Source organism: Rattus norvegicus, chromosome 1, assembly GCF_021556685.1.
Source record: "Rattus norvegicus strain SHRSP/BbbUtx chromosome 1, alternate assembly SHRSP_T2T, whole genome shotgun sequence".
NCBI classification, from domain to species: domain Eukaryota; kingdom Metazoa; phylum Chordata; class Mammalia; order Rodentia; family Muridae; genus Rattus; species Rattus norvegicus.
The window spans coordinates 220,776,571-220,915,632 of record NC_141534.1 but is presented as its reverse complement, the minus strand read 5'-3'; the positions used below and the strand labels follow the sequence as shown (position 1 = coordinate 220,915,632).

General features: G+C 40.7%; 4 protein-coding genes and 1 long non-coding RNA gene across 12 annotated transcripts; 4 read left to right on the top strand and 1 right to left on the bottom strand.

The window, feature by feature from the left end:
* Nucleotides 1-44,492: 44,492 nt before the first annotated feature.
* LOC120093141 (uncharacterized) lies at nt 44,493-132,122 on the bottom strand. Of its 3 annotated transcripts, XR_015652991.1 has the most exons (5): nt 131,979-132,110; nt 105,955-106,037; nt 84,071-84,136; nt 78,500-78,587; nt 44,493-44,604 (listed from the first exon to the last, which is right to left on the bottom strand). It is a non-coding gene; the product is annotated as an uncharacterized LOC120093141 (long non-coding RNA). The 3 variants fall into 3 exon arrangements; XR_015652993.1 differs by lacking the exons at nt 44,493-44,604; nt 78,500-78,587 and adding an exon at nt 83,692-83,984 and having other exon boundaries at nt 131,979-132,122; XR_015652988.1 differs by lacking the exons at nt 78,500-78,587; nt 84,071-84,136 and having other exon boundaries at nt 131,979-132,122.
* On the top strand, nt 55,616-71,286 carry Ms4a7 (membrane spanning 4-domains A7). Its single transcript, NM_001410291.1, is given in 7 exon segments — nt 55,616-55,704; nt 58,335-58,557; nt 63,601-63,726; nt 65,115-65,171; nt 66,331-66,537; nt 70,362-70,463; nt 71,110-71,286. Coding segments are annotated over 6 exon segments (678 nt in total). The 5' UTR covers nt 55,616-55,704; nt 58,335-58,410; the 3' UTR covers nt 71,149-71,286.
* Ms4a14 (membrane spanning 4-domains A14) lies at nt 75,391-90,929 on the top strand. 2 transcript variants are annotated; one of them, XM_087549085.1, is made up of 6 exons: nt 75,391-75,688; nt 77,575-77,621; nt 79,522-79,575; nt 82,719-82,868; nt 84,945-85,043; nt 87,836-90,929. In XM_087549085.1, the coding sequence occupies exons 4-6, from the start codon at nt 82,737-82,739 to the stop codon at nt 90,683-90,685; spliced, it is 3,081 nt and encodes a 1,026-aa protein (XP_087405211.1). In that variant the 5' UTR covers nt 75,391-75,688; nt 77,575-77,621; nt 79,522-79,575; nt 82,719-82,736; the 3' UTR covers nt 90,686-90,929.
* Nucleotides 105,628-113,453, top strand: Ms4a5 (membrane spanning 4-domains A5). 2 transcript variants are annotated; one of them, XM_087590966.1, is made up of 5 exons: nt 105,628-105,907; nt 107,437-107,565; nt 108,895-108,951; nt 111,062-111,129; nt 113,313-113,453. In XM_087590966.1, exons 1-5 carry the CDS (start codon nt 105,755-105,757, stop codon nt 113,320-113,322), a joined length of 417 nt encoding a protein of 138 aa, XP_087447092.1. In that variant the 5' UTR covers nt 105,628-105,754; the 3' UTR covers nt 113,323-113,453. The 2 variants fall into 2 exon arrangements, with proteins under 2 accessions (XP_087447092.1, NP_001395710.1); NM_001408781.1 differs by having other exon boundaries at nt 105,679-105,907; nt 110,977-111,129; nt 113,313-113,448.
* On the top strand, nt 121,383-134,136 carry Ms4a1 (membrane spanning 4-domains A1). Of its 4 annotated transcripts, none has more exons than XM_087563679.1 (8): nt 121,383-121,643; nt 121,859-122,047; nt 126,828-127,001; nt 127,390-127,509; nt 129,028-129,087; nt 130,715-130,951; nt 132,006-132,107; nt 133,364-134,136. In XM_087563679.1, exons 3-8 carry the CDS (start codon nt 126,843-126,845, stop codon nt 133,580-133,582), a joined length of 897 nt encoding a protein of 298 aa, XP_087419805.1. In that variant the 5' UTR covers nt 121,383-121,643; nt 121,859-122,047; nt 126,828-126,842; the 3' UTR covers nt 133,583-134,136.
* Nucleotides 134,137-139,062: the final 4,926 nt, after the last annotated feature.

Below are 139,062 nucleotides of genomic sequence, written 5' to 3'. Positions count from 1 at the left end.
TGGACAATTTCCTAGACAGATACCAGGTACCGAAGTTAAATCAGGAACAGATAAACCAGTTAAACAACCCCATAACTCCTAAGGAAATAGAAGCAGTCATTAAAGGTCTCCCAACCAAAAAGAGCCCAGGTCCAGACGGGTTTAGTGCAGAATTCTATCAGACCTTCATAGAAGACCTCATACCAATATTATCCAAACTATTCCACAAAATTGAAACAGATGGAGCACTACCGAATTCCTTCTATGAAGCCACAATTACTCTTATACCTAAACCACACAAAGACACAACAAAGAAAGAGAACTTCAGACCAATTTCCCTTATGAATATCGACGCAAAAATACTCAATAAAATTCTGGCAAACCAAATCCAAGAGCACATCAAAACAATCATCCACCATGATCAAGTAGGCTTCATCCCAGGCATGCAGGGATGGTTTAACATATGGAAAACCATTAACGTGATCCATTATATAAACAAACTGAAAGAACAAAACCACATGATCATTTCATTAGATGCTGAGAAAGCATTTGACAAAATTCAACACCCCTTCATGATAAAAGTCCTGGAAAGAATAGGAATTCAAGGCCCATACCTAAACATAGTAAAAGCCATATACAGCAAACCAGTTGCTAACATTAAACTAAATGGAGAGAAACTTGAAGCAATCCCACTAAAATCAGGGACTAGACAAGGCTGCCCACTCTCTCCCTACTTATTCAATATAGTTCTTGAAGTTCTAGCCAGAGCAATCAGACAACAAAAGGAGGTCAAGGGGATACAGATCGGAAAAGAAGAAGTCAAAATATCACTATTTGCAGATGATATGATAGTATATTTAAGTGATCCCAAAAGTTCCACCAGAGAACAACTAAAGCTGATAAACAACTTCAGCAAAGTGGCTGGGTATAAAATTAACTCAAATAAATCAGTAGCCTTCCTCTATACAAAAGAGAAACAAGCCGAGAAAGAAATTAGGGAAACGACACCCTTCATAATAGACCCAAATAATATAAAGTACCTCGGTGTGACTTTAACCAAGCAAGTAAAAGATCTGTACAATAAGAACTTCAAGACACTGAGGAAAGAAATTGAAGAAGACCTTAGAAGATGGAATGATCTCCCATGCTCATGGATTGGCAGGATCAATATAGTAAAAATGGCCATTTTACCAAAAGCGATCTACAGATTCAATGCAATCCCCATCAAAATACCAATCCAATTCTTCAAAGAGTTAGACAGAACAATTTGCAAATTCATCTGGAATAACAAAAAACCCAGGATAGCTAAAACTATCCTCAACAATAAAAGGACTTCAGGGGGAATCACTATCCCTGAACTCAAGCAGTATTACAGAGCAATAGTGATAAAAACTGCATGGTATTGGTACAGAGACAGACAGATAGACCAATGGAATAGAATTGAAGACCCAGAAATGAACCCACACACCTATGGTCACTTGATTTTTGACAAAGGAGCCAAAACCATCCAATGGAAAAAAGATAGCATTTTCAGCAAATGGTGCTGGTTCAACTGGAGGTCAATATGTAGAAGAATGCAGATCGATCCATGCTTATCACCCTGTACAAAGCTTAAGTCCAAGTGGATCAAGGACCTCCACATCAAACCAGACACACTCAAACTAATAGAAGAAAAACTAGGGAAGCATCTGGAACACATGGGCACTGGAAAAAATTTCCTGAACAAAACACCAATGGCTTATGCTCTAAGATCAAGAATCAACAAATGGGATATCATAAAACTGCAAAGCTTCTGTAAGGCAAAGGACACTGTGGTTAGGACAAAACGGCAACCAACAGATTGGGAAAAGATCTTTACCAATCCTACAACAGATAGAGGCCTTATATCCAAAATATACAAAGAACTCAAGAAGTTAGACTGCAGGGAGACAAATAACCCTATTAAAAAAATGGGGTTCAGAGCTAAACAAACAATTCACAGCTGAGGAATGCCGAATGGCTGAGAAACACCTAAAGAAATGTTCAACATCTTTAGTCATAAGGGAAATGCAAATCAAAACAACCCTGAGATTTCACCTCACACCAGTGAGAATGGCTAAGATCAAAAACTCAGGTGACAGCAGATGCTGGCGAGGATGTGGAGAAAGAGGAACACTCCTCCATTGTTGGTGGGATTGCAGACTGGTACAACCATTCTGGAAATCAGTCTGGAGGTTCCTCAGAAAATTGGACATTGAACTGCCTGAGGATCCAGCTATACCTCTTTTGGCCATATACCCAAAAGATGCCCCAACATATAAAAAAGACACGTGCTCCACTATATTCATCGCAGCCTTATTTATAATAGCCAGAAGCTGGAAAGAACCCAGATGCCCTTCAACAGAGGAATGGATACAGAAAATGTGGTACATCTACACAATGGAATATTACTCAGCTATCAAAAACAACGGCTTTATGAAATTCGTAGGCAAATGGTTGGAACTGGAAAATATCATTCTGAGTGAGCTAACCCAATCACAGAAAGACATACATGGTATGCACTCATTGATAAGTGGCTATTAGCCCAAATGCTTGAATTACCCTAGATGCCTAGAACAAATGAAACTCAAGACGGATGATCAAAATGTGAATGTTTCACGCCTTCTTTAAAAGGGGAACAAGAATACCCTTGGCAGGGAGGAGAGAGGCAAAGATTAAAACAGAGACTGAAGTAACACCCATTCAGAGCCTGCCCCACATGTGGCCCATACATATACAGCCACCCAATTAGACAAGATGGATGAAGCAAAGAAGTGCAGACCGACAGGAGCCGGATGTAGATTGCTCCTGAGAGACACAGCCAGAATACAGCAAATACAGAGGCGAATGCCAGCAGCAAACCACTGAACTGAGACTAGAAACCCCGTTGAAGGAATCAGAGAAAGAACTGGAAGAGCTTGAAGGGGCTCGAGACCCCATATGTACAACAATGCCAAGCAACCAGAGCTTCCAGGGACTAAGCCACTACCTAAAGACTATACATGGACTGACCCTGGACTCTGACCTCATAGGTAGCAATGAATATCCTAGTAAGAGCACCAGTGGAAGGGGAAGCCCTGGGTCCTGCTAAGACTGAACCCCCAGTGAACTAGACTATGGGGGGAGGGCGGCAATGGGGGGAGGGTTGGGAGGGGAATACTCATAAGGAAGGGGAGGGGGGAGGGGGAGGGGGATTTTTGCCCGGATACCGGGAAAGGGAATAACACTCGAAATGTATATAAGAAATACTCAAGTTAATTAAAAAAAAAAAAAAAAACAGCCAGGGCAATATGTCTTCATTAGAGCCAAGCAACCCTATCACAGTAGGCCCTGAGAATTGCAACACTGATGAAACACAAGACACAGATCTTAAAATGGCCTTTATGAATCTAATAGAGGTCTTTAAAAAGGAAATTAATAAACCCCTTAAAGAAATCTATGAAAACACAGTCAGTAGAAGGAAATGAACAAAAGAGTTCAAGACATGAAAAAGGAAATATAACCAATAAGTGAAATCTAAATTGAGGGAAATCTAGAAGTGAAAAGTTTAGGAACACAAATGGGAACCACAGGTGCAAACCTTACCAACAGAAAACAAAAGATAGAAAAAGGAATCTGAGGCATTGTATACACCACACAAGAAACAGATACTCAACCAAAGAAAATCAAATACAAAACAATCAACAGCAAAGCAGATGACACATAATATGTAGGGAATCTGAGACGCTGTGGAATGACTAAATTTAAGAATATTAACAATGGAAGAAGGAGAAGAATCCCAGGGCAAAGGTCAAGAAAAACATTTTCAACAAAACCACAGAGGAAAATTTCCTTAACCTGAAGAAGGAGATACCTATCAAGGTGCAAGGAGAATACAGAATACCAAATAGACTGTACCACAAAAGAAATTCCCCATTGGCGCATAACATTCCGAACACTAAACATAGAGAACAAGGGAAGAAAATTGAACGTTGCAAGGGGGAAAGACCAAGTAATAAAGACAAACCTATTAAAAGAACATCAACCTCTCAAGGGAGACTCCAAAGGACAGAAGGGCCTGTACAGATGTTCAAAAGACTAAGAGATTACAAATGCCAGCTCTGTTAGTCTTTCTATTCTTTTGACAAAACATGATGACCAAACAGCAAGTCAGAGATAAAGTGACATATTTGGCTTACACTTCCACATTATTGTTCATCACTGAAGGAAGTCAGGACCGGAACTCAAGCAGGGCAGGTACCTGGAGGCAGGAGCTGAGGCAGAGGCCATGGAGAGGTGCTGCTTCTTCTGGCTTGCTTCTTCTGGCTTGCTCAGCCTGTTTTCTTATAAAACTCAGGACCACCAGCTGATGGATGGCACTACCTAAAATGGTCTGGGCCCTCTCACATTGATCACTAATTGAGAAAATAACTTACAGCTGAATCTCATGAAGGCATTTTCTCAACTGGGGCTCCTTCCTCTCTGATGAGTCTAACTTGTGTCAAGTCGACACAAAACCATCCAGTACACTAGCTTAGACTAATATAACTAAGAAAACATTCAATTACAATAAACAGCAAAAATTAGACGGTCCATAATAAAAACTAAAATTGAGCAATATCAGTAAACGACTCCTACTGACTGTTTGCTACACTCATAGCTAAGTACCTTGCTCTGTCATCATCCTCAACCTGCAGAAGGTGAGGAGAAATACAGAGACTCACAGCCAGACATTATGCAGACTGAGATACCTTGGAACACTCAGTGCTAAAGGGATTTCTCCATCAAATCTGTCCCCTCTGTCCCCTCATGGTAGAGGACACAGAAAAATGTAAGAGCTAGAAGAGATAGAAGACCCCAAGGATGCAAGACCCTCTAAATCAAAAGTCATTTCTGACACTCTGCTAATATCATTTCCTACCCTTTTGGTTGATGGGGATGGATGGACAAAAGCAATGTCACCTCTTCCTGACTGGGACATCTGACCTGTACCTGACAAGGGTGAGTATGGAACATCCTGGATAGGCTGAAGTCTGCTGTGAATCTATCCATTCCCTTGCTGGGTGGCAGAGTATGGCCCCAGTCCACATTGGTTTAAGAGGACTTAACACAATTATGTAATAAACTTGGTTAAATGGAGCCACTGAGTGTCAAGGGTCCATCTATCTCATCAAAGGTAACTGTTCTTTTAGAAGTCAAGAACATTCTCTATGACATCTGAGTAGATTGTGAAGAGGTTAAGAGCACCAGCTGCTCTTCTATAGGAACTAGGTTCAATTTTCAATTACCACATGGTGTCTCATAAATGTCTATAACTCCAGTCTTAAGGGATCAGATTTCTTCTGGATTCTGTAGGCCCTAGGCATACATATGGTACACAAATGTACACTCAGGTCAAGCACCTATACTGTAAGAGCAGCTTTGACATCCTAGGTAACCTGAGGTGAGGCTTAGAGATGGTGAGAGATCACTCACCATACATTTCTTGAGGGAGTAAAACTTGATTCTCTGGGGATGGCACACCCTGTGACTGTGAGAGACTCTTTGAACTCTTTGGGGGCAAGGTAGGAAAAAAGAAAGAAAGCTAGCAAAAGAATCACACACATAAACACACACACACACACACACACACACACACACATACACACACACTTGGTGAATGAAGTAAGACAAGCTCCAGCAACTTCACACATACATACACATCTACATACATACATACTACATACATTCATACCTACACACACATTCACACATTGGTTGGATGGAAGAAACCTCCAATCAGATGATATACACATATACATATTTACATATGCACACACATGTACATGTATAAATGTATGCGCATATGCATATATGCATACATATACATACATATACACATATACACATACATATAAACAGATATTCATAAATACATAATACACATATATACATGTATATAAAATGCATATATATGTATTTATATATATATGTGTGTATATGTGTATGTACATATATATGCACTAATGCACACTAGCTGGGTGGAAAAAAGCTTCAAGCAAGCTACAACAACTTTATTTTTTCTCCCATACCTTATATATCCCAGTAAATTCTTTCAAGCAGAATAAAAATTATTATATGATTACTAGATTTCTTCTAGTGAATGATTACAATGAGTATACCAAAAAATATGTTCTTCAATAGTCTCACACAAGTAAATATTTTATGTTTCAAATATGAAGTAGCAAATTATTCCCAAGAGCCCACATACATTCGTAACTGAGCAATTTATTATAGATTAACAAATTGTACCCCAGTGGGTATTTTGGCTAAGGAACCCCCACTGAGTTCTTAGAGTCTCTCACCTGCTGGGTCTCTGGTACTTTCTAGAGGGTCTTCCCACATCCCACCACTGATACTGCCTCTCTACATTCATTCTCTTGGCACTCTGGGCTTCTCTCCTTTATCCCCCCTCCCATACCTGAACCTGTTCCCCTTTTCTGCTCTGGTTCCCCTCTTGTACATAAGTCTCTCCCTCTCTCTACATCCCATGATTATTTCCTTCCCCTTTCTAAGTAGAACTGAAGCATCCTCACTTGGGATACTTTTCACCCTAGGTATTCTGTACATTTTGTCTCATAATCACTAAGCAGTAAGTATATACCATGCATGTCTTTTTGGGTCTGAGTTACCTTACTCAGGATGATATTTTCTAGTTCCATCCATTTACCTGCAAAATTCATGGTGTCCTTGTTCTTAATAGCTGAATAGTATTCCATTTTTGTAAATGAATCACATTTTCTGTATCTATTCTTCGGTTGAAGGATATCTGGGTTGTTACCAGCTTCTGGCTATTACAAACAAGGCTTCTGTGAATACAGTGGACCAATAGTCCTTGTGGTATGGTGGAGCGTCTTTTGTGTATAGCTGCATCTTCAGGTAGAACTACTGTCAGTTTTCGGAGGAACCGCCAGATTGATTTCCAGAGTGGTTGTACCAGTTTGCAGTCCCACTAGCAATGGAAGTATGTCCCTCTTTCTCCAACATGTGCTGTCCCCTGAGTTTTTTATCTTAGCCATTCTGGTTTGTATGAGGTGGAATCTCAGGGTCATTTTGATTTGCATTTTTCTGGTGACTAAGGACTTTGAACATTGAAAAAAATAGTCTTATGAAATCTTAAAAGAACCACAAGTCTAAACTTTTATATAAAAATCAGTCATTTCTATTTTAACTCTTCAGGATACAAATCTATTACCAATTTTTATTTAAATCATATCAGGAACCTGAAATTAAAAAAAAATGGGCACAAAAAATAAATTATCGCCTTGATCACCAGCCCAGTTTCAGTAAAAGACTCACATCGGCCAGTGCTGAGAGCTGCCATTGTTCATGTTCCCTGATCTAAAAAAAAAAAAAAAAAAAAAAAAAAAAATCCTAGCTAAACTATCAAGAGTGTGCCTTTCTGAACTTTAACTTGTTTTCTAAGATTTTCTATCTCAAAGTCACTGACAAAAAAGCTGTCCATCTTCTCTGCTAGCTGAGTCCTCTGGGGAACACGAAGCTAAACAGCCTGCTATTCCCTCTGAACCTCCATTCTCCACTGACCTCTCCACCCACCTTCCTCAGATCTGAGGAGCCTAAACTATACAGGTTAGCTTTCCTTCCCCCACACATCTTCCCTACCCACTGAGTCCTCTGGGGCAACCCAGGCTACCCAGAGCAACCTGCTGTCCAGGGAGACCTCCATTCTCCCCCACCTCTCCACCCACCTTCATCAGATCAGCAGCCCCTGAACCATACAAATAAGCTTCCTCCCCATGCCCATATTTCCTAGCTAGTCTCTTGTCTTGCTCCAGCAAATACCTAAAGACCCAAGAGGTATCTAATCAAAGGAAGAAGTTCATTTATTTTAGGATTTGGAGATGGAGAAGTGTACAGTTTTGGTAAACTTTAAATGCAGCAATGTTCAACTGCCTCACAATAAAGCACAATTCTAAAGAGTTCAAACCAAGTCTGGCATTGGTGGATGCATTTGGAGTCCTTGAAATCTTCAAAGTTAAGAACAAATGTGTAATATTAAACTTCAAAATCCTTTCAGTTGTGCAACAAATGATACTTTGTCTCTTTCTGTCTTAACTAAGAATAGAAGCTAAATTTCAGTGTATTCTTTGTTCCAATGCTAACCTCCACTTTCAAGTTTCAAAGAATCACAGTATCTGCTGGTACATGCTTTCAGATTAATAAAAAGGGATACAAGCAGACACACTGGTTTCTAAACAGGGCATTCTATGGCTCTGAACTTCTCCTTTATCCTTTTCCTGAGGAGGAGGAAAGGGGGATATAGAAAGGACATCTGAATAAAAGACCCTCACTATGTCCATCACTTCTAGCTTCTCAAAAATGATTCTGTTTATTCAAGAATGTTGTTGGAGCCAATGAGCATCAGAATTGCTTCTATTACAAATCCATGAACACAAGAAGCCCTGGCCATTAGAATGAATACACTCATGTAACATGTGTCTGATCTCAGGTTCTACTACAATCAAGGAAGGCAAATGAAAACCTCCAAGCTGAGAGCAATGTTGAGGATCTCTGTGAGAGAAGTGGGAAACAGGGCTGGTGATGTTCCATTCTCACCTGACTTGGACCTGAAAAGGAATGGAGATCAGTTCCACAGTTCATCCACATTCTCACAGATGCCTCTGTCTATCACTGGAAGCTCCCCACGCTTCTTCCAAAGACATGTTTCTCTATCATGCTTCTTTCTACAGCCTCCTCATGTCTTTATCTTTAGTCATCCCAAATCACTTGCCGAACATGGGATCCTGTTTCTTTCCAGGTTGACTTTTTCAGATGACTTCTTGGTACAAGAAGTAAAATTCAAATTTAGCGTGAACTTCAAAGTTTGTACACTGGAGCTGGACAGACCTGACAGTTTGTATGCTAAGCTTGATGTTTGGAAGGCTTAAAAATAATATTCTAATGCTCACAGGACTTTAACTAAACAGTTTAGTTACTATCTTCTTCAGCACATTTCTAATTAACCAATACAAGTAATTTATGTAAATTAACTCAATAATCTCTGGGGGAAAATAAAACCATTCATATTCCTATTGAAAAATAAATCAGGAAGATGGCCCTGGGGTTTTGGAGTTGGATGTCTGTGTTAACAGTCTGTTACCTGCTCTGGTGCTGGTGGCTGGGTGTGAAATCTTTAGGAAGTGACTTTAGTGAGATCCCCTGAGACTTACTGGTAGCAAATCCTCAAAATGAAGACCAGCAACTACGTACTCAGTATTCTCTGTCTTCCCAACCATGAAGTCACCAGGTTGCTTCACCATGGTCTTCCACCATGAAGTGCAGTCAGAACACAGACCTCACCACGCCCAATGGGAATCATTTCATAATGGACTGATGCCTGTAAAACTGTGAGTTCACAAAACAAAAACAAACAACAATAATGAAACCCACAAAACTTTATTTTTCATTTTGTTAGCTCTTTCAGAGTTTCGCACAATATATTTTGATCATATCCACCTCCTAGTCCCACTTCTCCCATTCCCACACCCTCTGCTTTACCAACCCACCTTCATCTTCTTGCTCTTACATATGTAGATTTAACACATCAATGAGAAAAAGGTTCATCTCTCAACCCTTACTAGAGAAGCTATTAGAAATTCAGAAAGGTAGCTAGTAAAACATTTTATAAAAATATTGCATATATTTACATTATAAATGTGCATTTGACTGTTTAAACATTGAATAGAGACCCTTGTTTGAATATCAAAATATTATAAAGCATCTCAGAGAAATACATTAGGAAAGAATGTGAAGTATGCGTAATAAAAGTGCCTGAAGTAAACATGGAGAAACCAGGAAACAAAAACAAAACAATAACAAAAATCCTCTTGTGGAGTTAGTTTTCCAGGTTTCTTATAAAGTAGAGAAATTATATAAATCAAAGCAAAAATATCAAGTAACTGGAGTAGCTATACCATATAAAATTGTGAAAGAAAGTGTAAAGATAACTAAGGAACTGAACAAATATTTCAAAGCTATGAACAAAGGCTCACTGGGTAGTGCCCCATATCAGAGCCTGAGTGGAACAGCAGGTGACCTTCAGAGCCCTCTCATTTCCTAGAAAAGAATCCAATATGAAGTGGCAGATTAAAACACCAAATCTGTGGTCAGGAAAAGGAAGTCAAAATGAGATCAGAAAAGCAAAAGTGGTTAAACTCCTGCCTATGCTCTTCCAGAGAAGATTATGGATTTCTCAACCCCAGCTCCTGTATCTGACACTTTGAAGGCCTAGAGTCTTCACAATGATGGTAGCTTGTACTGATTGTTTGTCATGGAACAGTTCAATAAAACATTCAGTAGAGTGTCCAGAGAATAACACATTCTCAATAAAAGCCATTATTCCTGTTGGTACCAATACATAGCTATCAGTCCTCCATGTCTCAAACGTAAGCTCTTGTTGCAAATGTGAAACAAATCCAGCTAAAGCTTGAAAGACCCCCTCCCAGAAAGGGAATTGTACACGCCCAAGGCCCTCAACTATAGAAGTAAAAAGTAAGTTTTTAGATATGTGGGACAAGCTGACCCATCATTTAGACGAAACAGACCATAAAAGAAAACAAAATGCAGAAACCAGACTAAATTATGGACACTGCTCCATGGGCCACCTGGCAAGGAAAAAGAAAAAGTCCCTGACCCCCCGGAAGCCCTGACCACCATGTACTTTTTGCTAACTCACTGTTATGATTATAGCCAAAATAGGTAACATACACGTATGCCTCATTTACTCCACCAATCACAACCCTGTAACCATGCATCTGCTTCTGTAAGCCTGCTTCTGCTCCCAATGCCCTATAAAAACCCGTCCCTGGTTCTGCTAGGGGCGCCAGTCTTCCAAATTGACTGGGACGCCCACAGATACCTGTGTATCCTGATCAATAAAAATCCTCTTGCAGATTGCAGCCTGTGGACTCGGTCTGGTCATTGGGGCTTGAGGATCTCCCTCCTGAGGGAAGATTCTCTCTGAGAGTCTTACAAGCTCTAAACACTCATTTTTCTTATCTGTCTATAGATGAATGGAACTTACCACACCTGAGTAACTTCTCTCATTCTAAACTGCACATCAGAAATGTACTTCCTAATTAGCAAGTATCAATTGTTTGTTGGTGAAGTCTAATATTTTAAACTCAGGTTATATTCTGAATTTGTGGGAAAGTCCACAAATGGTGCTCTTATTAATGTAATAACTTTACAGTAAAAAACTCTGACCCAGAATTGTTCCTGTCTGGAAGAACTGCAAGAACAAACATGGAAAAGAAGACCCTGAGGAAAAGGAGGACCACTCAGGCCCCAATCGAGATCCAGCTCGTGGAGTAAGCAGATGAAAAAGTCAGATGCAGATATTTATACTCAAGCAATGGACAGAAGCTGGTGGCCTCTGTGGTTGAATTAGGGGAAAGCTGGAAGAACCTGAGGAGGAGGGTGACCCCATAGGAGGACCAGCAGACTCAACTAACCTGGACCCCAGGATCTCTCAGACATTGAGCCACCAACCAGACAGCATACACCAGCTGATATGAGGCCCCCAACACATATAGAGCAGATGACTGATGGGTCTGGACTAAGGCAGGGAAGATGTACCTAACCCTTGAGAGACTACCTACCAAGGAGTGGGTAGGTCTGGTTGGGTGGGGTTGTGGTGGTGGGGACATCCTCTTGGAGACCGTGGTGGGGACTGGAGGAGGTAGGGGATGTGGAGTAGTCAGAGAGTAGACCAGGAGGGGTATAAAGTCTGGACTGCAGAAAAATAGATTAAAGAATAAAATAAATAAATAAAAGTTTTCTGACACAATAAAAAACTTTACAAATTTTGAAAATCAACTCATAACAATTAATTTACTTCTGGAGGGTTTTCAAAATTAATCTTATAGAATGAGATTAACTACTAGCAATTTCTTTTTCTTTTTAAATTACTGTTTGTGTGTTTGGCACATGTGTGTTTTTGTTCATACATTTGTATACGTATGTGCCATGTCAATGTGAAAGGTCAAAGAACAACATCAGACAGTGGTCCTCAAGATCTACTTTTCTTGACAAAGGGTTTCCTGTCTCCTGCTCTAGATTTCAGGCTAGTTGACCCCACAAGTCTCCATGGCTTCTGCCTCTACTTCCTACCTCATGGCAGGAAGCACTGAAATTACAGAAGGGTCACGTCCATTTTTGCACGGGTTGTGGGGATCCAAATTCAGTCCTCAGACTTTCCTAGCATGTGCTTGGCCCATGGATTTGATAGCCTGGATGACATGTCTGAAACCTCAGGGGAAGAAACAGCCTGGGAGTGCTGTGGAATGCAGTGCTCTGGACAGCACACAGCTTTACACATACTCAGTCACAGAATCTGTAGTTATGTGCTTAGGACTTGCAAGACACCAAGCAGGATAAGATTTCTAGCACACAGTAGAGAGGCACTGCTGATGCCCCATCCCTAGCTGAGGAGTCATGGCTAATTCATAGCTGGGGAAGGACAGTGACTTTCCTTTGGTGGGTGTCACTGAGAGTTGTTCATGCCCCAGTAGATGACTCTACACCTTTAGGATATCAGCAGGCCATTACCATTGCTCTTGATTACACTTTGACACTTGAGAGTAAGACCCTGACACTGAAGACACAGCACAGGAGTCATAGAACATGACTGAATCGAGCTGCTAGTGACCTGGAAGCTTCATCCCTATTGGCTAGCTTTCATAGTGCTATGAGGTAATTTTTCCAATATTAAACAATAGATTAAAAATACATGAAATTGAAAGGGATATGTGTTGGGGAGGACATGGGGATGGGATGGAGGGATGTAGTTGGGAGTGGATATGATCAAAGACATTTAGGACTAGAGAGATCGCTCAGTGGTTAAGGGCAGTTGCTGCTCTTACCGAGTACCTGAGGTCAGTTTCTAGCACCTATGCCATAAGAACATTAAAGAAGGGAAAGGAAACGTGAGTAAATAAGAGACAATATCTAGAAGATGCCCTTATCTCTACCAAGAGTACAGGGTAGGACAAAGGTAGAAGAAACCAAAACCACTCTTTGATATTAGAAGTTGTAACTACATTTGTCACTATCATGCTTAAGTGGTTAACTATCTCATTTCTTACAAGGTCCCTTTTTTATTTTTACATTTATTATTTATTTATTTATTTATTATTTATGTATTTACTTCCTTACTTATTTACATCCTGATCGCAGCCCTCCTCCCTCCTATCCTCTCAGTCCCACCCTTAAAATCCTTCCTCTATTTTCCTCTCATTTTTTTTTCCTCAAGAAGGCGAAGCCACCCTTGTGTATCATCCCACCCTGAGACAGTCCCAGTAGGACTAACCACATCCTTGCCCACCGAAGCCAAACAAGGTAGTCCAGTTAAAGGAAGAGGATCCAATGGCAGGAAACAGAGTCAGAGAAAACCATGCTCCTCTTGTACAGGACTCACATGAAGACCAAGCTGCACATCTGCTCCAAATGTGTAGTGGCCCAGGTCCAGCCGGTGCATACACTGTGGTGGGTGGTCCAATCTCTGTGAGCCCTCGTGGACCCAGATTAGTTGACTCTGTAGGTCTTCTTGTAGTGTCCTTTACCTTTCGAATTGGCTATTCCCCAGTCTTCCACAGGAATCCATGAGCTCTTCCGGATGTTTGTCCATTGGTCTCTGCATGTTTCCATCTCCTGCTGGATGAAGTGTCTCAGAAGGGAGTCATGCTAGGTAGGTTCCTGTCTGCAAGCAGAGCAGAGTATCATTAACAGTGTCGTGGGATGGGTCTCAAGTTGGGGCAGTCATTGGCTGAAGTGCCCTCTGTCTCTGTACCATCATATCCTTGCACATCTTGTAGGTAGGACAAATTTCAGATTGAAGGTATTGTGAGTAGGTTGATGTCCCACTCCCTACAGTGGCAGTCCTGACTGGGTGCAGGAAGTGGACACTTTAATCTCTATATCCCGCCACTGGTAGGAAACTAAACTCTAGTCACCCCCATAGACTCCCCGTAGTCTCTCCAACCTCAGGCCTCCAGCTAGTCCTAGAGATACCCCACATCGCTTTCCATTCTCATTCCCAGCCCCCTTCGAGCCACACCTAATTGCTATCCCTGTTCCTTTCTTCTCCCCCTCTCCTACACATTTCCTTTCCATCCCATGACTATTTTGTTTCCCATTCTGAGTGACAATTACACATACACTCTTGGACCCTCCTCATTAGTTTCTTTGTGTCCATAGATTGTAGCATGGTTATCCTGTACTTTCCAGATAAATGAGTACATACAATATATGTCTTTCTGTGCCTGCCTTACCTCACTCAGGAGGATATTCCTACTTCCATCCATATGCCTACAAATTTAGTGATCTCCTTGTTTGTAATAGCTGAATAGATTCCATTTTGTAGCTGAACCACATCTTCATCCATTCTTCACTTGAGGTCCATCTATGTTGTTTCAAGTTTCTGACTATTATTCTAAAGCTGGTGTGAACACGGTTGAGCAAGTGTCCTTGTGGTGTAGTGCGGCATCTTTTTGTATTTGCCTACAAGTGGTAGAGCTGGGTCTAGGGGTAAAACAATATTCAATTTTCTGAGAAACCATCAAAATGATTTCCAAAGTGGTTGTACAAGTTTGCACTCTCACCAGCAATGAAGGAGTGCCCCACATGTTCCACAACCTCACCATCATGTGATGTCCCTTGAGCTTTTGATCTTAGTCATTCTGATGGCTGTAAGGTGGAATCTCAGAGTCATTTTGATTTGCATTTCCCTGTTGACTAAAGACACTGAACATTTCTTTTAGGTGTTTCTCAGCCATTAGAGCTTTCTCTCACGAATTCTGTTTATCTCTGTACACACTTGTAAATAGGATTATTTTGTTTTACAAACACCTAACACTGAATTTCAGCAGAATAAATTAATACAGCTGTCATATTTCTCCCAAAAATTAGAATGTCACTGCCCAGAGCCAGGGTTGAATGTCTGTCTTCATCTCAGGATAACCTTCAAGGGCACCAGAAGTTGACTGAGAATTCTGAGTATGTATTCTTCCCCACCACTTCCCTCTTGTGGCTCAATTAAATATATCGCAGTGATGTTGGGTATCAAGGAAAGGAAGCTGAAAATAGAAAAGAGTCAGGTACACTTGATAGGTATAAACATTCATTGTGTTCCTGGCTCACTAGCCATTTTCTTTCCTCAGATCATAATGTCTCATATTCTAGTGTAAGAAACTACATGTGGAGATCTCCAATTCTGCCCCCTCTTCCCACCCACTGTTCTGTAGTATTTTTTTTCATATCTCTCAGGTACAACCAAGTTGCAGCACTTTTATGTAAGGGGTGTGTGTGTGTGTGTGTGTGTGTGTGTGTGTGTGTGTTTCAAACTTCTCAATGAGCTTCCTGGTGACTTGAGCATTGCATCTGATAGAAAAGGAGGAGATATATGTAATGCTAAGTTCATCAGGACATCACATGTTCATAGGAGGGGAACAAAGGGCCCTTTAGGGCATTTCCTCATCTTTAAAAAAGGTGTTTAAAAGGCTGAGAAACATAGGATCCATTGCAATGATCAGATTCTATACTGTGTGCTTTTTCTACACTAGCCATATTGGACAAAGACTCCCCTGATACCCTGCTATTGCCCTGAGTTATGGGGATCCTAACGCTTTAGTTCTCCAGGACCAGCCTATTCAAATGCTCTAGCAGCTCATTGGTGGGATAGATGTTGGCGTAGGCCAGCTTAAACTCTGGATGTGGGCCTAGGGTGGAAACTGAGCTGGTGAGATCACCAACTCTCCTACACCCACACCACTAGAGCCAGCTCTCTTGGGGTGCACAAGTAAGGGACAGGGTCAGTTAATCTGAGTGCCATATCTCACACAGGGTGGGGCCACCTCTCCTGTGCACATGCTACCAGAGCCAGCTTTCCCAGGTGATGGGTGAAGCCAACCCTCCCGAAACCATGCCACAACTGTCACCATGTGTGGTGGTCAGTTAGGGGTGGGACTAGCTCGGCAGAGCTCACAATTGACAAAACCGCAGGTGGCAGCCCAAACCAAAAATGCTCACATGGCCATTCATGGTAACACAAACCGAGGACATTGACCCAGACTCCTGCTGTGTTAGGGCCATAGACCCAGCCAGGCTCAGACATCACAATGGCATCAGGTGGTACTTCAGGCCAACCACCACAAACTGATCCTCGAGTTGTTCGTGTCTCCAATCCCCCCTCTTTTCAGAGTACATAAACTGCTCAGCTTCTCTTTCATTCCTATCTCTCCACCACTTACTTCTCGTTGTGTTGTCAGTAGACTAGCAGATGATACAGTGTATCTGGGGATGGATCCCATTTATCAGCCTATTTGAAATTTTCTTGGGGGATTCCACTTCTCACACAGGACTGAGACACAATGGTCAAGGGAGACAATTTCTTCCTCCTTTACTCTTAGTTAAAGTGAAAAGTCTCAAAAACTCTGTTCACTCTAATGACATTTAAGTGAATCCTAACCTGAGTTTTTGTTTATTACAAGTATTCTCATTTGTAAGCTTTGGTTTTGCTCTTCATGTGAACGTGCACTTCCTCCGTTTTTGTTCTGATTTGTCTTGTTTGTTTTATCAGAGAGGGGATTGATCTCATTTACCTTGTCCAGAGAGTCCACGTGTTGTGCCTCCTATCTTTGGGTAACTTGAAAATTAGATCTGCTCCTGAATCTTGATGAAAATAAGTGATTAAAAGTGTAAACTGACATTAATACTTTCTGTATAGGATTTCTGCCAATTTCATATACCTGAGTATGAATTTACCCTCATTTCTACATCTTACCCTCCAACAATAAATAAATACAGCAACCTTCTTTTGTTTTATAAAATTGTTTCACTGAAGCTCAAAAAAATTCCAGGCAACAAAGCTCCCTTGCCCATCTACAATCTCTACCAAAATAGCAGAGTAGGACCTGATCTCAAGACCTTTTGCAGTGTGAAACAAGTTCTTTTTTTTTTTTTTCATCTTTATTAAATTGGGTATTTCTTATTTACATTTCAAATGTTATTCCCTTTCCCGGTTTCCAGGTCAACATCCCCCTAACCCCTTCCCCTCCCCTTCTCTATGCGTGCTCCCCTCCCCATCCTCTCCCCATTACTGCCCTCCCCACAACAATCCCGTTCACTGGGGGTTAAGTCTTAGCAGGACCAAGGGCTTCTCCTTCCACTAGTGCTCTTACTAGGCTGTTCATTGCTACCTATGAGTTTGGAGCCCAGGGTCAGTCCATGTATAGTCTTTGGGTAGTGGCTTAGTCACTGGAAGCTCTGGTTGGTTGGCATTGTTGTTCATATGGGGTCTCAAGCCCCTTTAAGCTCTTTCAATCCTTTCTCTGATTCCTTCAACGGGGGGTCCTGTTCTCAGTTCAATGGTTTGCTGCTGGCATTCACCTATGTATTTGCCATATTCTGGGTGTGTCTCTCAGGAGAGATCTACATGCAGTTCCTGTCAGCCTGCACTTCTTTGCTTCATCCATCTTATCTAGTTTGGTGGCTGTATATATATGGGCCACAGTAAAACAAGTTCTTTTGACAACTGCATCAACTTGCACTGTTCCTCTATCACTCAGTGCTTGCAATTTACTTACCAGATAAGTTCTAAAGAAAACTCATAAAATTTTATGGATAAATGACCTTTCCCCCTCCTACTTGAAAGCTCAGATCAAATGAACACGTTGTCAGTCTCTGACGTCGTACTGATCTTTCCAATTTTTCAAAGATATTCCAGTTGATTACAGAATGGAAATGGGAAATGTAAGAAGGAAAGATAGAAATAAGCACCTTTATAGAGGAAGGGGAGGGGGATGTGATAGGGGGCTTATGTCTGCGAAACTGGGAAAGGAAATGACATTTGAAATGTAAATAAAATATCCAATAAAAAAAGAAATGAGATGGCAATGACTCTGAGTACAATGACTCTGAGTACAACAGTAGACATACCACTTTACTCATCTGGAAAATGGAATTCTATTGTAAAACCTGTGGCATCTTTGCCCTTACATATTCTATGAGACTCCTAGGATATGAGCATAGGAAGCCATTTTGGCAATGGTAGTGAACCATTCTGTCTCTCATTTCAGGAGCTATAATCAGATTCAGTCTAGAAGATCAAATTTTAAGTCTAGAAATTCAATTTTCAGAGCACAATAGCTGAACGGAAAAAATCTTCAACAAGCAAGCTCCAACAACTTTATTTTTTCTTCCATAGCTTATATATTCCAGCAAAGCCTTTTAAGCTGTAAAAAATTACAATGTGGTTACATTCTATTTTTTTCTATTAAATGAGTACATGAAAGAAAAAAACGTGTTTCCCAATACCTTCATATGAATATCTTAATTGTTATAAATGAAAAAAAAACAAATTATTCCCAAGAACCCACATATTTCATAACTAAGCAATGTACTGTACATTAACAAAGTGTAAGCAAGCAAGATCATTTTCTCAGCCACTTTCTCTTATTGGCAGTTGGCAACTTGCAGGTACAAAGTAAGGATCAATTATTTTATTATTCATCTTCAAAAGTGATCTCATATGCTGACAGGAGCCTGATATAGCATCTAAGAGGCTCTGCCAGAACCTGACAAATACAGAGTTGGATGATCACAGTCAACCACTGGTCTGAGAACAGGGCTCCCATTGGAGCAGTTAGAGAAAGGGTTGAAGGAGCTGAAGGAGCTTGCAACCCCATAAGAACAACACCAACCAACCAGAGCTCCCACCCAAAGAGTACACATGGACTGACCCATGGCTCCAGCTACCTATGTAGCAGAGGATGTCCTTGTTGGGCACCAATGGGAGGAGAAGCCCTTGGTCTTGCCAAGGCTAGACCCCTCAGTGTAGGGGAATGTCAGAGTGGAGAAGGGGGAAGGGGTGGATGGATGGGTGGGGGAGCACCCTCATATGAGTTGAGGGGGGTATGTAATAGAGGGTTTATGGACGGAGACTGGAAAAGGTGATAACATTTGAAATATAAATTTCAAAAATCCAATAAAAAATCTTAAAAGAACCACAAACCTAAACTTTTACATAAAAAAATCACTATTATTTCTACTTTAAATCTTCAGGGTGCATATCTGCCTTCTATCAATTTTTTATTAAGTCATATCAGGAAGTTGAGGGCCACAAATGGATACAAGAAATTAATCATCACCTTGATCACCATCCTTGCTTCAGTAAAAGATTCACAACAGCATGTGCTAGGGGAACTGTTATTGTGCCTGTTCCCCAATCTAAATAAATAAATAAATAAATAAATAAATAAATAAATAAATCCCTTCCTCGACTATTAAGAATATGCCTTTCTGAACTTTAACCTGTTCCCTAAAATTTTCTACCTCAAAGTTACTGACAACCCCCACCCCCACCCCATTTTCCCTGCTTGCTGAGTCTTCTGGGAAACACCAAACTACCCTGGCAGCCAGCTGTGCTCTCTGGACCTCCATTCTTCCCTGGCTTCTCCACCCATCTTCATCAGATCTGAGGAGCCAAACATTACAGGTTAGCTTTCCTTCCCCAACCCATCTTCTTGCTCACTGAGTTCTCTGGGGCATTGAAAGCTTCCCTCAGCAGCCTGCTGTCCAGGGAGACCTCCATTCTCCCCCACCTTTCCACCCACCTTTATCAGATCTGCAGATCCTGAACCATACAGATAAGCTTCCATTTCCCCACCCATATATCCTAGCTGGTCTCCTGCCTAAGCAAAGACTGGAGAGGTATCTATTCAAATGAAGAAATTAGCTTATGTTATGATTTAGAGAAGGGTGAGGTTTGGGTAAACTTTAAATGTAGCAATGTTCAACTGTCTTATAGTAAAGCACATTTAGGTTCAGGAAGTTGAATATGTAGCAGTCGTGGGTGGTGACCTGAGGGTAGCCACTATAAGGTCCCGGATACCAGGGAAGAGAGAGACTCCCTTCAAATGGGAGATAGACCCTGTAAAGACCACCTCCAATAGATAGGCACATCCCCCAGATGAATATGGGACTACATACCAATCTCAAAATTTTTAACCCAGAATTGTTCCTGTCTAAAGAAAAGACAAGGCAAAAAAAAAAAAAAAGAGCTATCCTATCTGCAGACACCAACTCCCTACACTATTGCTTATGCCAAGAGTACTTGCTGACAGGAGCCTGGTATGGTTGTCCCCTAAGAGGTTCTACCAGCACTTGACCAATACTGATGCAGATACTCACAGCCAACCATCAGACTGATCCTAAGGTCCCCAATGGAAAGCTAGGGGAAGGACTGAAAGAGGTGAAGGGGATTGCAATCCCAAAGGAAAAACAATATCAACTAACCACACCACCCAGAGCTCCCAGACTAAAGCACCAACCAAAGAGTATACATGGAGGGACCCATGGCTCCAGCTACATATGTAGCAGAGGATGGCCTTATCTGGCATCAATAGGAGGGGAGGCCCTTGGTCGTGTGGAAGCTTGATGACCCAGGGTAGTGGGATGCTAGAGCAGTAAGGCAGCAGTAGGTGAGTGGGTGAAGGAGCACCCTCATAGTAGAAAAGGGAAGTGGTCAGAGGGGGTATGGGATGGGAGGGGTTGTGGAGGGGAAACTAGGAAAGGGAATGATATCATTTATAATGCAAATGGATGCAATGATTAATTTAAATTTTTTAAAGCCTGGCATTAGTGTGTATATCTAGAGTCCTTGAAATCTTCAAAGTTAAGAACAAATGTATAATGTTCAACTTCAAATTCCTTTCCATTGTGCATCAAATGATGTGTTATTTGCCTCTTTCTGTTTTAACTAATAATAAAAGTTAAATATCAGTGTATTGTTTACTCCAATGTTAACCTCTGCTTTTAAGTTTCGAAGAATCACTGTATCTGCTAGTACATGTTTTGAGATTAGTAAAAAGTGATACAGCAGCAGATACAATGGTTTCTAAAGAAAGCATTCTATGGCTCCGAACTTCTTCTTTATTCTTATTCAGAGGAGTAGTGATAGGGAGATGCAAAAAGGACATCTAAATAAAAGACCATCACTATGTCTGCTACTTCTAGCTTCTCAAAAATGATTCTGCTATTCAAGAATGTTGTTGGAGCTGATGTGCATCAGAAACAATTTTATCATAAATCCATGAATACAAGAAACACTGGCCATTGCAATCAATATACTCATGGAACATGTATCTGATCTCAGTATGTATCTACTACAGTCAAGGAAGGCAAATGAAAACCTTCAAGCTGAGGGCAGTGTTGAAGATCTGAGAGCAGTGGGGAAAAGGGCTGGCAATGTTTCATCCTGAAACATTTGGACCTGAAAAGGAATGTAAATCAGTTACACAGTTCATCCACATTCTCGATATGCCTCTAACACTGGAAGCTTTTCTTCCAAAAACATATTTCTCTCATGCTTCTTTCTACAGCCTCCTAATGTGTTTCTGTCTTTAGTCTCATCTCAAATCACTTGCCAAAAATGGGATTCTGTTTCTTCCCAGGTTGAGTTCTTCAGATGATTTCTTGGCAAAAGAAGTAAGCTTCAAATTTAATGTAAACTTCAAAGCTTGTACAACAGAGCTGGACAGACCTGGCCACCTGTATGTTAAGCTTGATTTTTGGAAGGTTTAAAAATGATATCCTAATACTCAAATGAATTACATTAAACAGCTTGGTCACTATAATCTTCAGCATATCTCTCAGTAGCTGATAAAAGTAATTCATGTGAATAAATTCATTATTTCTCCTAAAAAATGACAGAAAATAAAACCATCCATCCTCCTAATGAAAGTAAATCAGGAAGATGTGAAATTTTCCTATAAATTGCCCTGGATTTGGAGTTGACCCTGTCCTAGTTCCCACTATGGTACTGTTGGGTAGGTGTGAAATCTTAAGGAAATGAATTTAGTGAGAACACCTGAGACTTACTGGTAACTTGTCCTTTAAATGAAGAGCAGCAACTAGCATTCTCCTCCTCTCTGTCCTCCCAACCATGAGGTCAACAGTTTGTTTCACCATGGTCTTCCACCATGGTGCATAGTCAGAGAGTACAGACCTCCCCATTCCCAACAGGATTCATTTCACAAAGAACTGATGCCTCTCAAACTGTGAGTTTAAAAATGAAAACAAACAAGCAATGATAACAATAAACCCACAAAACTTTATTTTTCATTTTGTTAGCTCTTTCAGAGTTTCACATAGTGTATTTTGATCATATTTACCCCTGGACCCACTTCTCCCAGACCCATTGCCTCTTCTTTATCCATCCTCCTTTGTCTTCTTGTTTTTATATCTGTAGTTTTGACACATCAATGAAAAAAGTTTCATCTCTAAACCCTTACTAAAGAAGCTTCCTTTTGCCCTACATAGTGGTTAACATACAGACCCACAGCTGATCAGAATGCAAATGATAAGGAATTGAAGGCCTCCAAGCACTAAATCGGATATCTGTATCACACTCTCTTCTCCCAAGAGTCACCATGAAACAGAGAACAGCATAAAATGAAAGAGTTAGAGGACATGAATGACTGTGAAACTTCCCTCTTTATAAATTAATTGTCACAGCTATTAGTCATAGAAAGTGGGCACTCTAAACATACAAATATTTGTAATATGACACTCTAATTGAAATTTATAAAATGAAGGCTATTATTGAGAGGTCAGCTCAGTAGTTGAGATTGTGCACTGCTCTTGCAGAGGGTCAGAATTCAGCTTCAAGTAAGTTTGTCAGTAGACCCATATCTGCCTTCTTCTGCCTTCTATAGGCATGCATGTAAATATACACAGACACACACCAACATGCAAAGAAAAATAATAAAATAAAACTTTCTAAAAGAAATTAAGGAAAAATTGAATGTAACTAGATATTCTTATTTACAATGCTAATTAAACTCTCACTATTATTCTAAATTAATCTTCATATAGACCGAGATGAAGAATGGCGACATGCTGTGTTGGTATATGTCTTGATCTGAAACCATTGGTTATAACTAAATAATTAAAGGGAAATAGTAGATGCCTTTTATTAAAATTAAAATCAGTGTATGAATGGGGAGATCCATGATACTATTCTTCAAACATTAAGAAAAAAAATTGAAGTGCTTAGAATTACTATTATTTAAACTTGAATAAAACTTATATGGTAAATTTCTAAAATTACTAAATGAAAACTAATAAAGCTATTGGATATTCAGCAAGATAGCTAGTAAAACATTTTATAAAGCAATTGTGCCCCTTCTGGTTGGTGCCTTCTGCCAGGCCAGATCACCAGCTTGTCTGCTTCTCTGAAGACACTACAGTTTAAGGGCATCCTAGGAGGCCAGCTGCATGCAGGGTAACTGGTAAGGGACTCTTGCAAATAGCCACTGGGAATTCCAAGGAGCCCAGCAGACTCTGGACCCATCACCTTCTCCTCCCCCTGTCCTCTGAATCCTACTTCCCCTTTGGATGGTGCCTTCTGCCAGGGCAGATCCCCAACTTGTCTGCTCCTCTGAAGACATGACAGTCTGAAGGTCTCTCAAAAGAGTCACTGCAACCAGGGCCACAGATCATGGACATACATGTCCCTCTGAAGGCTCTAGAGTCTAAAGGACTCACAGGAGTTCTGCTACAGCCAAAGCCACAGGCCTACCAGGAGACCTGCAGCAACCCAGGGACACAAGAGGCAGGCACCAGACAGAGAGACACAGACCAGCTAACAACAAGGATAACCAGATGGCGAGAGGCAAGTGCAAGACCATAAGCAACAGAAACCAATATACTTTGGCATCATCAAAACCAAGTTCTCCTACCACAGAAGCCCTGGATACACCAACACACCTGAAAATCAGGAAGCTAACCTAAAATCCTATCTCATGAAGATAATAGAGTCCTTTAAAGAGGATATAAATAACTCACTAAAAGAAATTCAGGGAAACAGGTTAAAAGGTAGAAGACCTTAAAGAAGAAACAAATAAATCCCTTAAAGAAATACAGGAAAATAAAATCAAACAGGTGAAGGAATTGAATAAAATGGTCCAAGACCTAAAATTGGAAGTAAAAACAATAAAGAAAACAGAAAGGAAGGCAACCCTTGAAGTGGAAAGATGTCAGTAGTTAAAGATGTAAGCATTAACAACAGAATACAAGAGATAGAAGAGAGAATCTCAGGTGTAAAACATACCTTAGAAGATATTGACACAACAGTCAAAGAAAATAAAAAGGTCAAAACATAAAATACTCCTAACCCAAAACATCCAGGAAATCCAGGACACAATGAAAAAATAAATTTAAGAATAATAGGAGTAAAGGAGCGAAGATTCCCAGTTCGAAGGACCCAAAAACTTCTTCACCAAAATCAAAAGAAAACTTCCCCAACTTAAGAAAAGAGATGGTCATAAATGTACAAGAAACCTATAGAACACCAAATAGAGTCACATAATAATCAAAACACCAAATGCACAAAACAAAGAAAGAATATTAAAAGCTGCAAGGGAAAAAGGCCAAGTAACATATAAAGGCAGACCTATTCGGATTACACCAGACTTCTCAACAAAGACACTAAAAGCCAGAAGAGTCTGGTCAGAGGCCATGCAGACTCTAAGAGAACACAAATGCCAGCCCAGGCTACTATACCCAGCAAAACTCTCAATCAACATAGATGGAGAAACAAAAATATTCCAAGACAAATTCAAACAATATCTGTCTACCAATCCAGTCTACAGAAGATTCTAGAAGGAAAACTTCAACACAAGGAAGGTACCTCCACAGAAGAAAAGGCAAGATATTAATCATCTCACAACAAATCCAAAAGGAGAGAATCACATGCACATTATGCCACCTACAACAACAAACATAACAGGAACTAACAACCATCTGTCTTTAATATCTCTCAATATGAACAGACTCAATCCCCCAATAAAATGACATAAGTTAAGAGTCTGAATGCAGAAACAGGATTTAGCATTTTGCTGCATACAAGAAACACACCTCAATCACAAAGAGAGACACTATCTCAGAGTGAAAGGCTATAAAAATGTCTTCAAAGCAAATGATCCCAGGAAACAAGCTGGAGTTGCCATCCTAATATCCAATAAAATAGACTTGCAACCAAAAGTTATCAAGCAAGATGAGGAAGGACACTTCATATTCATCAAAGGAAAAATCAACCAAGAGAAGGTCTCAATTCTGAACATCTATGCACAAAATGCAAGGACACCCACATTCATAAAAGAAATTTTGCTAAAGTTCAAAACACATATTGAACCCCACACAATAATAGTAAGAGACTTCAAGAGTCTCACAAATGAATGGGTCATTGAAACAAACTAGACAGGGACACAATGAAACTATTAGAGCTTATGAACCAAATTAATTTAACAGATATATACAGAACATTTAACCCTAAAACAAAAGAATATACCTTCTTCTCAGCACCTCATAGTACTCTTTCTCCAAAAGGGACCATATATTTAGTCACAAAACAAGCCTCAACTGATAAAAGAAGATTGAAGTAATCCTGTGCATCCACAGAGTAAGGCTGGTCCTCAGTAGCAATAAAAACAACTGAAAGCCCACATACACATGGAGGCTGAACAATTCCCTACTCAGTGATAACTAGGTCAGGGAAGAAACAAAGAAACTAGTGACTTCCTGTAATCCCTGTAATTCAATGAAAATGTTGACACATCAAACCCAAACTTATGGGACACAATGAACGCAGAGCTAAGATAAAAATTCATAGTACTAAGTGCTCTTGTAAAGAAATTGGAGAGAGCATACACTAGCAACTTAACAGCAAACCTGAGACCTCTAGAACAAAAAGAAGTAAACACACCCAAGAGGAGTATAAGGCAGGAAATAGTCAAACTCAAGGGAAATCAACCAAGTAAAAACAAAGAAAACAATTCAAAGGCTGGTTCTTTGAGAGAGTCAACAAGATAGATAAACCCCTAGCCAAACTAACTAAAGGGACCAGAGGCAGTATCCAAATGAACAAAATCAGAAATGAAAAGGGAGACATAACGACAGAAAAGGAAGAATTCAAAAAAAATCATCAGATCCTACTACAAAAGCCTAGATGAAATGGATGATTTTCTAGACAGATACTACCTACCAAAGTTAAATCAATAGCAGGTAAACTATCTAAACAGGCCCATATCCCCTAAGGAAATAGAAGTAATTAAAATCCTCCCAACCAAAAAAAAACCCAGGGCCAGATGGCTTTAGTGCGGAATTCTATCAGACCTTCATGGAAGAGCTAATACCAACACTCCTCAAACTATTCCATAAAATAGAAACAAAAGGAACATTACCTAGTTCATTCTGTGAAGCCACGATTACTGATACCTAAACCACACAAGGACCCAACAAGAAAGAGAACTTCAGACCAATTTTGCTTATGAATACAAATGCAAAAATACTCAATAAAATTCTTGCAAACCAAATCCAAGAACACATTGAAACCATCCTTTACCAGGATCAAGTAGGATTCATCCCAGGGATGCAAGGTTGGTTCGATATACAAAAATCCATCAACTAATTCACTACATAAACAAATTCAAGGAAAAAAAATCACATGATCATCTCATTAAATGCTGAAAAAGCATTTGACAAACTACAACAGCCCTTTCTGTTAAAAGTATTGGAGAGATCAGGAATTCAAGACCATTCCTAAATATAATAAAAGTAATATATATCAAACCAACAGTCAATAACGCATTAAATGGAGAGATCCTTGAAGCATAACCACTAAAACCAGGGGCAAGACAACAAAGCCTACTCTTCCCATATCTATTCAATATACTCAAAGTTCTAGCTAGAGCAATACGACCACAAAAGAAGATCAAGGAGATACACATTGGCAAAGAAGAAATAAAGATATCACTATTTACATATGATATGATAGTATACATAAGCGACCCAAAAAAATCTATGAGAGAACTCCTACAGCTGATAAACACCTCCAGCAAAGTGGCTGTATATAAAGTTAATTCAAATAAATCAGTAACTCCTTTATACAAATAATAAACAGGCTCAGAAAGAAATTAGAGAAAAAATATCTTTCACAATAGTCACAAATAATATATAATATCTTGGGGTAACTCTAACCAAACAAGTGAAAAAATCTGTATAACAAGAACTTCAAGTCTCTCAAGAAAGAAATCAAAGAAGGTTTCAGAAAATGGAGAGATCTACCATGCTCATGGATTGTTAGAATCGTCATAGTAAAAATGGCCATCCTACCAAAGGCAATCTACAGATCAATGTAATTCCCATCAAAATTTCAACACAGTTCTTCAAAAACATGGAAAGAGCAATTCTCAATTTTTAGTAGAAAAATAAAAAATCCGGGATAGTGAAAACAATTCTTAACAATAAAAATACTTCTGGGCGAATCACCATCCATGACTTCAAGCTATACTACAGAGCAATAGTGATAAAAATGGGCTGGTATTGGTACAGAGACCGACATGTTCATCAATAGGATAGAATTGAAGACCCAGAAATAAAACCACACACTTATGGACACTTGATCTTTAATAAAGATGCCAAAAACATACGATGGAAAAAGAGAGCATCTTCAAATAAATGATGCTGGTCTAACTGGCAGTTGTTATGTAAAACAATGAAAATACATTACTACTTGTCACCTTGCACAAAACTCAAGTTCAAGTGGATCAAGTACCTCAACATAAAACCAGATAAACTGACTCTAATTAAAGAGAAAGTGGTAAAGAGCCTAGAATTCATTGGCATGGGGAAACTTTCCTAAGCATAACTCCAATGGCTGAGGCTCTAAGATCAAGAGTTAAAAAGTGGAACCTCTTGAAACTGAAAAGCTTCTGTAAGTCAATAGGACAAATCAGCCACCTACAGATTGAGAAAAAATTTTCACTAATCCCACATCTGATAGACAGCTAATATCCAAAATATATAAAGAACTCAAGAAGCTAAACACCAAAAAGGCAAACAAGTCAATCAAAAAAGGGGGCATAGAACTAAACAAAATTCCCAACAGAGGAATCTCAAATGGCTGAGAAACACTTAATAAAGAAATGTTCAAAGTTCTTAGTGATCAGGGAAATGCAAATCAAAATGACCTTGAGATTCTACCTTACATCAATCAGAATAGCAAGGTGAAAAACTCAGGTGACAGCACATGTTGTCAAGGATATGGAGAAAGAGGAACACTTCTCCATTGCTGGTAGGATTGAAAACTGGTAGACTCTGGAAATCAATCTGGAGGTTCATCAGAAAATTGGAAATAGAGCTACCTGAAGACCCAGCTATACTACTCTTGGTATACCCATTAGATGCCCCACCAAGTCACAGGGGCACGTGCTCCCTTATGTTTGTAGTGGCCTTATTTGTGAAATCTAGAAGCTGGAAATAACCCAGCTTCACACAACAGAAGAATAGATACAGCAAATGTGGTTCATTTACACAATGGAATACTATTCAGCTATTAAGAAACAGGGCATCAAGAGTTTTGCTGGCAAATGGATGGAACTAGAAAATATCATCCTGAATGAGGTAATTCAGACCCAAAAGAACATTAATAAGTGGATATTAGCCAAAAAAGTACAGAATACCAGGATAAAAATCCAAAAAACTCAAAAAGTTCTTTGAAGGGCCCAAGTGAGGATGCCTCAATCCCATTTGGGAGGGAGAGGAAAGCAAATGACAGGGTTCGGGGGAGGGGTACTGGGAAAGTGAGGGACCTGGGTGGGAAATGGTACAGGGAGAGGAAAGGAAGACATGATCAATATTGGGGTGAGGGGAAATAGGACTCAAGCCCTGAGGGCCAGCAGAAAAAATGTGGAAACAGGCAACCTGGGAGGTAGGAGGTGGGGACACCCTCTAGAATGTATCAGAGACCTGGGAGGTGAGAGAGGCACAGGACACAAAGGGAGGGACCTTACATGAAATGTTCTCAAGCTTAGAGAGGGAACTTGTAGAGTCCATCTCCAGTAGAAAGACAGGACATCAAGTGGAGGGATGGGGTTGCCATCCCACATTAAAAAATTCTGACCCAGAATCGTTCTTGTCTAAAAGAATTGCAGGGACAAAAATGGAGAAGAGCCTGAGGGAAAGGAGGTACAGTGACTAGCTCAAATTGGAATCTACCTCAAGGGGAGGCCCCCAAGATTTGACAGTATCACAGCTCTTGTTGGGCCTCTCAGAGACCCATGCTAAGCTAGAGCATGCCTAGAGGTTGAGAGGCCTTTGAGAGGCCCAACAAGCAGCTGTGAGAGTCAGATGCAAATATTTACACCCAACCAATGAACAGAAGCTGGGGGTCTCTGTGATTGAATTTGGGAAAAGGTGGAAGAAGCTGAGAAAGAGAGTAAAAAGACCAGGAGTCTCAAATAATCTGAACCCCTGAGATCTCTCAGACACTGAGCCACCAACCAGGCCACATACACCAACTAATATGAGGCCCTGGACACATATATAGCAGAGGACTGACTGGTCTGGCCTGAGTGAGAAAAGATGGACCTAAACTCCCAAAGACTTGAGGTCCCAGGGACTGGGGGGATCTGGTGAAGTGGGGGAGGAGAGAGGGACATCCTCTTGACAATGGGAGGGAGGAGGTATGGGATGAGGAACAGTCAGAGGGCAGACCAAAAAGGGGATAAAGTCTGAACTGCAAAAAAGGATTAAAGAATAGAAAAAAATTAAAACATGAAAAATTGTGCATATATTTATATTAAAATATGCATTAGACTGTTTAAGAATTGAATAGAGATTGTTTAAATACCAAAATATTTATAAAGCATCTCAGAGGAATACCATTAGGAAAGAATGTGATATATACATTATAAAAGTGCCTGAAGTAAGCATGGAGAAACCAGAAAAAAAAAAAAAACTCTTGTGAAAATATTTTTCCAGGTTTCTTAAAAAAAACAGAGAACTTATATAAATCAAAGCTAAGAAGATCAAATAACTGGAGAATCTGTATGATGTGTAAACTGAAAAGGTTTGAAAAGTGTGAAGATGATTAAAGGAAATGAAACTTATTTGTTAGCTGTGAACAAAAGCTCACTGGGTTGTGAGAGTGAGGGGAACATCAGGTGACGTTCAGAGCCTTCTCAGTTCCTAGTAAAGAACTCAACACGGGTAGAAGTAGCAGATTGAAAACACCCAATTCTGTGGTCAGGAAAGTGAAGTCAAAATGAGATCAGAAAAGCAAAGTGGTTAGACTCCTGCCTGTGCTCTTCCGGAGAAGATTGTTTATGTCTCAATTCTGGCTTCAGTATCTGACGGTTGAATGGCTTCACTGACACAGTGATGGTAGCTTTGGCATGGAACTGTACAATACAACACTCAGGAGAGTGTCAAGAGCAGAACACATGCGCAAGAAAAGCTACTATCGGTGTTGTTATTGGTAGATACATGTTTATATGCCACATTGCAAGACGGATCAACATGTGTAGTCTCGAACACAATCTCTTGTTGCAAATGTGGGGTAAATCAAGTTTTACTCTAAACATTCATTCTCCTTTTCTGTTGATAGATAAATGGAACTTGTCACATGTGAGTGACTTCTCTAATTCTAACCTACCCAGCAGAAATATATTTTCTAACGGTAATCAACAATTGCTTGTTGGTAAATTCTAATATGTTAAACTTGGGTTATATTCTGAATTCATGGGGGAAAGTCTGCATATGATTTTATTAGTATAAGAAGTTTACATATTTTGGAAACCAACTCATTTAATTTACTTCAAGAGGGTTTTCAAAATTAAACTTATAGATTGAACTTAACTACTATCAATTTCTTTTTCTTTTCATCTTCCTGTGTGTGTGTGTGTGTGTGTGTGTGTGTGTGTGTGTGTGTGTGTGGCAAATTTGTATATCTAATGTGTATATCTATCTGTGTTCATACATTTGTACATGTACATGCCGTAACATGTGTGAAGGTCAAAGGAAAACCTCAGGCACTGATCCTCACCAACTTTTCTTGACACAGTTTCCGGTTTCCTGCAGATGTCAGGCTGGTTGATCAACAAGTCGTCATGGTTTCTGGCTCCACTTGCCAATTCATGACAGAAAGGACTGCGATTACAGAAGGGCCGTGCCCATATTTGCATAGGTTCTGGGGATCCAAACTCAAATCTTCATACTTTACAACAAATACTTTGTTCACAGATTTGTTAGCCTGGAATAGCTTATTTCTGAAAAAAAAATAGCCTGGAAGTGCTGTGAAATGCAGTGCTCTGAACAGAACATAACTGTTACACATATTAAATCACAAAATCTGTAGTTATATCCTTAAAACTTGCATGAGACCAAGCTGGACAAATTTTCTAACATAGAGTGCAGAAGAAATCCTGATGCCCCATCCCTAGCTGAGGAGCTATGGCCAATTCATAGCTGCTGGGGAAGGACAGTGACTTTTCTTTGGTGGGTGTCACTGACAGTTTTTCATGCCCCAGTAGATGTCTCTACACCTTTAGGATGTCAGCAGGCCATTGCCATTGCTCTTGATTACACTTTGACACTTGAGAGTAAGACCCTAACACTGAAAACACAGCACAGGAGTAATAGAACATGACTGAATCGAGCTGCTAGTGATCTGGAAGCTTATCCCTATTGGCTAGATTTCAAATTGCTATGAGGTGATATTCTCTAATATTAAACAATAGATTAAAAATACATGAAATTGAAAGGGATATGTTGGGGAGGACCTGGGGATGGGATGGAGGGATGTAGTTGGGAGTGGATATGATCAAATACATTTAGGACTAGAGAGATCGCTCAGTGGTTAAGGGCAGTTGTTGCTCTTACCGAGTACCTGAGGTCAGTTTCTAGCACCTATGCCATAAGAACTTTAAAGAAGGGAAAGGAACCTTCCAGTCTCTATCTGCGACCAGAGCTAAGGCTGTCTCACAGCCCTCCAGACTGCCTAGAGAGAGTTGGACTACCAGGAGTGCTTTCACTCCAAAGCCCACAGGTGAGACCCCACTTTCACTCCATTGACTATCTGAAGAGGGACCCATCGGAACACACGGGGTACAGGAACTGCCAAGCAGCCTGGGACAGGACCATTCCAGTCTCCATATGTGCTCAGAGCTAAGGCTGTCAACAGCCCTCCAGACCCAAAGCCTGCAGAGAAAGCTGGTCTCCCAGCAGTGCTCTCACTCCTAAAATCACAGGATCACAGGATCACAGGCCCAAAGGAGGGACAAGCTCCAGTCACAGACAGCTAAGACCAACTAACATCAGAGAAAACCAGATGGCGAGAGGCAAGCACATGAACCTAAGCAACAGAATACAAGACAACAGAGCCCAGTTCTCCCACCACAGCAAGTTGTGGATATCCCAACACAATGGAAAAGCAACATTTGGATTTAAAACCACATCTCATGATGATGATAGAGGAATTTAAGAAGGAAATAAATAACTCCCTTAAATAAACACAGGAGAACACAGGTAAACAAGTAGAAGCCCTTAAAGAGTTACAAGAAAGTTACACAACCAAAAGTTGTGTAACCAAAAAGTTACACAAAAAATCCCCTAAAGAGTTACAAGAAAGCACAACCAAACAGGTGAAGGAATTGAACAGAACCATTCAGGATCTAAAAATGGAAATAGAAACAATAAAGAAATCACAAAGAGAGACAACCCTGGAGATTGAAAACCTAGGAAAGAGATCAGGAGTCATAGATGCAAGCATCACCAACAGAATACAAGAGATAAAAAAGAAAATCTCAGGAGCAGAGATACCATAAAAAGACACTGACAAAACAGTCAAAGAAAATGCAAAACACAAACCTTCCATTCTCCATCTGCACCCTGATCTGGGGCTATCCCACAGTGCTCAGATACAAAACCTGCCTGCAGAGAGCTGGTCTGCCAGAAACGCTCTCTGGCCTACGCCCAACAGTCCACAGGTGGGACCCCACTTTTTCTCCATTGACTGTCCAAAGAAAGACCGCCTCCAGGAGTATACAAGGCTTGGGAGCTGCACGACTTTTATATGTTATATGATCTTTCCCCCTTACTACTTTTAATAGTCTTTCTTTGTTTTGTGTATTTGCTATTTTGACTATTATGTCACAGGATTTTTTTTTCTGGCCCAATCAGTTTGGAGTTCTGTAGGCTTCTTTTATGTTTATGGGCATTTCTCTCTCTCTCTCTCTCTCTCTCTCTCTCTCTCTCTCTCTCTCTCTCTCTCTCTCTCTCTCGGATTAGGAAAGTTTTCTTCTATAATTTTGTTGAAGATGTTTACTGTAGGTCTTCTTGTAGTGTTCTTTACCTTTCCAATTTGCTATTCCCCAGTCTTCCACAGGAATCCATGAGCTCTTCCGGATGTTTGTCCATTGGTCTCTGCATGTTTCCATCTCCTGCTGGATGAAGTGTCTCAGAAGGGAGTCATGCTAGGTAGGTTCCTGTCTGCAAGCAGAGCAGAGTATCATTAACAGTGTCGTGGGATGGGTCTCAAGTTGGGGCAGTCATTGGCTGAAGTGCCCTCTGTCTCTGTACCATCTTCTCCTTGCACATCTTGTAGGTAGGACAAATTTCAGGTTGAAGGTATTGTGAGTAGGTTGATGTCCCACTCCCTACAGTGGAAGTCCTGACTGGGTGCAGGAAGTGGACACTTTAATCTCTATATCCCGCCACTGGTAGGAAACTAAACTATAGTCACCCCCATAGACTCCCCGTAGTCTCTCCAACCTCAGGCCTCCAGCTAGTCCTAGAGATACCCCACATCGCTTTCCATTCTCATTCCCAGCCCCCTTCGAGCCACACCTAATTGCTATCCCTGTTCCTTTCTTCTCCCCCTCTCCTACACATCTCCTTTCCATCCCATGACTATTTTGTTTCCCATTCTGAGTGACAATTACACATACATTCTTGGACCCTCCTCATTAGTTTCTTTGTGTCCATAGATTGTAGCATGGTTATCCTGTACTTTCCAGATAAATGAGTACATACAATATATGTCTTTCTGTGCCTGCCTTACCTCACTCAGGAGGATATTCCTACTTCCATCCATATGCCTACAAGTTTAGTGATCTCCTTGTTTGTAATAGCTGAATAGAATTCCATTTTGTAGCTGAACCACATCTTCATCCATTCTTCACGTGAGGTCCATCTACGTTGTTTCAAGTTTCTGACTATTATTCTAAAGCTGCTGTGAACACGGTTGAGCAAGTGTCCTTGTGGTGTAGTGCGGCATCTTTCTGTATTTGCCTACAAGTGGTAGAGCTGGGTCTAGGGGTAAAACAATATTCAATTTTCTGAGAAACAACCAAATTGATTTCCAAAGTGGTTGTACAAGTTTGCACTCTCACCAGCAGTGAAGGAGTGCCCCACATGTTCCACAACCTCACCATCATGTGATGTCCCTTGAGCTTTTGATCTTAGTCATTCTGATGGCTGTAAGGTGGAATCTCAGAGTCATTTTGATTTGCATTTCCCTGTTGACTAAAGACATTGATCATTTCTTTCATTGTTTTTGGCTATTAGAGTTTCCTCTCAAGAATTCTCTGTGTATCTCTATATATTTTCTGTATATTTATATCTCTGTAAATAGGGTTCTTCTGTTTTACAAGCACCAATTAACATGAGCAATGATACCTGTAAAACTGAATTTCAGCAGAATGCATCTGTCATATTTCCCCAAATATGGGAATACAACTGCCCAGAGCCAGAGTTACATGTCTTCATTCTTCTCAGGATAACCTTTCAAGGCACCAGAAGTTGACTGAGTATTCTGAGCATGTATTCTTGCCCATCACCTCCCTCTTGTGGCTCAATTAAATATTTCACATTGATGTTGGGTATCAAGGAAAGGAAGCTGACAATAGAGTCAGGTGCAGTTGATTGGTACAAGCATTCATTGTGTTCCTGCTTCACAAGCTTATTTCTTTCCTCAGATCATAATGTCTGATATTTTAGTATAAGAAATTGCATGTGGAGATCTCTAACTCCTCCTCCTTCCATCCACTGTTCCATATATATAGCATTTGTTTTACCTCTCTCAGGTACAGCCAAGTTGCAGCACCTTTACATAAAAGGTGTGTGTGTGTGTGTGTGTGTGTATTTGTGTGTGTTTGTTAATGAATGTGTGTGTACATGAATGTGTGTGTTTGTGTGTAAGTGTGTGTATATGCGCATGTTTTTGTGTGTGTGTGTGAGTGTCTGTGTTTGTATGTAAATGAGTATGTGTGTGTTTTGTGTGTATGAATGTGTGCATGTTTGCATGCATATGAATATGTGGATGTTTGTGTGTGTAAAGTGTGTGTGTGTGTGTGTGTGTGTGTGTGTGTGTGTGTGTGTGATTCAAACTACTCAGTGAGCTTCCTGGTGACTTGAGCATTGCATTTAATAGAAAATGTGAAGATACATGTTCATCGTGGACATTACATGGTCATAAGAGAAGAACAAAGGGCTCTTTAGGACATTTTCTCACCTAAGAGAAGGTATTTAAAAGGCCAAGAAACAAAGGATCCATTGCAATGATTGAATTCTATACCACTTGCTTTTTTCTACAATAACAATACTGGACCAAGACTCCTCTCTGATATCCTGCTATTGCCTTGAGTCATATGGCTCCTAAAGCTTTATTTCTGCAGGACTGGTCTATTCAAATGCTGCATCATCTCAAAGGTGGGATAGATGTTGGGGTAGGCCAGCTCAAAACCTTGGATGTGGGCCTAGGGTGGTAGCTGTGCTTCTCAGACACCAACTCTCCTGCACCCACACTACTAGGGCCAGCTCTCTTGGGGTACACAGGTGAGGGGCAGGGCCAGATCTGGAACAGGGTAGATCCAGCTCTCCTCTACACATGTCACCAGGCCCAGCTCTCCCAGGCGATGAAGAGCCATTTTAATATTGAATAAAATCGAATTTCAACCAAAAGTTATCAAAAAAGATGAGGAAGGACACTTTATACTCATCAAAGGAAAAATCCACCAAGATGAATTCTTAAATCTGAACATCTATATTGCAAATGCTAAGGTACCCACATTCATAAAACAAACCTTATTAAAACCCAAAGCACACATTAAACCTCACACAATAATTGTGGGAGACTTCAACGCCCGACTCTCACCAATGAACAGATCATTGAAAGAGAAACTAAACAGAGATATGGTGAAACTAACAGAAGTTGTGAACCAAATGGACTTAACATATATCTATAGAACATTTCATCCTAAAACAAAAAAATATACCTTCTTCTCAGTACCTCATGGTACCTTTTCCAAAATTGACCACATAATCAGTCACAATACAAACCTAAACAGATATAAGAAAATTGAAATAATCCTATGCATCTGATCAAATTACCATGGACTAAGACTGGTCTGCAATAACAAAAACATCAGAAAACCCACATAAACATGGAAGCTGAACAATACTCAAGATTACCTGGTCAGGGAAGAAATAAATAAAGAAATTAAAGATGTTTTATAATTTAATGAAAATGAAGGCACAACATATCCAAACTTATGGTACACAATGAAAGCAGTGCTAAGAGTAAAACTCATAGCTCTGAGTGCCTCCACAAAGAAACAGGAGAGAGCATACATTGGCAGCTTAACAGCACACCGAAAAGCTCTAGAACAAAAAGAAGTAAACATACCCAAGAGGAGTAGACATCAGGAAATAGTCAAACTCAAGACTGAAATCAACCAAGTAGAAACAAAGAGAACTACACAAAGAATCAAGAAAACCAGGAGCTGGTTCTTTGACAAAATCAACAAGGCAGATAAACCCTTAGCCAGACTAACCAGAGAGCACAGCGACAGTATCCAAATTAACAAAATCAGAAATGAAAAGGGAGACATAGCAACAGAAACTGAAGAAATTCAAAAAATTATCACAACCAACTGCAAAAGACAATATTCAACAAAACTGGAAAATCTGGATGAAATTGACAATTTTCTAGACAGATACCAAGTACCAAAATTAAATCATGAACAGATAAACCATCTAAACAGTCCCATAATTCCTAATGAAATGAAAGCAGTCATTAAAAGTCTCCCAACCAAAAAAAGTCCAGGCCCTGATGGTTTTAGTTCAGAATTCTATCAGACCTTCAAAGAAGATCTAATACCAATACTCTTCAAACTATAGAAACAGAAACAGAAATAGAAACAGAAGGAACACTACCCAATTCGTTCTTTAAAACCACAATTATGCTTATACCTAAACAACACAAAGACCCTACAAAGAAAGAGAACTTCAGAGCAATTTTCCTTATGAATATCCGTGCAAAAATACTCAAGAAAATTCTCACAAACTGAATCCAAGAATTCATCAAAACAATCATTCACCATGATCAAATTAGACTTCATCCCAGGGATGCAGGGATGGTTCAATATATATGGAAATTCATCAACATTATCCACTATATAAACAAACTCAAAAAAAATCACATGATCATCTCATTACATGCTGGAAAAGCAATTGCCAAAATTCAACACACCTTCATGTTAAAAGTCTTGGAAAGATCAGGAATTTAAGGCCTAGACCTCAACATAGTAAAAACAATATACAGAAAACCCATAGCTAACATCAAACTAAATGGAGATAAACTTGAAGCAATCCTACTAAAATCAGGGACTAGACAAGGCTGCTCACTGTCTCCCTATTAGGGAAGTGAATGAATGTGAAATTTCTTTCTTTATAAATTAATTGTCACAGTTATTTGTCATACTGATAAGTGGACAACTGTAAATGTACAAATACTTGCAATATGAAACTATAATTGAAATTTATAAAATGAAAGCTATTATTGAGAGGTAAACTCAGTGGTTGAGTTCGTTTGCTGCTCTTGCAGAAGACCAGAGTTCAGTTCTCAGTAGCTGTCAGTAGACCCATATCTGTCTCTGCCTTCTACAGACATGTATGTGCACACACATACACACAAAAAATAAAATAAAATAAAATAAAATAAATCCTTTAAAAAGAAATTAAGGAAAAATTACATGTAACTTGATATTCTTATTTACAATGCTAATTAAACTCTCACTATTGCTTTCTAATCATGGGAGTGGGAGAGCAAAAGTAGGGAGGGACCTGTGTAGTAGAAAGGACAGGGAAGGGAAAAGGGGACATGATCACGAATTGGGGAGAGAGGGGAATCTGTAGTGAAACCCTGAGTGCCAGTAAAAAGAATGGAGACGGCAGCCTCTGGAGGTAAGAGGTAGGGGGACCCTCTAGAATGTACCAGAGACCTGAAAGGTGAGAGTTGCTCAGGACCCAGAGGGAGGAACCTTAGATGAAATAACCAACAGTGGGGAGAGCGAACTTGTAGAGTTCACCACCGGTAGAAAAATTGCGCATCAAGTGGAGGGATGGAGTTGCCATCCCACAGTGAAAAACTCTGACCCAGAATTGCCCCTGTTTAAAAGGACTACAGGGACAAAAATGGAGAAGAGCCTCAGGGAGAGGAGGTCCAGGGACAGACCCAAATTGGGATCCAGCTAAAGGGGAAACCCCAAGACCTGACAGTATTACTGATGCTGTGGTGTGCTTACAGACAGAAGTTTAGCATGGCTGCCCTCTGAGAGGCCCGACAAGGGGCTGTAAGAGCCAGATACAGACGCTTATACCCAATCAATGGACAGAAGCAGGGAACCCCTGTGGTCGAGTGAGGGAAAGGCTGGAAGAAGCTGAGGAGGAGGGTAAACCCATAGAAGGACCAGCAGTTTCAACTAACCTGGACTCCAGAGATCTCTCAAACACAGAGCCACCAACCAGGCAACATACACTAGCAGAAATGAGGCCCCTGACACCTATACAGCAGAGGACTGTCTGCTCTGTCCTCCATGAGAGAAGAAGCACCTAACCATGAAGAGGAGAGGCTTGAGGCCCCAGGGAGGGGACAGGTCTGGTGGTATGGGACTGAAGGATATCCTCTTGAAGGCAAAGGAGGAGGAATGGGATAAGGAACTCTCAGAGGGATGACTGGGAGAGGGATAAATACAGGACTGTAAAAGAAATTTAAAGACTAATAATAAAAAATAATAATAATAAAATTCACTATTATTCTAAATTAAATCTTCATATAAACATAGATGAAGAATAACATTAATCATACTGTGTTGGCCTATGTCTTGATCTGAAAATCTATATTATAATTAAATAATAAAAGGGAAATAGTAGATGTGCTTTATTAAAATTAAACTCCATATATGAATGGAGATACCCTGTGATACTATTCTGCAAATATTAAAAGATTTGAACTAAGTGCTTAAAATTACTATTACTTAAACATGAATAAAGCATACATGACAAACCTCTAAAAATGAGTAAATGAATACTAATTAAAGCTATTAGAAATTCAGCAAGTTAACTAGTAAAACATTTTATAAAGAAATTGTGTGTGTTTAAATTAAGTGTGCATTTGGCTGTTTAAGAATTGAATAGAGAATCTTGTTTAAATACCAAAATATTGATAAGGCATCTCAAAGGAACACATTAGGAAAGAATGTGAAATGTGCATAATAAAAGTGCCTGAAGTAAACATGGCAGAACCAGAAAAACAACAACAAAACCTCTTGTGGAGATGTATTTCCAGGTTTCTTATAAAGCAGAGAAACTACATAAATCAAAGCTAAGAAGATTAAAAAAAAAAAGCAACTGGTATAGCTGTGCCACATCAAAAGAAAAAAGTTGACATTTCATAGACATCTGTCTGATAAAGTATGGAGATGATTAAAGGAACTGAGCAAATGTTCAAAGCACTGAGCAAAGGCTCACTGGGTGGTGCCCACCAGTCCAAGCCCTAAGTGGCAGGCACAGCAGGTGGCCTTCAGAGTCCTCTCAGTTCCTAGAAAAGAATTGGATATGAAGTGGCAGATTGGAGCCACCCAATTCTGTGGTCAGGAAAGGGAAGTCAAAGTGAGATGAGGAAAACCAAGTGCTTAGGCTCCTGACTATGCTCTTCCAAAGACGTTTATTTCTCAACCCTGGCTTTGGTATCTGACACTTTTGAAGGTCTAGAGTCTTTGCTGACACAGTGATGGGAGCTTGTACTGATTGCTTGGCATGGAATTGTACAATAAAATGTGCAGTATAGTGTCCAAAACACAACATACATTAAAAGCTATTATTCGTGCAGATACTGATATATACATATTTGTATGCCACATCCCAAAGTGGGTCCCCATCTGTAGTCTTCAAAGTTTTTGTTACAAATGTGAGACTGAAACTCCAAACATTCTTTCTTCTTCTCTGTCTACAGAAAAATGGAATTTGCTGCCCTTGAGTGACTTCTCTGAATATGACCTAACCATTAGAAATGTGTGTTCTAGTAGGTAATCAACAATTACTCATTGGTCAAGCCTAATATTTTAAACTCAAGTTACATTCTAAATTTGTGGGAAAGTTCAAATATGATTCTATTATTCATGGAAGTATTTTACCCATTTTAAAGATCAACTCATAATGTTTAATTTACTTTACAGAGTTTTTTAAAATTAAACTTACATAATGAATTTAACTACTAGAAATTTCTTTTTCTTTTTATCTTTGCATATATGTGTGGTGCATGTCTGTGTTCATGTTCATACATATGTACATGTGCATACCACAACATGTGTGAGGATCAAAGGACAACCTCAAACATGAATCCTCACTTTCTACTTTTCTTGGCACAGGATTTCCTGTCTCCTGCTCTAGATTTCAGGCTAGTTGACCCCACAAGTCTCCTTGACTTCTACCCCCACATCCTATCTCATGGCAGGAAGCACTGAAATTGCAGAGGGGTCACATCCAATTTTGTACAGGTTCTGGGGATCCAAATTCAGTCCTCAGACTTTCCCAGCATGTGCTTGGCCCACGGATTTGATAGCCTGGATGACATGTCTGAAACCTCAGGGGAAGAAACAGGGAGTGCTGTGGAATGCAGTGCTCTGGACAGCACACAGCTTTACACATACTCAGTCACAGAATCTGTAGTTATGTGCTTAGGACTTGCAAGACACCAAGCAGGATAAGATTTCTAGCACACAGTAGAGAGGCGCTGATGCCCCATCCCTAGCTGAGGAGCCATGGCTAATTCATAGCTGGGGAAGGACAGTGACTTTCCTTTGGTGAGTGTCCACTGACAGTTGTTCATGCCCCAGTAGATGACTCTACACCTTTAGGATGTCAGCAGGCCATTGCCATTGCTCTTGATTACACTTTGACACTTGAGAGTAAGACCCTGACACTGAAGACACAGCACAGGAGTCATAGAACATAACTGAATCGAGCTGCTAGTGACCTGGAAGCTTCATCCCTATTGGCTAGCTTTCATAGTGCTATGAGGTAATTTTTTCCAATATTAAACAATAGATTAAAAATACATGAAATTGAAAGGGATATGTGTTGGGGAGGACGTGGGGATGGCATGGAGGGATGGGGTTGGGAGTGGATATGATCAAATACATTTAGAACTAGAGAGATCGCTCAGTGGTTAAGGGCAGTTGCTGCTCTTACCAAGTACCTGAGGTCAGTTGCTAGCACCTATGCCATAAGAACATTATGGAAGGGAAAGGAAACGTGAGTAAGTAAAAGACAAAATCTAGAAGATGCCCTTATCTCTACCAAAAGTACAGGGTAGGACAAAGGTGGAAGAAACCAAAACCACTCTTTGATATTAGACGCCGTAACATTTGTCACTATCATGCTTAAGTGGTTAATTATTCTCATGTTCTTACAAGCACATTTTTTTGATTAATTTGTTTGTTCACTTTACATCCTGATCACAGTCCCCCTCTCTCATTTTGCCCCAATTCCTCCTTTCACATCATTCCCCCACTCCCTCCTCCCCTTTTCCTCAGAAAAAGGAAAGCCCCACCCTCTTGGGTACAACCCTGCCCTGTGACATCTAGCCCCAGTATTACTAAGCTCTTCCTCTACCACTGAGGCCCAACCAGGTATTCCAGTTAGGGGAAGGGGATCCAATGGCAGGCAACGGAGTCAGAGACAGTCCTGTTCCAATTGTAGAGGACTCACATGAAGACCAAGCTGCACATAAGCTCCAAATGTGTAGGGGCCTAGGTCCAGTCCCTGCATACTCTGGTTAGTGGTTCAGTCTCTGTGAGCCCCCGTGGGCCCAGGTTAGTTGGCTCTATAGGTCTTCTAGTGGTGTTCTTGACCCCTCTGGCATGCTCAACTCTATCCCCAACTTTTCAACAAGAATCCTTGAGTTCTGCCTGATGTTCGGGTGTGGGACCCTGCCCCAGTTTCCATCCGCTGCTGGATGAAGCCTCTCAGAGGACAGTTATGTTAGGTTCCTGTCTGCAAGCATAGCAGAATATCATTAATAGTGTCATCACCCTCAGTCCCAAGTTGGGAAGACATTGATTGATTGTTCCCTCAGACTCTAACCATCTTTATCCCTGCACATCTTGTAGATAGGGCAGATTTTGGGTTGAAGGTTTTGTGGGCAGGTTGATGTCCCCTTCTCTCCACTGGAAGTCCTGCCTCGCTACAGGCAGTGGAAACTTCAGTCTCTATGTCCCCACATTAGTAGGAATCTCAGCTAAGCACCCCCCATAGATTCCCCATAAGCCTCTCCCATTCCAGGCCTCCAGCTAGTCCTAGAGATATCTCCCACCAATTTCCATTCTCACTCCCAGTCCTTCCCTACCCTATCTCCTCACACCCTATTGTTCTCCCTGTGTTTCTCCTTTCCCACTCACGTCCTCTCTCTATATCTACCTCCAATAACTATTTTGTTTACCCTTCTGAGTGAAATCACACATCCTTCCTTGCTGCTCCTCTTATTACCCATTTTTGGGGGGTGGATCTGTGGATTGTAACATGGTTTTCCTGTATTTTATAACTAATGTTCACTTGTGAGTACATACAATATATGTCTTTCTGGGTCTTAATTACTTCACTCAGGATAATATTTCTTAGTCCCATCCATTTGTCCTTGTTTTTAATAGATGATAGGTATTCCCTTGTGTAAATGTGCCACACATTTTTATTCATTCTTCAGTTGTGGGACATCTAGATTGTTCCCAGTTCCTGGCTATTACAAATAAAGCTGCTACGAACCTAGCTGAGCAAATGTCCTCGTGGTATAGGGTGACATATAATGTGTGTATGCTCAGGAGTGGTATAGGTATGTCTTGGGGTAGAATAGTCCCAATATTCTGAGAAATAGTCAAACTGATTTCCAAAGCGGCTGTACAAGTTTGAACTCTCACCAGCAATGGAGGAGTGCTCTGCTCCCCTTGCTCCACATCCTCGCCATCGTGTGATGCCCCTTGAGTTTATTTTAGCCATTCTGATGGTCGTAAGATGGAGTCTCAAGAGTCATTTTGCTTTGTGTGTTTCTGATTATTAAAGATGTTGAACACTTCTTTAAGTGCTTCCTAGCCATTAGAGATTCCTCTATCGAAAATTATGTTTATCTCTGTAGCCCATTACTTAATTGAGTGATTTGCGTTTACAAGTACATCTTAATGTGAGCATGGTATCTTTAAGACTGAGTTTCAGTATAATGAATTAATATATCTGTCATATTTCCCCAAATATGAGAATGTCACTGCCCAGATACAGGGTTGCGTATTTTTCTTCATCTTAAGGTAACCTTCCAGTGCACCAGTAAGAGAATTCTGAGCATGTATTCTTGCCCACCACCTCCCTCTTGTGGTTCAATTAAATATATCATGTTGATATTGGATATCAAGGAAAGGAAGCCAAAAATAGAAAAAGAGGCAGGTACAGTTGATTGCTAACAAACACTCATTGTCCTCCTGGCTCACAAGCCACTTTCCTTCCTCAGATCATAATGTCTCATATATAGTATAAGAAACTACATGTGAAGATCTCACTCCTCTCCTTCCTCCCAGCCACTGTTCTATATTTATAACATTTGCTTCATATCTCTCAGGTACATCCTAGTCCAAGAACCTCTACATATGAGGTGTGTGTGTGTGTGTGTGTGTGTGTTTCTGTGTGTATGAATATGTATGTGATTTGTGTGTATGAGTATGTGTGTGTTTGTGTATGAGTGTGTGTATGAGTGGGTATGTGTGTGCTTTGTGTGTATGAGTGTGTGTTTCGATGTGTATGACTATGTATGAGTTTGTGTGTGTGTTTGTGTATGAGTGTGTGTGTATGAGTGTCTGTGTTTGTGTTTGAATGAGTGCGTGTACAAGTGTGTGTGTTATTAAACTTCTCAAGGAGCTTCCTCATGACTTTAGCTTTTCATAAGAAAGAAAAGGAGACTACCCATGAAGTGCTAAGTTCATCAGTACAGCACATGTTCCTAGGAGGACAACCAAGTTTCCTTGAGAACATTTCCTTAAGGGCAAAGGTTGGATTACCCTAACTCAACCTTAAAAAAAAACCAAACCCTTAACACACACACACACACACACACACACACACACACACACACACACACACATTCATATATAGGGATTTATTCCATCAAGTTGGGTTCTCTCAAAAGCACTGACTAATACAGTGTAAATCATATAAAATGTTCTATAAGACAACTGACAGCATTAATTATCCTGTGTAATAATAAAGATTAATATGTCTGTTAGTAGTAATAAAGATGATTAACATTTTTCCATAATTTTTATTGATTCTTTGTGACTTTCACATCATGCAACCCAATCCTACTCATTCTCCAGTCCTTCCATATCCATCCTCTGCCCTTGCAAACTCCTCCTGGAAAAAAGTACAAACAAAATAAAACAAATTACAAAGAATCTTGCTATGGAAGGTTCAGTGTGTCATACTGTATACCCTTTTGCCCAAACAGCTTTACTTGAAACTGCTCATTGCTGTGGTCTGTTTCTAGAACTGACTTTTTCTACACCAACAATAACTGTCACTCAGCAAAACTCCTCTCTGATACCCTGCTCTTGCCTTGAGTTATGAGGATCCCAGAGCCTTTGCTTGACTGGACTAGCCACTTCACATGCTCCAGCACTTCATAGGTTGGGTAGTTGTTGGTGTGGGCTAGATTAAATCCTGGGATCTGGGCCTAGAAAGGTAGCTGAGCTGGTCAGATCACCAGCTGTCCTGCACCCACACTACTAGGGCCAGCTCCTCTGAGTACCAGAACTGGCACAGGGTGGGGCCAGGTCTCCCATGCTCATGGCATGAGAGCTAGATCTCCAACATTGCCCAAGTGATGGATGGGGCCAGCTCTCCTGCACCCATGCCACAACTGGCACCACTGTGTGGTGTCCAGTAAAGGGCAGGGCCAGCTCAACAGGACTTTCAAACACTAATGTGGCCCCAGGTGGCAGCCCAGACCAATAATGTCCACATGGCCTTTGGTGGTAACACAGGCCATGGACATTGACCCAGAGCTCTGCTGTGGTAGGGCCATGGACCCAGACATGCCCTTGCCAGCAGCATGAGCTCAGACATCACAACGGTGTCATGTGGAAGCACAGGTCAGTCACCTCAGACTCTTCCTCAAGGCCTTCATGTCTCCAATTACAACTCTTGGAGTTTGCAGACTGCTCAGCTGCTCTTGCTTTACCATCTCTCCTCCACTTACTTGTCCACTGTAGTGGAAGTGGACCAGGCCCCTGACCTCTGGCTGCCGATTATCCTTTTTAAGCATATAGTAAAGCAACTTTGAAAGGAGCTAACAGAACTGCGTGTTTTAATTTTTAAATCAGTATTATTCTTGTCTGTATTCTAAATACACGTTCTTATGCTCCCAAGTGAGTATAGCTCTCGTCCCTCATCAGAGAGGCATTTTTGTTGTTTGCAGGATAAGGAGACTATTACAGAAATCTACAGCTGGTAAAAATGCAGAGAACAGCTGGTGTAAAGTCTAAACCCAAATCGATATATCTATAACCCAATCCCTGCGCTGAAGGCTCCAGGAGCTTATGTAAGAGGGGACAAAAAGATTGGAAGTCCCAGAGGATCAAGACACTTTCTGCTAGATAGTTTCTAGACATGACAGGAAAAACTACACCCATGAAAATTCAGTGTTACAAGTGCCTGAACAAGAGCAACAGGACACCATCAGCTGGCACAACTAAGTGGATAGGGGAAACTTCACAAGATGTCATCCTTAGATAAAGGGCTATAGGCTGTCAATGGCTGCTGAGAGAGAAGAGGATAGGAGACAGAGAGAGAAAGAGGGAGACAGGGGGCGGGGGTGAGATTCAGTTTGTTACAGGGACAAGTTTCCTGATAGGTTGATAGGTTATCCAAACACATACACATATCTATACTATAGGGTGTGTGTGTGTGTGTGTGTGTGTGTGTGTGTGTGTGGTGTGTGTGGTGTGTGTGTGTGTGGTGTGGTGTGTGTGTGTGTGTGTGTGTGTGTGTGTGTGTGTGTGTGTCTGTGTGGTGTGTGCTATAATACTAATTGAGAAAGAGGTCATGAATTGAAGAGTGAGTGGGGGACACCAATGATGTTTGGGGAGAGGAAGATAGAATTGATATATAATGTTACATAAAATCCTTAGCAAGTACATTTTTAAATTAAAAATGGAACAGAATTTACAAAGTGTCTCAAAATCAGGGCTGAAATCAATCAATATGAAACAAAGAAAACAATACAGACTATCAATGAAAAAAAAGAGCTGGTTCTTTGAGAAAATCAACAAGACAGACAAACCCTTTGCCACACTAACCCAAAGACACACAGACTTTTTCAAATAAATAAAATCAGAAAGGAAAAGGGAGACATAACAACAGACATGGAGGAAAAATCAAAGAATTATTAGGTCATACTTCAAAACCATATACTCCACAAAATTGAAAAATCTTAACAAAATGGATGATTTTCTAGACAGATACCACTTACCAAGTTGAATCAAGATCAGGGAGCATCTTCATTTTGGTCATCCTTCTTCTTGAGCTTTCTGTGGTCTGTGGATTGCATCTTGGGTAATTCAAGCTTTTTGGCTAATATCCACTTATCAATGAGTGCATACCAAGTGTGTTTTTCTGTGATTGAGTAACCTCACTCAGGATGATACTTTCTAGTTCATTCCATTTGCCTATGAATTTCATAAAGTCATTGTTTTTGATAGCTGAGTAGTACTACATTGTGTAAATGTACCACATTTTTTTTAATCCGTTCCTCTGTTGAGGGCATCTGGGTTCTTTACAGCTTCTGGCTATTATAAATAAGGCTGCTATGAACATAGTGGAGCATGTTCTTTGTTATATGTTGGAGCATCTTTTGGGTTTATGCCCAAGAGAGGTATAGCTGGGTCCTCAGGTAGTGGAATGTCCAATTTTCTGAGGAACCTCCAGACTGATTTCCAGAGTGGTTGTACCAGTTTCCAATCCCACCAACAATGGAGGAGTGTTCCTCTTTCTCCACATCCTTGCCAGCATCTGCTGTCACCTGAGTTTTTGATCTTAGTCATTCTGACTGGTGTGAGGTGGAATCTCAGGGTTGTTTTGATTTACATTTCCCTGATGACTAAGGATGTTGAACATTTCTTTAGGTGCTTTTTGGCCATTTGATAATCCTCAGCTGAGAATGTTTTATTTAGCTCTGTACCCCATTTTTTAATAGGGTTATTTGGTTCTTTGGAGTCTAACTTCTTGAGTTCTTTGTATATTTTGGATATAAGCCCTCTATCTGTTGTAGGATTGGTAAAGATCCTTTCCCAATCTGTTGGTTGCTGGTTTGTCCTAATGACAGTGTCTTTTGCCTTACAGAAGGTTTGCAGTTTTATGAGATCCCATTTGTCGATTCTTGATCTTAGAGCATGAGCCATTGGTGTTTTGTTCAGGAAATTTTCCGCAGTGCCCATGTGTTCAAGACTCTTCCCCACTTTTTCTTCTATTAGTTTGAGCGTATCTGGTTTGATGTGGAGGTCCTTGATCCACTTGGACTTAAGCTTTGTACAGGGTAATAAGCATGGATCGATCTGCATTCTTCTACATGTTGACCTCCAGTTGAACCAGCACCATTTGTTGAAAATGCTATATTTCTTCCATTGGTGGTTTTAGCTCCTTTGTCAAAGATCAAATGACCATAGGTGTGTGGGTTCATTTCTGAGTCTTCAATTCTGTCCCACTGGTCTATCTGCCTGTCTCTGTACCAATACCATACGGTTTTTATGACTATTGCTCTGTAATACTGCTTGAAGTCAGGGATGGTGATTCCCCCAGAAGCTCGTTTACTGTTGAGTATAGTTTTTGCTATCCTGGGTTTTTTGTTATTCCAGATAAATTTGCAAATTTCTCTTTCTATCTCTATAAAGAATTGAGTAGGAATTTCGATGGACCCCCAGTGCAGGGTAATATGAGGGGGGCAATAAAGATGATGTATAGGCGAATACCCGTATGAGAGAGGGGAAGAGAATGGGGGCTTATGAACAGAAAACTGGGAAGGAGAATAATGTTTGCAATGTAAGTAAAGAAATATATCTAATTAAAAATTTAAAAGAAAAAACCACGGACTGCCTCTTCATCGGGATCTGCTGTGGGGAGCCATGCGGAAGGCCTTCCCCTACAGAGCCACCTTCTAATCTCTCCTGTAGAAGGCCTCTCTGCATTCCCAGCCACAGCCACCACCAAGCCCAAGCCCATCACTGTCAAGCCAAGGACTCCCCTTACCCCCACTTTGGGGGACCAGCCAAGAAGGATTTAATTTAGTTTTATGTGTAAATCTATGCATGTGTGTTGGTGGCCAAAGGCCAGAAGGAGACATCACATTCTTCAGAGCTAGAGTTACAAGAGGTGGTGAGCTGCTTGGTGTTACTGGCTGGGAACAAACTCTGGTCCTCTGTAATGGGAACAAGAATTTTTAATCACTAAACCATACTCCAAGTTCCTATTTAGGCAGACACCCTGTAGGAGGAACTGTGAAAAAAGGGGTCCCCTTTTCCCCCTTGCACCAGGCTAGATCCAGCTATGTGGCCCCAACTCCATTCTCAGCTCTTCTACGGCATCCAGTGGTGCCTGGGTGTCTGAGAGTCTGAAAACAGATGGCCCCAGCCTCCTTGCAGGCCTGGAGAACCCAGTGCCAGCTCTGGATGTCCCCCGCCTCAGACTGTGTTTCCCCATGTCCAAATCAGTGTCCTGGGGCTTCCCTACAGCCCAACACCCATGCTGTGAAAGTGTGTGGTAAGCCAGGTCAGCTCCTTTCATCCTGCTTCCCAAGTGGCCATGCCCTGTGGTGGAGCAGACATGGGACCCCAATATCCCAACAGAATATAGCAACAACAAACATGAGAAGGCACAACAGCAGCAAGAAGCAATCCAGGGATGAACCCTGCAGGGCTGTGCATTCACCTCGGCTGTGCATAACACAAAGGTCTGCTGTCTCCAGGTCACTCACTTGCTAATCGCAGTTCCTCCTACAGGGTGTCTGCCAAAATAGGAGCTTGGAGTATGGTTTAGTGATTAAAAATTCTTGTCCCCATTACAGAGGACCAGAGTTAGTTCCCAGCCAGCAGCACCAAGCAGCTCACCACCTCTTGTAACTCTAGCTCTGAAGAATGTGATGCCTCCTTCTGGCCTTTAGCCACCAACACACATGCATAGATTTACACATAAATTAAAACTAAATTAAATCCTTCTTTATTTTCTCCTATTCCAGTTACTAAGATAATCCAAGCACTGGAGTTCTCTGGGTCTAGGTCTTTAGGACATACTTTTGACAGAATGTCTCCAGATACATAATTCCGTTTTCCCACCTCAGTCAGCCTTCCTCACTTTCCTGGGCATCCTCCAGACCTGAAGGCAAGGTACCAATGCCCCGTTGAGAAACTGAAAGACAGCGCTGTAATTGCCATGACTAAATGGGCACAAAGAGCCCATATCTGTACCTGGACTTCACCACTGACCCCAAACCAACCACGCATGTGACATGTTGCTCTAACATTCTCTCCCCCCACCAGAAGGTCCTTGGGAGTAAGGGGTTAGAAGGCACAGAGTCAACAACACAGATTCCAAGGTCCAGGTGAGAAGGAGAAACAGACTCATGTATTGTTAGTGAGAAATGCCTTTATACTCTCTGCCATACCCCTCGCTCCATAACTGTTGGTCCAGTACAGTTGGCACCAGCCGTTCAGGCAGGTTCCAGGGTTAGTGACCATGGAATTGCCTGCTATGCATGCATGGGCCATTGCAGGCCATAGTAGGCCATAGTCAGAACGAGCTGACTCACTCCTCCCGCAGTGATGGATATCACATCTTCTCCTTTGGGAGTTGGACACCAGCCTCTTCCTGCTTTCTTCTTGCAAAGGGCTCAGTGTTGCATGCCCCATCCTAGTTTCTCTGCCCTGATAACTTTCACATCTTAAGTGTTCCCCCTAGGGTCTTATTTGAGCTTTTCTCTGTGACCATTCTTTCTGGTATTTTAAGGCACACCACCATTCATTTATCTTATATTTGCTACCATTTTTTTTTCAGATCAATAGTTTAACACTGGAGCAATCTGATATCCACTGCCTCAGCCATGGTAGCAGAATTAATGTCAACGGTGAAGTCTGGGGGGATAAGCATGATGTCCAACCCTACAAACCAAGTGCATGCACACCTCTCCTCCCAGAAGCCACACCATTCTACCCACATACATGTATAAGGCTTTATCCTGGTTAACTTTCTTAACTGCTCTGTACCATCCTCTATGTCTTCAGAATGCAGATGGCTTCATAGCAGTTCTCCAAGGAATAGAATGCAGAAAGCTTATACCAAGCTCTATGAACAACACTTTATAGCATAGGAAAATCCATCTCTTCTCTCCCCACCCCCATCGCCATACATAGTTACGATTTCTTCCTGAAATCCACTCACACAACTTTCCAATACCCTCTTATTAGCTCAAATAAGGATTAGTAATGCATGATGCAAAGGATGTGCACTAATTGTTTATATCCTTGAGCATGTGACATTTCATCTTCCTGTTTGTATACCCACATGTATACACTGTGCATGCACATGCACACATAGGTTGCCACCATATATGAATCTGCGGGTGCAGTGCCACAAAGCTCAAGACAGTATTTGTTTTTTTGCAACTCTCATGAATGTTGTAGTTTTCTCATCAACTATCCAGTAGGTGGCAGCAAAGCATGTTGGGGCAGAGCAGCAATTTCTACTTTATTCATAAAAGAGAATAGAAAGACTAAAGACATGAGTGTTCATATGGATAAGATGGGACACAGGCAAAAGACTCTGTTCATTTCATCTGGGACTCGAGGGCAATAATCAACAGAAATGTGTGCTAACACTAAGACAGAGTAAGAAATAGGTGGAGTCTGCTCCTGAGACAATTAAAATAAAAAATATTCTCCTCCCCCTCCTTCCCTTCCTCCCCCTCCTCCTCCCTTACCCCCCCTCCTCTTCCCCTCACCTACATACGAATGTTAAAAGGCAGGTGGCTTGCTTTAAATTTTCTGCAGACAGTACTGACCCCTATTCTGTAACTTGAGGGAGCAGTAAAACATTCCTTGTTCTCAGTAGTCAGGGAGATGGCAATTTATAAAAAGCAACACCATTCACTCAAGAAAAAGATAATCACAAAAGAAATAATCAAAATGATAATTTTTATGTATCCACCTATAACAAAGTTTAACGGTTAAGAGACCATGAGATTAAGGCTGAAGTAAGGACTTCATTAGAAGCAGGATATTATTTGAGAATGCTACTAGAAAATTTCCTTAGAAGAAACTCATTGAGCCTGGCCTGGTGCAGAGCTCTATAATCCCAGCATTCAGAAGGCTGAGGCAGGAGAATTTCTGAAAGTTCAAGGCCAGTCTGGGCCACACAAAGACTCAATTTCAAATGAAATGAAAAAAGTGTTGAGAAAATATGTGAGTTTCCTTTCTCCTCCCACCACAAAACTCTCCTCAACACCAGCTCTGAGACAGAGGCCATAGTGGGAGCATGTGAGAAGATTGATATGAGTCTGTCCCTGTTTAAGCAAATGGTAGACTTTTGTCCAACACTCTCTGAAGAATAAAAGGAACTCAAGACCAGGGCCTTCTGCTCTGTGGTCCATGTGTTTCTTTATTGCTACATAACAAATAATCACCAGAGAGGTTTAACATACTAATTCTCATATGGTTACCATGACTCCAGATGCTAAACATGGTCAGATGGGTTCCTAGCTTTGGGGCCTCATTGGGTTGAGATCTAATCTGATGCCAGCCTGGGGAGATCCTACTTGGGTCTTCTGCAATTGCAGCAATCACTCTTAACTCTTGATCCACTTCCCCAGCCCCTTTCTGGAGTCATTTAAAAAACAGTTGTTTGTTGTTTCTCCCTCTCTCTGGGTGCAAAGGTCATGGACCTTAAAGGAGAATTCATTGCTAGCATTTTGCTAAATTGATACAGTACTCAACAGCCTTCTAAATACCTATCCTTAGTCAGAGATAAGGGTAACTCTCACCTCTCATCGAATAAACTTTTTCTCACAGGTGAAGGCAATTACTGAGAATCACAACTGGTCAGAGTATATGGTCTAAGTGACTATGGCATGCTCAGCCCCAAATAGGAGATCTATGACATAGTCAGTATACTCAAGACTCGGGGAACATTGTGGATGAAAGGGCAGAAAAATGTGGGAGCCAGAGGACCTGAAGGATTGCTTCGTGATAGCTTCTTCTCAACATGACAGGAATTTTACACTCTTGAACTCTCAACAATATGGTTTCCTCCATAAGAACACACCAGTCAACATTCTAACATGGCCAGAGGAAAGGTTCACAAGGTTCCACCCCTAATAAGAGCTACATTCAATCAATGGCTGCTGAGGGAGGGAGAGTCCATTTTCTTCAGGGACAAGGCCCCTTTTATTGGCCACATAAGCTTCAGTGGTCAGCCCTAAGACCATGTACATACAGGCAACACAACTGGACTCAGTAGGGTGTGTGTGTGTGTGTGTGTGTATTTATGTATATACAATTATAAAAGAAGATATGAGTTTAGGAGGGTTTTATGATGAGAGTAGTGGTGGAGGCACAGGAGAAATCAGAATGGAGCAAATCATATAAATACAAGTTATTTATGTATAAAATTCTAAAAATATGACTTGTAAGAAAAATCAGAAACTATTTTTATCAATCTCATTTCCACATAATTATTAATACAGAACTCAAACCCACTAAAGGACACACCTTAAGTGGATATTCAGCCAAATGAATCTTATGCATGTAATTACGTATAAATAAGAAATACACACACACTCCTTTAACCACCACCTACATCAAAGTATAAAAATGTCAAACACCTCTTTAGACTTCTACTTAATTTTCCCCAAAGTACTGTTTTTACCTCTACTTTATAACTTAGTTTGTCACCTTCGTAGTAATAAAACCGCACAATGTGTTGTTTTGTATAGTGGTACTTTACTGTCTGTGGCTCCAGTTAACTGTAGTCACCTATACTTTAAAATATAAAACAGTAAAACCCAATATTTTGACAGGGAGGAAGAGAGGAACTATGACAGACACACTAAATTCACATAGCTTTTTTAACTACAACATATAGTTGTAATTGTTGTTTTCATAAGTTATTGTTGTAGATCTTTCGTCCCTCCTAATAACTCTTCCATAATTTAGTTCTGTGTTGTTTATGGATTTGGGATTGCTCATTGTTTCATTTTTTTTAATAAAGTTGCTAAGTACTAGAAGAAGAAGGAGGAGGAGGAGGAGAGAAGAAGAAGAAAAAGAAGAAGAAGAAGAAGAAGAAGAAGAAGAAGAAGAAGAAGAAGAAGAAGAAGAAGAAGAAGAAGAAGAAGAAGAAGAAGAAGAAGAAGAAGAAAGAGAAGTAGTAGTGGGTGTCTCAAACTGCCTGGCTCTGTACCACATACCCTAGAGTTTCTCCTAACATACATAGAACAGTTATAATATGCTGTGGTTAACTTGAATTTTCACTATGCCTGCCTATCTGTCTGCCTGTCTGTCTGTCTGTCTCACTTAGGGTACAATTTCACCACACTTCACAGATTAGAAACATAAAACTAACAAACATTTGTTTTTACAACTACCTATAAACATTTTAAACCATGGTGAACTGTGGATAATAAAACCACAGAAAGCAAGACTACAGATAAAGGGTAGGTGCTACCACATGGAATTAAAACTAAATAAAACGAATCAAATTAATTAATTTATGCTTAGGATTGCAACAAAGTCATGCTTCTAGCACACATAAAACCTGACCACTGGTTTGTCTGCTCAGAACCTCTTGGGGCCATGCTAATTTATGACAACATCGGTTTTAGCTTCAAGTCCACCAGTAGTGTATGAACGTCTACCATGGCATTGGAGTCTCCATCTTTCTCTTCATCTCTACAGGATTCCTCTTCTGCTTCCTTCTGTCATTTTATAGGCCGTCCTCTTTTAGACCTATGCAATAGATGTGGGTTGGATTTCTGCTAATTTTTGTTTTTAATTTATTTGGAGATATTTTGAGACATATTTCTTTTTATTAAAAATAGTTTATTGAAAATAAAAATTTGCCTTTCTATGGTGTATTGTAATCACTGCTTCTTTTCCCTCTTCACCTCCCCACTCTTCCAACTCCATGTCTTTCTCTCCCTTTCAACTCCATGCCTTTCTCTAGAAAACAAACAGACCAGTGTCGCGCCCACCTCGTCCGGCAAGGAAGACGCAACACGGTTGGATTCTTCTCAACAGCCTTTACTGCAGGAAACCTTCTTTGTTGATACAGGGAGGCGGCGGCAGCCAGCCCTAAGTGTTACAGCTCCAAGTGTTACAGCTTTAAGTGTTACCCCGCCGAGCTTATATACACAACAGTATGCTAATCTTCTTTCAGGGATTGGTGGGGCACGAGTCACCCCACTGCCATCCCAGCTACTTGTCCTCCAGAGATTGGCGAGGCATGAACTCCCATTTAGCATAGTACCGCCCCAGCCAGACTGACGTCAGGTGCAAAACTCCGCGCATGCTCAGTACTGTTGTTAGGAGGGCGCCAGATTCACCTCATTATCATACAGCTGTCACACCGCTCCCTACAGACCAGTAAGCAAACAAACAAGCCAGAATAAAACAAAGCAAAGAGGAAAAATGGAGTAAATAAAAAGGGAAATCACAAGAAACACATACACATGCAGAGATGTACACACACAAACCCTGTAAAACCATGACATCTGATGCCAAAAGGAGAAGCAAGATACAAATAAGGTTTAAAAAACAGTGACCAAACAATGCATCATGAGATAAAACATCTCCAAAAACACCATTGAGTTCACTTTGTGTTGGCTCTCCACTCCCTTACCTGTGGTTTGTATATTCACTGAGACTCCATTGAAGAAACAAATGTTTCCCTTGTGAGCAGCTATTGCGTTTTACTTTTTAAAAGTGGTTTCCAACCAGCTAGAAATTGTCTCTATGTCAATAAGATCACTCACAACCAATACTTCTAATCTTCATAAACTCTTTACTTCCTTTCTCATTAATTCTGTAGCAGCCAGGTGGTGAATTACTAATATCTTTCATTCAGAGGATAAGGGGACAGACTTAATGCAACTGAATAGAAATGCAAGGAATCATTCCCTTCTTGACCACATCTGTTTCGTGAGATGATATTATTTTGTGTTATTTTTTCCAAACCCCAAACTTCAGAAAGAGGAAGCAGAGCAGCCTTTCATTTTCCAGCTACTTGTAATGACTGCAAATTCACATCCTGTGTAATCATGAATACTTCCAGGGGAAGCACACAAAATGCCTGAGTGTCAAAAGCAGAGAGTGAAACTTCTGGAGGGAACAGCTGGTGAAAGGTTGAGCCTGAGTTCTCCCAGGAGCAGAGTGAGCAGGCGCAGGAGCTACAACATACACCACAGGGCTGTGAGGACAGGTAAGCCACTGGGAGAGGCTGTGCTCTAAATAGACAGCCTGCCTGGGAAGTGGATTCTCATCCTGTCTTTCCTGTTGACCCCTGGCATAAGTTGGTGAACCACAGGTCAATCTGGAGCCTCAGTTTACCTATGTGTCAAAAAGGAAAGCACCCTTGGGATCAGTTGATATTTGAAGTGATGACCTTCTATAGTTCCCTTTATTTCCCCACTGCTGCCACTCAGTCTTATAAAACATGTTCTCAAGGAAGACTGGGGTATGAGAATATGTTGAATTTGGAAAGTATGGCTCAAATCTAATATTGCAACACAGAAAAGCATTGTGTCCAAAGGTGTTTGCCTGAATAGTAGAGATTTTGAAACCTTTTTGAGAGCTGAGGGCCATTCCCACTTCATGTGGATATAAATAATGAATGCTGAAGGACAAATCATAGTTGGATTGGGAGGCGATGGTGTCAGTTTCCAGACATACTATAAAATGTAAGAAACTTCATCATGTAGAGTTCCTCCCAAAATAGCCATATGTATCCAAATTAAAAATAGCTTAGGGGTTGGGGGTTTAGCTCAGTGGTAGAACGCTTGCCTAGCAAGCACAAGGCCCTGGGTTCGGTCCCCAGCTCCGAAAAAAAATAGCTTAAATTCTGTAAATACACCTCTACATGCTATTGTAAATAGATAATTGAATTTATAAAATAAGCATAAGTTCTATGTGTTCTAAAGTGCACAGGTATTTCTTACAACATTGTTCATGGTGATAAAAAAAATAGAAGGAACCAAAATGACCATGAATATGCATCCAGTTTAATAAAATACAATCATTTGAATTTATCATTTGAATTTTAATTACAGTTAAAAATCTAATTAGATAATTGTAGCATTCTAGCTACTGGAAGTTTGTGATTTGCATGACACCCTCATGACCATCCACTAAACAACTACTCTTCATCTCTCCCCCGGCCCTTGGAAGCCACCATTTTACTTCTCTACAAAACTGAGTAGTCTGGGTACCTCATAAATACAATCACACAGCATCTGACTTCTTTGACTTCATATAGGGTTTTTTTTTTTGAGGTTTAACAATGTTCATGGCATATGTCAGAATATAGTCATTTGCCTTTTATACTTAAGGCTGTTATATTAATTAGCCCAAGATTAATAGGGATTCTAAATGGCTGGAATGACCATTTGTAAAGTGTGGAGAGAATAGTGAAGAAAGGAGAAAAAGAACATAAAGGAAACTGAAACTGATGACTTTATGTTGATTGTTGGGGAGTCAGGAACATTTTGATTCATGCAAACTGTATTCCCTTTTAGTTAACATTGTTGTTATTTGTTTTTTTAACAAATGGTCAACTTAAAAACAAAAACAGCAAATACATGCACATAATGTTAACAGACTAGAAAACATCAGATTGGCATCAGTTCCTAACACAGAGCTCAGAATAAAGCATGCAATATACTTCTTGGTTATGAGACCTGGAAAATCTAAGAAAGGAGTACCTGAAGGAGATTGTGTCTATATACTTAGCAACAAAGATCAGGTAGAAATCCAGGCTTCCTGATATGGGAACATTTCTGGAAAGAGACAACTTTACCACACTTCCCCAGGATCACAGCCATTCCTAGGGGCAGACTTTGAACTCATGAGTGACAACTAATGCCTCAGATGCAAACATCATTTGGTTTCCATTGCAGAGCCATCTCCATCTTCCCCAGTAGTAACAAGAATATGGGTTTCATTTTAGTACTACTGACCTGGTGGAGCACTGTTTGTTTCTTGAGTAGAGTTATTAATATTATTAGGAAGAAAGAAAAGGCAAACGAGGAGAATTAGTGTCACATAGAGGGAAATATTGCAAGACCTTAAGCCCAGAAGACATTGCGCACACACTTTTGAGTTCTGCAATCATAGACTAACAATAATTATATTTGCTACAGTGTATTAAACACATGAGATGCAGCAGGTAAGTTCTTTTTGAAATGTTCATTTAATGAAATGAATGTATTAGTCCTGGATTGCTAATATATGAAATGGACTTAGTAACATCTAAGATGTAAGACCCTTTGAAGGATTAAGATCTTTGATATTCTAGTGCATGAAATACAATGTGACTTAAGTGTTTATGTTGATAGTTACTAAGCTGGTAGAAGCAAAGGGCACATTCTGGATTAGACACATGCTTTTTATAAACTGGAAAGCACTTACTCAATAATTTAATGGCAAGAAAATGAAGAGAGGAGGACTGGACAACATAAAGGCAGCTTCGGTGTGATGTCCTGAGAGATGTGATAAATGATTGAACGATAGGGGAAGCAGAGGTGCAAGAGGAAGAGAGAGGGAGCTGAAAGTAAAGGCTTTGGGGGACAGGCAGTGAGATGAAGACAATGCTGCAGGCGAATTCTGTTTGGATTACTCACCTCCTAACTTTGGAGTTCCTGAAAATGTTTGCAAACTTCCCTGACAGAATGGTTCTTGATCATCATGGATAGAGTGCAGCAAGCAGTCTATCCTATTCTCCCCTGAAAGCTACATCAGTTTTGTTTGTAGAACAACTAGCCAGACCATGCCATCCCACCCTGAGTGTACTCAATTCTTATCTAAAGAAAACTCATTTTTCTTTGCTCCCTGCAGACTCTCGTGCCTGTGAGTGTCGGTGAGTCAAACCCTGGGGACTGAGTCCAGTGCCTCTTCTAGCATCCTTGGCATCATGCTTCTACGGCTTGGCACCAAGAGCACTGCCTGGGACTGCTTTCCAAAGGATGTCATTGTCCACAAAAGAGAGAAAGCTGGACACACATATGAAAATGGAGAGGACCTGCTGATTGGTGTACCTAGTGAAGCCACAGTTCTTGGGGTAAGTCCATCTCATTAGAAGGAGAATGCTGGAGAGACATATTAAGACTGTGTCCAACTACAAAGCTATAATGGGTCCGGAAGCATCCTGGACTTGTTTGAGCCAGTTCCACAAACAAGCCAGAATATGAAATGGAATGGGAAACTATTCCCTCCTTGGGCTTTCATTTAAAATAACTAAAGCCACTTGTGCTTTTCCACCAGAACACTGCATAATTAAGAAATTAGTTTCTGATCATTGTCTTTAGTAGAGATTTCTGACTTGACCATATGATAATTTTTAGTCTGTTTAAGTTAGGTCTTTTGATTTGGAGTTTTCTTTTTCAAGCACTTTGAGATGACACCATCTAAAGTGCTTTCATCCACACATTTCTCTGTGTCCACATGAGCAGCTGTACAATATCTAAGTATCAACATCATTGTCCCTCATAGGCAGGATCCTACTTATCATAGGGTTCTGGATACTTCCTGCTGAGACTGAATCCCTACTCCTGCACCTTCAGAAACTTTGCTGCTGGGAACCTTCCCTGCACCACAGGTACTGAGATGGGACACAGAGTCAGACAAAGGCCAAACAAAGCCTGATGACCTCTGGCCTTGTAACTCTCTCTTACTATTCTGGTGGCCAGAAGCTAATGGTCTCCCGGCAATTTAAACCTACCTCTCTTGCTATTCTGTGACTAAAAGCTGCTGGTTTCTGGAAATTAACTTCTGCTGGTAGCAGCAGGACCTTGAGAAGCAAACTCAGTTAATAGGGCTGTATTCTCTATGGCTCAAGGGCTCCCTGGCCAGGTAAGAGGCTAGGAGTTAATTAACTGTTTGTGACCCAGAGAGAAAAGAGAAAGAAAGGGAGAATTCAAGCACACACATAGACACACAGAGATACACAGAGACACACCCTTTGGCTGAGCCCAGCCACCTGTCTCAACAATTTCACAAGTGTTCATACGTACTTACATACATACACATATACCTACATATGTACATACAGATAGACAGATAAATATAAATGCATATATATAAATATCTATATATACAAATATATATGCATATATATGCATGCATGCATTTGGTGGATGGAGCTGGGTGGGCAGAACTCCAGATGCCACACTTCATTATTTCTCTCTGGCCCTCTAATATCTTCTAAGACAAAAGTTCTTTATAAAATTACCTCATAGATAAAATGTTACACAAAAGGAGAGTTAGAGAAGGATGTTGATACTAAGTTCAAAGCAGTGTTTCATTCTATAAGCTCATTATAAGTTCAAAGCAACAGTTTCACATGACCTTGCTTTATCATACTACACACCTTTAGCTTCATCCTTAGACCTAACCTACAATGAATGTTCTTTTTTGATCAAATATTAATTCAAGCCTGCTTTCTTATCCTAGTGCAATTAGCCTTGACACGCGAAGGTTTACAAAGCTGTATTTGTATCTTTATTCTATAGAGGCCTTGAGATTACTTGTATCAATTTAAGAGTTCTATAAAATCGTCAGAGATTGTGAAACCATCAGTTCATCTATACAACATTACTACATGAAAGTACATCTTCATATTGATCTGCAGGAAATTTGCTTAAATAGGGTAGACTGATGCTCAGGAATCATTAGGCTAATTTGACAGGAAGGGCATATCAGCAACAAGAAGCAATCCTGGGACAAAGTTTCTAAGGACACTGTATCTCAGAGCTCACCCATCCCAGGCCATGCAAAATGGCGGGCCATCTCCAGAGCACTCATTTGCATGCCATAGTCTTTCCTAGATGGTTACTGACACCTTCCTAAATGTTTCTTCTGTGATTTAGGGTCCATTAACATCATTCTAGCCTCTTAAAATATGTTTAATTGAAATAGAATTAAAACTTCTATTGGGCAGGGTAGCCTAAGTATCTCCAATATAGATAATTAATGTAGCCTCTTGGTTGCTTCTGGGGGTTTGGGGGAGTGTTCTTACAGCTGGAGACACTGCACACTCAGATGATTCAAGCTGGATATGAAAATGTCTTTCTTTGCTGTAGCTTCCATGGTTCCAAAAATTCTATGCCAAGGAAAGGAAATGGTTAAACAGTTCTACACAACTGCAACACCTATAAACCATAACACTTACCAGCAAAGCAAGCCATGCATACTGGTGAAATAAGTAGCACTCTCATGTCAGTGGCAACCAACAACTGTCTCTCTGCACTTAAGGCCTACACAGCAGTAGGGCAATCATGCTTGGTACTAGAAATCAAGCCAGCCTCCTGGAGCTAGTGAAGTTAAAAAACTTAGAAATAGTTTACGACAGCCACTTTGCTAGACCAGCATAATTCATTACTATATCTTAAATCTTAACTATTGGATTCTTTATCCCTTTTCTTTGTTTAGTCTGCAGCACATTGTTTCCTGAAAACACTCCTTCAGCAATTTTCACATTAGATCATTGAAATGATATTAGCATTGTCTTTGTTTCTTGGGACTCGGAGATCAATCTTTTAGCTTTCTTCTCACCCCTGAACTCTCCCACCTCACAAACTCATGTCATGCTACTAGCTGAATATTTCACTATCTTCATACCAAGATCTTGGCCCTTATATCACTAACACTACTTCCAATAGATAGATAGATGATTGATAGATAGATAGATAGATAGATAGATAGATAGATAGATAGATAGATAGGATAAATTATACATATATAATTATATATATAAAATCATGTTTGCTACTGATTATATTCCTTATTCTTTCCCACCTTTTGCTGGTTTTCTTTCTCTTTCAAATATTCTCCTTCTGCCTTTTTAGTGTGTGTGTGTGTGTGTGTGTGTGTGTGTGTGTGTGTGTGTGAGTCTCTCTGTGTGTATATACATATATATATTTAAATGTGCATTTTATGTATTAGAGGAAACAAAGTATTTATTTTTCTGAACCTGTCTTAGATTTCTTAGTATGGTGTTCCTTAGTTCCACCCATTTCACTATAAATGGCACCACTTCTTCTTCTTCTTCTTCTTCTTCTTCTTCTTCTTCTTCTTCTTCTTCTTCTTCTTCTTCTTCTTCTCCTCCTCCTCCTCCTCCTCCTCCTCCTCCTACTCCCCCTCCTCCTCCTTCTTCTCTTCTTCTCTTCTTCTTCTTCTTTTCTTCTTCTTCTTCCTCCTCTTCTTCTTCTTTTCTTCTTCTTCTTTTCTTCTTCTTCTTCTTCTTCTTCTTCTTCTTCTTCTTCTTCTTCTTCTTCTTCTTCTTCTTCTTCTCTTTCTCCTTCTCCTTCTCCTTCTTCTTCTCCTTCATTATTTAATATATTATCATTGTCTGTAAAAACCACATTTTCTTTTTCTTCATATTAGCCGATAGACATCAAAATGGTTCATGCCTTGGCTACTGTTTAGCAATCAGCTTAGATGTTCAGGCCTCTCTGCAGTGTGCTGACTTTGGTTTCCTTCGGGAAATACCCAAGAATTTGAGGCATATGAGTTTTGGTTTTGTGAGGAATCGCGGTGTTGATTTCAACAGTGGTCACACTGGTTTACATTCCCATTTTACAGTTCCTCTTTTCTCAAAACTTCATCAGATCTGTTATCATTTGTTTTCTGGATAATACCCAGTCTGACTGGGATGAAAAGGAATCTGAAATCAGTTTTTATTTACATTCCTAATTAGACATTAGAATGTTGAATGCGTTTTTTTTTAACATTTGTTGGTTATATGTATTTCTTCTTTTGAAAACTGTTTATTCCATTCACTAGCCTACTTATTTGTTGATTGGGTTTTCTTAGTGTTTAAGCTTTGAGGCTCCCCATAGAATATATAGGCACCAACAGCTTTCTTCTAATTTTCAGACTGTCATTTCACTCTCATGTTTGTTTCCACTGTTAGAGATTTTTCATCCCATGCAATGTTGTCAATTTTTCCCATTGTTATCTGAATTATTGGGCTTCTTTTCATGAAATTCTTGTGCCTTGAAGTGTTTTCCTGGTGTTTGGCTCTACAAGTTCCCAAACCTTATACCATACCTTAACAAATTTGATCTATTTTGAATTAGTTTTATGCAGATAAGATGAGGATCTAGTTTCATTCTTTGACATGTGGATTTCTGGTTTCCCCAGCACCATTTTTGAGGACACTTTGGTAAATATTAGATGGTCATATTCATATGAGTTCTCTTCTGAATCTTCTATTGTGGTCCAGCATCTCCCATCAATTTAAACACAAATCTCTGTCCTTGATGGTCCCCATCCTTGATTACATGTTCTAATAATACTTTGTCACAGTTGCCATGGAACTTAACTTTACAAGGTTACGTGTAAGATATAAGAATCTACCAGAGTGACTTTCATTTGTTGCCTGCCTCTTGGTACATGGGTACTCAATGAGTAATTGGGGTAAGAGGTGACTTATCTTAATTTTGGGTAATTATGTCCATGTGTTAATTACAATATAGATTCAGTGATGGATTAAACTATGAATTCTCATTCAAACAGGAGAGGTCAGACAACATTCCAGTTTTGACATTTGTGCAAGTTTGAACAACTCATCTCCCTCATGTTCCTCATCAGTAACAAAGATGTGATGAATACTGCTTAGAATGCAGAGACCCTTAAACAAATGTGAATCACTCATAACCGCCATCATAAAAATCACAATGATTCTTAAAATCAAACGACAAAAAGGATGAGTGACAGCACCAGCAATGTGATGCTCAACAGCTTTTGTTGAAAGCCGAGGCCTGCACTGAGACCCCCATTGGAGGTTCCTTCTCTATACTAATCCAACTGGGCTCTAGTCCAGACAACTTTTCCCAATGACTTTTCCAAAAAGAAATGTTTTGTGAGGCAGATTTTTCAGAATTAAATGTTCACATAATCTCTTCCTGAGTTTAATGAGCCTTCCACAAAATAAAAGAGGTAAATTTTGAATTTTTCTCTTAGAATAGGCTTATTTGTTCCTTGTAGGATTTTCCTTTAATATAGAAATTAATAATGTATTTTAAACTCCATTGTAAGTCACAAATAATCCTTTGCATCTACTTTAATCATGATCTAGAAGTCCCTGCCTTGTGTGTTACAGACTATCCAGCTAATATGTGCCCTGATGATTGTAAGCTTTGGGGGAATTTTGGTGTCAGCTTCCTACTCCAACCCAGAAGTTTCCACCACTTTGATGTCTGGATACCTGTTTACTGGATCCTTCTGTGTAAGTAAAATGTGGTCTCAAAAAAAAAAAGTATGCTTTCTAAATACCTGCCAGGCACTCAATCATGGAATGACTTCATCTTCAAGAAGAACGAGGCAGAAGGAAGCCAACTCAACATTCCTGTCACTGCCCATGTCCTGTATCTCCCATTCGAAAGTTAGCACTTTGGGGTGGGGTTGTCTAATTAGGACAGAAGGCAGAAGGAGAAGACAACACACTGGGCACATGAGCACTTTTCTTAGCTGATGCCACATCCTCTTAGACCAGAGGATGATTTTTCATAACCCTCTTTGAGGTTTTGAAGATACCATTGGATTCTAGCCATTTCAGAGCAATCACTTGTCGGGTGAGAGTGAGAAGGCTCATTATACAGTATGCTTGGACCCCTGGCAGATGCCACAGCTCTGCAGACACTTATCTCAGTAATGGCAAGACGCCTGGGAAACAGAAGCATTCTTCTGCTTATAGGTAGCCCTGATCATCTGTAGAGCTCTTGGGCTTCTTGTCATATAATGGCTCATGGACCCTACCCCTACTGGATCTTATTTTCAGAGTTTCTAGGCCCAATCCTACTAATGAGCAATTCTCTCGAATAAAGAATCTTGAAATAAATGAGGAAAAGAGGCACATTCTGAGAAGATGATTATGCAAAGGGGTTTTAGTGACCATCGTCCCTGCATGGGCACAACTGCACAATATGCACAAAGCTCTGCTCTTGTCCCCAAAGTACATTTTGTCCTTGACTTTACTGTCTCACTGGTGGTGGCAGTCTCCACATTTCTTACTAATGCTTCTGCTAGTTCTTTCTTGGCTCTAATTGGTATTCCTCAACACTCAAGACACAGGCATAATCAGTGGTTTAGCTGTCCCAAATTGCCATCTCTCTTCTTGCTGGCCTCTAGACTCACTGGGATCAAACTGCTTCTCAGGGCTTATAATAAAGATTCCTTGTTAGAACTTTTCCTCCTGATTTCCTAAACTCTAGGTAATACTCAAGTTGCCTATATCTATAGCTTCAATTCCATATTTGTCTGTCTCTTGCCACATGGGAGGCTCTTTCCTTGGCGCTTCTTTATATTGTTTCAAGTCTCAAGTCATAGATACGACTCAACATCCTCTTTCAATTTCATAATTTAGTAGCAGTTGCCAGGCATCTGTTGCATTTGGTCTGCAACGACTGCTGCTTTCCAATAACATGAACCTCCCTGAGCAGAAGCTTATTCTCAAAGTCTGTGTAAGCATCCCAAGCAGATATGAAGCATTCCTAGCAGTACAAGCATGTCATTCTGTCAGGGTTGTATCTCTAAAAGTTTCCCATCACTTTTTTGAGTGATTTAAAAGCAGCTTAGGACAGCTCTCTTTTATCTCTCTTTCTCTCTCCTGAACAGTTTGCCATGGCTGGAATTCTCTCCATCATCTCTGAGAAAATCTCAACCAAAGCCTTTGTAAGTATGAAGACCATCAACCTCCAGTTGGTTGGGATAGTTAAAACCCATAGTTAATTCTTCTAGTTTCCATCTTCCGTTGTAGTGTTTAGGAAAATGAAGTTCAGAACAGGTTAGGAAGCATATTGATCTGGCCCATTGGCACACTTTGGAAGTCACTTCTGAAGTGAGCGTGTTCATTTTCCACATGTGATGAGAGGAAAACTGGAAACACAGAGCAGGAAAGAGCTTGCCTGGTCAAACACACAGCTTAGTAACAGCTGAGATAAGAGTCCACATTTCCTGATGCCAAGCCCATAACTATGACCCAATCCAAATGCTGAGAATTCTTCAACCACCTTGTACAACTCCTGGGTTTGTACGGCAGCTTCGGTTATCAGGAGCAAGTGTCAGTCAATTCCTAAGCCACCTGTGTGCTCCCAGACATAGCTCGCCAGACCCTGTGTCTTCTGGACTCAGGATGTGGCTCCATGTTGGTGGGCATGTGACAGGAAGTAGGAAAGGCTGCTACCTACAGGAGCAACCGTTCCAGCTGCTTCTTCCTGTGTTTTCAAGACTACGGTCCATTCATTCTATTATTTGGGACTGGGCATGGCAAAAACTACTGAGACTAAGCCCAGACGCCAGTACTTCTTGCCCTTTCCCAGAGTGAAAAAGAAAGTTCATCAATTGTTAAATGAAAGTGCAGGCCATTTCCCCTTAGGCCTGACCACCCTTGAAGGTATCCATTCTCTACAGTGTGTTTCCACTAAAGCTGCTTCTTTATGTGAGGTCAAAGTTTAGTCTAGGCTCTCCAGAGCATGCTAGGCTATATTCTAAGAGGTCTTCAAAAGAAGAACATCCTAAGAATACTGAGGGAGTCAGTGGGGGAGATTGGCAACAGGCTGAGGATTCTGGATCAGTGTTCAGTGTTATGGAGTGTTAGGAAGCTAGACTGTGGGGAGCTGTTCATATTGTGCAGGTCACCACACATTTCCCAACTATCTCATGTGACAAACTGTGATACAAAGGCAAATTAGTCATAGTCTGCCTGAAAGGAGGTCCCAGGCTATATTAGAAACAAATTCAAGGAAGAGCCATGGCAGTATAGTGGACAGAGGGAACAGAGAACCCTGTACCAAACCTGTGATGGGAACCCAACACAGAATCTCTCTTCTAGGCACTGAGCAGCCTGGCCTCCAGTGTAGCAAGCTCTGTTGTTGCTATGGTCGGTCTCTTCTTCGTCACCTATTGCCTGATAGTCCTGGGGACTGCCTTTCCACACTGTAACTCAGAAAAGAAATTCCTGCCCTTATTGTCTTATTTGGAATCCCATGATTGGAAGAATGAAGACAAGAACTGTCGCCTGGCTTATGTCAGTGCTATAGTAAGTAGTTCCAGACTAAACATCTTCCCATGTAAAACCCCATTGTCTTCCTCCACTTGGATAGTTTCTGCTTTTTCTCTGGTCACTCTGGTCTGACTGTCTAGGGCAGACAGGAAGAAAAACAATAAACAAATATGACAGAAAGGCAGCAGATTCGGTGTGGGGGGAGGGGGAGGTGCATGAACCACTGCAGAAAGGGAAAACAATGAAGAGATGAAGAAAACACAATAGCTAGTCTTAAAAATCTTAAATCACAGCAGGGGATGCTGTTCTTTGTTGTTTCTGTTGGGAAATAGGAAGCTCTCTCTTTTTTTTTTTTTTGATCGTGTAATGGATACTAGGTGTCCATCACCAGTGTATGGCTTGGGTTGACTCCTAAATGCATTCTTTTTTTTTTTTAATTAACTTGAGTATTCCTTATATACATTTCAAGTGTTATTCCCTTTCCCGGTTTCCAGGCAAACATCCCCCTACCCCCTCCCCTTCTTTATGGGTGTTCCCCTCCCCATCCTCCCCCCATTGCCGCCCTCCCCCCAACAATCTAGTTCACTGGGGGTTCAGTCTTAGCAGGACCCAGGGCTTCCCCTTCCACTGGTGCTCTTACTAGGATATTCATTGATACCTATGAGGTCAGAGTCCAGGGTCAGTCCATGTATAGTCTTTAGGTAGTGGCTTAGTCCCTGGAAGCTCTGGTTGCTTGGCATTGTTGTACTTTTGGGGTCTCGAGCCCCTTCCAGCTCTTCCAGTTCTTTCTCTGATTCCTTCAACGGGGGTCCTATTCTCAGTTCAGTGGTTTGCTGCTGGCATTCGCCACTGTATTTGCTGTATTCTGGCTGTGTCTCTCAGGAGCAATCTACATCCGGCTCCTGTCGGTCTGCTTCATCCATCTTGTCTATATTGGTGGCGGTATATGTATGGGCCACATGTGGGGCAGGCTCTGAATGGGTGTTCCTTCAGTCTCTGTTTTAATCTTTGCCTGTCTCTTCCCTGCCAAGGGTATTCTTGTTCCCCTTTTAAAGAAGGAGTGAAGCATTCACATTTTGATCATCCGTCTTGAGTTTCATTTGTTCTAGGCATCTAGGGTAATTCAAGCATTTGGGCTAATAGCCACTTATCAATGAGTGCATACCATGTGTGTTATTCTGTGATTGGGCTACCTCACTCAGGATGTTATTTTCCAGTTCCAACCATTTGCCTATGAATTTCATAAAGTCATTGTTTTTGATAGCTGAGTAATATTCCATTGTGTAGATGTACCACATTTTCTGTATCCATTCCTCTGTTGAAGGGCATCTGGGTTCTTTCCAGCTTCTGGCTATTATAAATAAGGCTGCGATGAACATAGTGGAACACATGTCTTTTGAGTCCTTGCCTGAAGCTGAAAAGTTCCACCCATTAGAGAGCTTGCCTTCTAGTCACAGGTACTCTTAGACTTGGAGTAGAGACAAAGTGCTTAATTTCCTTAAGTGCACATTGCCTAGGGCTGGCAAAGAAGGAAGTGGGGCTGGAGAAAGCTACCCAGTAGATATGACTCCTGTGAAACATCAGTGTTTTGGGGCAGAAGTTCCTTAGCACCTTTCACAAATTTGACAGCTACCACCTAGTGATAGTGACAAGCCTGACTTAGTCCATTTTCTAAATGCAGGATTATTGTGTTTAAACCCAAAGTTATTTAAGGAGAAAGATCATCCTTTCATGATTTCTCCTACTGGAGCAGTGAGTAGTCAAATTGGTGATACCTTTCATTCCCTTGTGTCCATCTGACTTGGGAGTTTTGAAGAATGTGTGGAAGTTTTTGGACTCACATCCTATTATGAGTCAAGCCACATGAGTAGATCAGACATGTTGATCTGGGAGCTTGAGAAAGTGAAAGAGAACAGAGACTGATCTGGTTGGAAGTGAGCGTGACAAAGCCCAGGAGATCACACTGCAAGATAGAGAGGGTAGATTAATATGTGAAAAGCACCCTTTGAGGGACTGTTTTAACTAAGAGTAACTTCAGTATATCGAATAGTCTTCTATTCTCATGTAAGTAGAACCCAAAAGAACATCCTTAGCATCAGAAAAGTTGTAGCATGGCAGAGTAAGCCAACCTCAAGAGAATGCTAATTTTTAATAAATTCAGCATTAACCTGAACAAACACAAAACTCTGTGTGTGTGTGTGTGTGTGTGTGTGTGTGTGTGTGTGTGTGTGTGTGTGTGTGTGTGTAAAACTGAAAGAAATAAAAAGGAGCTGGAGGAAGGAAGACATAAAAATGGTTTAGCTTACAGAAGCTAACAAGGATTCTAAAGACAAATCATCAAACCAGAAAATTAGGAGAGTCTGCACGGAAATAGGTGTTAGAGACTAGGATGCCCAGGGTAAGAGTTGAGGGTTGTTAGGATAATAGGAACACAGGAAGAACCCTGCCAATATATTAGTAACAGAGGTTAGAAATTCATTCCCCTTGTGACAATCGGACAAGGAAATTAGCTCACTCCGCCCCATGCAGATAACACAGCTAAACTCAGAGTTCCATAGACACTAGGAGTTCTTCTAATAAAGGGATTTTAAAACTGCTTCTGTATCTCTGTATCTGAAATTCCTAAGGTTCTTACAAAAATTAAACTTAAAACAATTGTCTAGGGACATATCAATCAATTCCACTCATGAGATTCCCACATGTTAAAGAAATATACTAGCACCGCCACTGCCACATTTGTATTTAAACTATATCGTGATGAAAATATGAATAAATGTGAACTCGGTCTTGAAAGCAGCAGTAACAGGTTCTAAGAACTAGAAATCATGTAGTCTTTTGAACAAGCCCATAATGAAAGTATATTCTTAGAAAGGTAAATTAATTAATTAACATAATCAAAACCTAGTTCTGATTAGTTTTATGTCAACTTGACACAAGCTGGTCATCTGGGAAAAGGAAACCTCAATTGAGAAAAGGGACCCATCGAATTGCCCTGTCGGAGAGCCTGTGGTTCATTTGTTTGATTGATGACTACTGTGGGAGGGTCCAGCTCACAGTGACTGGCAGTCTTGGGTACTTATGAGAAAGCAGGCCAAGCAAACCAGTAAGCAATGTTCCTCCACGGCGTATACTTCCGTTCCTTCCTCTAGGTTCTGTCCTTGAGTTCCTGCCTAGACTTCCCTCAGTGATGATCTGTTACCTAGAAGAATGCGCTAAAAGACACCTTTCCTCTTCAAGTTGCTTTTGGTCGTGGTGTTTTATAACAGTAATAGAGACCCTGACTAAGACAAAGCCAAAACTTGGCAACAGGGCAGTAAGATCAAAGGGACAGGGGGACTTGATAAACAGGAACTATAAGTAGAAAAAAATATCTTTGAAATTAAAAACTGAGATAGATGAAAAGCAGATTTAATGCATCTGAAGAAACACCTCATCAAATCGTATCAAATTTGAAAAATATGACTGGCACAGAGGCTGAAGTTACACAGGATGAACACAAGTTCTAATAGAAATGAGTAGGAGAGACTATGAAACAAATTATTATCTGAACATGAAACAGCATGCTGAAGGAGCACACAGAAGACCTTATAGAGTAACTGAATTCGAATCCACACCTAAAAAACAGGATGAACCAAGGACAAACAGGAAACTGTGAAAACAAGCAAAGATATGTGGCCAATCACTCCTACTTCTTATCTCTGTGTGATCACTAAAAGAGAAAGCAGAGAAAAAGACTGAGCCTTTGCCTCTGCTTCTGTTCTCCATTGCCCACCACTACCCTGCCCCCACCCCACCCTGACCCCTGCTCAGCGGACCCAGAGGCTTTGTGTGGGGTCCCACTCAGTTGTGCTGCTTTGCAGAGTACTCTGGGGATCATGCTCCTCTTCATCGTGCTGGAAGTTTTGCTAGCTGTATACAGTTCTATCTTTTGGTGGAAGCAAGTCTACTCCAACAAGCCTGGGGTAAGTACCTGATATCTCTCTGACACCCACTGTGTCCCCTGCTCTGAGCTACAGTGATACAGACCTAAAAGATCAGATGGAAAATAAGAGTTCACCTGGGGTCAGCTAGTGCCTGGGGACAGCAGAGCAGACAGAAAATCCTTCCCCAAGAAACAAGCTGGCTCTAGAAATTGGCTCATGAAATTTCATAAATAAACCAAGAGAAAGAGAGTTTATACAGCCTTGTTCTTGAAATATATACTGACATCTGGCATCTGAGACAGTCTCCATGGCCAAGCCCTTGCTAATGTGATTTTACCAAGACTTTATTGTTTTGTGGATGTTTTTTCTGCTCTTTCCCTTGCCTTTTTTAGCCCCTTGTGTTATAATTTTAAACTGTATTCATTTCTCCTAAATGCTACAATGAACAAGAAAACATAATTTGAACGAATTATGATTCAACTATGAGACACTAGAAAGCAACAAGAGAGACCAAGGGCGGCATTTGTGTGAACTAATATTGCTGCAACTATATTTACGATAAAGTTTGCATAAGCAGTACCATAAGATAATACATTGCTATATTTGAGGGAAATATATGAAGATATTTTAAACCCTACCCCCAAAATCAAAGTGTTAAACTCAATTAATGAATTTTATTCTTTAGGGTGCATTTTTCTTGCCTCAATCACAAGATCATCCCTAACTTGTCAAAAGCAGTTTGTTGCAGTAATGGATATGAAATACAGAAGAAGAAAGAAGAAATCTAGTGCTTGTGGCAGAGCACAGCTAGACTTTCCTGAAATCTCAACCTTGGTAGATCCTAATAAACATCTGAAGAAAAGCTTGTCTGTCGTAGTTTCAATATGAGTCACTCATTTCCACTGAAAGTCATTTCTTAAAGTCCAAGTCAGCGAAATTCCCATTCCCCATTCTGCAGTGACCACAAACTGTACCAACTTCTCCAAACAGAGTGAACAGACAGTGTTGTTAGCTGAGAAAGTCTGTACTCCTTCAGGGGTGGAAGCTGCCAGGGTCACATGGCTAGGTAAGGTCTTTCTCTGCGTTACTTGCACATTCCTTGGCTTAAATAGTAGACATTATGCATTCCAACAGCATTTGAGAGCCTTTGAAAATAGGACGGCCTGTACAAGCTCCTGGGTTTGATGCCCCAACAATAAAAAGAAATAATAAATCATAGCCAGTCATTATGCTTTATGCCTGTAATCCCAGCATTTGAGAGGCTGAAGCAGAAAAGATTGACATGAGTTCAAAGTCAGCCTGGGTACAGAGTGAGACTAGGTTGAGAAAAGTGGCTTATTTCTGTCTCACTTAATGATTTCAATATATATTGAAATCACACACACACACACACACACACACACACACACACACACCCCACACCCCTGGGCTTTGCACACACTAAGAATGTGCTCTACCACTGAGTTATAGCCCCAGTACAATGGCTTTATTTTTCTTTAGATTCAAAAACTATAATTAATCATGGTGTACTCTCTCATCTAAGTAGTAGACTGAGTAAGATATTGGACATATATAAGCAATAACAACTTAGTTGTTGGTTTGGAAAAAAATCAACATTGCTAACTCAAGAAAGAGAGCTTCTAATGTTGCTCTCCAAAGAGAAATGTGTAACTGAAAAAAATATATGTAAGTTTTCCAAACATACAAATGAACATGCTATGGAAATGCATGTGCCTTCAGAGACCAGAGGTATCAGCTGCCCCTTATAGGAAGTTATGAGCCACTAGATATCAGTGCTGGGAAGTGAATTCCAGCCCTTTGAAAGAGCAGTACACACTCTTTTATTTTCTTATCACCATCATCACCATCATCATCATCATCATCATCATCATCACTATTATCTTATACATTTTAATTAAAAGATAATGACATTACTTGTCTCCTACTTTTTCTCCCTGCACTCCTCCCAAGTACTCTCCATTGAACTCCTTCTTTGTTTCCTATCCCCAAATTGATAACCTCTTCCTCCCTGATTACTATTGCTGTGTGTGTGTGTGTGTGTGTGTGTGTGTGTGTGTGTGTACAACTATGCACAAATATATTAACATAGCCTAGGGAGTCCATATTTGTTGTATGCATACGGTTTCAGGGCTGAATCCTTTTTAATGGACAACCAGTTAGTGGACTCATCCCTGGGAGAGGCTAACTCTTCCTATCTCAGCAGTCATTAGTTGTCAATATTTCTTTGTCTAGAAGTGGGTTCCCATGAGATTTTCCCCCCTTTCACATTAGCATGTTTATTGATACTACCACTCTCCAGTTCTTCTTCACGCAGCCATTTCTATGAAAGACTGTTTCAAGTAGACATCTTGGTCTTCCGGCTCTCACACTCTTTCCACTCCTTCTGAGATGTTCCCTGAGCAGGAACAAGGGCTGTGATATAGATGTGCCCACTGGATCTGTGATTCTTATGATATACTCATCTTTGCATTGTGCCTAGTCGTGGTTTTCAGTGATGGTCTCTACTTGCTGTAAAGAGAAGCTTTATGATGAGAGGTGATAGCTACGCTTACCTGTGGGTAAGATTTAGAGTGGAACAATTTTGCTGTTCTAGCAAAGTGAAGGAAGTAGTTTTATTCTAAGGTCCTGACCTCACTAGCCCTGGGTCGTTGGCTAAGTTTCTGGTATCAGGAATGGTTTCTTTCCTATTCAGTGGGCCTTCAGTAACCTTAGATGGTTCTTGGTTGCAGACAAGGTTATGAGTACCAGTAGTGTCTCTTTAAGGATATCTTGCCATGCTGGTCATTGTTGTGAATCATAGGTGAAATAACTGGGGATGGCTATTGATCGCTTCCCTTCTTGGGCAGCTTGCACAGTATTGGAAATACTGATGTAAGCTAGATCAAAGAAGAGGCCTTCGGATTAGACTTGTGTCCTAAGTGTGTGTTGTGTTCAGCAAAAAGGCTTTCGACCTCTGAGAAGCGACCGAGGGCAGCAACAGCTATAGTCTATATTGTTTGGGGAGGGAGTCACTTGGATTTCTCTGGCCAACCATTCTAAAGGATAGGTCTTGTGCCTGGTACTGGAATTTTTCTTAGTCTATGATTCTTGGAGTGAGCTTTATCAGCACTAGTGGCATAACTTCCTAAAATGATAGATGATAGATAGATAGATAGATAGATAGATAGATAGATAGATAGATAGATAGATAGATGGAAGATAGGTAGATGAAAATGCATACACTTATATGTATTATGTATAATTTGGATAAATATAGAATAGTAAGACTCCTTGAGGCTTTATCAAACAAACGTGTTATTTGTCCCTCATCCCTTCTCCTTCTGTATTAACCACCCCTCCAACTTCCAAATTGCAGTCCCCTCCCATTTTTCTATTTCCTGCTCCATATTACCTGTATCCTCTTATTTCCATGTCAAGGCCCCTCACCATGAACCCTTTTAGACTTTCTTGGTTTCTGCAGCTACTCCATATTGTATACTCACATCTAACTGAAGCTAAGAACCATAGATGAGACAGAGCATGTGGCAATCAGTCTTTCCAGGCCTGAGGTACTTCGCTCAATGTAATCTTTTCTAGGTCCATCCATTTGTCCACATAATTCATAATTTCACTTTTCTTTAAAGCTGGACATTCTATCTTGTATATGTACCATATTCTCATTATCTATTTCTGCTGAAGCGCATTTGGGCTGTTTCTATTTCTAGGTTATTATGAATAGGACAGCAATGAAGATGGTTAACAAGTGCCTGTGGACAGGATGTCAAGTCCCTTCAGCACATGCCAAGCTGTGGTATAGCTGGGCCATTGGGTAGATTTATCTTTCATTCCTTGAGGATTCTCCATACTGATTTCCAGAACAGTTGCACTAATTTGTATTCCCCTTTCCCCACAACCCCACCAGGCTTGGTTGTCAATGTTTTTATCTTTGTCATTCTTATTGAAGACAAAATCTCAAAGTTTTTTCTTAATTTCCATTTCCCTAATTGCTAAGCATAATGAATACTTTTTGAGCTATTTCTTAGCTACTTTTATTTCTTCCATTTATAACTCGGTTTAAATCTCTTGCCCAATTATAATCGGATCATTTGTTTCCTTGACTGTTTTTTTGCTTGTTTGTTTTTGTTTGATATCCTTAAAAGGCTAGAAAACATAGACACAATTCGCCATTTATGTTTATACTATAAGGCGTATTGTTAAACAATAACATTTTTTCTAAAGGAAGGAAACTCCATTTGCAAAGGGAGAAAGTATGATTGAACAGTAAAAACAGATTTTGGAGACAGAAGGACTGGCTCCTTCACTTGGCCCTTGGTATTTATCCTTTGGCAGTTTGGTCCTCCTGCTCCTCAGTTCGAGCACTGAAAATTGTCCAATGTGCCACCACAATGTACATTGAAACAAACTAAGCCCCTTGCACAGGACCTGGGGCAGACCAGATATGCCAAAGACTTAGTTCCTTTATGTTTCATAAGCAAGTTCATGAAAATTTCAAGAGAAGTAATATGTCAAAACACCAGCAAATACAAGGTAAGAAACGCTGGTATTTGTGATTGCTGCAGGCTAGGAAATCTCTCAGATAATATTTGCATATATTATGTTTGGCCTTATTAAACTGTTTGCCTAGGTGATTTGGCACTTGAAATCACAATGAACACATAAATATAAAAGAGTAGCCTGTAAAACAAAATTCTAAACCATGCGAAGTCATAATTAGTATCTGGTAGAGTATCAGACCATAATTGTTAAATATATGTGTATGCATGAGTGTATGTGTGTATATGTGTAGCTATGCATATATATTAATACAGACACAGGCATTCCTTTTGTGAGCGCCATCTATCTAGTTTTGTGTTTACTATATGCTTTTTAAGCAATCAGATAATACAGTAAGCTTTCCAGGTTTCCTCTGTAAGAATCAAGAGGGCTGACACACTCTAGAATTCTCATATTCTATGACCCAATGACTGGGATTCTGTGGTTCTAGTACTAAGTAACTGCGAAGGGCTCATTGCGGAGGACTCAATGGGGCCCTAGGGAAGAAATACATCATGATTATTGCTGCAATATCCTTTCGCTCCTCTCCTAACAAAGATCTGCACTGAATCATGGAGGCGCCATCTGAGGAGAAGAGAAGGAACCATGTCATCATTATAGACCCAGACGAAACTGTCTTGACTGCCTATCCATATAGACCTCATAGCTCTCTGCTCGATTTTCTTAAGGGGGAGCCAAAACTTTTAGGGGTGAGTTCTGCCTTATCATGGGTCACCCAGAGGGGAAATAAGGGGTTGTATCTCCACATTTGTCTACAGAGGTAGCTTTGTGCAATAACATTCAGAGAATGAGTTAGTCTCCCTGGTCTTTCTTCTGCAATATAGCCTTCCTACAGTGAAGGAAACTCCCCAATCTCCACCTTCCTGGAGGAGCTCTTCACAACTAGTGGTTGCTAGCAGGGGTGGATCAGTAATTTCCTTCAATAGTGTAGCTACTGGTAAGTTTGCCCATGCTCCAATAAATAACACAGTAAATTTGCTTATGCTCCAACAAACACATAAAATAAGTACCTCTAATTAAAGCCAGTGAGTCACCCAAAAAAAAAGACCTGAAAATGAAAGAGGAGTTAGAAAGAAGAAAGGGTCGGCATGAGGATCAGGGGTATGGGGAGAGGGGGTAAGAAAAAATAATAGGATAAATGTGAGAAATCCATTTTATACATATACAAATTTTTTTCAAAAAATAGAAAAGCAGCACATCTAAGTCATTTCCTTGTGCAAGAAAGCCGTATCCACAGAGAAGAGTCACTATGTGCCACTTCCCTGGATTTTGATTAAAAGAAAGAGAACCAGAAGATCTCTGTAGAAGTCCAATGCACAGTGTGCCCTGGGTCTCTGTATGTTAGCTCTCAGCTGTCAATGCAGAAATGCTTCTGAGATGATGAATTAAGTAACTCTCAGGATGACTGTTCTAATAACTCCTATAACTCTAGGGAGAGCCTAGGAATGCCTCATTGTGGGTTGGGAGGGCTAGTTCTGATCTTTGATTTCTAGCACAGGGAAGCAGGAAACTATATAATTTTTCTAAACACCTTCTTCAGGAAGTGACCCCAGAATGTAGCAATATCACAGAATTAAGCAGCAAGTGAAATTGAGGTCAAACTCCATCAGTGGAGTCTAGGTCTAAAGGATGCATAACCACAGGCTCAACCAACATGGAGTGAAAAATGTTTTAAAGTCTTATCTGTACTGAACATATGCAGTTAGTTTTCTTGTACCCATTCCACAGACAGTACAATAAACATACTTCCTGCTTTTACGTTTTCTTAAGTATTGTATTCACTTCTAGGCAGATGATACCCAAAAAAGACCTGAAAATGAAAGTTTCTGATGCTCTTGTGTATTACCTTCCAAAGAGACTATTTAAACTACACAGGAGGAGTACAGTATGGGGACATAAGCCTACCATCCCAGCTTTGGGAGGTGGAGGCAGGAGAGTCAGGTGATCACGGTCATTCTGTACTACATAGTGAGTTTGAGGACAGTTTTGAATACAGGAGATGACCCTGTCTAAACAACAAAAAGTGTATAAAGAGGAAAGTATGTATAGAATATCTACAAATAATATGACATACAAGAGACTTAAACTTCCTCAGAATTTAATCCTGGAACCAAGCCTCCCACCTACTTTCTCATGCAAACCAAGGAATGACAGCACTTACCATTGAAAATGTAGAGGCATTATAAGAGGTCAGTGGGACAGAAGAGGAAGGGGGTATAAGAGAATCATTTGTGGGACCTGTCCTTGAGAAGTTTACAATCACTTACAAAATTAGGTTTAATCCCACATGAATTCAAACAGGTATGTTGCAATATATACTGATGATTCTGGGACATAGTAAAGGAAGAGAGTGGAGAATTAACATCAGGAGGGACTCAAGCATGGTAGAGTCATGGAACATGTTTAGATTGGGGTAGCATGCAGCCAGGGGTGTGTATAGGGCAGCCCATAGACCTGGGCTCCAGTCACCTCATCTTTATTTTCTCTTTCCAGGCCATCCAAATTCTTCTTTCTCTGGTCATTATAGGTCTTGGAGTTATAGTAACACTTAATTTCATGTTTTCATCCAAAAAAGTTCCTCTTGTGATCCTCTCAGGATATCCATTCTGGGGAGCAGTTATTGTAAGTATCATCTGCTAAGAACTTGTCAGAAATTGCTATAAAGACAGATATGATTGGATTTATCTCTGTGACAATAAATCTTACAAATGTGTTCCTTCGGGAAACCAAACAGGCAGCCCGCTCCATGGCAGAAGGCAGAAGAAGTGACCCTGTTTTATTCCACTAGCCATTTTCTACTGCCCTTATAGTAACAACTGTCCCTAGCCACAGAGCGGTTTTCCAAAGCCCATAGGTTTAGTCCATCCTGCTGTTCCGATCTGGAGATGAAATGAGTAGATAGCCATCTTTATCCTGTGCAAATGAGTAAGTTTGAACACAGATAACTGGAGCACATCCAAAAGGCACTCACAGACTCGGACTCAGTGAGAAAGAAAACTTTAGGATCACTGTAGCTCATCACCCTTCTTAGCCTCTGAGGGTTTTTATGACTGTAACTCATGGGTAATCACAGAGTCATCATACTGGTCTTAGTACAATGCTAGTTCCACAGAACCCTAGAGCATTGGTTCCTAATTCTGTGCTAGACGTTTAAGGGTAAACTCATTAGAACATCTCAAATCAAAACATGCAAGAGGGCATACAAGTGGGTCTGTTTTATCTGCTTTAATATTCCCAGAAATTAGAATCATGCTTGAGCTATGAGATGTGTGAATGAATGTATGTTAATCAACCAATAAACAGCTGAAATAAGGATCTAATGAAACCACTGTCTCTATTAAAACCAGTACTGTGGTTTGATAAGCATTCCATGCCTTTTCTATAGTTTGAATTTCAAAAACAACTGGTAACATTTTTCACTTTTCCAACAAATTAATATGATGTCGATTTCTAAACTACATTCATTCTAGTGTAAAGAACCAAGTGAACCCAGTCCTTACCTCCTCACTCTCCAACTGTATGATTTGTGAGATCCACAGGTGTGAATTTTAACATGGTTTTATTTACTGCTTTTTGAAAATCCATTCTCTGTGGGGAAGACATTCATTAAATGTACAACTACATCTGCTTGGTAATATCTCAGGCCTGTTAAGTATTGATAAACAAAACCCTTTCTGAAAAATGTGACAGACAGTTTAACAATTATGCTCGGTGTTCCAAGGAGCTGTATGAGGGTTTAGTAGAAGACCCACCTGGCGTGGTACCAGCAGCAGAAGAGTGCTTCTTCATAAACAGGTTCTCACTAGTTGTCATAGAAGGAATGTATGTATCCTCTGGCTATGACAGAAAGCACAAGCTAAGGGTGTGATGTGGGAAAGAACCGCAGAAGAAAAGTGCATGGTTATACATAAAATGGAACCACTCATTTACTGTCTGTTCGTTACCTGATGGGCATCTAAGCTGATTCATTTCTTAGCTACTGTGAAGAGGGTAGCAATGTACATGTATGTATTTGTGTAACGTCAATATAAAATCAAAGGTTATCTCTTGGTGATTTTTAAGGAAAGTACTTTTGTTGAAAGATGTGACCCTATTAGAGTATATTGTGGGTTTTTGAGTGGAAAATTAATTCAAGGATGACAGCCTTGGGAAGAAGTTGCAATTACCCAGAAAAAGGATGGTAATACTATAAGGCCCAAAGAGAAGAAAAGCATTGAGAGTGACTTGGAGGTAAATAGGCCTGGTGAAACAGAGGAAGATACCAACAGTAACTTTCCACTCTCTGTACTGAAATATAAGGACTTTAGATTCTAAGACCCAAACATCTCCAGGTACCAATACCAACTCCTACAGATGGAATTAAAACAAAGACCTTTCGTCCCAACACTCAGGCTTGAAAGACTAGATGCTCTTGTGGTTGGAGTTGGGGGTTGTTAGGAGCAGTTTGAAAACCCAAAGAAGATTGTGTTGTAGCAGGTTAAATGTAGCACCTGTTAACTATTACCTCTTCTCTTCCAAATAGTTTTTTCTGACAGGATTTGTCACAAAGTCCCATGATAAACAAAGACAAATTCTGGTAAGTCACTTTGACGATTTCTATGTTGTTTAAAATCTATTTGCTTTCTGACAGCTTTGGCCTTAAGTTTTAATGTTTCCCAGAAAGTTCTTTATGTATTAAATTTCTAGTTGAAACCCAACCTTTAATGATTATCTCTGCATTGTTTTCCTTGATTCTACTTCCCTGGTCAAGCAAAATAAAAGCTATTCACTGGGAACCATCCTGCATCATTGTAATTAAATATTTTTAAATGGGAGTAGATTTTCTGCCCCTTCTCTTTCCCTGGGAAAATACTTCACTGTGTTCAAAGATATTTTTTAATTTTCATAACTGTATAAGGTATATATTGGCAACTATAGGGTTATTTCTAAGCATCCATTTTCCTTTTAGATATGTAGTAATGTTTTACCTGTTTGTATTTATGTGTCCCGTATGCATTGCTGGTGCCCACAATGCCTAGAAGAGGGTGTCAGAGCCCCTGGAACTAAAATGACATATTTGTAAGCCAACTTACAAAACTGTCGAACTGAACCTCGGTCCTCTGAAAGAGCAGTCAGTGCTTGTTAACTACTGAGCATCTCTTTAGCTTCCTCTAAATGTTCTTTAAAACAAAGGAGCACAGGAAGACATCCTACAACACAAAATTCATCTGACCAAAATGTCTACAGTCTCAAAGCTGAGAAGTGCCACCTCAACCAAAACCCATCACTGAGCCAAGTAACCCTCATTTTCTATCCCTACCCCACCTCAAACACCAACAGAGGCTTAGCTTGGAGGCCTGCCCGAGGATCAGACCAAAATGTGGCACTGATGCCACAGGACTGTAGCATTGAGTCAGAGCTTTCTGGCTCTCGCTGCTCTGTCAACTCAAAGGAAAACTATCTCTCAGAGGTACTTTGAAGATTAAGATATTACTTACAAAAGGACACAGTGATATTCAAATGTTCCTATTCTCATCTAATCACTGTTGAAAACTCAAGAGCTGTGGACTTCCTCTCAAAGTTACTGGATCTGTTTTTACCACCCTCTGTCAGTTTCATCAGGGATTGTTATAAACCCTAGTGAGGTCCTAGGGAGAGGAATTAATGTCCCAAATGCCACTTTGGAAATCAATGCTGACATTCCCTATATAGCCTTCTCCAGAGCTGAGACTGAGACATTCTCAATGGTCATCCATGCCCCATGAAGAACTTTATAGGTTGAAAAGTTTTGACATGACACATGGGGGTGCAATTGCAGAAGACCTGGTTTCCACTATAGCTTTTCCACCAAGCATGGGATGGATCAGTCACTTAGTTTCTAAATTCAATGCCTCTCTAAGACATCCTGACATCACAGTCATATTTTCCACCAAGCATGGGATGGATCAGTCACTTAGTTTCTAAATTCAATGCCTCTCTAAGACATCCTGACATCACAGTCATATAATAAGGACCAGATGAGAGTAGGGCTGGGTGTGCAATTTGTAAGGCACAATCTACATGAGGGATCAAATATCCATCAATAAACTTAGTCTTTTAATGTTCCCTGTAGAAGCCAAAACTAGAAAGACCAAAGGGCTTAATATGGAGAGAGCTTGACAGATTTGCACGCTCCTTGGCTTTTTGTTATTTCTTTTTTTTTTTTTTTTTTTTTTTTGCCAAAACCACTTGTTTTCAGTAAAGATCTCAGTGTAGGATAAACAGTCATAAGTGTGCTTCCCGGTCTTGACACACTAGGCTACACACAGCTCCAGAAAAGATAGGCTATGTAAATGCTTAGCTTCATTTCCATCTTCAGACGTAATGCAACCAATGAAAGTACAGTAGGTACATGCTGAAATAACACTTACTTTTTAATAAGAAAAAATGAATATGAAGAAAATATTATCATCACATACACCCCCCCACCCACATACACACACCTTTCTTGTAAGAAGCCCAGACACACATACCTCTCCCTTCAAACATGCTGGGAGTAGATAAAGGAATTAAGCAGAGAGTAGCCAACATCAACTGATACATCTACAGTACAACCCTTATACTGAAGGCTCAAGGAACATAGTGGAAGATGGGGCAAAAAGACGATAAGAGCCCGGGAACCAGATGCAGAAATGCATCTTCTGTATATGAGAGGGAATCTATACTCATGATCTCAACAATAGGGTTACCTAAATAACATCTGAAAAATAACATCAACTGACATGCCAACAAGAATGAAAAACATAACAAGGGCCCACGCCTAGAAAAGGAACAATGAACAATTAATGACTGCTAAATAGGGAAAATCAGTCTATTCCAGGGTCAAGGCCCTAGTAGATGATCCAAACCCACATGTTTAGCACTAAACAAACATACAAATGAGCAACAGCAAATTAACTCAGTAGGTAGTGTTTATAAATTGTATGCACATGCATGTAAAATGTAATCATTAGCTCATAAGAGGCCATGAACTTGAGGAATGAGAGGGGAACAAAGGACAAGATAGAAGGAAGGCAATGTTGCAAACACAAAACACATAGGAAATTCTCAAAAAATATTTTTTAATTGAAGGGAATTAAGTGGGGGCATTCAACTTTTTTTGCCTCCCTTATTAAGACTATAAAAAGGGCATCTTTAACCCCTAGTCCATCTTTAACCATATTAATGATCTTGTTAACCACCATTTGCTCTTCCTGGGGATAAGCGAGCCATGTGATTGTGGACTGTCAAGTCCCACAAGAGTCTTTATATACCTGGGGCCTAACGTAATGATGATACAGCTATAGCATTCAATATTTAGGAAACACATACTGCACTAAAGCCATTCTCATTTCAAAAGGTAGAAAATTGAGACCCAGACAGCTCAAATGGTTGGTACAAATTCTAATTCTAAGACTCCAAATCAACTCTTACATCCAAGTTAATACACACCAGACCTTCCAGGTTATGAAAGACAGTTTGCTGCTGAGCTGAGCTGAACATTTTCAGTAGCAACTGACTACAGGTTATTGTTCCCCCATCCTATAGCTCACTTTGCCTTCTGACTATGACCAGTAAAACTGAACTTGTCGAGCCTTCCAATCACAGGAACCTTTTGAGGCCTCTAGAGGCAAAAGAGTTCTGAAAATTCCCTACAAGATATATTTACCTTTAGTTTTTACTTGCTTTATATCATGTTTTATCACATCATCTGTTTTCCAGAAGCAAGACATCACGGTCATGAACATCTTCAGCTCGTTGACTGCATTAGCTGGGATTGCCTTGATCCTCTTCAGCTTTACACAGCATCACAAATTCTGCCATATACCCTCCCTTGACGGACCGTGTGTCGTGGGCAAAACACTTCTCCTTGTGAGTGATCTGATTGCAAATGAGGAGTTTGAGTAACCTCAGCCAAGCCTTGTCCATGACACAAGGACGAGTTGATTTTTAATCCTGACTTCATGTATTATGGAATTATGGAATTATAGATGCTTCCGGAGACATAGTCTCTTGATTTTTAATCCTACTTTTAGCTCCTGGAAGCTTGTGGCCTTGGCCTAACATGGCAGGGTCTCTATATCTTGGTTTTCCTCCTATAAAAAATTAAAATCTTAACATCATATGTGTCACTGAGCTGTACTAAGAATTACTTCAAATAATACTTGCCAAACTACTAATACCCAGTGGCTCTAGCTGGTATAACTATTATCACATCAACTCATCAATTGTATTAAATTTTACCTTTTTGCTGATCAAATAATTGCTTGGTTGGCATGAAAGTTAATACAGTGGAATAAAGTATTTAAGTGAGCTGTTTCAATAATTTTAGATACAAACTATTTCATATAAATATATAATTTTTCAATCAGCATGGTAAATGATATATTCCTTCACCAGAAAATATAATTATACATACATTTTTATTTCACTTTTTTACATGTATGTGGGTACCTTGCCTGAATGTGGGACTGTGCACTATCTTCATGCCTAGTGTTCTCTGAGGCCATAAGATAGCATTGGATCCTCTGGGACTAGAGTTACAAATGTTTATGAGCCACCATGTAGGTTCTGGGAATTGAACTCAGCTCCTTCTGGAGAGCGCCAGCATTCAAAATTGCTAAGTCATCTCTCTTGCCCCTAATTATAGTTAAGATTTTAAGAGTCTATCTTATCATACAAGTAACACATGACATTATAATTATATTTATTATTTTTTACACTAATTTACTCAAGGTGTGTGTGGTTCACAATGCCATAGCTTATGTGTGTACATCAGAGAGAATCTGGCAAGAGTTAGTTCTTTTCTTCAAAAATGTGGATCCTGGAGCTCAAACACGAGCTTGGAAGATTTCAAATGCTTATACATGCTGAGTCATCAGGCCAGCCCTGACAGCATTTTCAATCATGTCAAAGATTCCAATAGGCCTTTCCTCTGATCCCAAAGCAAAGTCTACTTCTGATAGTGACATCTTGAATACTCGAGTCCTAGAATTTGAAAATGTGAACCAATAGGACAAAAGGAAAGTAGAATCATGGGAAATTATCTCCTATGATTTAATCCCTGTACTCACCCACTGAAGTGAACCAAAGAACCTTCTTGTGTGTGCTGAGACCAACCCAGAATTAGACTTGAGTTCCTAAGGAAAGTCAGAAAACAATTATAAGAGAATGAAGTCCTACCCTACTTTGCCCAAGTGCACATGATGGAAGGTTTACAAGTACTGAGGCCAGTTCTCTCCTGTTAGAAGGCAGAAGGCAGGGAACCCCACACAGTAGGGTGTACACACTTCAGCTTTAGCAACCAGGGAGCTATTTAAGCTTCTGCATGAAGAAACTGAGATTCAGAGAGCCTTAGTCACTTTCCCAGCATAGGTGTGACCTTGGGCCCAATTGTACCCAGCTTTGCTGGTAAAATTTGCTGGTACAAATCTAGTATTTAAGTCTTTTTGAATACCACACTGCTCCATCTTGCTGCTCAATCAAAACATTACCTTAAAGTAGTGCCTACAAAATGCCAACCTATAAACCAGGTCCATCTTGAAGGGTTGGTTTATTTGCCTAACATAGGTGAGTACATAGCTGAGACTTTCCCTTCAAAGAATGTACATATCCAGCCTCCTTGGGAAAGCAAGAATTGAATTACTTTATCCACAAACAGAAATAATTCATTGTAGCTAAATGGCAGATGCTTATAGGAATGCTACCGCAGTCCACTGTGCTCCTTCTTTCCCTCTAGAAACTATCTTAGCCCTATAGACATTGGAGTTTGTTACCTTCTCCTTGCTAAAAAGACATGAAAATGATGCAGTACTTAATAGCTACAGAACAACAGGAATATGAGTTTTCACAAACTCAGTCATAAAGTGTAAAATGTTCTCAGCCTCTGTTTTTAAAATGATGCTACTTTTATCCTAAATATGATTCCTTTCTCTTCCTTATTTACAGGGAATTTTGTCAATCTTATTAATCATCACCATAGTAGAGTTCAGCATCTCTGTGACTATTGTATCCTTAAGAAGCAGATGTTGGACCAGTCCAAGAGAGGTGAACCCAGGGTTATCATGAGAACCGAGAGAGAGAGAGAGAGAGAGAGAGAGAGAGAGAGAGAGAGAGAGAGAGAGAGAATGTGAGTGGATGAACATGGATGCATGCTTGAGTGTATATGTGTGGGGGATGGGGAACAGGTATCTTCATGCCACAGAGCAAGGGTGGAGGTCAGAGGATAACCTTGTCCCTTGTGAGAAAAGGTCTCTCCTGCTGTTCACTATTGAATACTCCAGGCCTTCTTGACCACAAGCTTCCAACTCTCCTGATTTTCTTGTCTCCTTCCACCTCTAAAAGTACAAATAGCACAGAAGTTGTTACTACTGCAACCACACTGACATCATCACCCCACATTGTACAAAAGCAATATACTGAGATACCGCGCTGAAACTCCTAAATTTAGGAAGGTCAGAGGGGGCTGAGCTTAAAATTGATGCTCACGCTACTCTATAAGATTAACTTCCTTTCCTTTCTGGTTATATATACAGTCTTCAATTATCTCTCTTCATATATAATTCTTTATTTTCCTGAAAAAATATAAAGGGAAATACAGGACTTTGTAGAAAACCCATAGTAATGTGAAGAGAAAAGTGTATGCCTTTATTGATTGTTTATAACATTAAACATTATTGTAATCACTAGGTGACAACTTAATTCATACCCATACTAATATTATATCATTGCCACCTTGTATTATTTTTTACTTCAGAATGAACTAAGACTCAGCAGAAAGGTTAATTAATATCTCTAGTATCACAGAACTCCAGGATTCTGAGGTATGGGGCAGCTTCTGACCTTGCTTTCCAACACCAGTCTAGGGTTTGCTCGTTTCCTTCCTTGCTTTTAACTTTAAAAATCAAATGCACCCATTCTAAGTATGCCATGCAGTAAGTTTTGAATATATATATAAAATCTTCCATCAAGACATGGTTCGTTCCTACCATCCCCACAAAGATCAATTTGGATTTTCTTTATGGTGTTGTATCTGTTTGCAGGGATAGATCTTCTTTGAACAAGAGCTTTTTATAGACCCATGCCTATTTCTTAGTGTTTTCATATATACAATTTCTTATTAGATAAATGGTCTGTAGATATTTCATCCCACCCTGACCCTTCAGAGTATTACTATTTTTCAACATTCCAGACAGTACCTTCAATTTACAAAAGTCATACTTTTAGCAAATCTGATTTATGTATTCTTTTTCTTTCTTTTGTTGTTATGTTTGATTCTATGTGCGATATTGTGTGTGTGGTCTGTGCACATGTGTGTGCATGTGTGTGTGCATATGCATGTATGCACATTGTGTGTGCTCAAGGTCAACATGGTGTAGTTTCCTGAATTTGGCCAGTTTTTATTTGTTTTGAAGACGGGGTCTCTCACTGAACCACGGGCTCATGGATCTGGCTAGCTCATTTCCATGCTCCCAAGGCTAGAGGAACAAGAATGTATTGTCATGCTTTGCTTTTCACATGGCTTCTGCCATCTGAACTCAGGTCCTTGTGCTTGTGCAGTAGGTACTTTACAAAATGAACCATCTCTCCAGCCCTCTTTTGTTGTCTTGCACATGAAATCATCACCAAATCTAACTGTGACAGCTAATCCTGATTGCCATCTTGATTGGATTACAAAGAGCCTAGATGACTAAAGAAGGCCTCTGTGTTTGTCTATGAGGATGTTTCTAGAAAGGAAAAGGAAAACATGTGCTGATTGTGGGCAGTATCAGTCCAGGATACTGGACTTACAGAGGAAAAGGGTCTACCAAAGTGGACATTATTGGCTTTTAAGTTTGATCCACTGTGAGTTGATATTTCTCTATGCTGGGTGAGAGCTCAGTTCATTTTTCAGTTTTTCTAGTGCCAGTTGTTAAAAAGACTGTCCTTTTACACAGAATGATCCTGGCATTACTTTTGAAACTCAAAGAACTATAGATGTGATGTTTGGCTTGTGCCCTCTATTCTATCTACCTATCTCCCCACATTTTATGAATGTTGAATTATTTTTCCAACTATTATTCTTCTGTTTAAATGATTTTGCTTATTCTAGGACCCTTAATAGTCCACATAAATTCGAAATTAGTTTTCTGTATAACTGAGAGAAGTTATTTATTTACATTTTGATATGGATAGTATTGAATTTGTGTATTTTGGCACAGTGTTGATTTTTAACAAATTTAAGCCTTATTATGAACAAACATGGGGAAGATCTCCATTTGTCTAGTTCTCCTTAAAAATATTTTTAGCAATATTTTGGAGGTTTTAGCATAGTATTCTTTTAACTCTTTGGGTAGATAGTTTCTTGAATATATCATTCTTTTAAATGATACTGTATGAACTCTTCCTCAGAATATCATACCTATTTCAATAATAGGCAATGTGCTAATAATTTTATTATTATCTACTCATGTGTTTGATTATAATTTCAAGCACTTTAAGGGTAAAATCTGTTTATCTTTTACTACTAACATTCAGTCAAATATTAGACTTTTGTGTGTGACTATTAACTGGATACTTCAAATGTCTTAGAAAATTTAGTATTAAGTATCAGAGAAATCCTGAGGCAATTTTGATCAAATTCCTCTGTTCAATACCTAGTTTATAAGGATGGTGACTCACACAAATCAATACTTATGAATCGACAGGAAAAACAGAGATGCTGATTGCTGTTTTACCTTCATCTCCTTTCTACCTACATGAGTTCATGAAAGAGGAAAGATAATTTGAGAATACAGTTTAAAAAAGACATAAAGACAATTCTGGCCTATTAACACTCTCCTTTCTCCTTAATATTACAGGCTGTGTTCTTCTTTCCTTCAGAAAGTCCTCTAAATATTGAACATCCTACCCCAGAAGAAAATAATACATTACAATTTGAGTTTCAAGAAAAATCTTCCAAGGATAAGACAGTTTCAAGCATAAAAAGTGTTTTCTTAGGAGGTTATGCTTTCTTCAAGTTAAGAGTCTCAAGAAATCCTTCAGCTCCCAAAACTATCCCACAGAAAAGCGATAAAGGAACGTCTTCTATGCATGTTCCTCCAGTGGAACAGGAGGCTATTCCTCCACTCTCCCCAGAGCAAGAAGCCAAATTGAATACTCTACCTCTCTCATTAAAACCACACTCTTCAGAAAATACCCCTCAGAAAGACTCTAGAACTGATCACCTGATTGATGAGGACCTATCATCTATTATACGCCAAACTTCTGATATGCAATCCAATGTGCTTGACTATGAAAATGCGTCAGTCAAAGGTCTTAAAACTCCTTCTTCACATAATTTCCTCCATTTTTCACCTGAAAATTTGTCATCCCAATCATTAGTGGCATCTCTGTCAACACAAGTCTTACAATCTAAACAGCCATCACTCCATATTTCAGAGTCATATGATCTGGCATCTGAAGATTTTCTGTCTGAAAACATCCCATCTCAAGACAACCAAGACCAAGACATCCCTTCTCCATACACTCCACCCCAAGACATGCAATTCCAAGTTATACTAGCTCAAGACATATCATCCCAAGAGACTCCACACCGAGAGCCATCGTACCAAGACACACTAACTAAAGATGCATCACCTCAAGAGACTCCAAACCAATATATATTGACAAAAGAAATACCATCGCAGGAGACTCCATTCCAAGGAAATCCACCCCAAGGAACTCCATCACAAGGGACTCTATCCCAAGGGACTCCACCCAAGGGGACTCCATCCCAAGGGACTCTGCCCAAGGGGACTTCATCTCAAGGGACTCTATCCCAAGGGACTCCATCTCAAGGGACTCTACCCCAAGGGACTCCATCTGAAGGGACCCCAATCCAAGGGACTCCATCTGAAGGCACCCTAATCCAAGGGACTCCATTCCAAGGGACTCCATCTGCAGTGACTCTATCCCAAGGGACTCCACCTCAAGGGACTCCATCTGCAGGGACTCTATCCCAAGGGACTCTACCTCAAGGGACTCCATCTCAAGGGACTCTACCTCAAGGGACTCCATCTCAAGGGACTCTACCCCAAGGGACTCCATCTCAAGGGACTCTATCCCAAGGGACTCCATCTCAAGGCACTCCACCCCAAGGGACTCCACCTCAAGGGACTCCATCTGAAGGGACTCCATTCCAAGGGACTCCAACCCAAGGAACTCCATCCAAAGAGCTATCATTCCAACATTCACTAACTAAAGACACATTATCTCAAGAGACTCCATACCAAGAAACTCCATTCCAAGATACACTAACTCAAAATACACCATCCCAAGACATCCAGCCTGAAGAGATTCTGTCACAAGAGATTTCCTCCCAAGATACTCCATTCCAAATTACTCCATCCCAGAATATAAAATACGAAGATATACTATCTCAAGACAAAATATCCCAAAACACTCAAACCCAAAATATAGTACCTCAAATACTAAACACTGGAGTTCAAATCCAGCAACATCCAGAAATATTTTATAAGGACATTCGAACAGAAGTCATGGAGATGACTGAAGAATGGCAGTCTAATCAGGACAAGAAACCCACGAGAAGACTTTCCTTATCCTTGCCAGGCAAACGTGGGCAATTCTATCCCAAGAGATATTCTTTGGACCTGCAAGTCAAAACTGAGAAACCAAGGAGATACTCTGAGGACATACAAAGTAGAAGTACAAGACGGAAATCCATAGATCAGCAAATCAAAGCCTGGATATCCCCAAAGAAACATACCACAGAGAAACAAAATGCATATACCCAAACTCAAGAGCAAGCTGAAGATCAGCAGGTCAAAGAGGAGGAAGTCCCAGTACAACAATCCCAAACTGAGCAAATCAAACACCAAAAATCTGTAGAGGAGCTAGTATCAAAAGACAAAGAGAATAAAGATCAGCAGTGTGATAAAGAGCAACCTCCACAAGAGCAAGCTCAAGTTCAACCAGCTGAAGACCAGCATCCCAAAGAGGAAAAAACCCAGCTCCAAAATTGGCAGGGAGGACAACAAGTATTAATAAAGAGATCCCCAATGCAGTTGAGTGATAACTGGGACTCCCAAAGCCATCAATACACAGAAAGTTCATGCTCCTTCTGGTCAACTCCATCCTGGCAGCCTATTAGCCAGAGATCCCAAGACTGGGTAAGCCAAGGTTGGAGAAACAAAGATTGGAAAGCACAAGAATGGCAGTTTGCAGTGCAGCCTTCCCTAGACTGGGAATCCCAAGAGCTATTAGAGAGAGAATCCTTAAGGCAAAGGGCACTATACCGACAAATCCAACCCCACACCACCATAATTCAGCAAACCCCAGATCATCAATTGCGAAACTTTATATTTCAAGTAGGTCTGCGTCAAGATACTAGACAACAAGACTCTGAATCTGGTGTTTTAATAGAAGATGTGTCTGAAGATGATGCTCAGTCAGGAGACAGAGAACCAGGAGATACAGAAGATACATGCCAGAAACCAACAGACCAGCGGTCAGAAGATCTGAGGCCAGATAATTACCCTGCGTCTTTTCAGAGCCTGGTTCCATACACATACGTAACCTGTTTATCCAACATAGCTTCAGAGCAAGAGGTGCAGAACAATACACCCTACTCAGGTTCATCCAAAGATCTGAATGCCACTTCTTCCTCCTCATACCAAAGAGATCAACAGCAATATGAAGATTCAGACTAACATGCACATCTAACCAAAACCACAGATGCCAGATAATACAATCGCATGAGGAGAAAGCACTTGATTCTTCCCTAACCTGTGTTCTTGCCTGTGCTTGCTGTCTAATTCATACACCACAGATGAAGGACACACAGGACCTTCAAAGAACTCAATCCTTTTTAAATGAAAATGACAACAAGCTAAATGTTAACACTATATCAGAACCTTCTGGGGTTGAAGGAATAAATCTCATGTAAACTGTAAACTTTTTGTAATCAATTTTTTTTAAAATTTGTGATCATCAGTTCCCCTCACGGCTTACTACTATATGGATCTATTCTCCCATAATGCTTATTTTTTTCTTCCCACATTTGTGTTGAAGATATGTGTACTATGTTTGGTTCAGTACTTGGTGAAATAGGAAACAAAGCTAGAGACAGTAGAGTAGAACACAGGAATGGGTGTCCATGTGCATGTTATAATAGAAAATATGATAAACTGGACTGTATTGAAAGGAGGTCCACTTTGTTCGTTTTCACACACACCAGCTCTCACTGTTTGGTCAGCCTCAGGAGTCAATTTCACCTTCAGTGGTCAAAGGAATTGTGTTGGAAACTATCTTCCAAGCTAATAACAGTTTTCTAGTCCTCTTTCTGTTTGATGTCTTTAATGAGATCTTGATTTATTGTCATTTCTAAAGCTTGTATTTACTTGTCTACACAGTCTTTTCTTTGCTCTGGAATTGGGTCTGTTGTTTTCTTACTTGCTTTTCGACTTGCAACTTCCTACTGTTTAAAAAGATGCTCAATCCATTTTTTCCTATACTGAGTCCTCTTTGAGGGAGCCTCTACTAGAGATGCCAAAGCTCTTAAACTCCATTGCTGTCATACAGCTGCCATCCTGGACCTACTGTCCAGCATTCTAGGTGTCCAGAGGAGTTACCTCTTGCCTTATACCTGTGAGCATAGCACTGTCCTCAGATATGTATCATCATATGGTTGAGGTGTGTCTTTGAAACTCCCCAAGCTTGGTGAATAGACCTTGACAAACATGTAATACTTTTAATCCCTCCCTGACATTAAAGCAAAATAGGTCTGGTATTTTTAGTTTACTCACATGAACCATATTTTGACCTGAATTTCAACCAACCAGTAAGAATCCTATTTAACTTTGTGCCATGACATTAAATGCAGAAGTTCTGCTTGATGAACATATATCAATAAACTAACTTAGATCCAACATTGTGTGTCTCTAAAATTAGCACTTATCTTTAATATCCATTTCCATGTGTGTTCTCTAGGCTTCTGTATTTATAGAGTAGAAAGCCTGGGTACTTTGATGTACTAGAAAGCCTCATGAGCCACATTTTCTACCATAAAGTCAGGGTCTATAGTTAATTAACCCTGGTTAAAGTATAGAAACAGCAAGAGTGGGCAGAGATGTGCACTGACATGAAGAAATATGATCTGACACAGCAACTCCTTCAGATGAGGCCATCACAGTCTCTCTGGGCAACAGGGATTATTCACACAGATAGTTAGGCCCTGCTGGGACAGAGACTTTTTCCCCTGAATATAGTAGATTCATTAGAATTCAGGGTTCAATGTTTTCAGATTTGCAAAATCTTATCATATTTAGCCATTCCAACGTTCAAATCCCATTTGTTCTTACCAAGAATCCCCCTTTAATAGCAGTGATTTGAAGAACAGAAAATTTAACTTGCATTCTAATCCAGCCAGTTGCTAAATGAGATCTTGTACTTAGTTTTTGCAACATTAACTCTATACTACAAAAAAGAAGAGGATCCTTCAAAATACACAGTAGTTTGTCATTTCTATTGTGCTTAATTTGGGGACTAAAACCCCTGATCTCCTCCCCCTCTCTCCCTATTGTTCCCAGGGGAAAAAAGGTGGCAGCAATCAACCTCATTATACTTACGCACTCTGAAAAACATTTTCAAGTATCATGAGCAGTGAAATTCACCCAGACTCTTGTCTGCTTAATTAGGAGCAGTAGGTGGGGAAATATGAGAATCCAAAGCCAGGTCAAGCCATGGACTAATAGTGCTCTCTAGGACTGAAGATAGACTCATTAGCATCTTTATATTTGATGGAATTAAAGAGCTTATTTGGAAAACCCCAGAACAAATGTGTAAGAGCCACTCTTTTTTAAATAGTCAACATCAGGAAAGGAAGGTTATTCTGTTCAACAGAAACTTTCCTTAGATCAAAACTCATATTAGTCATAGATGTCTGGGTAAACAAATCACTATTAGAAGAGTGGATAGAGACACCCGCGGATCCCGGCCCGCAGCAGCTCTCTGCCCCCAGACCCTGTGAGAGAGAGACCCAACTGCCTGGTCAGGTGGGCACTCCTGAGGCTGCAGAGCGGAAGAGACCACCAACACTGCTCACCCCTGCCCACATCCCTGGCCCAAGAGGAAACTGTATAAGGCCTCTGGGCTCCCATGGGGGAGGGCCCAGGAGCGGCAGGACCCCTGCCTGAGACACCGCCTGAACCTGAGGGAAACAGACCGGATAAACAGTTCTCTGCACCCAAATCCCATGGGAGGGAGAGCTGAACCTTCAGAGAGGCAGACAAGCCTGGGAAACCAAAAGAGACTGCTCTCTGCACACACATCTCGGACGCCAGAGGAAAAAGCCAAAGACCATCTGGAACCCTGGTGCACTGAAGCTCCCGGAAGGGGCGGCACAGGTCTTCCTGGTTGCTGCCGCTGCAGAGAGCCCGTGGGCAGCACCCCACGAGCGAACTTGAGCCTCGGGAACACAGGTAAGACCAACTTTTCTGCTGCAAGAAAGCTGCCTGGTGAACTCAAGACACAGGCCCACAGGAACAGCTGAAGACCGGCAGAGAGGAAAAACTACACGCCCGAAAGCAGAACACTCTGTCCCCATAACTGACTGAAAGAGAGGAAAACAGGTCTACAGCACTCCTGACACACAGGCTTATAGGACAGTCTAGCCACTGTCAGAAATAGCAGAACAAAGTAACACTAGAGATAATCTGATGGCGAGAGGCAAGCGCAGGAACCCAAGCAACAGAAACCAAGACTACATGGCACCATCGGAGCCCAATTCTCCCATCAAAACAAACATGGAATATCCAAACACACCAGAAAAGCAAGATCTAGTTTCAAAATCATTTTTGATCATGATGCTGGAGGACTTCAAGAAAGACGTGAAGAACTCCCTTAGAGAACAAGTAGAAGCCTACAGAGAGGAATCGCAAAAATGCCTGAAAGAATCGCAAAAATCCCTGAAAGAATTCCAGGAAAACATAAATAAACAAGTAGAAGCCCATAGAGAGGAGACACAAAAATCCCTGAAAGAATTCCAGGAAAACATAAATAAACAAGTAGAAGCCCATAGAGAGGAGACACAAAAATCCCTGAAAGAATTCCAGGAAAACACAATCAAACAGTTGAAGGAATTAAAAATGGAAATAGAAGCAATCAAGAAAGAACACATGGAAACAACCCTGGATATAGAAAACCAAAAGAAGAGACAAAGAGCTGTAGATACAAGCTTCACCAACAGAATACAAGAGATGGAAGAGAGAATCTCAGGAGCAGAAGATTCCATAGAAATCATTGACTCAACTGTCAAAGATAATGTAAAGCGGAAAAAGCTACTGGTCCAAAACATACAGGAAATCCAGGACTCAATGAGAAGATCAAACCTAAGGATAATAGGTATAGAAGAGAGTGAAGACTCCCAGCTCAAAGGACCAGTAAATATCTTCAACAAAATCATAGAAGAAAACTTCCCTAACCTAAAAAAAGAGATACCCATAGACATACAAGAAGCCTACAGAACTCCAAATAGATTGGACCAGAAAAGAAACACCTCCCGTCACATAATTGTCAAAACACCAAACGCACAAAATAAAGAAAGAATATTAAAAGCAGTAAGGGAAAAAGGTCAAGTAACATATAAAGGGAGACCTATCAGAATCACACCAGACTTCTCGCCAGAAACTATGAAGGCCAGAAGATCCTGGACTGATGTCATACAGACCCTAAGAGAACACAAATGCCAGCCCAGATTACTGTATCCAGCAAAACTCTCAATTAACATTGATGGAGAAACCAAGATATTCCATTACAAAACCAAATTTACACAATATCTTTCTACAAATCCAGCACTACAAAGGATAATAAATGGTAAAGCCCAACATAAGGAGGCAAGCTATACCCTAGAAGAAGCAAGAAACTAATCGTCTTGGCAACAAAACAAAGAGAATGAAAGCACACAAACATAACCTCACATCCAAATATGAATATAACGGGAAGCAATAATCACTATTCCTTAATATCTCTCAATATCAATGGCCTCAACTCCCCAATAAAAAGACATAGATTAACAAACCGGATACGCAACGAGGACCGTGCATTCTGCTGCCTACAGGAAACACACCTCAAACACAAAGACAGACACTACCTCAGAGTGAAAGGCTGGAAAACAACTTTCCAAGCAAATGGTCAGAAGAAGCAAGCTGGAGTAGCCATTCTAATATCAAATAAAATCAATTTCCAACTAAAAGTCATCAAAAAAGATAAGGAAGGACACTTCATATTCATCAAAGGAAAAATCCACCAAGATGAACTCTCAATCCTAAATATCTATGCCCCAAATACAAGGGCACCTACATACGTAAAAAAAACCTTACTAAAGCTCAAAACACACATTGCACCTCACACAATAATAGTGGGAGATTTCAACACCCCACTCTCATCAATGGACAGATCATGGAAACAGAAATTAAACTGATGTCGACAGACTAAGAGAAGTCATGAGCCAAATGGACTTAACGGATATTTATAGAACATTCTATCCTAAAGCAAAAGGATATACCTTCTTCTCAGCTCCTCATGGTACTTTCTCCAAAATTGACCATATAATTGGTCAAAAAATGGGCCTCAACAGGTACAGAAAGATAGAAATAATCCCATGCGTGCTATCAGACCACCACGGCCTAAAACTGGTCTTCAATAACAATAAGGGAAGAATGCCCACATATACATGGAAATTGAACAATGCTCTACTCAATGATAACCTGGTCAAGGAAGAAATAAAGAAAGAAATTAAAAACTTTTTAGAATTTAATGAAAATGAAGATACAACATACCCAAACTTATGGGACACAATGAAAGCTGTGCTAAGAGGAAAACTCATAGCGCTGAGTGCCTGCAGAAAGAAACAGGAAAGAGCATATGTCAGCAGCTTGACAGCACACCTAAAAGCTCTAGAACAAAAAGAAGCAAATACACCCAGGAGGAGTAGAAGGCAGGAAATAATCAAACTCAGAGCTGAAATCAACCAAGTAGAAACAAAAAGGACCATAGAAAGAATCAACAGAACCAAAAGTTGGTTCTTTGAGAAAATCAACAAGATAGATAAACCCTTAGCCAGACTAACGAGAGGACACAGAGAGTGCGTCCAAATTAACAAAATCAGAAATGAAAAGGGAGACATAACTACAGATTCAGAGGAAATTCAAAAAATCATCAGATCTTACTATAAAAGCCTATATTCAACAAAACTTGAAAATCTTCAGGAAATGGACAATTTCCTAGACAGATACCAGGTATCGAAGTTAAATCAGGAACAGATAAACCAGTTAAACAACCCCATAACTCCTAAGGAAATAGAAGCAGTCATTAAAGGTCTCCCAACCAAAAAGAGCCCAGGTCCAGACGGGTTTAGTGCAGAATTCTATCAAACCTTCATAGAAGACCTCATACCAATATTATCCAAACTATTCCACAAAATTGAAACAGATGGAGCACTACCGAATTCCTTCTACGAAGCCACAATTACTCTTATACCTAAACCACACAAAGACACAACAAAGAAAGAGAACTTCAGACCAATTTCCCTTATGAATATCGATGCAAAAATACTCAATAAAATTCTGGCAAACCGAATTCAAGAGCACATCAAAACAATCATCCACCATGATCAAGTAGGCTACATCCCAGGCATGCAGGGATGGTTTAATATACGGAAAACCATCAACATGATCCATTATATAAACAAACTGAAAGAACGGAACCACATGATTATTTCATTAGATGCTGAGAAAGCATTTGACAAAATTCAACACCCCTTCATGATAAAAGTCCTGGAAAGAATAGGAATTCAAGGCCCATACCTAAACATAGTAAAAGCCATATACAGCAAACCAGTTGCTAACATTAAACTAAATGGAGAGAAACTTGAAGCAATCCCACTAAGATCAGGGACTAGACAAGGCTGCCCACTCTCTCCCTACTTATTCAATATAGTTCTTGAAGTTCTAGCCAGAGCAATCAGACAACAAAAGGAGATCAAGGGGATACAGATCGGAAAAGAAGAGGTCAAAATATCACTATTTGCAGATGACATGATAGTATATTTAAGTGATCCCAAAAGTTCCACCAGAGAACTACTAAAGCTGATAAACAGCTTCAGCAAAGTGGCTGGGTATAAAATTAACTCAAATAAATCAGTTGCCTTCCTCTATACAAAAGAGAAACAAGCCGAGAAAGAAATTAGGGAAACGACACCCTTCATAATAGACCCAAATAATATAAAGTACCTCGGTGTGACTTTAACCAAGCAAGTAAAAGATCTGTACAATAAGAACTTCAAGACACTGAGGAAAGAAATTGAAGAAGACCTCAGAAGATGGAAAGATCTCCCATGCTCATGGATTGGCAGGATTAATATGGTAAAAATGGCCATTTTACCAAAAGCAATCTACAGATTCAATGCAATCCCCATCAAAATACCAATCCAATTCTTCAAAGACTGAGACAGAACAATTTGCAAATTCATCTGGAATAACAAAAATCCCAGGATAGCTAAAGCTATCCTCAACAATAAAAGGACTTCAGGGGGAATCACTATCCCTGAACTCAAGCAGTATTACAGAGCAATAGTGATAAAAACTGCATGGTATTGGTACAGAGAAAGACAGATAGACCAATGGAATAGAATTGAAGACCCAGAAATGAACCCACACACCTATGGTCACTTGATTTTTGACAAAGGAGCCAAAATCATCCAATGGAAAAAAGATAGCATTTTCAGCAAATGGTGCTGGTTCAACTGGAGGGCAACATGTAGAAGAATGCAGATCGATCCATCCTTATCACCCTGTACAAAGCTTAAGTCCAAGTGGATCAAGGACCTCCACATCAATCCAGACACACTCAAACTAATAGAAGAAAAACTAGGGAAGCATCTGGAACACATGGGCACTGGAAAAAAATTCCTGAACAAAACACCAATGGCTTATGCTCTAAGAATCGACAAATGGGATCTCATAAAACTGCAAAGCTTCTGTAAGGCAAAGGACACTGTGGTTAGGACAAAACGGCAACCAACAGATTGGGAAAAGATCTTTACCAATCCTACAACAGATAGAGGCCTTATATCCAAAATATACAAAGAACTCAAGAAGTTAGACCGCAGGGAAACAAATAACCCTATTAAAAAATGGGGTTCAGAGCTAAACAAAGAATTCACAGCTGAGGAATGCCGAATGGCTGAGAAACACCTAAAGAAATGTTCAACATCTTTAGTGATAAGGGAAATGCAAATCAAAACAACCCTGAGATTTCACCTCACACCAGTGAGAATGGCTAAGATCAAAAACTCAGGTGACAGCAGATGCTGGCGAGGATGTGGAGAAAGAGGAACACTCCTCCATTGTTGGTGGGATTGTAGACTGGTAAAACCATTCTGGAAATCAGTCTGGAGGTTCCTCAGAAAATTGGACATTGAACTGCCTGAGGATCCAGCTATACCTCTCTTGGGCATATACCCAAAAGATGCCTCAACATATAAAAGAGACACGTGCTCCACTATGTTCATCGCAGCCTTATTTATAATAGCCAGAAAATGGAAAGAACCCAGATGCCCTTCAACAGAGGAATGGATACAGAAAATGTGGTACATCTACACAATGGAATATTACTCAGCTATCAAAAACAACGAGTTTATGAAACTCGTAGGCAAATGGTTGGAACTGGAAAATATCATCCTGAGTGAGCTAACCCAATCACAGAAAGACATACATGGTATGCACTCATTGATAAGTGGCTATTAGCCCAAATGCTTGAATTACCCTAGATCCCTAGAACAAACGAAACTCAAGACGGATGATCAAAATGTGAATGCTTCACTCCTTCTTTAAATGAGGAAAAAGAATACCCTTGGCAGGGAAGGGAGAGGCAAAGATTAAAACAGAGACAGAAGGAACACCCATTCAGAGCCTGCCCCACATGTGGCCCATACATATACAGCCAACCAATTAGACAAGATGGATGAAGCAAAGAAGTGCAGACCGACAGGAGCCGGATGTAGATCGCTCCTGAGAGACACAGCCAGAATACAGCAAATACAGAGGCGAATGCCAGCAGCAAACCACTGAACTGAGAATAGGTCCCCCGTTGAAGGAATCAGAGAAAGAACTGGAAGAGCTTGAAGGGGCTCGAGACCCCAAAAGTACAACAATGCCAAGCAACCAGAGCTTCCAGGGACTAAGCCACTACCTAAATACTATACATGGACTGACCCTGGACTCTGACCCCATAGGTAGCAATGAATATCCTAGTAAGAGCACCAGTGGAAGGGGAAGCCCTGGCTCCTGCTAAGACTGAACCCCCAGTGAACTAGACTATGGGGGGAGGGCGGCAATGGGGGGAGGGTTGGGAGGGGAACACCCATAAGGAAGGGGAGGGGGGAGGGGGATGTTTGCCCGGAAACCGGGAAAGGGAATAACACTTGAAATGTATATAAGAAATACTCAAGTTAATAAAAAAAAATAAAAACATAAAAAAAAGAAAAACGTATCCTTAGAAAAGAAAACATTAAAAGAAGATAATATTATAGAGTATTATCTTTCATGAGAAGAAATGTGGTATCCTTTAAAGAATAAAAGTCAGCAATATATAAAATGAACAACGTGGCACGTCTAAGTAAATTGATGCAAGATTAGTTTAACACAAAACAAACAAAAACAAATAAAAAAAAGAAGAGTGGATAGATGATAGGTAGATAAATTAGATAGATAGATAGATAGATAGATAGATGATAGATAGATAAATTAGATAGATAGATAGATAGATAGATAGATAGATAGATAGATAGATAGATAGATAGATAGATAGATAGAGATAGGTGATAGATTTAAGAGAGATGGTAGATATTGCATCATAGCATTCATCAAGTTAATTATCTCATTGCTTTGGACTAAAATATCCCACCTCTAAATTTTAATGCAGAAGTCCTAACTCCTAATGTTATAACACTGAAAATAGAGCTTTGAAGATACTAGGTTCAGATGAAAATACAAGAGTGGGGCCCTCACTGTGGCAGTAGTGTCCTCCTACAGTGACACATGCCTATAATCCCAATACTCTAGAATCTGAAGAATTGTGAGTTCAAAGGCAGCATGAACCAGTAAGCTTTCAGTTAACTTGGACTACACTTTGTCATACGCACACACACATACACAGAGAGAGGGGAAGTGGAAGGAGAGGAGGGAAGGAGAGGAGAGGGGAGGGGAGAAGGCAGGGGACAAGAGGAGAGGAGGGGAGGGGAGGGGAGGGGAGGGGAGGGGAGGGGAGGGGAGAGGAGAGGAGAGGAGAGGAGAGGAGAGGAGAGGAGAGGAGAGGAGAGGAGAGGAGAGGAGAGGAGAGGGACTATGCATAAAAACACCAGAGAGCTGAGGAAATGTCATATAAAGGGATCAGAAATTGGCCAAAAAGAGAACTACCATGAAAACCTACGTTTGCATGTATAAGAACAATTATTTATAGATTGTTGTTAAGGATTATGCTAGTTTAGTAAATTAGAGGTTGTACATTATCTCCCAGTCTTCAGTCTGAAAACTTGATTTCTAGTACCAAGAGTGTTTTCCCTCTTGCTGAATTGGTCTTATATATAATTAGCTTTTAGCTTTTGGTTTCCACCAAGATTTGTGTACTACTACTGTACTTTTAGGATTACTGTGTCACACTGATTGTTGATGTGGTTCATTGGCATCATAGCTTGCTAGGACTGTTGATCGCTTGCCTCATTTGGAAATTTACACGGTACCTTCTGGCACCATGAAAGCTAGTCCTCAGGGAAGGGCTATTCAAGTCAGTTCCAGCTTACAGACAAGTATAGTCTTCACATCAAGGAAACATCTTTTTACAGCAGACAGGCTCTACAGAAAACAACAATGGCTCAAAATGCAGATTTAGGAAGCAGAGTCACAGGGGAAACATACACAACACAAAACCATACAAGGCTCGGAGAATACTGTGGGAGAGTATGTAGAAAGGTTGTAAAAAGCCACATAGTCAAGGAGTTTGCTGTGAGCTTGTGTCATGTAGTAACATCAGAAGTCATATTCACAAAGTCTTACTAATATAATTGCCCAAACATGAACTGAATGAGGTAAAGTTATGATTCCTCAACCTTAAACAAAGAACTATAGGCAATTGAAGGAAGCTGGGAATAGAGAAAGGTCTTTCCCAGAGAAAGGGCACACCAAATGGTTGTCCAGTGTGAATGGTCAGCCCTGAAAACATACATACAAGTAACATTATACAGAATGAACAGGTTATATTTAGAAATATACTCACAATTAGTGAAAAAGAGGCCATGAATTTGAAGGAGAGCAAGGACAGATATAAAGGAGAGACTGCAGGGAGCAAAGAGGAGGGGGGCATGTTGTAATTGTATTATCTAAAAAAATTAAAAATATAAGTTTGCTGGCACCCATATGTTGTATTTTCCATTGTCTAAAATTACAAATAAAATTGTGTTGTTTAAATCACCCAATCTCAGGTATTTAGTTATGGTGGCCCAAACATACTAACACAAATACTTTTTTGGATAGTAGAAAGCTCAAGGGCTTAAAAAACATACTAATCTGTCCTCATAAATCAAATACCAAGTTGTCTTTGATGGCAAAATCCCAGGTAGTCACAAAAGGAGTACTATACAGAGAGCACTTATATGGATATACTGACCAATCAGTGACTAGGGATTAGAAAGTGCTTGTCAGAAGACACAGCCAGTGGGGAATCCCTAGTGCTTGCTCTTTGAGGTTCTATAAAATACATTGCCATTTTTATATTTAAAATACTCTATACAGCATGAAATGCTGCAGCATTACATTGAAGGTGGTAAGGCTTCAGTGCAGTGAGCAGCAGAATGGCACACTGTGAAGAGGTAGTCCCAGGATAAACAGAAATCCCAGCCACTTTCTTCGTCTCACGTCTCCTTGCAGTTCTCCCGACGTAGCTGAACACATTGGGAGAATGAATGCATTTTTCACAGTCCTTTGTACAATAAGATCTAGACTCAGTTTGCGATTTAAAGGAACAATGACACCCAGAGGATCTGGAGACCTCCAGGCACAGGACACTTGCCACTGTCCTATTCTCTAGGGATTGGATATAGGTTTTTGGAAGGAGTGCATTCTTGGTAGAAAGACAGGAAATGTAAAAACAAAGAAAAGTAAGCTTCATCTATAGTATGACCTAAATGAAAGAACATGGGAATCTTTCTTAGAACAACCCAGTAAGGAAATCAGAGATGAAGTCTTGCACCCAGTCTGACTACTTGGATTATTATAACTTCCCAAGACAAGCTAAAGATTTGATTTAGGAACATTAAGACCTAAAAAATAGTATCAATCATTCATAAACTACTTTAAGATTAGAGGTCCTCTTGTGAAAGGAGATTTTGTGATGTTAGAAAAGAAGATCCATAAAGGTATATGAAGCTTTCTAAAGTTGAGCTCAGACACACCATCCATGTGTGAACACACCTGAGACACCTATCAGCAAGCAGCTACCTGCAATAGAGAACCACAGGACAGTAACATTTGCAGTAACTCATTGTGAGACGGCCTAGTTCATATGATATATATATATATATATATATATATATATATATATATATATATCTTAAGCTGATAAAGAAATAGCTTATATGAACTAGGTAAATAAATCGAGATAAAATAGTTGACCAAAATATAACAGAAATATTACAAGAAGTAATGCTGACTAATATAGCATTTTCTATTGTTACTAACATTGACTTACAGACCAAGAGCATTATAAGCCACTTTAAATGTCCATATGTCAACCGTACAAAGAAGGCATGACATGTTTCAATAAATATATGAACTAACATGAACAGAGAAGTTAATAGACAACTTTATCTTAAAGCTAGAACTACTAAATACACAAATTTGAGAATGAGACATAGAAATGGTCATTGGATACATGTATGAAATTCTCAAAGAATGAGTTTATTAACATTACAAAATCGGTTTAGAATTAATTCTGGATTTTCATGCTCCAAGGTTCATGAGAAGTAGCTTGAATGAACTATAACATAAACAATTAAGTTATTTCTCCATTTATCAGATAGTCTTGAGAATGTTACCATGCTTGGGGAAAAAATAAAATTGAAAAGGCCCTCGACAAAGTTAAAACATGGGTAATAAAGGTCATTCGGGGCCTTACAAAATACATTGGCCCAAATATTACTTAAATCAAAGGAAATGAAACAAACACCCAATGATTACATTTTTTTCCTTTTTTTCTTTATTAACTTGAGTATTTCTTATTTACATTTTGAATGTTATTCCCTTTCCCGGTTTCCGGGCCAACATCCCCCAAACTCCTCCCCCTCCCGTTCTACCTGGGACTCCCCTCCCCATCCTCCCCTCATTACCACCCTCCCCCCAACAGTCACGTTCACTGGCGTTTCAGTCTTAGCAGGACCAAGGGCTTCCCCTTCCACTGGTGCTCTTACTAGGCTATTCATTGCTACCTATGAAGTTAGAGTCCAGGGTCAGTCCATGTATAGTCTTTGGGTAGTGGCTTTGTCCCTGGAAGCTCTGGTTTGTTGGCATTGTTGTTCATATCTGGTCTCGAACCCCTTCAAGCTCTTCCAGTCCTTTCTCTGATTCCTTCAACGGGGGTCCCGTTCTCAGTTCAGTGGTTTGCTGCTGGCATTCGCCTCTGTATTTGCTGTATTCTGGCTATGTCTCTCAGGAGAGATCTACATCCGGTTCCTGTGGGCCTGCACTTCTTTGCTTCATCCATCTTGTCTAATTGGGTGGCTGTATATGTATGGGCCACATGTGGGGGGCAGGCTCTGAATGGGTGTTCCTTCTGCCTCTGTTTTAATCTTTGCCTCCCTATTCCCTGCCAAGGGTATTCTTGCTCCCCTTTTAAAGGAGTGAAACATTCGCATTTTGACCATCCGTATTGAGTTTCATGTGTTCTAGGGATCTAGGGTAATTCAAACATTTGGGCTAATAGCCACTTATCAATGAGTGCATACCATGTGTGTTTTTCTGTGATTGGGTTAGCTCACTCAGGATGATATTTTCCAGTTCCAACCATTTGCCTATGAATTTCATAAAGTCATTGTTTTTGATAGCTGAGTAATATTCCATTGTGTAGATGTACCACATTTTCTGTATCCATTCCTCTATTGAAGGGCATCTGGGTTCTTTCCAGCTTCTAGCTATTATAAATAAGGCTGCTATGAACATAGTGGAGCATGTGTCTTTTTGATATGTTGGGGCATCTTTTGGGTATATGCCCAAGAGAGGTATAGCTGGGTCCTCAGGTAGTTCAATGTCCAATTTTCTGAGGAACCTCCAGACTGATTTCCAGAATGGTTGTAACAGTCTGCAATCCCACCAACAATGGAGGAGTGTTCCTCTTTCTCCACATCCTTGCCAGAATTTGCTGTCACCTGAGTTTTTGATCTTAGCCATTCTCACTGGTGTGAAGTGAAATCTCAGGGTTGTTTTGATTTGCATTTCCCTTATGACTAAAGATGTTGAACATTTCTTTAGGTGTTTCTCAGCCATTCGGCATTCCTCAGCTGAGAATGTTTTGTTTAGCTCTGAACCCCATTTTTAATAGGATTATTTGTCTCCCTGCGGTCTAACTCCTTGAGTTCTTTGTATATTTTGGATATAAGCCCTCTATCTGTTGTAGGATTGGTAAAGATCTTTTCCCAATCTGTTGGTTGCCGTTTTGTCCTAACCACAGTGTCCTTTGCCTTACAGAAGCTTTGTAATTTTATGAGATCCCATTTGTCGATTCTTGATCTTAGAGCATAAGCCACTGGTGTTTTGTTCAGGAAATTTTCTCCAGTGCCCATGTGTTCGAGATGCTTTCCCACTTTTTCTTCTATTAGTTTGAGTGTATCTGGTTTGATGTGGAGGTTCTTGATCCACTTGGACTTAAGCTTTGTACAGACACCCAATGATTTCAATGAAAACAAAAACATCGGCATGCATGCGTGCACACACACACACTTAAAAATAATAATAAACAAATTCTTTCTTCTGCTCATCTGTGTCCTTGCAATTTGGCAGATCCACTGATGAAGATGCATGACTGAGGCTATCCTCATCTATCTAATTCTGCACCATTCACTAGTGGACCACAGTGTGTGAGAAAACTTGGCAGGGGCTAATAGAACAGTACTAGTCAGAAAAACTAACAGTGTAACTGGCAGAGTGCCCACCAAAACAAAATTGTAGTTCTTTGAAGCCACTCTGCTTTAGGGTGATATATAACATAAATCTGCTAAAATGAGGTTGACAACAAAAGAACAAAAAAACCTTTGAAGTGACAGGCAACACAAATAATATGACTGATTAGTTCTAAAGCCTGAGAGGTTTTTTCTTCTCTACATCTGAAATGGAAAAATTAAAAACTTGGGAATATATGTGTGTGTGTGTGTGTGTGTGTGTGTGTGTGTGTGTGTGTGTGTGTGTGGTAGTTGTAAGAACAGAGGAATATGTGAGAGAGGACACAGTATTTTCTGATCAAACCAATACACAGGGATGGGCACTTTAATTCTTATCTTTAGGCTCTTGGCCATTCCTAAAATTCTATGACTCTGTGACTTTATGGTTCTATAATTCTAAGCCAGAGTACAACAATGCCAGTGCTCTAGACAGCTTCAGTACAGGAAACGAAGATGATTTAAATGGGAGTACCAGCTACATCCTTTTCTTCCACTTGAAAAAACCAACTATACCATCATGGATTCAAAAAATGTGCATAGTCCCGTTTTCCTGGTGTTTCCTCCAGAGATCATCACTTCAGAGTACCGAACAGCAGAATTTACAGCCACAGCCTACGATTCCCAAAACCAAGTGCAGAAAATCCTTATCAGAAAATTGAAGATCTTAGGGGTAAGTAAAATGTGTCCCTGTGTATAATATGTGGTGGCACACAATACCCAATAGGAATCAATTCCAGATGTCATCGCCAATCAAGTCAAGAAGTATGGACTGTGCTTCTACATAAATTACGAACAAGATTCTGTGAATAGAAAAATACAAAATGAATAAATTCAATGCTCCTGAACTTTTAAAAACCACAGCCCCCAAACTAATTATCTTTAAGGATTTTCTAGTCAAACTCTGAGAGCAAAAGGAAAAGGACAACCAAGTAGAAGTTAGGACAGATTCCTTCTCTTAGCAAACTGCAACATACACTTTTACATCTTCCCAAGCAAAACTCAGGACTCATAGTTTTACATAGTATTCAGATATATGTGTTTATTTATACATATAAATATAAAGACTTGCCACCAAATGTTAGTACAGTAACAAAAGAGCTCACCAAGGAAGTGTACTGAAAAGGACGTAACCCCCGGCTATAAGTCTTCTGCTCTTTTTGTCATTCTCGCCAGGCTTCCCTAGTGCCCATCAACCTTCTGCCTAGCCTCAAGAGCCTGTGGAGAATGGGCCTCACAAGCATAGCACAGGGAGAATAAAAAACAGCCCACGTGCCTGGCAATGAAGCACTGCTTCCAAAGGCTCAGAGGACCATTCACAGTCAAGAGTGTTGCGTGTAATTTTAAAAACACGCTACCTTCTTGCCAGGGGCTGCAGTGCACGCTCTGACCTCTCCTGGTTCACCTTACTCCGACTCCATCACAACCATCCCCCAACCCGGGAAATCCAGGAGCTGCTGTCCACACTCTACAGGCCCCTCTCAGTTAGCTTCTCCAAACCGCCAGCAATCCCCTTATGTTCTCTCTTTTCGCTGCCCACCTTACCTCAGCAGAAGAAAAACACTAGACAGTTTTATTATTCTAAAACAAGGCAGATAACACAATTGCTAGGCTCTTAAAAACTAACTTATTTATAACAGGTGGCAGGGGCCGGTTCTGGTTGCCCTAAGACCTTACATGGCTACTATGTCCATCTCAGCCAAAGCCTCCTTCCCTGTGTATCTTCTCTTCCTCTCAGGATCCAGCAATCCCACCTTTCTCCCCAGTAATTGTCTTCTGTCTTCTTTATTGACACAATCAAGAACCAATTAAGGAATCAGATTTTGGTTATCAGCTCCTCCTCCTATACGAGAGGATTCCCCTGGGTGTCCAGTTGAGGCCAGGCTGATTTAGAAACTTAAAAGTCAGCATTCACACATATGAGCTGATGACTGGTGATTTTACTGAGACAAGAATAGGAGCTGGCAGCTTCCACTCATGGCACAGCTGACCCTGAGGTTAGGAGCACTGGGTGAGATTCAATTTTCCTCTTAGTAATTAGCAGACGGAAGTGGGAGTAAGAAACCATCAAGGGCTATCGTAAAGGAACATTCATTATCTTTCTTTTGGCTATAATGAGGGTAACTGCCAAATCTTTGAACTAACGACTTAAGTAGACTTAGCCCCGCCCCCACGAGTGCTGACTTTCCTCTCTATTTGCAGACCACCCAGATCCTGTTTGGAATCATGAACTTCTCATTTGGAGTTGTTTTCCTTTTCACCTTGGTAAACCCATACCCAAGGTTCCCTTTTATATTTCTCTCAGGATATCCTTTCTGGGGCTCTGCTTTGGTGAGTATAGAGTCTTTAGTCCAATTAACAGTATGTCAACCAGGCAAGGTGTTAGTGAATGAGCTCATAGTTATGAAACAAGACAGATTTGGGGTATGTGAATCTGCAGTAAATGCCACTAAGACATTAATGTCACGGCTATTAAAGCAAGCTCTCTGCTCTATTGAATCACCAGAGTCTATGATAGCCCATCTTTGGGTCTTGAAATTTGGAAGCAATAGCCCTCTGGGTTTTATGGTGGTTTCATAGTCCATTAATTTATACAAAATTACTTGCAGCATATGATAGGCTGTGTTCACAGAGCAAAACAATGAAGATCCAAATTTTAGTACGGTGATTGTCCTCCAATAGGCATTAGTCTAATAAGAAAGAAATCATGCAAGGAGATTAGCATACTCCTTACATCTGTGTGGTGCTGCTTCTGATGCTGGTAAGCACTTTACTCTGCAGAAAGTGGAGGAGCAGGGACAGAGCCCAAGTGTCTGAGCACAAAGAGATGCTTATTTACTTGTATGCAATCTCTATTAGTTTAGTCCCTACTCAGCATCAGAGAATGGGCAGGGTGTGAGGATTCAGTAGAAGCCACTCCCCAGTGGCAGTTCCTCATAGGGTGTGACAGAGGACGCAGATGCTGCCTCCAGAGTCATTTGCAGATGGACCATGTCTTAAAGAATGAGTTGTCTAATGAGGTGAAAAGCATCTGTAAAGGATGGGAACAGGGGGTGTTTGGGTAAAAATTGTCTGTCAGAAGGTCTGGGAGAGTATTCTCTACTAATGGGTCTGGGGGAAGGGGCAGGAAATTTAAACACAGTTGGGCTGAACTCAGATTTTTAAGCTTCTACTACACAATGAGGCTGCCATATCTGACCCACCTCCATGAACATTAGTGTGTGTGGTTTCTGTCTTCTTTCTTTTCTTCCAATTATCAGTCTGCTGGCTGCAACTGTGCCTTACGTTTCCACCCAACCGAATAAAGTGGTTGGGCTATGAGAACTATATGGCCTCAATGCTCATAAACTGATGACACTGAGCGTTTGAAGGCTGAGTCATGATACCATAGCAGATCACCAACAGGAAAGTGGCTACGGAATGAAAGCCCGGTAAGGCAGAAACACCCTTTTGTTCAAAGAAGTGGCTTAGACTAAAGGTCCAGACTTTTGTCCTCTGCTCTGTGGGGTGGTTCACCCTCCTCATTTCCCTGGAGTTTCTGTGAGCCTAGAAGGAAGGCACAGGAAGGAAGTGGTCGGAGGCCTGATCTGAGAAGCCCTCAGCCTCATCTTATCATGCCCATCATTAGGACATTTATTCTTTACTTTTCTTTTTTTGTAGTTCATTAACTCTGGGGCCTTTCTGATTGCTCTGAAAAGAAAAACTACAGACACTCTGGTGAGTTCTATGTCTGCCTTATTAAAATTGTAATTGTTGAATAATTTTCCTGGCTTTGAAAATCATCACAGAATCAGAAGCCTTTTCATATTGGGACACTTTTCCAGATTCTCCTGTCAGAGTTTCATGTTGTACAGGAAATACTGAGGCACAGAAATGTTGAGTGACTCCGTCCTCGGTCCCTTGTTGTTAATGCAGAGTAGGTCTCAGTAATCTAGTCATTCATTCATTTGTTCTTTCGATGAGTAGTTTTGGTACTTACTGGGTGCCAAGTGCTTTAACAAGCTATTGTTTGACTCACAGGAAAAGCACAGGATACATAACCTAATTAAGTCACAAGCAGAAAAGTTTACAGCAGCAACTGAAGGAGCCATTCAGAGCCTGCCCCACATGTGGCCCATATATATACAGCCACCAAAACTAGATAAGATTGATGAAGTTAAAAACTGCATGCTGAAAGGGACCAGATATAGATCTCTCCTGAGAGACACATCCAGACCATGTCAAATACATAGGTCAATGCTAGCAGCAAACTACTGAACTGAGAACAGGACCCCCTTGGGGGGAATTAGAGGAAGTATTGAAAGAGTTGAAGGAGCTTGCAACCCCATAAGAACAACAATGCCAACCAGACAGAGTTTCCAGGGACTAAACCACTACCGAAAGACTATACATGGAATGACCCAGGACTCCAACTGCAAATGTAGCAGAGAAGAGCCTTGTTGGGGCACCAGTGGAAGGGGAAACCCTTGATCCTGCCAAGGTTGGACGCCCCCCAGTGCAGAGGAATATGGGGGGCAGTAAGGTGGATGGATGGGGGGAACACCCGTATGGGGGAGGAGGAGGGGATGGGGACTTATGAACAGGAAACTGAGAAAGGGAATAACATTTGAAATGTAAGTAAAGAAATATATCTAATAAAAAAGTAAAATAAAAATAAAAAATATGCATTACAGGCAGGCAGAAGATGGCAAAAATAAATAAATAAATAAATAAATAAATAAATAAATAAATAAATGAATAAATAATCACAAGCCTATTCCAGAGCTAAAGAATACATTGCTGATCTATGTATATTTGTAAGAGTAGAGCATTCTCAGAGAAAGGACTGGAAGAGCTTGAAGGGGCTCAAGACCCCATATGAACAACAATGCCAACCAACCAGAGCTTCCAGGGACAAAGCCACTACCCAAAGACTATACATGGACTGACCCAAGGCTCCAACTGCATAGGTAGCAATGAATAGCCTAGTAAGAGCACCAGTGGAAGGGGAAGCCCTTGGTCCTGCCAAGACTGAATCCCCAGTGAATGAGATTGTTGCGGGGAGGGTGGTAATGAAGGGAGGATGGGGAGGGGAAGCCTATATCGAAGGGGAGGGGGAAGGATTAGGGGGATGTTGACCCAGAATGTAAATAAGAAATACTCAAGTTAATAAAGATAAAAACAAAAAAGAGTAGAGCATTCTATCTTGCTCAAAGAAATAAAGACATTAGATAGTAATACGTCAGTAAGTTATTTGCATCAAAAATCATAAAATTTTGTAATTTTAAAATGTGTTTGCCTTTATTTATTAGATATGTGTATGTTGGGGTAGGAATACGTTTCCATGCACAGTGTACCTGTGGAGATAAGAAGATAACTTTTAGGACTTGGTTCTCTCCTACCATGTGGATCCTAAGGCTAAAACTCAGATTGTCAGGTGGTAGATGTCTTTATCTCTGAGCCACCTCACCAGCCCTAAAAGTTTATAATTTTTAGGGAGATGTAAAAGTGATGGAGAAATGCAGTGTTTAGTTAAACACAGTCTTTAAATGAACATTTAAATAAGTCATAGCTACCTCTAGTTGAATGGAAGTTAACCCAGGCACAGAATGAGTTGTATATATGGTAAATATATATGGTATATATGTGTATATATGGTTTCTTGGCATTCTGAAAATCCAACTCCTCAGTCCTCCACCCCCACTGCTCTGTCTGTGAAACAAGGCAGGCCTAAGTTTTTTGTATTTTCTGGTTCTGTTGCAGATAAAAATGAGCCAGGCGATGAATTTACTTAGTGCCCTGGGAGCAGCAGCTGGAATCATTCTCCTCATATTTGCTTTCCTTCTAGATGGAGAATTCATCTGTGGCTATTCTCCAGATGGTATTCAGTGTGGTGCTATTACCACTCTATTTGTTGTAAGTATCTTGTGTCATTTCTAGAGAAGCAGATGATTTAAACAAAAAGGTTATCACCCAGTCAGTACCATCCAGATAGTATTATAGACACAAGTGTATTTCCTTTTGCTCATTCAGGAGCCCATTGTATTAGACCAGCATTATACCACACATTGTGGGATAGAACAATAAATGCTCAAAACTTAAAAAAGCTATAAAACATGCAAGTAACTAAGGATAATATAAATATAAAATGATTCTAAAAGACAGAGGCTAAGAAGTATCCTCATGGTTTATAATTCCCAGTATACATTATAATTGTCTATAGTTTTTATTTGGTTTTAATATTTAGGCTAGACTTCTGATAAAGTATGGTAGATTTGAAATAGACACTTCTGCTTATCCAAAGTACTATAATTGGTGCAAAATAATGTAAACGGTGTGAATAAATCAATATATAAAAATGATAATCAAATAGGCATATTAAAGTTTGATAACCTACAGATGCAGACTTTTACATCCAAGCATTGGACTGAAGTCAGGTACCCCTATGTAAGAGTTAAGGGAAAGATTTAAGGAGCTGAAGAGGATGGTAACCCTATAGGAAGACCAACAGTGTCAACTAACCTGGACTCTTGGGAACTCCCAGAGACTAAGCCATCAAACCAAAGAGCATACATGGGCTGGTTTAAGGTCCCTGGAACATATGTAGCACAGGACTGCATTGTCTGGCCTCAGTGGAAGAGGGTGTACCTAATCCTGTAGAGGCTTGATGCCCCAGAGAAGGGGAATGCCTGGGGTGGGGGCACCCTCTCAGAGGCAAATGGGTGAGGGGAGAGGGTAAGAATTCTGGGGACATTATTTGGGAATATAAATAAATTAATTAACTTTTAAAATGAGCTCATCATCCATTTAAAAAAAAGCTTCAACTTGCTTTCTCTCTATCAAGAGTCTGGGAATTTAATAATCAATGAGACCAGCATCCACTAAGATTCAATCAGAAGCTTCCAGGCTACATTCAAGGATTAATGAGGAAGTTAGATGGCAGGCAGGGGCATGATGAAAATACATCATTACCTGAAAGGGCACAGCAATGAGACAACATCCACACACATAAAAGGCACACAGAGCTCTCAGCCTAGTATTTATCTCCAGTGCACTTAAGTCACCTGTAAACACATGTACTATGAGAACACTCCTGCAGTATTATTCAAAGCAAAACAAAAACAACAAGAAAGAAAACCACAGAAAAATGAAGGAAAGAAATCAGCTCCTGTGACAGAAGTGCAAAGTATCAAAATGCTTTACACCATGGCCATATCACTTTAACAGGTAATCTTGAATAGTTATTCCTATCATTAACACACAATAAGCAAATATAGCATAGAACAGACTTAACAACATGAACTTTTGCAATGGCAATTGAAGGATCTGTTCTTGGAAGAGGCCAGCTTTGACTGGCCAGGTGTGTACGGCTGGCTATGTGTGCTCTTAGCTACCATGGTGCAACCTGCTTTGAAAGTCTTCTGCACCAATTAGAAAGAAACAAGTGGTGTCTTTAGCCTCAGCTTCTCTCATGCCTCTTGTTCTCTGTGTGACTCTCTCTGGAGTAGCAATTTTCTCTCTTCCCTGCTTTTAGTTTCCTCTCCTACTTTTCTCTTTGCCATTTTCCTCTCTTGACTTTCTTCTTTGTCCTTCAAGAGAACACTTTCCTGGTATGCACTCCTACGTGCAGGCTATACCTGTGAAACGGAGAACTTCTTGCATATAACTTAGCAAATATGCTGTTTGACTTCCCTTAAACAGTTTGCTATGCTATGCTGTGCTGTGCTGTGCTGTGCTGTGCTGTGCTGTGCTGTGCTGTGCTGTGCTGTGCTATCCTATGCCATGCTATGCCATGTTATGCTGTGCGGTACTGTGCTGTGCTGTGCCATACTATGCTGTACTGTGCTGTGCTATGACATACTATCCTATGCTATGCTATGTTACCCTATGATATGATGTGCTATGCCATGCTGGTACTCCTTATATTCCCATTACCCTTCACTAATAGGAGAGGAAGGTTTATTGTGTGGTAATGGTGTGATGACTTTATGTGGTAATGGTGTGATGACTTTATGTGGTAATGGTGCGATGACTTCGTGGTGATCAGAGAACCCATCACTGTCCTAATAAAGTGACCCTGTTGTCTCTCTCTGTTGCAGGGGATTTTGATTATGTTGATGATCTTCAGCGTTGCTGAACTGTTCATTTCCCTCTTTTCCTCGATTTTGGGGTGCTACTCAGAAGAAAGTGGGGGATGCTGTTGAATAGCACTGTACAAGTAAAACTGCAAAATGATACAACTCAGAGGCCAGTCTTGATTGTGAGAAAGAGTCAACACATGTACACACTTAAAGTTCACAATTACTTGAAGCAAAATGGGTTGGGAGTCACTCATAGGGGACCATTTTGGCTGGTGAAACCCACTCTGCTACCTGATAATGGCATTTCCTCTTTCGATAGAATGATTACCTGGGTGTATTGGCATGGCCACTTTATAGGCAAAGATATGAACTGAAGCTCAGACTCAGGGGTGACCAAGTCATTTGTCTTTGCTACTTGTGACAATCTCTCAATGACTCCCCTAAGAGACTCCACACAAGGGCTCCTGCTCCATGACGTAGGAAGATGAATTGGAAAGAAGAACGGGTTGGTCAGCAAATTGTGCCTTGAAGTCACAAGATCATCAAATGTTTCGAGCCAGACATCTACAAAAGTACTGGTTAGTTTTTTTTTTTAACTTGATACTAACTAGAGTTACCTGGGAAGAGGAAATGCCCATATAAAATGACCTGTGATCATGTTTGTGTGACACTGTGATCTTGATGTGGGTGGGCCCATGTAGCTAGCTGGTTATATGGATGACTCAGTTTGTGTTTCTATTGCTGTGTAGAGACACCATGACCAGGGCAACTCTTGTAAAGGAAAACATTTCATTGGGGCTGGTTTACGGTTATAGGGGTTAAATAGTCCATTATTGTGTGGGAAGCATGGCAGAATGAACCGAGAGTTTTACTTTTGGATCCATAGGCAGCAAGCAGGAGGATTGAGACACACTTCCTTCAAAAAGGCTACACATACTCCAACAAGGTCCCACCTCCTAACAGTGCCACTCCTTATGGGCCTATGGGGGCCATTTCAATTCAAATTACCACAGTGGGTAACAGACCAGAGTAAGCAGTATTCCTTCATGGTTTCTGCTCTAGATTCTTGCTTTGAGTCTCTGACCCGACCTCCCTTAGAGATGAACTGTTATCTGAAAGTATAAGCCAAATAACCCCTTTTGTCCCCTAAATTTCTTTGGGCTGTAGTATTTTTCCATAGCAACAGAGAACCAAACTAAATACTCAAATCAGTAATCAATGATGGCAAATATTGGTGGAGTGACTATGTCTCAGACTTTGTGCCAATTAATACAGCTGCTGCTTATTTGACCTCACAAAAGTCCTGAGGCTAATTTTATTCTTATATCCAAACAAGGAAGCTGATGTGCAAAAAGGATAAGATTTGGTCAGGGTCACAAGGCTTATAGTGATAGGTCCACAGCAACAGGTCATCTGGTTCCACAGCCTGAGAGGTCTCACTCCTTATCTAACAATGTCTACTTCCCAAGTCTTTGAACTAAGCCCTTTATACCCTTCAAAATTAAGAGTCATTACATGTTGACAGACTGTTTTCCCCAAAAACAACCTTTAAATTAATCATTCCATTTGTTTACATCTCAAATGATATCCCATTTCCTGGTTACTCCCTCCACCAACCCCATCACACATCTGCGCCCCCCTACCTTTTGCCTGTATGAGAGTGCTCCCCCACCCACCCACACTCCCCCACCCCACCACTCCAGCATCCCCTTATGCTGGGGTATCAAGCTTTCCCGGAACCAAGGGTCTCCCCTCCCACTGCTGTTAGGCAAGGCCATCCTCTGCTATGTATGTATAGTAGCATGGAGAACGGCACTGGTTTTATTTCCAAGACCACTTAATGAAATGGGTCACAGACTTGATTGCACACTCACTTCATCTGAGGAACTTCCAGAATCCCCAGTGCACAATGGGCACACATCAGTTACATCAGAGTGTGGTGGGAGCTGTGCACTTGATCAGTTTTCAAAGAGAGATTCATGGGCGGATTCCATTGCATAGGATGTCTGGGAGACATTGCTTTAAGACAGCATCGTGGGAAACGGGGGCAACTAGATACTTTGGAGGACTCTTGGCTGTAGTTGGTCTGTCACGTCTCATTCTCTGTATCCTGTGGAATGCACCAGTATGATCTAGGGAAAGAACTAAATAAGATTTTAATGTGGGAGCTGGCAAGATGGCTCAAGTTAAGATTGGTTCCCATTTTTCCATACTTTGGTTCCCAGCATTCACATTGGACAGAATACAACTACCTCTGACTTCAGTTTCAGAGTCTCTAACACCATCTTCAGGCTCCCATGAGCACCTGCATGGTTGTGGTGCACATATGCCCATGCAGACACACACACACACACACACACACACACACACACAGAGGGAGGGAGAGAGAGAGAGAGAGAGAGAGAGAGAGAGAGAGAGAGAGAGAATAACACTTAGGGTCCTTGTGTTGTACTGAAAACATTTCTGCACTCATGGATCCCAAAAGGGGTCTTGAGGACTTCAGAAGCTTGCCAGCCCTCACTCTGAGAACCACTACACTGTATGCATTGCGCTGGTTATTGCTAAGCACTGAGACACTTCCCGTGTCATTTCAATTGATATGGCTGCCCTAAGGGAAGTGTGCCTTTGGTCATAGACATGAAAGTGAAACTCAAGTCAGCCAACTTTTCTAAGAGCACAAAGGGTATCTCATTTAAAAACAGGATTTGAATTAAAATCACCACATGCAAGTCTCATAGTTTTCCGCTGCTTTGGATATATGGAGAAACATACCTTGTTCAAATGAATAAACTAACAGCTTTCTTAGATTTCTTCTCTAAACTGGAAGGAGCTGATGCACGCTCTAAGCTGAAGGTGTATGTATACGGGTGAAGGGCAAGAGAGGTAAGTTTTTATTTCCCATGGAGAGAGGTTCTGGTGGAAGAATATTTGGTACCTGAGCGAGCGATGTCCAGATATATGAGGCTTTAGATGTATTTAAAGTTGAAAACCTGACCCATGACAGTAAGGACTGGTAATTTAGACCGAATATTAAATGACATTTTATCATGCACAGTCACATGATTTGACCATATTTCAACACTACAGGCTTTAAATGCCTAGGCTAAAATTCAGCAACACCTACCTAGTTCTGTGAGCATTCAGCTCTTAGAATTTAAAGTCACTAGATAAATGGCATACGGGATTATAATCAGGATTTTCTTGCTTTTAAAACATTATTTTCTTGATTTCTAACAGTGCATTTGTGGACCAGTTTCTCCATTTCCAAAGCGTTGGTTTCTCTAATCATAAAACAATCAGTGCATACTGTGTATGTGTTATCAAACTTTCTACACAGGCAGTACTTGGCATATGAGTGGGCATTTGATGAATGTTATTTTCCTGTTAAAAATGTGAAGTATCCCCTCAGAGCACAAAGAACTAAAAAAACATTAAATGTTTAAACTTATATTATAGGTGCAACATTGTATCTTTAGGCCTGTAGCCAGATTCTATTATACTTTGAAACTGAGCTTCAGTTCTCCCTTGCCAATGCACTGAAACAAAATCCCTCTGGAAGCAGAGCGTCCTGGGTGTCAGAGCTTTGCTGAGGAATTGGGGACATGCCTTCACTTTACTTCCAAATTGTGGGCTGCCTGCTAGTGATCATCTTTATGGGAGAAAGAGCCAAGTGGAACATTTAGGTCCCATAACATTGCAAAAGCACAAGACCCAGAAAAGCCTAGCCCTGCTTTTCAAGAGCCTGGAGACCAAAGGCTGAGTAAAGGCAGACACAAATAATCATGATGTAGAATGTATTCTTCAGAAGCGGGAAACACGGTACTGAGAGATGGGGTGGGTGGGCATATGTGGATCTGCAAATGCTAAGTGGATAAAAGGACACTGTCAGACAACATCTTTTCAAAATTGGAGCCACAGAATAATGATGAATATACTTCAAAGGAAAACTGTTAAGTGTGTTATAGAATCAATAAAATGTCAAACATAAAACAGGAAAAAGTATAGAACCAAAGGCAGTGACAAGTCCTAATTGTGGTGGACATTTAAGCACACTCAGTCCAAATCAGCAAAGACAACTTAAGTTGGCCATATAAACTGAATTCAAGATAGTTTGAGAGGCATTTGTACTGAGCCAAAGTCAGCCCACTGGCTTGAAAGGCTGGAAGAACAAACAGCCTAAGACTGGAGGGAAATGGGACTTGGCTATGAAGATCAGGTTATGTAGCTCTGGGTCAGGACTCTCAAAGACCGTACATTTGCCAGACCTTACCCTGCTCCCACACGGAGTGCACCAAAAGGTACATCTCCAGCCCACCTGCCATGCCTGGATACGAGTCTCATCCACACTCTGGCTGGAGAGCTCTGGTTTGAATACATTCTTTTTTTTTTAATCTTTATTAAACTGGGTATTTCTTATTTACATTTCAAATGTTATTCCCTTTCCCGGTTTCCATGCCAACATCCTCCTAACCCCTCCCCCTCCCATTCTATATGAGTGTTCCCCTCTCAATCCTCCTCCCATTACCACCCTCCCCACAAGAATCCCGTTCACTGGGGGTCCAGCCTTGGCAGGACCCAGGGCTTCCCCTTCCACTGGTGCCCTTACTAGGCTATTCATTGCTACCTATGCAGTTGGATACATTCTTAAAGAGCTTAGATTAGAAAAGTTAATTCCCAGTGTGACAGTGCTGAAAAGTGGGTCTTAAGTGGTGATTGGTCATAAGACTCTGCCCTTAAAATGCTAACACTGTTACCATGACAACTAGATAACACCCATCCCCAATCCTGTCCATGGGTGTGTGTTCTCTTGCTCGTCTGCCTGAGATATTGGAACATGAAAACCCTGGACATTCCAAACTCCTAAACCTTACTTAATAAATAAGTCTCTGCTAGTTCTAAATTTATAAAAGTCCTAAGATATTCTACTGAGGAGCCAAAACAGACTCTGACATTATGTCACTATATCCAACACATTGCAATAGATACAAAGAGAATCACAACTAGGACGTTGAATGGATGGTGGACCTGCCCTTTTCACTCCCCTCCTCACTACAACATTCCTACAGGTGACCCTTAAGTCTGACCTGAGTTTTCTGAATGGCAGGAAGTTCTCTAACTAACTAGCAGCTTGTTCCACAGATAACTTCAGTAACTTGAGCATCTTTGTATATGTTCCACCAAAAGCACCCTCCCCAGGAATACTACTGCTCAGTGGTCCTAATCATATGGCTCTGAACCATCTTAAATGATAGAGAGGAGAAAAGAGAGGAGGGAGAGGGGTGAAATAGCCTCATATTAGTATTGTTACTGTGTTTCAACATTTAGGTAAAATGGAGAAAGTGTCCATTTGAGTGAGGTACCTTAGACCCAAAAAGGACATGCATGGTATATACTCACTAATAAGTGGACATTAGCTAAAAACACACAGAATACCCAGGATACAATCCACAGAACTCAAGAAGGTTAACACGCCGAAGGGATGCTTGAATCCCACTTGGGAGAAGAAAGCAATCATGGGGGCTGGGGGGGGGTAGAGGGAGGGAGGGATCTGGGTGGGAGGAAGAAGGGAAAAAGGGAACATGATCAGGTATTGGGGGAGGAGGAAGAGAAGCCCTGAAGGCCAGTAGAATGAATGGAAATATGTAACCGAGGGGGAGAGGGACCCTCTAGAATGTACCAGAAATATGGGAGGTAAGAGACTCTCAGGATTCAAAGAGAGGGACCTTAGACAAAAGGGCCAAGAGTTGCATGAAGTCATTGTTTTAATAGCTGAGTAGTACTCCACTGTGTAAATGTACCACATTTTCTGCATCCATTCCTCTGTTGAAGGGTATCTGGGTTTTTTCCAGCTTCTGGCTATTATAAAGAAGGCTGCTATGAACACAGTGGAGCACGTGTCCTTGTTATATGTTGGAGCATCTTTTGGGTATATGCCCAGGAGTAGTATAGCTGAGCCCTTACGTAGCACTATGTCCAACTTTCTAAGAAACTGCCAGACTGCTTTCCAGAGTGGTGGTACCAGCTTGCAAACCCACCAACAGTGGAGGAGTGTCCCTCTTTCTCCACATCCTCCTCACCATTGGCTGTCACCTGAGCGGTTTTTTTCCGCTTTTTAAATTTTTTTAAATTTTACTTTTCTTGGATATTTTATATATTTACATTTCAAATGTTATTCCTCCCCCACTTCTCCCTTAACTCCTTTCCCTCCCCCTGCTTCTATGAGGATGCTCCCACTCCCACCCAAGGGTATCTCCTGAGAGGCCCTACCAGAGCCTACTGATACAGATGGGGATGCTTGCAGCCAACCATCAGATAACATGGTGACCCCAGTGAAGGAGTTAGAGAAAGGACTGTAGAAGCTGAAGAGGTTTGCAACCCCATAGGAAGAAGAACAATGTCAACCAACCAGACACCCCAGGAACTAAACCCACCAACCAAAGAGTACACATGAAGGGACCCATGGCTCCAGCTGTATATGCAGCAGAGGATGGCTTGTCTGGCATCAATAGAAGGAGAAGCCCTTGATCCTGTGAAGGCTCTTTTCCTCAGTGTAGGGGAATGCCAGGGTGTTGAGGTGGGTGTGGGTGGGTGGAAGGGGGAGCATCATCATAGAAGCAGGGAGGGGGAGCATGGGAAAAGGGGAAACTGGGAAAGGGGATAACATTTGAAATGTAAATACATAAAATATCCAATTAAAAAAAAACAAAAGGCCCAACAGTGGGTAGACGGAACTTGTAGAGTCCACTTCTAGTAGAAAGACAGGGCATCAAGTGGAGGGATAGGGTTGCCAACCCACAGGCAAAACTCTGATCCAGAATTGATCCTGTCTAAAAGAACTGCAGGGACAAATGTAGTTAGAGAAAGGACTGAAGGAGCTGAGGGGTTTGCAACCTCATAGGAAGAACAACAATATCAACCAACCGGACACCCCAGAGCTCCCAGGGACTAAACCACCAACCAACGAGTACACATGGACAGACCCATGGCTCCAGCTGCATATGTAGCAGAGGATGGCCTTGTCAGGCATCAATGGGAGGAGAGGCCCTTGGTCCTGTGAAAGCTCAATGCCCAAGTGTAGGGGAATGCCAGGGTGGGGAGGCCGGGGGAAATGGGTGGGTGGTTGGAAAATCACCCTCATAGAGGAAGGGGGTAGGGTGATGGGATAAGAGGTTTCCAGAGGGGAAACTGGGAAGGCGGATAACATTTGAAATGTAAATAAATAAAATATCCAATAAAAATATTAAAAAAATAGAGAAGAGACTGAGGGAAAGGAGGTCCAGTGACAGGCCCAACTTAGCATACATCTCAAGGGAGGCTCCAAGGCCTGACACTATTATTGATGCTGCGGTGTGCATACAGACAGGCGCCTAGCTTGGCTGTCCTCCGAGAGGCCCAACAAGTAGCTGGATAAGACAGAAGCAGATACTTATATCTAACCAATGTACTGAAGTTGTGGCCCCTGTGGTTGAATTAAGGAAAGGCTGGAAGAAGCTGAGGAGGAGCGTGACCCCATAGGAAAACCAGCAGTCTCAAGTAACCCAGACCTCTGAGATCTCTCAGACACTGAACCACCAACCAGGCTGCATACACTAGCTAGTCCAAGGCCCCTGACGCATATACAGCAGAGGACTGCCTGGTCTGGCCTCAGCGAGAGAGAACTCACCTAGCCCTCCAGAGACTCAGGGCGCCTGGGAGTAGGGAGGCCTGGTGGGGGTGAGGCGTGGGATGGGGGAAACATACTCTTGGAGACAGGGAGTAGGAGGAATGGGATGTTGAACTGTGGGCGGGTGAAGAAGGAGGAGGTAATGACTGGAGTGTAAAAAAAAATAAAAACAAAAACAGCTTAAACCAAAATAAAATTAATTTTAAAAAGTCTAACATGAGGTTAAATAGGGAAGAGAGAATAATAGTCTTGAGAAAAATCTAATTTTTGCCTCCCAAATGTTTATAGACTTTCCCCATGTCACCAACTTCTGCCACTTCGCTACTTGACCTATCACTGAAGTCAGTCACAGAGCTCCAAGCAATACTGCAAAGGGAGGGGAGCAGGAAGGGGGAAGGGGGGCTCATATGTAAATGTGCTGTTTCAGGGCCTAGCACCCGAAATGGGAGCTGAGTCTTGCCTCACGCTTCTGAGTGCATGTTCTACAGAGACAAATTTGATTGCAGGCCATTTCTGCTAAATTTGACATAAGATTTACATGGCCCGCTAGAGCTTTGAGCATGAGCAAATTAGGGTATTGTTTAAAAACCAACAAATACTCCCAAGAGTACCTGATTACAGATTCTGAATCTTTGCCTGGGTGCCCCACACACACACCTACTCAGCCCCAAAAGTGAAGCATGAAGGTAAGGCCAGTCCCTACCAGCCCATCTCTGGAGAATTTCTAGCCCTCTTCCAGCCCTTGGGGACCCACCATCCACACCTGCTTACAGGGTGGAGGCTGCAGAAGTTCTTCTAATTAAGGTAGCATGAAGTGCTCCAGGCAGTCCCCAGGGTAATTTTTAAGAAGTGAAACCTCCTGGTAAGGCAGAAACTTTTTTGTATATCCTTTGTATCAAAGCAAAGTGATTGGAGCAAATCTCAAGGTAACAGAAGCTGCTAATTTCCTGTCACCTGGTGTCAATCAGAGGTACCACTCGGGGCCTGGTCTATCTCACTCATCTTCAAGAACTTGAGATAGAAGAGGCCAGCTGATCTCAGCAGTGAACAGCTAAATTGGTCCTTGAGCCTTCAAGCCTCGGAGACCCAGGTAAGGATTGAATTTGCTCTGTTTCAATAACTCTAATAGAAAGAAAGTCTGGATGAAAAGAGTGGTTTTAGAGAATAGAAAGTCAGCTTTCAGCCTGGGGTATCGCTGGTGAGACTTTCAAATGGCAGCATGATTTAGTGTGGCGATTTCAAGGCTGGATGTGCCACCCCTCTCCTAATGGCTTTCCCTCTCAAAAATGACTCTGGGCAGTAGCTGTCGAGCGGATTCAAACATGGAGACAAGGTCTCTAGAATGTTGTGCTCCACCTGGGGCTCTACCACATAGAAGCTGCATAACCTTGGGTGAGTTACTAAACTTCTCCATGCCTCAATTTCCTCATCCATGAAATGGGATCAATAACACGAGGTCCTCTGCATCATGAAGATAAAACCTAGAATACAGAATTGTTTTAGGACTACCTGAGACCAAATTAGAAAATAATACTGGCCATAAAAATCTAACTCCATTCCTCTCTGCTCAGCTGAGTTTGTCTCCAAAGAGAAAACTTCAGTGTAAGCATATGCAGATGATGTAAAACCTTACCATCTGGCATTGGAATACTGAGCACAAATCCTGTTTTCTGTCTATAATCTAAGAAGCCAAGGGTGCGAGTGGGCGCTAGAGACGGGGTAGAGAGATTGACTTTAAGCAGATTCTAATGCGCTCCCGAAAGTAAACAGTAAAGTAAGTGTGTCGGGGGTGGATGAGGTGGGCAAGGTGGGTGGAGAGACAGACAGAGACAGAGAGACTTTCCCTGTTTTCCTCATAATGGTTTTGTTTCACTGATGGTCAGGTGAAGTGGAGGTTATCACTTTGTGAATAGAAAGCATCCTGAGCATTTACCTGCCCAGAGAGGAAGCCAAGCTTGGTGGTCTGTTTAAGCCTGAACTCACAGAATCACAAGAGGCCGGTTTGGCATATAACCCCACACAGTTCCCTTGCTGGGTTGGCACCGTGTGCAGGAGTCACACTAAAATAAAGTAGCTGTAGAAAAGGAATAAACATGAACTGCTGTTGACTCTGAGGAAGTTCTTACCATCAGCCAAGAAGTAGCCTGAGGTAACATGATGGTCCTTCTTGGGGGGGGGGGTATTGTCAGGACGTGGAGAGAGACCAGGAAGGACTAGCTTGAAGGTTTTGCAGATTCAGCAAAGAAGCAGGAGACAGGACAGGCATGACCTGGACACAGGCTCTGAAAGTCATCCAGAGCTGGACTGCAATGAGGAGTCAGAAGGATGTCTCAAGAAAGCCAACGAGAGTTAGAGACAGTGAGGTGGGTTGGTGAGAGCCCAGGAAGAGCACGACTTAGAGATTTAAGGTGATGTATGTGTCTTGGCTGCTTTGTGGGGCATATAGTAGAAAACATATTGAAGGAAAACGGTATCCAGAGCACTTCTAGCAACTCTTACATTTATTTGCTTATTTATTATTTAGTATGTTTGCACACATGTGTACCTATGTGGAAGTCAAAGGACAATCTGCAGAAGTCAGTTGTCTCCTATCATGTGAGTTCTGGGAATGGAGTGCTAAGCCATCTGGCTGGCCTGATCCGCAAGATTTTTTTTCTTATGCTATACCAGGAAAGTAAGTCAGAATCAATATGTAGATGACACTAGGTGTAGGGAAAAGGTCCATGTGTAAGAGGTATTACAGAGGAAATGGCATGATTTTGCTATTGCCTGAATATAAGGGAGCTGAAGGAGCAGGGGTAAAATCTCCCTCCAAGCCTCTGTTTGTGTGCATACACACACACACACACACACACACACACACACACACACACACACACACACACATGCAAACACATGTGGAAGATAGGTTAATATTAGAAATCTTCTTCAGTCACAAAACAGGTCTCTCACCCAACTTGAAACTTAAAAATTTGGCTAGACAGGCTGGCCAGCAAACCCAAGGGATCTATCCACCTATACTTCCTTCATTGAAGTTACAAGTGCATGCTACCACAGCCAGCATTTTATATAGAAGCTGAAATCCATACTCCAGTCTTCATGCTTGTAAGACTTGACCTGAACCATCTCATAAACCCCCTGGTACCAATGTCTTAAGTCTGAGCAATTAGCAAAATAAAGTGACCTGAGGCACTGTACCCAGAAAAGGCCACAGGCTACAGCACAACCTTTGTACAGAGTTTCGGTTGAATGGCAGAATCTAGTTGAAGAGTATCAGGGACTGTGTCCGTGAGGAGGAAGTTAGGGGAAAAGGTAGAAAGCAAAAATTTTAAAAGCTGAAGGGAGGAAAGGGAAAACAGAGTGGTAATGGGGGACGTTGCCATATTTTAAAATGAGAGTTTGGGTTGGGAAACAAGGTAGCATAATAAAGGTCAGTAGTAATAATTATTCTTTGGATATGTATTATCATATCGATCACAGGACAACTATAACTTATCCTAATTTCACAGAGATCACAAATGTAGATGGCTCTTTCTACTACATACTGCCACACACAAGGAGTGAGAGTAGGTCCCAGGAAGAAGGGATTTCCGGAAGAAGTGAACACCTGGTGGAAGCAAATGGACTGAAGGAAAGAATGTCAGATTCAACCGCAGCTCAAAGCATGGGACAGGAAGAATAAATGCAAAGCTACTTTGAGGGGCAAAGGGGGAAGTTAAGGTTGGGGGTGTGGCTCAAGTGTCTCAGAAGATGATGGAATTATTAGTCTTAAGAGTCATTCTTTAAGCCCAAACCAGAGAAGATACTGTGAGATCTTCCCGGGATACAGGGAAAAAAACGGCCATGCTTTTAGAAGTCAAAAGGGTTTGTGGGAGCTGCAGTGGGTGATAAAATAGAACAGTGTGTGAGCAAATTAAGTCATCATTTCAGTGTCAGTATTGATTTTAATATTTGTGAAATATGAAATGATTTCCTATTGTCATATTTGACCAATGTGACCAGTAACCCTACTAATATACCAATCTTTGCTATGAACTGAAGTCTATTGAAACAATTTGTATGATTTTTTTAATAAGGCAATGATGCAAAAACCTACATTTGTAGGAGTATGTGGACCAGCTATAGCCTCATCTGTTTCCATTAAATGTAATTTTATTGCCCCAACCTGTAGTGCCCTCATGTGTGTGAGAAAGGGAGGGAGGACAGGGAGATCATTAGCATAAGATGGCATATAAAAGTAATTATTTTGGCTATAAGATATTTTGTAATAATAGTTATTCAACACTTTGTAGAAATGTAGTTATTACAAAGATATTATTCTAACAGAAAGATGTTCTTCTCTCCATATTATTACTGCCAATAGGCCATACAGACACTCCCACTAGACTCTGCCTAAATAAAAAGTTCATCTCAGTAACAATACAAAGCCAATACTTAGTAAGCAGTTGGGAACTCTGGCAGAATTATAATAATGGTAGTCCAATCATTTCCTTCAACCTGAACAATTAATGAGCTTGCATTTGTTAAGTCACCATCACTAAAATTCGTTCCCTAGAATGGAGTGAAGTGACTTCTAACTCATTCTCTAGTTGCCAAATGATCTTGGGAAAATAACTGATGTGAACCTCTATTGACGTATCTACTAAAGGTGATACAATGGCTCCTAAGAGGGAGGTCTGAGAAAAACTGGAACTAGCACACTAATATCCCTGGGACATAGTGCATGCTCAAGTAAACAACTGTGGCACTGCAGTCCAACCTGCGGGTACACAGAATGAGGTATAAGGTCTTTGCCAAAGGATGCCCCATATCCAGGGGAAGCATCCTTACTTGTGACATGAGCAAACTGGCTTCTCAGATTTTTCTAGCTCCAGAGCAATATTCATTTGCATACTCTTAGGTGGGCTATGTAAATAATTTTTATGGTTAATGGTCTCGTGGGATGGTTTGTGGCATGAAACAGACTCCCCTGGGCCATGTGACAGCTGCTAATTTAGAACAGGAGGGAAATCAAGTAAGAAATGCTTCCCTAAAACCCATGTTGCAGAAAAGTCAAATTCTGTGTTGCTTTAAGTCATTAAGAGTGTGCATATTTTTGAAGGGAAAGGAAGAGAAATGAAACTGTTCCCCACAGGAGTCAGAGCAGTGAGACTGCACTGCAGTTGACAAGTTAGGGGCTTCTTTTCAGGTAATTAGTAATTATAGTTACCTAACATGTCTGTCCTGGTCCCCTCTTCTGTAAAACAGAGGCAGTGATTCATCCCTTGTCTCCTCTGCTGGGCTCAGAAAAGATCTCCCAAGAGGAATTTCTTTGTACTTATAAAACAGGACAAAGTGTAAGAGATTCACTTGCCCAGCCCCCCATGTACTTAGTAAGATTCAGCAACCTGGGTAGACAGTCTTAATTCCACAGCTTACAATTAGCCAGATGTGTGGTCCTACAGAGGGATGTCCAGGGTACAGAAAATAGCAATGAAATTCAAGTACATGGTTGATGTAACCAATGGATGGATACTCCCAACACAAGACACATGAAGAAAGCTAAATAGTCAGAGCTGGAAGGAATGTGACTCATTGTCTCATCACTTTGCTACCCTCTTTCCTTGTCCTCGGCTCATATGTCCACTCACTTAATGATAATTCTATGGAAGGGCACTGTTCTGTTCTCATTTTATAGATGCATAAAGTAAAAACTACAAGATTCTTTCCTATAACATAGTAGTCGACCTTGTCTTACATCTGAAGATACTAGGAAGAGGACAGTCTCAGTGGCACCATCAAGGGAATACTAAAAGAAGTATTAGATGGTGTCAGAAGGTAAGATTGCCAAAGACTTTGTCTTTGATCTCACCTCACTGTTTTCTTTTCAGGGGTTTGAAAATAGAATGACAACACCCAGAAATTCAGTGAGTGGACCTTTCCCAACAGAGCCTACAAAAGGACCCCTCGCCATGCAACCTGCTCAAAAAGTAATCCCCAGAAGACCATCTTCACTGGTGGGCCCCACACAAAGCTTCTTCATGAGGGAATCAAAGGCTTTGGGGGTAAGACTGTTTTCCTCCATTCCACACTCTGGAGATACTCTGGCTGGCAAATATTGATGCTTCAGGCTGTAAATGGAATTCAGTTTGCCTCACACAGACAGGTTTAAGTGACCATGTTCTCAAAGTGGGCGATGCCAGAGGACACCAGTTAACACCTGGATCACTGCAGAATAATCTTACATCATTGCTTTTTTAGACATATCTGTTCCTTGAAAATGCGCTGTGTGGTGAGAGAGGTCGATATGAACAAGGAGGCAAAATTCTGGACAGCGCTACCACTCCTTTTAGGACCAATGCATGGTGTCTACTCAGGTCTCAGGTCTCCCATGTTGCCTTTGACCCCTACCAGTGAGTTCAATCCTCACCAGTGCCTTTCTTCTCTCCTCAGGCTGTCCAGATCATGAATGGCCTCTTCCACATTTCCCTGGGGGGACTGCTGATGATCCCCACAGGAGTTTTTGCACCCATCTGTTTGAGTGTATGGTACCCTCTGTGGGGAGGCATTATGGTAAGTTACAATAAACAGCAACAACTTTTGAGATGTTGAAGGAGGAAAAAAGCCAAAAAGGATCTAGGTTGTTTCTATGTTGAGGAAAGTAATATGGGCAGCAGAATCTTACGGGGTTGGCATAATTAAGTAGGAAGGAGGGTAGACTACACTACGAGGCTCCTGCGGTTGAAGGGGTCATATTCCATGTGGATTCACAGAAAGGAGCTGTGTCAGCTCTTCTCAGGCGATGAAGACTGTACAAAGCAGGGTCTCTGCATAGCTGGCTAGTGCAGGGTATGAGACACTGGATGTTTGGCACTTTGGAAGGAAAGGAGAAATGGAAACAACCCTAAGTCCTCCCATGTCTCTACAAGTCTATTAGTTACTATGGAACCTGATGAAATTATTTTCATCTCAAATAATCTTTTATACTTACAAGTTCAGCAACGCTCTTCTGGGCTACTTAATGTACATGTTTCCCAGCCTTATAAATTCTGTGGATGACATGAGGCTAGGTAGTGTTTATTTTGCCTGGACACTTTTCATGACTATGTCCCTCTAAGAGTGAGTCCAGAATTGAAGCTTCCACGAACCAAGGTAGATTAGTCGTAAGATTTCTGCACTTCATTGTTTGAACTTGGGAGAAATATTCACTCTTACTTCCTGTAGCAACCAATGATGTGATAAAGTGTATCATATTCAAGTCCTGCCTTCTACACATCAAGGCTATTAAGTCACTGTGAACACACACACACACACACACACACACACACACACACACACACACACACGAACATTTTCACTAATTTACAATGAGAGAGATGGGCTGGGGAGATGCCTCAGTGGTGAACACTAGCTGCTCTCCCAGAAGACCCAGGTTCAATCCTCAGCACCCACATGGCAGCTCACAGCCATCTGTAATGCCAGTTCCAGAGGAATTCAACATTTTCTCTTCTGGCCTCCTTGGCCAGGCATGCTCTTGGGGCACAAACATGCAGACGAAACAGCCACACACATAAAAAATATCATATTTTTATTGAAAAGAGGGAAAATGTTTTAATTCACACTTTCTCTCCCACCTGTGCTTGCCAGTCACCCACCGTAATTGTGTTTTTAAAGCTAGAGACAAAGTGTAATCGTAGCCTGTGTAGATAAGGAATAAATCATGTTACTAGAGGGGATTCCTTATGTCTCTATTTGATGGTATGGGCCCAGGGGGTTCTCATTGACAAGGAAAGGTGTGAATTCTCTCTCTCTTTTCTTATTCTATTCCTAGTTAGAGGTCCCAAAGGTTGAACAGCACAGCCTGCATGTATGAACCCGAATAACAAAGAAAGATGGCTTCCAAGAAATAATTTAATGTGATGAAATTTAATATACAGTTTAATGAAAGACACACAAAAGAATGTAGATGGTTCCTTCCCAAGCAGTTATCAGTGGCTAACAGTCACCTTTTGTCTCTCCCCTTCTGCTCCTCCGTCTTCCTGCTCCTCCCCCTTCTGCCCCTCCCCCCTTCCCACCCCTCTCTCTTTGTAGTACATCATTTCAGGATCACTCCTGGCAGCTGCAGCAGAGAAAACCTCCAGGAAGAGTTTGGCAAGTAATCATATGCCCTGTCCCACACACGAAATACACAGCTACTTTCTCAGTAGAAAACAAGCCCAGGGACCCTAAAAAGAGCATTGTAGTTACAGACTCTTCTCTGAGCAATGGAACCTATCCTGGTTGCGATGTGATTTTTTTTTCACAAGACACTCAAAAATGACATCTGCCTAAGTCTGTCGATGGTGAGGAATCAAAGGCAGGGTCAGAAGACCAGACTTGATAATTTTTCAATGCTAAGTTCCCTGTGGAGGTGACAGACCTAGAATATCTTGAAAGAATGTTACTTAGGAAATGATGCACCATTTAGGAAAATGATACTTGAGTTGGGTCCCAGCTTGATCATAGCCTTACAATGAGACTCAGAACCCCAAGCAAGTACAGGAGTGCCATGGAGTCCCCCAAAGCCCCTATGAACAGAAGTGCTAGTCTTGACACAGAAAATCAATATAAAGATGAGATGGGGCGATAAGGCCTACAAGAGCTTGTCCATAAAGATTTATTTATATCCTTTTAAAATAAGTAACCTATAGAATTCCTGAATCTGGGTGGCTGATCAGAGCTCACCACCAAATTTCACTCTAAAAAAATCCTCTAATAATACTTATACTTACTAAGTACATGTCACTTTTGGATTGAGGTGGTTCTTACTTATAGTCTATCTGAAAAATATCAATTTAAGGGAATTTACAAATATCAAATACAACCCAAACTACCAAATTGCCATTAATAAGTCACATAGCCAGGAGTGAAATATGTTAGTGAAACATATCAATAATGCCTCACCATATGGCATATGATATAGCAAGCTTTTATCACCCGCACAGGTCAGAGTAGTCAGAGCCATGTCCTCTAGACTGTGCTACCAAGAGAAATTTGCCCTAATGGATAACATCAGTAGGGAGCAGTGTTGTTATTATTATGGGTGATACATTTTATTTGATGGTTGTCTTAGTCAGGGTTTCTATTGCTGTGACAAAATGCCATGACCAAAAAGCAAGTTGGGGAGGAAAGGGTTTATTCAGCTTACACTTCCACATTGCTGTCTATCACCAAAGAAGTCGGAATAGGAGCTCAAACAGGGTAGAAACCTAGAGGCAGGAGATACAGAGGCCAAGGAGGAGTGCTGGTTACTGTCTTGCTTCACATGGCTTGCTTAGTCTGCTTTTTATAAAACCTAGTACTACTAGTCCAGGAATGGCATCACCCACAATGGGCTGGGCCCTCTCCCATCAATCAGTAATTAAGAAAATGCCTTATAGCCAGATCTTATGGAGGCATCTTCTCAATACCATTAATCCTCACTTGCTCATTAAGTGCATGTCTGGGAAGTCGGCAGCAATGAAAAAGTCCAGAGATGTGAGTAGATGTGAGTGAAGGATCATTGGAATTTTGGTAAATTGAATAGATGGTGATGGCTTAAGACAAGGAGACTGGAAAAGGGGGGGGAGAAGGAGGCTAAACACAATAACAAAGAGGCTAAACCCCATAGCAAGCACTGATCTAGAACTCAGGTGTGGTGTCCTCATGAGTCAGGGGAATGATGGCTGAAATCCTATATCCTGCTTTATGTTTTCCAAACAGAAATCAAATCTAATGAACAAACCTGCCTCTGTTTCAGGTCAAAGCGAAAGTGATAATGAGCTCTCTAAGCCTCTTTGCTGCCATTTCTGGAATAATTCTTTCAATCATGGACATACTTAACATTACAGTTTCTCATTTTTTAAAAATGGAGAGACTGGAACTGATTAAAACTCCCAAGCTATATGTTGATATCTACAACTGTGAGCCATCCAATTCCTCAGAGAAAAACTCCCCATCTACACAGTACTGTAACAGCGTGCAGTCTGTGTTCTTGGTAAGTCTGAGAGCAGTGACTCCAGGGAGGGAATGCGCTATGCTCCATATGAACATCAACTCCACATCCAGGTACTCTGTGTCTGCTATTTTTTTTGTATGTAGCTTTGGACCAGAACCCTCCTCATATACTGCCTCTGTTGAGTTGAGAAACAAATTGGTTGCCATAGGCAACACACTTAGAGCAGTGTCATTTGTAAAAGAGATTCTATCTGTAACTTTATCATTTCTTCTGAGGGATGCTCTTGTTGTGTGGTACTGGGTGGTCTAATACTGTCTATTTAGCCTAGACTAGCTTCACATTCACAACAATCCCGCTCCTATTTCCTGAATGCTGGACTTACTGGCACAGGCCACTACACCAAGCGTTATGAGTTCATCATTCTTAATATCATTGATGATATTAATAATTACCATTATTAATAAAACATAGAGGAAATTCCTAAAATGTTATTGACATATTAGTCATCATTGAAGTTTGAATGCAGAGTTTAAAGGGGAAAAGAAGTGTATCTCTCAAATGTTGTGGAGTTTCCTCAATATGATATCACATCCCCCTAAAGATGATACTATTTCTTTGGAGACAGGGTCTCATGTAGTCCAGTCTGGTCTTCACTATACTGTAACTATACTATACTAAACTTCTGATCTTCCTAACTCTACATCTCCTAGTGCTGAGATTTTACAGGGATGTGCCGATATGCCTAGTTTACATAGTGGGACTAGAACCTAAGACTTCAAGTATGCTAGCGGTGTATCCTACCAATTGAGCTATGGTATCAGGCCAAACTGAAAGAATTTTATATGAGTCTTTCTTTAGAAGAATTTTTTTAAAAAAGAGTTGATCTTTCAGTTTCCTATTCCCACCTTACCTTCTCGTGCCTGCCTAAAAGATGCTATCTCTTAGCAACTGCTTCCCATAGCAATTCGGCTTACTCGCCTAAAGAACTGAGCTCAATTTTTGCTCCTTGAGCTCCAGTCATTTGTCACTCCTGTGCACTGTGCATGTCCAGCTGCTGTTCTCTCACCTGTGCCTCCATGCTGTTGATTTCCAGGGCATTCTGTCGGTGATGCTGATCTCTGCCTTCTTCCAGAAGCTCGTGACAGCCGGTGTTGTAGAGAATGAGTGGAAAAGAGTGTGCTCCAGGCCCAAATCTGTAAGTTGGAGTTACCTGTCCACAACAAGCTAGAAAATTAATATCTACAAAGAATTGTTTACATAGAATATGATCTGGTGAAATTTTGGAATTGGGAGTTTCATTGGGAAAAAAATAAAGTTTTGTTGTAATTTTTGGAACCCAGAAAACACCAGTAGTGACAGCCAATATTTTGAAGAGTAACGGAGTCTACAGTTAGACAGATGCTACACAGTTCCACAGGTGCACAAGTGTGCCTGCCACCCAGCCTTTCCCTCTACTTGACTTCAGACTCCCACTCCCACTTTGTCTTACTGTTCTACTGAAATGCAGTAATGAGATGGCCTGGTCAACGTGACTTATAAAAGAAAGCACTTATTTGGGGTTCACAATCCCAGAGGATAAGTTAGAGTCCACGACCATCATGGGGAGGATCGTGGCAGTGGGCAGTCAACCATGGCTCTGGAGAAGTAGCTGAGAGCTGACTTCTGATCCACAAGCATGAGACAGGGAGAACTAACTAGAAATGGCTTTGACTTTTATAACCCCAAAGCCTACCACCGGTGATACATCTCCTCCCACAAGGCCACACTTCTGATCACTCCCAGTTCTGCCAACCGCAGAACAAGTATTGAAAAGTTTAAGCCTGTGGTGGACATTGGTATTCACACCTGGATGGCGTGCCCTCTCCCATCGTAGTGTGGTGAAGGCTAAAGGCTGATGAAGTCACTGGTTCGTGGATTTTTTCAGTGTTCCCTTCCACTCCCTTCACCTCATTCCACTTCCAAAACAATAGTATTTCAAAGAGTCTCCAAAACTAGGAAATATGAATGTTTCAATAGTACCTCTATTATAAACTATTTCAAAGTGGCAGACTATAAGATTTAGCTTATAACCTAATAGTCATTACTGATTCCTTCATTACAAATATGGGAAGAAGGCAGGATGAGAATGACTTCCCCAGGTTATAATCACTAAAAGCAAATCAGTTCTAGAATCTAAACTCCTCTATTTTTGATATTTTTCTTTTTTTCATGTTGTATGATTATTCCAGGCAAAATGGCAAATGCCTGGAGCACTTAACAATTTACTCAGAATTGGGGTTTAATAAGTAGATGATTTGACAAGAATATGAGCATCCATGCAGCCAATCCTTGTATCTATAGTATAAGGTTAACTAAACAAAAAACCTGAGAATAATTTGGCATTTGGATATACATAGATTGTTGGAAGGTGTGTCGAGGGTAAAAGTCAAGAGGCATTTGTTTATTTTCTAGAATGTGGTTCTGCTGTCAGCTGGAGAAAAAAAAGAGCAGACAATTAAAATGAAAGAAGAAATCATTGAGCTAAGTGGAGTATCTTCCCAACCAAAGAATGAAGAGGAAATTGAAATTATTCCAGTGCAGGAGGAAGAAGAAGAAGAAGCAGAAATAAACTTCCCAGCACCTCCCCAAGAGCAGGAATCCTTGCCAGTGGAAAATGAGATCTCTCCTTAAGCTCTTTTTTAATAAGCATTATTGTTTAGAGAGCTTCCAAGACACATAGTTACACTCATCTCTTGTGGCCTTCCACAATCTGTTCTCCATATTTCCACAGCTTACCCTTGCATAGAGAAGCCACATCTAGCTCTCGTTCACATTTGAAGAAGGCAGTGATTATAAAGGACTGCCTTGTTTCTTGCTTAGGGAACTTTACATTGGCAGAAATGCTGAAGAATTCTCATTCACCTTTTCCTTGGATGGGTGTCTCAGTAGTGGTAATGCTTTTTCTCCATTTCCTCCATCAGCAGTTACAGCAGAGGGAAAAGACACACGACTGTTCCGTTCATCTCTGAACTCTCTGACTCCTTCTAAATTTTTAGTGGAGTCCCTTTTGCATTATTGTTTTAAGGAAAATAACAATAATAATAATGAGAGGAAATGAGCTGCCTATATGCCTGTGGGGAAGGCACAAAATGTGACCTGTTCTTCAAGCTTCTGTATCCCACTTGGGAAGCTGCAAAAGGCTTATTCCTAAGCCTGTCTGTACAAAAAGCATAGCTTACACATAAGCAAGTCTCTGTGTCTTAACTTTGTCCAGCTCCAGTTTCTTGGCCTCTGGTCACACAGTTTATGTACTTGTATTCTTTAGTCAGGAGAAGAAAGAAGGGTGGGACAGAAATGTCATCAATGGGTACCCAGATGTCAAATCATAAGCAACAGCTGTGCTTACAAGATGCTTTCCACGTGACAGAGTAGTTTATGGAATAGTTTCATTTGGTCTTTCATGACCACAAAAGAATCCCTATCACTATTTTGCAATTAAGTTGAAAGTAAGAAGCAAGCCAAGGTATTCTATGACAGTTGTAGGGACTTGAGTCAGAGCTTGACCCAGCTCTTCAAATTCTAGTGATGTTTGAAATAACCAAATTATCTATGCTCATATGTCTGCATAAGCTATGTCAAAGAACATACTCTATGAGCAATGCACTGAGTCACAAAAGTTAGAATTGGATTTGACACCATATGAATAAAGACACCTAGAATCTTACACCATTTGGAAAACTAGTCATGGCATTAATGTGCAATTAGCTGGTAAGTTATTAAGACTCACTATAAATGCATCTTATATGCACTATAAATGACCACAAAAAGAAGATCACACTTAGAAACAACACAATTAAAAATACCAAATCTCGGGCCACCATACTTTCCCACCCCTGTTTGTGTGCGGAGATGCTAGCTAGCACCTGACCTAGAAATACTGTTAGCCTAAGATCTCGCCATAACCTATCATCCAGATACCATGACCAGTCTAGGCATGAACAACTTGAGTCACACTCCTTGGAATATTTCTACTTTATTGGAGGCTACTGGTGGGAAATATTTCTTGTAATTACAAAGAAAATGGAAGTAAAATTTTTACCCTTGTGGTCTTCAAAACAAGCTCTAAGTAAACAGAACTTTGTGTCTGTACCTGCACTGGATAACTCCACCTTGGGTGTTTCTTCTTCGTAACATCAAACAAGGGAATGCTTCTGAGGCTAACACTAATCTATGTTTGAACAGTGGCACATCCAGTCATATTGAGGTATTCCTACATACCTGACACGGGCTCCCAAGGAAATTATTCATCCAGTAGGTCATCACTAATTACTGCTCACTCTTGCAAGCCATAACTTGATTCACCATATCCAGCACATGGAAGATACCCTACACTAAAGATCATGGCAGTGCCTGGAGAAGGTGAGAAGGTAGGAAGGGGAGTGTCGAACTGAAAATTTTTTGAATGCAGTATTCAATCTGAAAATATTCCCCTCTCTGAAACTCATACCCTTAAGGATTTTACTTTAGCCATTATTAGATTCTCAAATAATTAATCTTTGCCAATTTCTTGTAACTCTGCATTAGATAACTTCAGTGTCTATTTAAAAAGAATAAAAATTCTCATGAGCCTCCCCTGCCAAACCTCCATTGATGTAGAATGAAATTGCATTACCCAATGGCAGATATGTTTATCAAAGCAGAAGGCATTTCTCTAGCTTTAAGTTAGATTTTCCTCACAATTTTTATTTTTATAGAAACAATTTTGTAATCATAAAGAACAAAAGCTTTGAAAAAATAAGACCAGTTGCACCCATGGGCTAGACATCCATGTAGCATGTGGTGGCACAAAGCTAACCACGTGTGACAGCTCGGGAGCAAAAGACAGCTACAAAGGTTTGGGTCCCAACAGCTCTTCAAAAAACTAACTCAAAATGGATCAAAAGCATAAATGTACAAGGTACCATTAAAAAATACCTAAACGAAAAATACAGACTTCAAATTTGTGACCCTAAATTAGACAATAGTTTCTTAAATATAGCAAATGATAAGCAACTAATGAAGATTAAATGCTATCAAAATTTTAAAATTTTATGATATTTTAAAGATTTTAAAAACTGTTTTGTTTATGTGTGCTTATATGAGTCTGTGTGAGTTTATTTGTACCACATGTGTGCTGGGACCTGCAGAGGCCAGAGGGAGGGGTGCTAAATCCCCTGGAACTAGAGATAAAAGTGGCTTTTGAGCTGCTATGTGGTGCTAGGAAATGAACCCAGGTTCTCTGCAAGAACAGCAAACAGTCTTAACTATTGAGCCATCTCTTTAGGCCCTGAAAATTTATGACTTAAAGGACACAAATTTTAAAAATGTAAATACAACTCACATAAGGGGGAAACATTTACAAATCCTGAATCTGACAAAGGGGCTGTCCCCAGAATTCAGAGAGAAAGCTTAAATTAATTTTTTGGGGGGAAGGTAGTATAGACTTTTAAGTTAGCAAATGATTTGAACATATACTTCTCCCAGCCACAAAGAGCCAATAAGCAAATAAACTGTTCACAGTCATTATACACTGGGAAAATATGGATAAAAACTTCAGTGTGAGACAGCTTCACATTCATGAGCTTGGCTACGAACAGCAAGAAACAAGAAAGTGTTACTAAGGATCTGTGGAATCAAAGTGCTCATTATTAAAATGTTAAATGTAAAGTTTCCATTTGACCCATGAAGTTCACTAGCAGGCAGACCCCAAGGAGGATAGAAATGTTAACATACAAACTTGAGAACGATAGTCCATAGACAAATAACTAAAAATTGGAAAGAACTCAAATAGCTACCAACTAATGGGTAAACAGGGAAAACTATGAAAAACTACTCATCTACCAAAGGAAAAGAAGGCACATCTCATTAAAAGACATCATGCTAAGGAACAAGTAGCCAGTTTTATTTTTCTTCTTATTATTATTTTTTTATTATTAACTTGAGTATTTCTTATATACATTTCGAGTTTATTCCCTTTCCCGGTTTCCGGGCAAACATCCCCCTCTCCCCTCCCCTTCTTTATGGGTGTTCCCCTCCCCATCCTCCCCCCCTTGCCGCCCTCCCCCCAACAATCTAGTTCACTGGGGGTTCAGTCTTAGCAGGACCCAGGGCTTCCCCTTCCACTGGTGCTCTTACTAGGATATTAATTGAAGTAGCCAGTTTTAAAAGTTCACATGTTGTTTGATTCCATTTACGTGACATGCCCACAGTGGTTTCCTGAGACCAAAGGTAGAGGAAAATCATGAATTGATACTAATTGTTTGAGGAATTATAGAGTGCTGATGTTTCCCTCAATCTCTTGAATCAGTTTTGGTGTTTGTTTGTTTGGGGTGTTTTTTGTTTGTTTGTTTTGTTTGTTTGTTTTGTTTGTTTGTTTGTTTTGGTACTAGATTCCAAGATTGGATTCTATATATTTTATTCTTTTTTTGACATTTTTCTACTGGATTTTTTAATTTACATTTCAAATGTTATCCCCTTTCCCAGTTTCTAGTCCATAAACCCATCCCATCCCCCCTGCCCCTTCTTCTTTGAGGATGTTCCCCCTCCCCATGCATCCACTCCTTCCTGCCCCCCCACCATGACATTCCCCTACACTGGGGGGGTCCAGCTTTGGCAGGATCAAGGGCTTCTCCTCCCATTAATGCCCAACAAGGCCATCCTCTGCTACACATGGAGCTAGAGCCATGGGTCTGTCCATGTGTACTCTTTGGATGGTGGGACCTAGCTGGGAGCTCTGGTTGATTGGTGTTGTTGTTCTTATGGGGTTGCAAATGCCTTCAGCTCCTTCAATCCTTTCTCTAACTCCTCCAAGGTGGACCCCATTCTCAGTTCAATGGTTTGCTGCTAGCATCTGCCTCTGTATTTATCATGCTCTGGCTGAGCCTCTCAGGAGACAGTTGTATCAGGCTCCTGTCAGCATACACTTCTTGGCATCAGCAATATTGTCTGGGTTTGGTGGCTGTATGTCTATGGGCTGGATCCTCAGGTGGGGAAGTCTCTGAATGTCCATTCCTTCAGTTTCTGCTCCAAACTTTGTCTCCATATCTCCTCCTATGAATATTTTTGTTCCCCCTTCTAAGGAGGACTTTATCACACAGTGTGGCTTTGTCCTTAGGCCCAACCTAGAATGAATGTTTTTCCTTGATTACAAATTTGTCCCAAGCCTAGTCTTCTGTTTAGTGTAATTTATGAAAGTTCATTGTATTCCTTATTATGCAGCATTTACCTAATGTTCTATCAGGAGGGGTCACATTCTATTCTTGATTCTAACTTTATTAGGTCTTTCTGGCAAAACATCTAAAACAATCTCCTTAAACTTTTTTCCTAAAATTATTGGAATCAAATCAAGGATGCTATAAAGTCATCAATTCATCTAAACATCATTTCATGAAAGTTCATCTTCATGTTGACCTTCAGGATATTTGCCCAATAGAGTGGGTTGACACCCAAGAATCAGTAGGCTATGTATTAATAGCAGAAAAGGCAGATCATCAATGAGAAGCAGTCCTGGGATGAAGTCTCTAGGGCTATGCCTCTCCAGGGTGTATCCATCGCAGTGAAAAATGGTGGGCTATCTCCAGGAGACTCACATGCTTGCCATAGCCTTTCATACACTGCTTCCATTCAGTTCAAATGTGAATTGAGTCTTAGCAAATAGGTGCAAATACATGGAAAGAGAAAAACAGAAAAGACTCTCATATATAAAAGGGAAATGAAAGTGCATGAAATAGTCACTTGATATGATGGGATGGATGAGAGTCCCCCAAGGTACAGTGACACTTCATTAGGAACACCTACATTTACCTGTCAACAAAAGGGCAACTTATGAAGGCACAGCTGAGGCCACCTAAGAAAGTAAGGCAAGGACTTGGAAGTGTCTTAGTCATTTTTCTCTTTATGATGGTGAACTGAAGGTAGGGCAGCAGGAAGTTAGAGCACCAGCTGATAGTTCACACCTCATCTACAAGCAGGAGGTGGAGAGCACATTGGGAGTGGCTAGGGTCTTTTGACACTTCCAAGTCTGATTCCAGTGAGGCCACCAAAGCCATGCCTCCTAATTCTTCCCAAAGAATTCCACTAACTTTGTTGCCAGTATTCAAAGATATGAGCCTATGGTAGCCATTCTATTCAAA

Excerpts from the sequence above, each read along its gene's own strand:
- Ms4a14 (XM_087549085.1), top strand. The coding sequence starts at position 82,737 with ATGAACATCTTCAGCTCGTTGACTGCATTAGCTGGGATTGCCTTGATC. Across the intron at positions 82,869-84,944 it reads TGGGCAAAACACTTCTCCTT|GGAATTTTGTCAATCTTATT; the intron begins GTGAGTGATCTG and ends CCTTATTTACAG. Across the intron at positions 85,044-87,835 it reads GTTGGACCAGTCCAAGAGAG|GCTGTGTTCTTCTTTCCTTC; the intron begins GTGAACCCAGGG and ends TTAATATTACAG.
- Ms4a5 (NM_001408781.1), top strand. The coding sequence starts at position 105,755 with ATGGATTCAAAAAATGTGCATAGTCCCGTTTTCCTGGTGTTTCCTCCA. Across the intron at positions 105,908-107,436 it reads GAAAATTGAAGATCTTAGGG|ACCACCCAGATCCTGTTTGG; the intron begins GTAAGTAAAATG and ends CTCTATTTGCAG. Across the intron at positions 108,952-110,976 it reads GAAAAACTACAGACACTCTG|ATAAAAATGAGCCAGGCGAT; the intron begins GTGAGTTCTATG and ends GTTCTGTTGCAG.
- Ms4a1 (XM_087563679.1), top strand. The coding sequence starts at position 126,843 with ATGACAACACCCAGAAATTCAGTGAGTGGACCTTTCCCAACAGAGCCT. Across the intron at positions 129,088-130,714 it reads AAACCTCCAGGAAGAGTTTG|GTCAAAGCGAAAGTGATAAT; the intron begins GCAAGTAATCAT and ends CCTCTGTTTCAG. Across the intron at positions 130,952-132,005 it reads GCGTGCAGTCTGTGTTCTTG|GGCATTCTGTCGGTGATGCT; the intron begins GTAAGTCTGAGA and ends GTTGATTTCCAG.